The 133,524-nt window shown below is 41.7% G+C and overlaps 3 protein-coding genes across 5 annotated transcripts; 2 read left to right on the plus strand and 1 right to left on the minus strand.

Annotated features, from left to right (window-relative positions):
- Window positions 1-20,674: 20,674 nt before the first annotated feature.
- Window positions 20,675-27,394, minus strand: LOC144494967 (uncharacterized). The gene is made up of 2 exons (XM_078214639.1): window positions 26,741-27,394; window positions 20,675-21,651 (listed from the first exon to the last, which is right to left on the minus strand). The coding sequence occupies exons 1-2, from the start codon at window positions 27,144-27,146 to the stop codon at window positions 20,966-20,968; spliced, it is 1,092 nt and encodes a 363-aa protein (XP_078070765.1). The 5' UTR covers window positions 27,147-27,394; the 3' UTR covers window positions 20,675-20,965.
- A 181-nt stretch (window positions 27,395-27,575) lies between these two features.
- On the plus strand, window positions 27,576-59,237 carry ccdc112 (coiled-coil domain containing 112). 3 transcript variants are annotated; one of them, XM_078214635.1, is made up of 10 exons: window positions 27,576-27,760; window positions 27,847-27,968; window positions 38,579-38,700; window positions 40,137-40,226; window positions 45,737-45,812; window positions 48,792-49,173; window positions 49,675-50,091; window positions 53,707-53,802; window positions 58,890-59,008; window positions 59,120-59,237. In XM_078214635.1, the coding sequence occupies exons 1-10, from the start codon at window positions 27,734-27,736 to the stop codon at window positions 59,148-59,150; spliced, it is 1,482 nt and encodes a 493-aa protein (XP_078070761.1). In that variant the 5' UTR covers window positions 27,576-27,733; the 3' UTR covers window positions 59,151-59,237. The 3 variants fall into 3 exon arrangements, with proteins under 3 accessions (XP_078070761.1, XP_078070762.1, XP_078070764.1); XM_078214636.1 differs by lacking the exon at window positions 59,120-59,237 and adding an exon at window positions 54,678-54,785 and having other exon boundaries at window positions 58,890-58,971; XM_078214638.1 differs by lacking the exon at window positions 53,707-53,802.
- An 8,246-nt stretch (window positions 59,238-67,483) lies between these two features.
- Window positions 67,484-121,492, plus strand: pggt1b (protein geranylgeranyltransferase type I, beta subunit). Its single transcript, XM_078214640.1, has 9 exons — window positions 67,484-67,636; window positions 73,266-73,384; window positions 83,712-83,779; window positions 87,587-87,738; window positions 89,320-89,452; window positions 106,334-106,379; window positions 114,878-115,062; window positions 118,124-118,232; window positions 119,519-121,492. Exons 1-9 carry the CDS (start codon window positions 67,518-67,520, stop codon window positions 119,698-119,700), a joined length of 1,113 nt encoding a protein of 370 aa, XP_078070766.1. The 5' UTR covers window positions 67,484-67,517; the 3' UTR covers window positions 119,701-121,492.
- The last annotated feature ends 12,032 nt before the right edge of the window (window positions 121,493-133,524 follow it).

Here is a 133,524-nt window from a genome sequence, read left to right on the forward strand (position 1 = left end):
CTTTAGCCTACTGTGGCTGCGCCAGCCATCAAGCACCTACCTATTCTAATCTCATTTTCCAGCACTTGGCCCATAGCTTTGTATGCTATGGCGTTCCAGGTGCTCATCTAAGTGCTTCTTAAATGTGGTGAGGGTTCCCATCTCTACCACCCTTTCAGGCAGTGAGTTTCAGATTCCAGAAAGATTTTTCCTCAAATCCCCTCGAAATCTTTTGCCCCTTACCTTAACTCTGCCCCCTGGTTATTGACCCCACTACTAAGAGGAAAAGTTTCTTCCTATCTATGTCCCACGTGATTTTGTACACCTCAATTAGGTCCCCGACAGCCTTCTCTGCTCTAAGAGAACAACCCCAGCCTAACCAACCTCCCTTCATAGCTGAAAAACCCAGCCCAGGCAACATCCTGGTGAATCTCCTCTGTACCCTTTCTAGTGCAATCACATCCTTCCTATAGTGTGGTGACCAAAATTACACTCACTCTGGCTATGGTCTAATGAGTGTTATATACAGCTCCATTATAACCTCCCTGCTCTTATGTTCTATGCCTTGGCTAAAAATGACAAGTATCCTATGTGCACCTTATCTACCTGTCCTGCCGCCTTCAAAGACCTTTGGGCATGCACTACAAGGTCCCTCTGGTCCTGTCTACTTCATTGTGTATTCCTTTGTATTGTTAGTCCTCCCAAAATACATCATCTCACACTTTTCAGTGTTAAATTCCATTTGCCACTGTTCTGCCGATCTGACTAGCCCATCTGTAACCTAAGACTTTCCTCCTTGTCATTTACCACACCACTAATTTTGGTGTTATCAGCAAACCTACAAATCATATTCCCTATGTTCCCATCTAGATCATTAATATACATTTCAAACAGCAATAAACCCAGCACCGATCCCTGCGGTACACCATTGGACACAGGCTTCCAGTCACAAAAGCAACATTCGACCTTCGCTCTTTGTCTCCAGCCACAAAGCCAACTTTGGATCCAATTTGCCGAATTACCCTGGATCCCATGGGCTCTCACCTTTGGACCCTCGCCACGCTGATTCCATGGTGGGTGAGGTGATAGAGTTCCAGCGATGATCCGCCCTTAACAAAGCCATGCTGACTATCCTTGATTAACCCTTGCCCTTCAAATGGAGATTAATTCTGTCCCTCGGAGTTTTTCCCAATAATTTCTTGTTTTTTCCCAATTCCCTTCTTGGATAATTGTAACATGGTAGCTGTCCTCCAGTCCTCTGACATCTGACCTGTGGCCAGAGTGGATTTGAAAATTAACATCAGAGCCCCTACAAGCTCCTTACTTGCCTCACAGAGCAGCCGAGAATACATTTCACCTGGACCTGGGGATTAATCCACTTTTAAACCCACTGAAATCACTAACACTTCCTCCCTCTCAATGCAAATCTGTTCAATTATATCACTGTCTCCCTCCCTGTTTTCTGTACCTACATTATCCTTCTCCATAGTGAACACAAATGCAAAATATTCATTTAATACTTCACCTGTGTCTTTCGGCTTCACACACAGGTTGCCACTTTAGTCCCTAATAGGTCCTACTCTTTCCCTGGTTACCCTCTTACCCTTAATATACTTATAAAACATTTTGGGATTTTCCTTACTTTTGCCCCACCAGTGTTTTTTCATTCCCCCTTTGCTCTCCTAATTTCTTTTTTAAGTACCCCATCCCCCCAATGCTTTCTACACTCCTCTAGGGCTTGCATGGTTTTGAGCCTTCCCTTTTTTTCCTTCTCCAATCCTATATATCCCATGATCTCCAGGGTTCTCTCATTCTTTAATAACACCCTTTACCTTTACAGGAATATGTTGTCTTTATATTCTCTCTATTGCCTTTTTGAATGACTCCAACTGCTCTGATGTAGAATTTCCTACAAGTAGCTGTTCCTGGGCCAATTTGGCCAGATCCTGTCTTATCCTATTAAAATCAGCCTTCCCCCAATTCAGAATCTTTATTTCCAGTCCATCTTTGTCCTTTTCCATAATTATCTTAAATCTTACTAAGTTATAGTCACTATCACCGAACTGCTCCTTCACTGACACCTCTACCACCTGCCCAGCTTCCTTCCCTAAAATTAGGCCCAGTACTGCTTCCTCTCTTTATGTATTGAATCAAAAAGCTTGGGTGCACTTTAAAAATTCCACCCCCTCTAAGCCTATCACACTTTGCCTATCCAAATTAATATTTGGGAAGTTGAAATTGCCTACTATTATTACCGTATTGTTTTTACACTTCTCTGAGATTTGGACCTCTCCAAAGGGTGTAAGAGGCCTGTACAAAATAAATAGAAACAGTCTCAACTGAATTCTAGTGATAGCTCCACAGTCGACACAAGAAATAAGATATGCTTAGTTTATACTTGTAATCTTGTGGTACCTTTTTATTGATGTTGCCGGGGAAGAAGATGTGGAATGCAGAAGAGGAGAAAGGGAGGTTTTGCAATTGCAGAAAGTAGCTATTTTTCTGACAAACATAGAGAAAGGTGCATGGAGAACAAGAAATGCAAAGTATCTAAATGGCCTATCAGACAGATGCTTGCTAGCTCTATAGTGATACCCTCCATCTTCTCTACACAGAGCTCTTTTTTGGGGGGCTCTTATATGGATGCCTTTCTTAAGAATGAGGTTGTAGAAAATAGGTATGTATGGGTGTGAGCCACCTTCTAATATTGTTGCGCTTCCTTAGGCATCTGGGAGTACCTGTCCATTGTCCATTCTCCTCTTTCTCCAAGTAAGGCCTCAATTGTAGAAAGCAGAAAAATATCCCCCCCCTCCCCGCCTAGGGCATTTCCATTGATTATGTTTTTCAGGACAGCATTAAAGTAAAGATTTCCCTTTAACCTTTCTCTGCTTGCAACTTAGCAAACATTAGTTCTCTTCACAAGGGAGGCATTTACTTCCTGGTGCGAACTGATGTAATTAATGGTTAGCACCGCTAAGTGGTTAGCACTGCTGCCTCACAGCATCAGGGACCGGGTTCGATTCCTGGCTTGGGTCACTGTCTGTGTGGAGTTTGCACATTCTCCCCATGTCTCCGTGGGTTTCCTCCGGGTGCTCCAGTTTCCTCCCACAGTCTGAAAGACATGCTGGTTAGGTGCATTGACCCAAACAGGCGCTGGGGTCTGGCGGCTAGGGGAATTTCACAGTAACTTGATTGCAGTGTTGATATAAGCCCTACTTGTGACTAATAAATAAACTTTACTTTAATGCAGGAGATGTTTTTGTGCCATGCTTTTGTTTCAAGTCATTATCATACTTTTAACTGGTCCCAGTAAACTTGGATGCAAAGGTTTTGACCGTACCAGTGACATGCCTCGAATGCTCCATGTCCAGGCACTAATAGAAAGAAAATCAGCACCAAATCCCTACATGCCTTCTTTACCATGTACTATTTCAATCATGAAGTATTATATAACACCAGCTGAGTCAAACCAAGTCGGAAAATGCTTTGGGAATACATTACTTAATTTTACAAATGTAAGCAGCATTTAGTTAAACATTTTGAGGGAGTGAATATTCATGTGCATATTTTCATTTATTAAAAATTTGGTGGCTCGGAGCAAAGCAGTGCACATGTAAGCCTGAGCTCTCCTTAATGTCACGGTCAAATTTACAGTCAGAAAATAAATCAGTTACTGTTGGCAGCTAATTGATGCTGATCTAAGATCAGAAACTCCAGTGTTAGTGAAACCACAGCCGAAAAATACATGCAGGTCACTCCCACCTCAGGATAAGTATGTTATTTAACATTTCTCCAGTAAAATTCTTTTTATCCACAAATACACATATTTTAGGGACTGGCTTGCAATTTACCTCTGTTATTTAAATGATTTAATATTTTTGATGGTGGATTAGTTAATTGTTCTTCATTACATCAAAATGCCACTTCTATGAGACATTGGAGGATTGTTTGTGCAGCAGTTGAATATGAATATAGTTTGAATTTGACAGTATTCAGGGAGCAACGTGAGGAAATTTTCAGATAGGTGCCAGGTTTGCAATTTTTAAAAATGTATTCATGGAATATGGGTGTTGCTGGCTAGGCCAGCATTTACTGCCCATCCCTAATTGCCCTTGAGAAGGTGGTGATGAGTTGCATTGTTGAATCGTTGCAGTGCATGTGGCGTAGGTACACCCACAGTGCTGTTAGGGAGGGAGTTCCAGGGTTTTGAGCAAGCAACAATGAAGGAATGGTGATACATGTGAATAATACAAAACTTGGAAGCATTGTAAACTGTGAGAAGGACAGTGCAGAACTTCAAAAAGACATAGATATGTGCATGGAGTGGGCAGGTAGGTAGCAGATGAAGTTCAGTGCAGAGAAGTGTGAGGTGATTCATTTTGGTAGGAAGAACTTGGAGAGACGACAGTATAAAATAAAGGGTATAATTCTAAACAGTGTGCAGGAGCATTGTGTGTACATAAGTCACTGAACACGGCAGGATAGGTGGAGAGAGCAGTTAATGAAACATGCAGTATCCTAGGCTTTGTTAATAAGGACATAAAGTACAAGAATAAGTAGGTTCTGCTGAAATTGTATAGGACACTAGTTAGACGCCAGCTGGAATATTGTGTGTTCTGGGCACTTTAGGAAGAACTGGGGAGAGTGCAAAAGTGGTTTACAATAATGGTTCCAGGGATGAAGAAGGTTGTAGAAGTTGTAACTGTTCTCTTTGAAATGGAGAAGGCTAAGAGGATAATTGTTAGAGGTGTTCAAAACTTTGAGGGGGCTGGACAGAGTAGATAGCGAGAATCTGTTCTGACTCATAAAAGGATTGAGAATGAGGGGCAGAGATTGAAAGTGATTTGCAAAAAAAGCAAATGCGATGTGACAAAAGTGATTGTGGTGTCTGTCTCTTTAAAACAGCACAGCAGAAGAGGTCATCTCGTTTGAAGGACCAATGGGAATGGAGAGTGAGTGATTACCCTAAAAGATGTAGGGTAATCTCTTGCGCAGAATCATCGAGCAGCAATGTAATAAGCAGATAAGAACTGGGGCTCTGTCCCAAAGCTCTTCTACCCAATTTTTTCTTTATCGGTAAATACTGTTTGTTTCTAACAAAGCCTTAAGTGTCTTGACATCACCTGAGGGGTGCTATGCTATTACAGGCTTTTTCATACAGCAAGTGGTTCGGTCTGGAATGCACTGGCTAGAAGTGTGGTGGAGGCAGGTTCAATAGAAGCATTCCAGAGGACATTAGATGATTACTTGAATAGCAACAATGTACAGGGTTATGGGGAAAAGGGCAGGAGAATGGCACTAAGTCAAAATGTTCATTTGGAGAGTCAGTGAGTACATGATGGGCCAAATCATAGAGTCATAGAGGTTTACAGCATGGAAACAGGTCCTTCGGCCCAACTTGTCCATGCCGCCCCCTTTTTAAAAAAGCCCTAATTGCCCGCATTTGGCCCATATCCCTCTATACCTATCTTACCCATGTAACTGTCTAAGTGCTTTTTAAAAGACAAAATCGTACCCGCCTCCACTACTACTTCTGGCAGCTTGTTCCAGACACTCACCACCCTCTGTGTGAAAAAATTGCCCCTCTGGACCCTTTTGTATCTCTCCCCTCTCACCGTAAACCTACGCCCTCTCGTTTTAGACTCCCCTATCTTTGGGAAAAGCTATTGACTATCAAGCTAATCTATGCCCCTCATTATTTTATAGACCTCTATAAGATCACACCTCAGTCTCCTACGCTCCAGAGAAAAAAGTCCCAGTCTATCCAGCCTCTCCTTGTAACTCAAACCATCAAGTCCCGGTAGCATCCTAGTAAATCTCTTCTGCACTCTTTCTAGTTTAATAATATCCTTTCTATAATAGGGTGACCAGAATTGTACACAATATTCCAAGTGTAGCCTTACCAATGTCTTGTACAACTTCAACAACACTCCCGAACTCCTGTATTCAATGTTCTGATCAATGAAACCAAGCATGCTGAATGCCTTCTTCATCACTCTGTCCACCTGTGACTCCACTTTCAAGGAGTTATGAACCTGTACCCCGAGATCTCTTTGCTCTGTAACTCTCCCCAACACCCTACCATTAACTGAGTAAGTCCTGTCCTGGTTCAATTAGAACAGTACAGCGCAGAACAGGCCCTTCGGCCCACGATGTTAATTACCAAAATGCATCACCTCACATTTATCTAAATTAAACTCCATCTGCCATTCGTCAGCCCACTGGCCCAATTGATCAAGATCCTGTTGCAATCTGAGATAACCTTCTTCACTGTCCACAGTGCCACCAGTCTTGGTGTCATCTGCAAACTTACTAACCAAGCCTCCTATATTCTCATCCAAATCATTCATATAAATGACAAACAACAGTGGACCCAGCACCGATCCCTGAGGCACACCGCTGGTCACAGGTCTCCAGTTTGAAAAACAACCTTCTACAACCACCTTTTGGCTTCTGTCTTCAAGCCAATATTGTATCCATTTAGCTACTTCACCCTGGATCCCGTGAGATTTAACCTTATACAACAACCTACCATGCGGTACCTTGTCAAAGGCCTTGCTAAAGTCCATGTGGACAGCATCAATTACACTGCCCTCATCTACCTTCTTGGTTACCCCTTCAAAAAACTCAATCAAATTTGTGAGACATGATTTTCCACTCACAAAGCCATGCTGACTGTCCCTAATCAGTCCTTGCGTCTCTAAATGCCTGTAGATCCTATCTCTCAAAATACCTTCCAACAACTTACCCACCACAGCTGTGAGGCTCGCTGACTTGTAGTTCCCCGGCTTTTCCCTGCAGCCCTTTTTAAACACAGGCACAACATTTGCCACCCTCCAATCTTCAGGCACCTCACCTGTGACTATCGATGATTCAAATATCTCTGCTAGAGGATCCGCAATTTCCTCCCTAGCCTCCCACAATGTCCTGAGATACACTTCATCAGGTGTATCAAGGTGTACCTTGATGCACTTTAAGACTACCGGCACCTCCTTCACTGTAATATGTACACTCCTCAAGACATCACTATTTATTTCCCCAAGTTCCCTAACATCTATGCTTTTCTCAACAGTAAATATTGATGAGAAATATTCATTTAGGATCTCACCCATCTCTTGTGGATCCGCACATAGATGATCTTGTTGATCCTTAAGAGGCTCTACTCTCTCCCTAGTTAGTCTTTTGGCCTTTATGCATTTGTAGAAGCTCTTTGGATTCTCCTTTGCCTTATCTGCCAAAACAATTTTGTGTCTCCTTTTTGCTCTCCTGATTTCTCTCTTAACTCTACTCCTACACCCCCTATACCCTTCAAGGGATTCACTTGATCCCAGCTGCTTATGCATGTCATGTGCCTCCTTCTTCTTCTTGATCAGGGCCTCAATATCCCGAGTCATCCAGGGTTCCCTACTTCTACCTGCCTTGCCCTTCCCTCAAAGAGGAATGTGCTTACCCTGAACCCTGGTTAACACAATTTTGAAAGCCTCCCACTTACCAGCCGTCCCTTTGCCTTCCCACAGACTCCCCCAGTAAACTTTTGAAAGTTCCTGCCTTGCCCCAATTTAGAATTTTAACTTTTAGGCCAGACTTATCATTCCCCATAGCTATCTTAAAACTAATAGAATTATGGTCACTGGTCCCAAAGTGATCCCTCACTAACACATCTGTCTCTTCCTTATTTCCCAAGAGGAGGTCAAGTTTTTCTCCCTCTCTAGTCGGGCCATCCACATACTGAATGAGAAATTCCTCCTGAATACACTCAACAAATTTCTCTCCATCCAACCCTCTAATACTATGGCTGTCCCAGTTAATGTTGGGAAAGTTAAAATCCCCTACTATTACCACCCTATTTTTCTTGGAGCTATCTGTAATCTCCTTACATATTTGCTCCTCAATTTCCCACTGACTATTTGGGGTTCTATAGTACACCCTATCAAAGTGATTTCCCCCTTCTTATTTCTCAGTTCTACCCATATAGACTCAATAGACTGAACCCTCGGATATATTCCTTTTCAGTACTGCCGTGATGTTTTCCCTAATGAAAAGTGCAACTCCCCCTCCTCTCTTACCTCCTGGTCTATCTTTCCTATAGCATCTGTACTGTGGAACATTGAGCTGCCAGTCCTGTCCCTTCCTTAGCCATGTTTCAGTAATTGCTATAATATCCCAGTCCCACGTACCCATCCATGCCCTGAGTTTATCTGCCTTGCCCGTCAGGCCTCTTGCATTGAAATAAATGCAGTTTAATCTGGACTTCCCTTGCTCTCTGCTCTGCTTTTGCCTGATCTGTCTGGTACTAGGATTACTAGTGGCTTTTGCTACCAAATAAACCTTTTGGACTTTAACCTGGTGTTGTGAGACTTCTTACTAGGATTACTGACACTGTCTTTACTACTTAATGTGCTCTCTTTAACTTCTGTGCTGTCCTCAACCTTCTCTTCCATCTCCCTACGGCTTTGGGTCCCACACCTCTTTCAAAATGGCCTCCTTCTGTACTGTAACAATACATCTTGTTACAAGCATCTTAATACAAGCAGTACATCTTATAGATGGTACAGATTGCTGCCACTATGCTTCAATGGTGGAGGGAGTGAATGTTTGTGACTGGATGCAGGGAGTGAATATTTGTGAATGAGTGCCAATCAAGTGGGCTGTTTGTCCTGCTGGATGGTATCAAGGTTCTTAAGTGTTGTTGGGCTGCATTCATCCACACAAGTGGAGTGTATTCAATGTCACTGCCGACTTGTTCCTTGGGGATGGTGGACAGGCTTCGAGACCATAAGACATAGGAGCAGAATTAGGCCACTCGGCCTATCGCATCTGCTCTGCCATTCAATCATGGCTGATATTTTTCTCATCCCCATTCTCCTGCCTTTTCCCCATAACCTCTGATCCCCTTGTTAATCAAGAACCTATCTATCTTTGTCTTAAAGACACTCAATGACCTGGCCTCCACAGCCTTCTGCAGCAAAGAGTTCCGCAGATTCACCACTCTCTGGCTGAAGAAATTCTTCCTCATCTCTGTTTTAAAGGATCGTCCCTTTAGCCTGAGGTTGTGCCCTCTGGTTCTAGTTTTTCCTACGAGTGGAAACATTCTCTCCACATCCACTGTATCCAGGCCTCACAGTATCCTGTATGTTTCAATAAGATCCCCCCTCATCCTTCTAAACTCCAACGAGTACAGACCCAGAGTCCTCAACCATTCCTCATCCTCCTTTGGATCCTTTCCAAGGCCAGCACATCCTTTCTTAGATATGGGGACTAAAACTGCTCACAATACTCCTGACTTGAGCCTTATACAGCCTCAGAAGTACATCCCTGCTCTTGTATTCTAGCCCTCTCGACATGAATGCTAACATTGCATTTGCCTTCCTAACTGCCAACGGAGCCTGCACATTAACTTTAAGAGAATCTTGAACAAAGACTCCCAAGTCCCTTTGTGCTTCTGATTTCCTAAGCATTTCCGCATTTAGAAAATAGTCTATGCCTCCATTCCTCCTTCCAAACTGCATCACATCACACTTTTCCAGATTATATTCCATCTGCCACTTCTTTGCCCACTCTCCTAACCTGTCCAAGTCCTTCTGCAGCCCCCCTGCTTCCTCAATACTACCTGTCCCTCTACATATCTTTGTATCATCTGCAAACTTAGCAACAGTGTCTTCAGTTCCTTCTTCCAAATCGTTAATGTATATTGTGGAAAGTTGTGGTCCCAGCACTGACCCCTGAGGCACACCACTAGTCACCGGCTGCCATCCTGAAAAAGTCCCCTTTATCCCCACTCTCTGCCTTCTGCCAGTCAGCCAATCCTCTATCCATGCCAGGATCTTACCCTTAACACCATGAACACTTAACTTATTTAACAATCTCCTATGCGGCACCTTGTCAAAGGCCTTCTGGAAATCTAAATAAATCACATCCACTGGTTCTCCTTTAACTAACTTCCTTGTTACCTCCTCAAAGAACTCTAACAGATTTGTCAGACATAACCTCCCGCTGACAAAGCCATGCTGACTCAGTCCTGTTTTACCATGCACTTCCAAGTGCTCTGCGATCTCATCTTTAATAATGGACTCTTAAAATCTTGCCAATGACTGAAGTCAGGCTAACCGGCCTATAATTTCCTGTCTGCTGCCTCTCTCTCTTCTTAAACAGCGGTGTTGCATTCGCTACTTTCCAGTCCTCTGGAACCCTCCCTGCCTCTAGTGATTCCTGAGAGATCCTGAAAGATCTCCACCAATGCCACTACAAGTCATTACACTATCTGTAACTCCATGACTTGCCTGGGCTTGCAAAATCTCACTTACTGTTCTGGCTTGAGACAATTTACACCTCTTTAACCTGTGCTTAACGCTCTCTCCACTAGCATTGTTTGCACCTGTAAAGATCTGATTACCTGTTAAGACTCGCATTCCAACCATTATCTTGTAAATTGAGTCTGTGTCTATATATGCCCTGTTTGTGAACCCAACTCTTCACTCACCTGTTGAAGGAGCAGTGCTCCGAAAGCTCATGCTATCAAATAAGCCTATTTGACTTTAACCTGGTGTTGTGAGACTACTTACTGTCTTCCCTGCTGGGCTGCCTTTCCAATCAACTCTGGCCAGCTCCTCCCTCATATCTTTGTAGTTACCTCTATTTAATTGTAATACCGTTACATCTGACTCCAGCTTCTCCCTCTCAAACTGCAGGGTAAAGTCTATCATATTGTGGTCACTGCTCGCTAAGGGTTCCTTCATCTTAAGTTCCCTAATCAAGTCTGCTGAGGAGTCAAGAGATGAGATACTTGCCACAGGATTCCCAGCCTCTGACCAGCGGTTGCCTAATATTGTATGAGGATCTCCATTTATGTTTTTGATATTATTCTAAGTGTAAATTTTGCACATAAGTAAATTTGTATAAAGTAACACATTTCACTCTGCACCTCGTTTAACTATTATTGTGATAAACCTAGTTAGTGATTAACTGATGCCTACAATGTTATCAAAATTATAGTTTGAATGCTCCATCTAGTGTGCAGTCATATTAATGCAGGAATGATTTGCTCTTTTTATTGAAACTGTACTTTGGAGTTTGTTCGGTTCGCTAGACAGCTGGTTCATGATGCAGAGCGATGCCAGCAGTGCGGTTCCAATTCCTGTACTAGCTGAGGTTATTACTGAAGGCCCCACCTTCTCAACCTTGCCCTTCACCTGAGGTGTGGTGATCCTCAGGTTAAAAATCACCACCATTCAGCTCTCCTTCTCAAATGGGAGAGCAGCCTCTGATCATCTGGGGCTGTGACGACTTTACTTTGTGGTTTCCATACTGACAATTCACCTTCTTTTGGAGTGGTAGGACAGTGGTTACAATACTAACTGCAAGCCTAGAGATCCTGATTTCAAACCCCAGCATGCCAAGTCATTGAATCGAATTTGATAAGTTAAGTAATTTGTGGCTTAATGCAAGAAAACTGACCATGAAATCTGCTGTGTTGTGATATTAAAAACCCATTGATTCCCTAATGTCCTTCAAGGGAGGAAATCTATTAATCCTCATCTTTATTATCTGTGTCTCCAATCCTAAGTGGCCTAGCAAGACACTAAATTTACAAAACAATTGCCACCACAAGAAGGCCTCTCACCTCTTTGAGGCAATTAGGAATAGGCAGTTTTACCTCTATGCTAATCACCTATATAAAAATTATATGTTATTTTAGAAGTTATATAATGTGGAAAAATGAGCACTGACATTAATTTTAATGCTTCATTATGAAATATTCTTTAGTGAAAATTAAAATTTACAGCCTGTAGTTTTTTTTATTTGTATTATTTCTCTTTTACAACATTCACTGCACATGACAAATATGTGTTACTCAGCCCAATGGCCGTATTACTTCCTTCAATCCTCTTCGACTGGGGAGTCCTGTAATGTTGATAAAGAATGGCAAAGCGGAATACTAACCTTACCATTTAGGTAAAACCAATCTGTACACAGCTATTTGAAAGCCCTTCTTCATACTATGGGCACAATATAATTGGTATTTGCTACCAAATAAACCTGTTGGACTTTAACCTGGTGTTGTGAGACTTCTTACTGTGTTCACTCCAGTCCAACGCCGGCATCTCCACATCACAATATAATTACCAGCCCCTATAGGATATTGGTATGTAGATAGGCTGGAAAATTGGGCGGGGATCCTGGATTCAGGATTCAATCCTGGACCGGGGAGCGGCGCAGGCTTGGAGGGCCGAAGGGCCTGTTCCTGTGCTGTATTGTTCTTTGTTTGTTATGCTCCCCAACTGCCCAGCAGGACAGATGGGAGGTGGGTGGGCCATATAATCAGGTGGAAAGGCACAGGGTAGACAGCCCATTGCCTTCCTGATTTCCCCCAGTGATTAAGTCATGGCAGGGAAGGTCAAGGACAGCTTGACTGTCCCGAGGACAATTGTAGCCCTCTGCTGCTATTCTAGCTGAGGAGTGGGAGATGCAGATGCTATATAGGTCGGCTGTCAGGTATACTCTGATGGCATCTCTACGAACTCAGGGTTAGCATGTTCACCTGATTGGGCAAACTATTTTCCATGGAGGGTGATCTGGTGGCAAGGGCCACTCCCTCTCACAAGAACACCTCCCTTATTTTCCATAACAACTACATTCCTCCATCACCGGGACATGCCTCTCTGCCTCCAACAAGACAGCCTCACTCCCCTGTCTTTTGGAGACTTCTCATTGCTTTTCTGGAGCCTCCTGCAGTTTCAGCAGCGGTGACTGCTCCCAGTAGGGTTGCTGGGGCTGAAGAGGGGCTTACTCTCTGATTGGTTGGCAGCACTTGGAGACTGTCTCTTCACCTTTACAGGAACGGGAATTCCAAAGGCAGGTAGTTAACTGCTTAGATTGACTTTTGACCCCAATGAGACTCCCAGAAATAGATAAGGTGGGGTTGCCATTAGCTTTCTGACTGGTGAATGGGGATGTGGTGCCATTAAATTCCAGTCCAGTGGAGGAACAGAGAGATCTTGGCGTTCATATTCACAGATCTCTAAAGGTTGCCACTCAAGTGGATAGAGCTGTGAAGAAGGCCTATAGTGTGTTAGCTTTTATTAACAGGGGGTTGGAGTTTAAGAGCCGTGGGGTTATGCTGCAACTGTACAGGACCTTGGTGAGACCACATTTGGGATATTGTGTGCAGTTCTGGTCACCTCACTATAGGAAGGATGTGGAAGCGCTGGAAAGAGTGCAGAGGAGATTTACCAGGATGCTGCCTGGTTTGGAGGCTAGGTCTTATGAGGAAAGGTTGCGGGAGCTAGGGCTGTTCTCTCTGGAGCGGAGGAGGCTGAGGGGAGACTTAATAGAGGTTTATAAAATGATGAAGGGGATAGATAGAGTGAACGTTCAAAGACTATTTCCTCGGGTGGATGGAGCTATTACAAGGGGGCATAACTATAGGGTTCGTGGTGGGAGATACAGGAAGGATATCAGAGGTAGGTTCTTTACGCAGAGAGTGATTGGGGTGTGGAATGGACTGCCTGCAGTGATAGTGGAGTCAGACACTTTAGGAACATTTAAGCGGTTATTGGAGAGGCACATGGAGCACACCAGGATGATAGGGAGTGGGATAGCTTGATCTTGGTTTCAGATAAAGCTCGGCACAACATCGTGGGCCGAAGGGCCTGTTCTGTGCTGTACTGTTCTATATATTCTATGGTGAGTGATTCACCTCCTGCCTCCTCAAAGCCTCTCCACCACCTACATTGCAAAGTCAGAAGCATGGAAAGATAGTCTTCTATTGTTTAACAGTTGCAAATGACCATTTCTACTTCATCCCCATTTGAACAGTTGCAACAATACTCAAGAAGCTTAAAACAGTTCTTATTCAGTTGTATGATGTGGGTGTTGCTGGCAAAGTAATCATTTATTGCTCATCCCTAATTGCCATTGAAAATTTGATGGTGAGTCACCTTCTTGAACAATTACATTCCATGTAGCGAAGATGCTTCCATTTTGTTGTTGGTTGGGAATTCCAGAATTTTGACCCAAAGAAGCAAAATGTTTCTAAGTCAGTATGGTGTGTGACCTCGAGGGGAGCTTGTCTGTGCCACTTGCTCTTGTTATTCTAGGTGGTAAATGTCAGGGGTTTAGCAAATTAAAAAGGTCTTGACAAATTGCTTTTGACTTTGATTTATTATTGTCACATGTTAAAAGTATTGTTTCTTGCATGCTATACAGATATTGGAAAGTAAAGGAGAGACTGCAGAATGTAGTGTTACAATTATAGCTAAGGTGTAGAGAACTTAATGCGAGGTAGGTCCATTCAAAAGTCGGCTGGCAAGGGGAGACTTAATAGAGGTGTATAAAATTATGAAAGGCATAGATAGGGTGAACGGTGGGAAGCTTTTCCCCGGGTCGGTGGTGACGTTCACGAGGGGTCATAGGTTCAAGGTGAAGGGGGGGAGGTTTAACACAGATATCAGAAGGACATATTTCACACAGAGGGTCGTGGGGGCCTGGAATGTGTTGCCGGGCAAGGTGGTGGAGGCGGACACACTGGGAACGTTTAAGACTTATCTAGACAGCTATATGAACGGAGTGGGAATGGAGGGATACAAAAGAGTGATCTAGTTTGGACCAGGGAGCGGCGCGGGCTAATTGTTCCTGGTTTCTCGTTTCAAGGCTTCATTCTACGATCATCTTGCTGGTGCCAGTACAGAGTGAGACTGCGGATAGTTGGGAACCTGTCTCGGGGGCAGGGGATTCATATGGTGTTCGTGGAAGTGGAAATGACTAGGGTTGGGAAGCATTTTCCGATCGGGGCCATTGTGATCTCCTGGACTCGTTTCGATCGCCTCAGGGGGTCGGAGAGGAATTTCCCAGATTTATTTTCCCCATATTGGCCCTGGGGTTTTTCACTCTGGGTTTTCGCCTCTCCCTGGAGATCACATGGTCTGGAATGGGGGGGTGGGGGTAAGTTAATAGGTTGTAATGAACAAAGCATCGTAGCTGTGAGGGACAGCTCGGTGGATAGGATATTGGTATGTAGATAGGCTGGAAAATTGGGTGGGGATCCTGGATTCAGGATTCAATCCTGGACCGGGGAGCGGCGCGGGCTTGGAGGGCCGAAGGGCCTGTTCCTGTGCTGTATTGTTCTTTGTTCTTTGTTTTGTTTGGCAGCAGGGAAGAAGCTGTTCTTGAGTCGGTTGGTATGTGTCCCCTGACTTTTGTATCTTTTTCCTAAAGGAAGAAGGTGGAAGAAACTTTTTCCGGGGTGCGTGGGGTCCTTAATTATGCTGGCTGCTTTTCCAAGGCAGTGGGAAGTGTAGACAGTGTCAATGGGTGGGAGGCTGGTTTGAGTGATGGACTGGGTTTCATTCACAACCCTTTGTAGTTTCTTATGTTCTGAGACAGAGCAAGAGCAATACCAAGCTGTGATACAACCAGAAAGAATGTTTTCTATGGTGCATCTGTAAATGTTGATGCCAAATTTCTTCGTCTTCTGAGAAAGTAGAGGCGTTGGTGGGCTTTCTTGACTATAGCATCAGCATGGAGGGACCAGGACAGGTTGTTGGTGATCTGGACACCTAAAACTTGAAGCTCTTGACCATTTCTACTTCATCCCCATTTGTAGACAGGGACATGTCTCCACTATACTTCCTGAAGTCAATGACTATCTCTTTCGTTTTGTTGACATTGAGGGAGAGATTATTGTCATCGCACCAGTTCACCAAATTCTCTATCTCTTTCCTATACTCCGTCTTATCATTGTTTGAGATCCAACCTACTATGGTGATGTCATCAGCAAACTAGAAAATTGAATTGGAGTGGAATTTGGCCAAACAGTCATAGGTGTATAAGTATAGTAAGGGGCTGAGGACATAGCCTTGTGGGGCAATGGTGTTGAGGATGATCGTGGAGGAGGTGTTGTTGCCTATCCTTTCTGATTGCGGTTGGTGGATTAGGAAGTTCAGAATCCAGTTGCAGAGGGGAGCCGAGCCCCAAGCCATGGAGTTTGGAGATGAGTTTCATAGGAATAATGGCATTGAAGGCTAAGCTGTAGTTGATAAAAAGGAGTTTGACATAGGTGTCGTTATCTGGGTGTTTCAGGGTTGAGCGCAGAGCTAGGGCGATAGCACCTGCTGTGGACCTGTTGCGGCAGTAGGCGAACTGTAGTGGATCCAGGCAATCTGGGAGTCCAGAATTGATTGGTAAAATGACTAACCTTTCGAAGTACTTCATAATGATGGATGTTAAGAGCCATCGGACAATAGTCATAATACACACAGCTGCCGTGTGCATCAGTGGTGGAGTGAATGTTTAAGGTGGTGGATGAGATGCCAATCAAGCTGGCAGCTTTGGATGGTGTAAACTTCTTGAGATTTGTTGGAGCTATGCTTATGTAGCCAAGTGGATAGCATTTCATCACATTTGTGTGTTGTAGATGGTGGAAGGATTTTGGGGAATCAGGAAGTTAATGATTTGTCACAAAATTCCCAGCCTTTGACCTGCTTTAGTAGCCACAGTATTTATATGACTAATCCATATTCACGCCCTAATCCATATTAGGCTAATCCATATTTTAGGGGGCAGCACGGTGGCGCAGTGGTTGGCACTGCTACCTCCCAGCGCCAGGGACTAAGGTTCAATTCCAGCCTCGGGTCACTGTGTGGAGTTTGCACTTTCTCCATGTTTGCGTGGGTTTCCTCTGGGTGCTCCGGTTTCCTCCCACAGTCCAAAGATGTGCGGGTTGGGTTGATGGGTCAATTTAGCATAGCCATAGTGTCAGCGGGATTAGCAGGGTAAATGAGGTTTACGGGAATAGGGCCTGGGTAGGATTGTGGTCGGTACAGACTCAATGGACCAAATGGCCTCCTTCTGTACTGTAGGGATTCTATGATCCAGTTAAGTTTCTGGTCAATGGTGGCTTCCAGGATGTTGATGGTAATGCTATTGAACATCAATGGGAGATGGTTAGAATGTGTCCTGCTGGAGAAGGTCATTGTCTGACACTGATGTGGCAGAAGTGCTATTGCTATTTATCAGCCTAAGTCTGAATGTGGACATGAACAGCTTCATTATCTGGAGTTATCTGGAACTGATCACAATACAATCATGAGAGAACATCCCTACTTCTGATCTAATGGTGGATGGAAGCAGCTGAAGGTAGTTAAGCCTAGAACACTATCCTGAGGAAAAAAAGGTCGGTTTAGCTCAGTTGGCTGAATGGCTGGTTTGGGATGCAGAGTGCCATCAACAACATGGGTTTGATTCCTGTGCCAGCAGAGGCCTGCCTGTCTTCTCACCCTTTTAAGCAGGATTCTGACTTAAAAGTGTTCAGTCATATATAATCTCACACATCTTCAGCCAAGCACAAACACAAATGTCTGAACCTGCGATTCCTCTCGTACTGAGCAGGATTACTATTGCAACATCACTTTTTATCATCAGTCGGGTAAAACCTGAGGTGTGGTGATCCTCAGGTAAAAATCACCACTAATCAGCTCTCAAAGGGGAGAGCAGTCTATAGTCATCTAGTGACTTTACCTGAGGAATTACTGCAGCAACAAATTGGGGTTGAGATGATTGGCCCTTTCATAAACAAATATTCAGCCAATATTTATCCACTCACAGCACTTCTTGGATTGGAACTTTGCTGTGGCATCAATAAGTAGGCACTATGATCATTCAGAGGTCCTCAAAAATGTTTAATCGTGTCCACATCTCTTTAATAGATAACTTTTCATATGCTAGACAGTGCATTGGCCCAGATACCTCTTGTGCCTTCAGAATGGTATGTAACAATTTCCTCATTTGCATTGCATTACATCACAATACATCCCCTTCATTGCCCCTTCATTGGCTGGAAATTCTGATGTATGGACAAAGGGGACAGGATTTGGGGGCCCATCCATTCTGCATCTTTCCAAGTTGTGGACTTTAAATGTCAGAGAATGCTCATGTATCTAATTCCTGGACCAACATCCAAAGTGTGAGTTCTGATGTGTAAATATGAGGTCATCTAACTCCGTAGTTCATCATAGTAGTTCTGAATTGTTCTGGTTCATCTTGTATCCACATGGGAAAACAGAATGTACCAATAAAAAGAATATTGGCTTAGAAATGCTACATGATGAGTTATGCCAGTTATATAATAGATGGTCCGGGGGGGGTACTTACAAGCAAATTTTGTGGGGCAGCTCAAATGTATATAGGAGTAACGATTGGCCTAAAATCCAAATAAACAGGAATAATCTCCTAACAAACATGAAAATTAGAGCACCTCCCTTAAAAAGGCAGTCTTAGTTGAAGATTGGAGCAACAGGTGAGCAGCAACAGGAAAATAAGACGGAGGGGGCAATTTTTGCCAGATGGGCGGGGCAAGCTGATAAAATCGCACAAGAGCTAAGAAAGGAGCTTCACGCCCGATTTCTCGCCTCTCGTGATCTTACTGGCACTGGATGTCTGGTGCATTCAGCCTCTCGCCCATTTCCGTCGAGAGACTGAATAAATTATATATATTTACTTTAATACTCATTTCCATGTGATTAGTGAGCCTGGAACACAATTGTCTCGGCTCACTTGCCTTTGTGGCCTCGCTGGGAGAGGTTCTCCCCGGCAAGGATCACGTATGGTCCCCACGAATAGGGACTGGTTGTGTTTGTCTCACCGGTGGAACCGAAGGCCATTCAGGTCCCCCCGGGGGTCAAGGGCAATGGGGAGTGCCCCTTGGGTAGTGCCATCCTGGAACCCTGGCATTGCTTAGTGGGTAGTGCCGGGGGCAGGGCCTTCAGGGACAGCCCGATCGGATAGGCTGTGACTCTGCATGTGATTGGTGGGGGGGGGGGGGGGTGGGCAATCGGATGTGGGACCCTGGGATAGCTGGGGGGCGGGGGTTCATTGAGGCTGGTTGCAGCAGCAGAACGCTGAGAGATCTCCCAGACCTGCCAGCTCTCTGCTGGTTGCCATTGCACATGTGCAACCAAAGGTCTGTACATGCACAATGGCGCCCTCCGCTGCTGCAGCAGCCTTTTTGGTGAATTAAGTCCTGCCCACTCCCTCTAGTGGCTAGAAACAGTCTAGTCCATTTTTTCTTTCTTTAAGTGCGTAAGATGTGCAATTTTGTCTCGCCTAACAAATGGATCAGAAATTCTCCTGTTTTCACGCTCGATAGGCACTTAGAATTTGTTCTCATAAACTTGTCCCAGAGTGTTTGGCTCAGTCAGCTTGATAGTATGTGCCATTTTATAAGAATATCTAATACAGGAGAATTATAGAAGGCACAAGCAGAAAAGATGGCACAAGTTTGAAAAAGTAATCAGGAGAGACAAAGTGATGTATTTTGATGTTAGTAAATGGGGTAACAAGGTTACTCATGCCATGAGAAGTGGCACTGGCACAATAAGTTTTTCACACCCCAATCCAATGCTGGAAAATGTTGATGATCTGATCAGAGTAGGTAAGGTAACATAGAGCCACATTCCCTTTTCTTCTTTTGGCAGCAGCACACTGTTCAAACAGTTAGACAACAAACCCTTCAACATATAACCTGGTCAACATGGAACTGACTTGGGATTCCTCAATTTGCCTACCTATTTTACCAAATAGCAATGACTAATACACATCCCCACAACTCCTTTCTCACTTGAACAGGGTAATGCCATCATGACTCACTCAGTGCCAACCGGTCACTTCAGCTCCCAATGCAACTTTCATGGGGTGCAATAAGGCCAGGATTTACTGTCCATCCCTACTTGCCCTTGAACTGGGAGCTCCCTCATCAGGGATACCTGGGAATGGACATAACCATGGAAAACAGGCAAGCAGAGCAACCCACTCAAGAGCCTGCCGCCTACCACCTGTTTCTATCCCATTCTTAGCTAATAACTCCTTTTCTGCAGATTGACCATAGCAATGGGGTGGGCCATGCAGGATGGTAAAGTAGGAAAAAGATGATGAGGAGGAGAAAAGTAAGAACAAGAGCAAAGAGGAACAAAGAGGATGATAACTCAGAGGATGAGGCTGGAGATCAGTTTGGATTAGAATCCACCCATGAGTTCCTGCACAAAACCCCTGCCCACTCTTTTACCGCCCCAGCCGCATCAAGCTTCACCCCTGCATCACTTGCCTCTTCTGCTCAGATTATTTCATCTGGGGAAATTGGATAACGTTGGTGACGAAGTGGCATCGGTTGATTTCACGCAGCATGAGGCTGCTGGAAGAGGGCATTGAATGAAGATGTGCCATCTTCCCAGTGGAGGCTGAGGAGAAGGCTGCCCGTCACTGAGTTCAGAGTTCTGCAACCCAAAAAACATGACTGCAATCTGCAACTTTCACTTTTTTTATTATTCTGTCATGGGGTGTGGGTGTCGCTGCCCAGGCCAGCATTTATTAACCAACCCATTATTGCAGCAATATCAGGGAAGCTCTGTGGGGTTTTTTTTTTTGCAGGAATAGAAGCACAGGTTGCAGCTTTGGTAACAACAGGGCAGAACTAGGCAGCGTCCTGTCTACCCAGCTTCACATGATAAATGTCTATTGCTAATTCTATCATCAAATAATGTAGCATGCGTCACCTAGAGAAGCTGAAGATAGCATAACGGTGGATCAGATTCCAGGCTTTTGTAATTTATGTGCTTGTGAATCACTTTTCCTGTCATGCCATGGACCTGCACATTGCTGCTTTGAACCAGGTTTTTAAAATAAAGTTTGAGCAAAATTAACAAATATGATCTTAAGTTTTTTGCATATATTTTTCTTCTTTGGAAAGTAGAAAATGAAAGTTGAACAAGACATTGGATTCAAAAATATAACAAAATATTTTAAAATATACATTTAAAGAATTAAACATCTTCCATTTGAGATATTGCAGAGCTACAATACACTCAAATTTTAATCAATCACAACTGCTTTGTAGCAGTAAGTTACTTAAAAATGAGCTCTGAAAGTTCAAGCTTCATTGTCATTTAAGATGCAAACAAAGTTTCAATTATATTGCTTCATAAGAGCACCTTAGTTGTCAGACTAATCGTCTTTTCTTTTCTGGGGTTGTAGAGTTCCTTCTTGTCAGTGCTAAACCACGTGTTTCAGGGTGCTGAACCCCGGAAGATCCTGGGCTCTCGGGCGGAGGGAGATGCGCGGGAGAGCAGCCGTGTAAACTTGCTGTGCGGGTGAGTTGTTCAGGCCCAGACCCGGTGGGCTTTAGTGGCTGGAGAGATGCTTGGGAGAAATGCTGCTGCAGGGACAGACGCATCTCTGAGATGTTTTGAGCCATTTCCCGGGTGTGAAGGACTAAGTGCTGGTTCTGCAGCACCAGCTCTCTGGTGTTCTGAGCCACTCCCTTCGTCTGCTGAGCCACCTGGTGGGTGTGCTCCGCAACTAAATGAGTTTCGTGAGCTAATTCCCGGGTGGCTTGTACGAGGTCCCGCATGAGGGGCTGGAATCCTGCCCAAAAATCTTTCAAGAGCGCAGTCTGCTGGCTTTGAGATATGAGCAGCTGCCTGTCAAACTCATTCACTAAACTGGCCTTGGGTGGTGGGCATGGGTCCCCGTGGGAAGGGTAAGCCTCTGGTAATGAGGGTGACACAGGAGGGGAGGATGGGGATTCCGAGGTTGGTGTCCAACTTCTTGATCCATCTTCTTTGTAAGTGGCTTGTCTTGCTGACGAGTTGGCTTCCTCTGCAGAGGATCCTCCTTCCTCCTTTACTGGAAAAAATGCAATCGGATTTTTCGTATTAAATCACCAGAGCTACAATACACTCAAATTTTAATCAATCACAACTGCTTTGTAGCAGTAAGTTACTTAAAAATGAGCTCTGAAAGTTCAAGCTTCATTGTCATTTAAGATGCAAACAAAGTTTCAATTATATTGCTTCATAAGTGAGTCTTTGGCAGGTTCAACACATTGAATAGCGTAACGTAAAACATTTATTGTTATCACTGTCAACCATCAGGGAAACTTTCAGTGTTTATTTTATAGAAACATTTAACCAGCACTTCAATTAAAAATCGATACCCTTTTGGCCTCATGTCACTGGCAGCATGTTGAATCAATGCAATCTCCTCAATTTCTACACACTGCACAGTGTCATGAAAGAACAATATTTCATAACAAAATTGTCCCTTTAAGGGTTAGAAACAAAACCAAGTCAAGTTTTCAAGCATTATCATGTGTTTTTGGCTCCAAGGTTTATTGAGATGTCCACATGAATAGATATCGACCTCTCAGTTTGTAGAACGCTTTCACCTTCCAACAATGAAATCTATAAATATATCTGGTATTATTAGATGTAGCTTCTGACTGTATGTGGACCCACAAATGAAAGGTCTCCAAATAGAGGAACGGGCAAATTAAAAACAGAAATAACTCTCAGGAGGCTTTTTCCAACACTTTGCTTAGGCCATATTCTCTGCAAAGTTTGTCTTAAGTAACCAAATACATTCCAACAGAACAATATATTGTTAATCAAGATAATAGCAATCAATTAAACCTTTTAAAAACAAAAATAAATTCAACAAAAATTATTCCATTGTACTCTGACCTGGCCAACATTCCTCCTCCAAACAACACTCCCAAAAAGAAATTAGTGGGCCATTTTTAATTCACTGTTTGTGGATATTGTTATTTACAAATTGGTTGCAGCATTTCCATGCACAAAGTACCATCTGCACTTCAAATATAATAACTACGTAAATGTTTTGGGGTGACCCAAGGATGATGTAAGGCACTATGGCATGACTTTCCCAAAATAATTCAGAGTGCCCAATAGGTGGGAAAATAGGAGCTTTTCCCACCTGTTTTTTTGATGAGCTAAGTTTCATAAATTTACCACACTCTGTGCAATGCAGAGGCCGTCAGGCGATTCGCTCCAGTAAGGGGGCGGAGCCTAATCCCACTGGAAAGGCCGGCAGCAGAGTGCTTGGGGGCCATTGGGCATGTGCCGATATCCCACTATACTGGGAGATTGTTAGCTGGCATGGTGGCACAGTGGTTAGCATTGCTGCCTCACAGCGCCAGGGACTAGGGTTCGATTCCCGGCTTGGGTCACTTTCTGTGTGGAGTTTGCACGTTCTCTCTGTGTCTGCGTGGGTTTCCTCCAAATGCTCCAGTTTCCTCCCACAGTCCGAAAGACGCGCTGGTTTGGTGCATTGACCCGAACAGGCACCGGAGTGTGGTGACTAGGGGAATTTCACAGTGACTTCATTGCAGTGTTAATGTAAGCCTTACTTGTGATGAATAAACTACTTTAACTTTATTCCTCCCCCCTATCGCCAGCCACGAACCCGGACATCAGCAGGCTCCCGATCGCTAGCCCCGACTCCAATGGCTGGCCTCGATCTCTAGTCCCACCATCAGCTCCCACCCCCGATGAAAAATTCCCCTTCCCTCCCCCACCCGATTTGGCTCTGCACCCTCAGGCCCCATCCCCTTGGCACTACGCTGTGCCAGGCTGGCAATGCCAGTGTGCCAGGCTGGCACTGCCTGAGGGACACAGCCCGGCACTGCCTCCAACCTCCCAAGGGTCTCAATGGTCTCCGGTCCCACCAACGAGGCCATCACGTCAGATCCCCATTGCTGGGGAACATCTGTGATCTCCGCTGGTGTGGACCTCCACCGGCGAGGTCGGAACCTAAGTGAGCCTAGACAATACCGTCCAGGGCTCACTAAACAGATTTAAATGAGCTCATGAATATTAAAATCAGCCTCACGCCATTCCCCGCGCAAAGCTGATTAGATCAATTTAAGTGGCTTGGGAAGATTCCCGTCATTGGCCTCCTACTTATATTTCCCGCCCCGCTACTCGACGCAGTGGGGCAGGAAAATCACGCCTGATATGAACAGAAGATAATCTTCCTTCAGAAAGAACCTGGGGAAGGTACGAACTTCCTATCCACTCATTTTAAATTCATATCATCCCATCTATATAATCCCAGTGCATATTATATTTTAGTGGTGAAATGAAAATAAGTGTTTGAGTAACATGGCACCTCAATTGGGTGAAAATATTTACAATAGGTTAACGACTCTTGCAAGTGCAGTGATCAATGTTATCTTAGTAAATGCAGCAGCTACTCTGAGCCAATGATATCTCAAGAATGAGATGAATTGTGGTAACATTGATTGAATGTTGAATCAAAAATGCATCATAGGATCTTGAACAGTGCCTGAACCACCAGGATTATGGCTTAGCATCTGATCGAAAGGTTAGCACCTCTGAGAATGCAGCAGCGCCTTGGTGATGCACTGGAGTGGTAGCTGAGATGATGTGATCAGGTCCTGATGTGGTGCTTGAATACAGAATCTTTTTACACAGAAGCAAGATGAGACTGAGCTCCATATCTGGTCCTACTGGACCCAAATCTGACTCACTCAATTCACACCATTGTTAGACATTTCATTTAAATGCAGATTCAGTTTTTTCTTAACTAAGCAAAATAATTTGCCAGGTTTTGACACAGGAGCTTATAATGCCCTTGCGTTTCCCAGGCCTATGTTTGAATCCAAACTTGACTGATGTGCTTTAAGTCATTTCATGCTAGTAATTGTAAGGATATGAGAGGGCAGCATGGTGGCACAGCGCCAGGGACCTGGGTTCGATTCTTGGCTTGGGTCGCTGTCTGTGTCTGCATGGGTTTCCTCCGAGAGCTTTGGTTTCCTCCCACAGTCTGAAAGACGTGCTGGTTAGATGCATTGGCCGTGCTAAATTCACCTTCGGTGTATCCAAACAGGCGCCAGAGTGTGGCGACTGTGGAGTTTTCACAGTAACTTCATTACAGTGTTAATGGAAGCCTACTTGGAACTAATAAACAAATTTTAAACTTTACTTTTAAGTTATTTGGGAAGTCTCAATCCAAGGAGGAATTATGCAGTTTAATGATCCTAACACAGTGTTTCACCCATCGGGAGAACATGCCCATGAATTTAGGTGCATGTCCAAATTCATAAAATGCAATGCTGGTGGTGAATGTCATGATCAGCAATTTATAATTATAAATATACCTGTCTTGTTGCTGTGGTCACTGATTCGAGACAAACCAATGACAATTCAACTTTACTTGGTAAATTCGTGCAGGTGCTTCCAGAGTGGTTAAAAATGGGAAGTGGGACCATTCACATCCATTTAGTAAGATGCACTCTTCTCAGAGTGGGATTCAAGCCTGCTGCTTGGGCTGAAGATGATGAGTTTTAACCTGCACCTTATTCGTGCCAAATCTGATCCGGCAGCACCTGGGGAATACAGGGTGCTCAAAATGGGGAATAAAGTGTTCCATTCACTTGCACTGAAAGCTCTGACCTTGATAAGAACACAATTGTTAACAAACTAAAAGGAGAGAAGAAATGGATCCATTTACTGCAGTCTGACTCTACTTTGCCAAGTTGCCTTTAGTTTTTGTGGTTAACAAGAGCTGAGAGAGATGGTTGCTTTCTGTACTTGTGTCTGGGAAGAAGCTGATTTTCATTGTGTGTGTGTGTCTTTTTTAACCTGTCAGTCCAGCTGGGAGTATGGATTCTGAATCCATCTGTTTCCAGGGCAGTTGTGTTGGGAATACTTCTATTTCCGGTGCAAGATGATACATTTTCAAGTTGTGTGTTTGAAATTATTATTTGGATCAGTCAATTCAAATCTGAACCTTGACACATACAAATTCCAACACAGAAAGTGGTCATTTGGCTGAACCAATCCATCAATTTCTACATTGAGGAGCTACTGAAAGAAAAACCTGCATTTGTGTGGCAAGTTTCATGGGCGTGGGAGTCTTCTGGCACAGTGGTATTGCTCTGGGTTGAAGTCCCACTTGTTGACCATGGAAGGGGTGATTCAACGGGCTTCTAATCAGCTTAACAATCCTCCCACCGCTTCCCCACCATTCCCCAAAGGGAATAAAACCCATGCACTAAAATCAAAAACGAGCTCGGAACATCCCAGAGTGCTTCATAGCCAATGAATTAAGTAAGTTAACTTTATTTATTCGTCACAAGTAGGCTTACATTAACAGTTCAATGAAGTTACTGTGAAAATCCCCATGTCACCTGTTTGGGTACACTGAGGGAGAATTTAGCGTGGCCAATGCACCTAACCAGCACATTTTTTGGATTGTGGGAGGAAACCGGAGCACCCGGAGGAAATCCACGCAGACACAAGGAGAATGTGCAGACTCCACACAGTCACCCAAGTCGGGAATCAAATCCGGGTCCCTGGCGCTGTGAGGCAGCAGTGCTAACCACTGTGCCGAATTACTTTTTGAAGTGCCACTGCTGTAATGTAGGAAAAGTGACAGCATAAAACATACACTTATTATAACTATCTCCTGGTGAGTGGGCTCATATTAAACAGTTCAGTTCAAATATGATCACGTGTATTTGCGAAGGCAATGACTAATTTCAGATGATAATTTAATCTTGTCCTAATTTAGTGACCACTAAATTCTAACTTGGGGCAGCACAGTGGTTAGCACTGCTACCTCACAGCGCCAGGGACCCGGGTTCGATTCCCGGCTTGGGTCACTGTGTGTGTGGAGTTTGCACGTTCTCCCCGCATCTGCGTGGGTTTTTGTGGTGCTCCCACAGTCCGGAAGACGTGCTGGTTAGGTGCATTGCCCGTGCTAAATTCTTCCTCAGTGTACCCTAACAGGCACCGGAGTGTGGCGACTAGGGGATTTTCACAGTAACTTCATTGCAGTGTTAATGTAAGCCTACTTGTGACACTAATAAGTAAACTTTAAAAACTTTAACACAATAAAATTAGATTACGTTTAGAAGCTTTACAGAGATTAATTGAAGGGAAACACTTACTTGCCCTCCAATATGGAAAGTCCACGGGATCAAGTCCCCCCATGCAAATTATGGACTGAGGGTGAATGACCTGCTGGACTCTCCATTCCTGTGGGGTTAGGTCTTCGGCTCCACATGCTCCTACTTGAATTTGGTGTGCCTCTCGTGCCAAATTGGCGACCTCTTTTGTACGCCGCATAAGGTCATCCCAACGTGTCTTGATGGCCTTTACGGACCTTTTGACTCGTGAGACCGCATTGACCTTGGCAGTGATGTCTTGCCATATCTTGTCACGATCTCGCTGCGACAACCTGTGGGCACGACTGAAAAGTTGATCCTTATGGGTGGTCACCTCAGCAATCAGTATTTCCAGCTCCTCTGAGCTGAATTTGGGCAGTCTCTGTCTCTTCTGCTGCTGTTCTGCCATTTTGCTGAAATCTGCAAACTCCCTGCACCACGTGGCTGACTAACTCCCAGCAGAATATTCATTTGCATGCTGTCAACATGCCCAAAAGCTTGTTTGGCAGATTCCGCAGTCTGAGCAACTGCACCTCTTTGCCAAGTATGCACATGGGTCGCGAATTATCAGTCGTTCCGCAATTTTTTCCGCAACGTCAAACTGCATTTGCGGAAAACTTGCAGCAAATGGGCCTGTGTTTGTGTGCAGAAAAAGAGGAAGGAGTTTGGCTAGTAGGTGGGGGGGGGGGGGGCAATTGCAATTTACGGCAGGGTTCCTGCTAGCTTGTAACGAGCTGTCTGCAACATTGCTGCTTATTTTTGCTGAGCCGCTGTTTCCTTCGCTGTGTTCCCAGCGCCCTCTAGTGGAGGCCATGGCCGCGAGTGGGAGAGCGGGTCTGCGCCTGCGCGTCCCCGGGTACAGCGAGTCAGTCTGCACCTGCGCAACCCCGGGCCCGGAGCGTCAATCTGCACCTGCGCACCCCCGGGCCCGGAGTGTCAATCTGCACCTGCGCACCCCCGGGCCCGGAGAGTCAATCTGCACCTGCGCTGATAAAGATGGCGGCCTTAGCAACGGTGGTGATGGTAAGGAGCCATTCATCGCGTTGTCGAGGCTCGGTGTGAATTTTTTCTGTTGTAGTCTCTGAATAAATTCTCTTTCTCCCTGACAGGCTGGAGATTGCGGTCGGATTTCGGATTCTGTGTCGGGGCAGCAGCAGGTTCCCGTTCCCGGCCGCATGCAGCTGGGCGGGAAGGCGGCCTTCAGCCGGGAGCTCCGCAAACTCCGTCTCCAGTGAGTGTAAACTCTCCCCAGTCTCAGACACAACACTCCGGTGTCAATGTGCGGCCGCACTGAAGCTCCTCAGACTCCTGCAATTAAAGAGAAGGCTTTGATTAGTTCACTCGACCTGATAATGCCATTCGGCCCATAGCCTCTGTACTAGCTGAGCACAAGATATCCCATTTTTCAATAATATAAATACAGGAAAATACTGCTGATGCCGGAGAACTGAAACAAAGACAGAAAGCACTAGAAAAACTCAGCTGCTATGGCAAGTCTGTTGTCACCACCCAGCTGTGAAGGTGTCCCAACCTGGTGCACTGGTTTGTGGTGGTGTATAGTTTTGTTTACAAGAATGGTGTGAGGAGCCACATGTGAGAACAGTGACCAGCTCAGTTGTAGCACTTAGTAATGACTATTTATTCCAATACAGAAAAATGGTAGCCATGATGTGGAGATGCTGGCATTGGACAGGGATGGGCACAGTAAGACATCTCACAACACCAGGTTAAAGTCCAACAGGTTTATCTAGAATCATGAGCTTTTGGAGTGCTGCACCTTCATCAGGTGGAGCAGTGATTCCAAATAAACCTATTGGACTTTAATGTGGTGTTGTGAGACTTCTTAAATTACAGAAAAAGACACATATACTTGAACATGACTATAATGATCTAAGACAGTTCAATTTAAGGAATTGCTAAATGCACCCACACAGTTTAAGTAGAAATGACTCTTTTTGATTCAAAGTGCACTTGAGTTCTGAACTCTTTCAGGACTCCCCTCTTCTCAAACAACATCCAATTCAGTAGATCTATAAGTAAAGGTCAGCTATAGTTACTGTATACAATTATTCAGGGAAATGTCTCTTGGTTCAGAGAAGATATGGGTTTTAACTGCCTCCACAAAGGTTTCTGCACTCTTGCTTCTGGTCTGCTAGCTATAACCAGCTTACAGGCAGTAGATGGAAAACCTGCCACTCGGGCTGCTTGATGGAATCTGCCACGCTGCTTCCATTAAATGTTAGCCAATTATAAAAAAAACAGAAAATGCAGGAAAATCACAGCAGGTATGATAGCATCTGTGCAAAGAGAATAGAGCCAACAATCCAAGTCTGGATGACCCTTCATCAGCGTTGAAGACAAATAAAATAGGATGGGATTTGTACTGTAAGGAGGGGGGTGGTGGGTGGAGGAGAATTGTGGGGGAGGGGTTATATAACTGACCAAGATGTCATAGACAAAAAGACAAAGGGAATGTAAGGGTGGCACAGTGGTTAGCACTGCTGCTTCACAGTGCCAGGGACCTGGGTTTAATTCCTGCCTCTGGTAACTGTGTGGAGTTTGCACATTCTCGCCATGTCTGCGTGGGTTTCCTCCGTGTGCTCCAGTTTCCTCCCACAGTTGGAAGGTGTGTAGGTTAGGTTGTTTGGTTATGCTAAATTGACCCTTAGTCTCGGGGGACTAGCAGGGTAAATACATGGGGTTATGGGGATACGGCCTGGGTGGGATTGTTATCGGTGCAGACTTGATGGGCCAAATGCTGTCCTTCTGCATTGTAAGGATTCTGTTCTATACTAAATGATGGTGCTAAAGGCTGAGAATGGTTGCTGACTAGAGGAGTGAGGGGAAGATGTGTTTGGTGGTGGTATCATGTTGGAGTTGGCGGAGTTTCTGATTTACCCGGTGCGGGGAGGGTCGGGATGGCGACCTCCTCGTGAACCTGCTCCTGGGCCTGGCGAAACGCGCCATTTACTGGTCCAGGCAGTGGGCGATCGAGGGGGCCGTCCATCCTGACTGTCTTCCCCTCTACCGCAGCTACGTTCGCGGCCGGGTGTCCCTGGAGAGGGAGCATGCAGTGTCCACGGGCGCGTTTGACGCCTTCCGCGCCCGTTGGGCACCACAGGGGTTGGGATGCATTATTGACCCTGACAATCACATTTTAATTTGATGTTTTTAAGTTTCCTTTGTACTTTGATTTCTGTTCGGGCTGTTCCCCTTCCTTTTGGGGAGCTGCCCCTTTTACTTTGTCCCGACTTAATCTGAGTTTGTTTATTTGGTTTGACCTAAAAAGAGGGCACCTGCAATATTTTGCTTTTATCTTGTCAATTATACTATTGTTTTCCTGTGACACCTCTGTGTGTATTTGCTGTCTGTCCCCCTCATCTTCTGTAGCTCTGAAAGAGATTAACATATGTATGCCTTCCCTGGATGGTGCAGTCGCCTACCCAAAGTGTTTCCCATTAGCAGGATGGTGTATTTTTGAGGTCCGTCGACAACAGCTAATTTTGTTATTGGGACTCGCATCCTGTGAAATGCTTTTTGGAATGCTAGTTTAACCTGCTGGCTTCATGGCACTGTGGAGTGAGAAACAGTTAAGGCTTTGAGTCCGTATGACTTCTTCAGAACCATCTTTCAGTCCTTGGTCTGTAACCCTGTATTTTCTGACATTAAGTATTCATCCAAATATTTTTTTAAATGCCATGAGTGTTTTTGCCTCTACTCCTCTCTCAGGCACTCTTCAACATCCACCTAATCCTACCACCTTTAAATCTATGCTCCCTTTTTATTGACATCTGCTAATGAAAATGGGTCTTTCTTCATAGGCAGAACTAAGTTTACAATATCGTGAGTGGCTCAGCTATGCAAGGGGGTTGGAGGAAAGATTGGATAGGCTGGAGTTTTCTTTTTTGGAACAGAGGGATGGAGGAGACATTTGAGATATATAAAATTATGAGGGGCCTTGACCCTGGCACCAGGGATGCAACACCAGCTTGGAATTACATCTTACACCTGCCTGTCTCCCCCAAACTATTGAATTTCTGATCATTATTTTTCTTTCCTTCCTCCAACCCCCTTGCATAGTTGAGCCACCCATGGTATTGTGAACTTAGTTCTGGCTCACCCTCACCAATATTCACAATTGAATACTGTTGGGGAGATTCAACCAGAACCCATGTACTACCACCTGGTCCTACTTGACTGGCTATCTGACTCCCTCTCTGTCTGCACACTCTTAAGATGGAACATGACCACCTCAGAAGGCATCTTTAGAGAAGAAAAAATATCATATTTCACTTGTATTAGGATAATGTCAAATTTGAGCAATACTTTTGTAAATACACTGTTGCTTTTGGAATTTCTCTGACAGAAAACTTTATATCGTATATTTTAAATAGAAAATTCCTCGAGGCACATATGTTCCATAGGAACCGGAGTAAGTTGTTTAACCCTTCAGCCTATTCTGTCATTTAGTTACAGCTTGGCTGATCTATATCATAATTCCATTTATTTACTTTAGTCTGTCACCCTTAATGTCATTGCCTAACAATACTTTATCAATCACATTTTAAAAATTTTCAACTGAACTAGCCTCAGCAATAGTTTAGGAGCGAGAGGTTCAGATTTCCAGTACCCTTTGTGTGAAGAAGTGCTTCCTAACACCATCTCTCATGGTCTATCTCTAATTATAAAGTTTTGGCACAGCCCCCTCCTGCCACTTCCTTCTGTCAACACTCAGTTTAACATTTGTTTTGTTGGTCTGATAAGATTTTCATACTTATTTTTAAAAGATTAAGTTTGTCTGTGTTGACACATCATGATGTGGAGATGCCGGCGTTGGACTGGGGTAAACACAGTAAGAAGTTTAACAACACCAGGTTAAAGTCCAACAGGTTTATTTGGTAGCAAAAGCCACACAAGCTTTCGAGGCTCTGAGCCCCTTCTTCAGGTGAGTGGGAATTCTGTTCACAAACAGAACTTATAAGACACAGACTCAATTTACATGAATAATGGTTGGAATGCGAATACTTACAACTAATCCAGTCTTTAAGAAACAAAACAATGGGAGTGGAGAGAGCATCAAGACAGGCTAAAAAGATGTGTATTGTCTCCAGACAAGACAGCCAGTGAAACTCTGCAGGTCCACGCAACTGTGGGAGTTACAAATAGTGTGACATAAATTCTGATTCTAGGATCGCATGATAAAGACTCAGGAGGAAAAAAGCAGAAATATTTATGTGAAATAGTGTGACATAAACCCAATATCCCGGTTGAGGCCGTCCTTGTGTGTGCGGAACCTGGCTATCAGTTTCTGCTCCGCGACTCTGCGCTGTCGTGTGTCGCGAAGGCCGCCTTGGAGAACGCTTACCCGAATATCAGAGGCCGAATGCCCGTGACCACTATTTCACATAAATATTTCTGCTTTTTTCCTCCTGAGTCTTTATCATGCGATCCTAGAATCAGAATTTATGTCACACTATTTGTAACTCCCACAGTTGCGTGGACCTGCAGAGTTTCACTGGCTGTCTTGTCTGGAGACAATACACATCTTTTTAGCCTGTCTTGATGCTCTCTCCACTCCCATTGTTTTGTTTCTTAAAGACTGGATTAGTTGTAAGTATTCGCATTCCAACCATTATTCATGTAAATTGAGTCTGTGTCTTATAAGTTCTGTTTGTGAACAGAATTCCCACTCACCTGAAGAAGGGGCTCAGAGCCTCGAAAGCTTGTGTGGCTTTTGCTACCAAATAAACCTGTTGGACTTTAACCTGGTGTTGTTAAACTTCTTACTGTGTTGACACATCATGGCATCACAAAATCATGTAAACCCAATTGCCTCTTTGATTAAATAACTTAGAATGACAGTAACCTTTAAGCTATACTTCTAAAATTACAGTTACTTCTTAAGTAGATCTTACATAAACAATTTTCAGATAACTTGTATATGAAAGCAAAATACAGCAGATGCTGGAAATCTGAAATAAATGCTGGGAATACTCAGCGACAGCTGTGGAGAGAAGCAGTTAATGTTTCAGGTCAAGATGCCATTTTATCAGGACTAAAACAACTCCAGGAACATGGCTTGCTCTGCCATTCAATTTGACCATGGCTGAAAATCTACCTCAATGCCACTTTCCTGCACTTCCTCAATATCCCTTGATGTCATTCATTGGTCTCAAAATCAATCAATTTGTTTCTTGAACATGCTTAGTGATTGAGCTTCCGCAGCCCTTTGTGTGAAGAATTCCAAAGATTCACCACTTTGAGTGAAGAAATTCCTCCTTGTCTCAGTCTTATATGACTTGCCCCTTATTTTGAGATTACAGAACCATAGCACTACAGTGCAGGAGGAGTCCATTTGACCCATTGAGTTGCACTGACTCCATCTTACCCAGGCCCCTGTTTTTGGACTCACCAGTAAGAAGTTTAACAACACCAGGTTAAAGTCCAACAGTAAGTCCTGTTGGACTTTAACCTGGTGTTGTTAAACTTCTTACTGTGTTTACCCCAGTCCAACGCCGGCATCTCCACATTTGGACTCACCAGCCAGGGGAAACATCCACCCTGTCTCGCTCTGTAAGGATTTTGTAAGTTTCAATAAAGTCACTCCCCAGACGCAGTCTCTTCATAAGACAATCCCACCATTCCAGGGAGTCATCCGTTATTTGATTTGATTTATTATTGTCACATGTATTAACATACAGTGGAAAGTATTGTTTCTTGTGCGCTATACAGACAAAGCATACCGCTCATAGAGAAGGAAAGGAGAGAGTGCAGATTGTAGTGTTACAGTCATAGCTGGGGTGTAGAGAAAGATCAACTTCATGCAAGGTAGGTCCATTCACAGGTCTGACAGCAGCAGGGAAGAAGCTGTTCTTGAGTCGGTTGGTAGGTGACCTCAGACTTTTGTGTTTTTTTCCTGACACAAGAAGGTGGAAGAGAGAATGTCCGGGGTGCGTGGGGTCCTTAATTATGCTGGCTGCTTTGCCGAGGCAGCGGGAAGTGTAGACAGAGTCAATGAATGGGAGGCTGATTTGCGTGATGGATTGGGCTACATTCATGACCTTTTGTAGTTCCTTGCGGTCTTGGGCAGAGCAGGAGCCATACCAAGCTGTGATACAACCAGAATGAATGCTTTCAATGGTGCATCTGTAAAAATTGGTGAGAGTCGTAGCTGACATGCCAAATTTCCTTAGTCTTCTGAGAAAGTAGAGGCATTGGTGGGCTTTCTTAACTATAGTGTCAGCATGGGGGGACCAAGACAGGTTGTTGGTAAAAACATGAAGCTATCGACCCTTTCTACTTTGTCCCCGTTGATGTAGACAGGGGCATGTTCTCCTTTACGCTTCCTGAAGTCGATGACAATCTCCTTCGTTTTGTTGACATGGAGGGAGAGATTATTGTTGCTGCACCTGTTCACCAGATATTCAATCTCATTCCTGTACTCTGTCTCGTCATTGTTTGTGATCTGACCCACTACGGTGGTGTCGTCAGCAAACTTGAAAATCGAATTGGAGGGGAATTTGGCCACATAGTCATAGGTGTATAAGGAGTATAGTAGGGGGACTGAGAACACAGCCTTGTGGGGCACCAGGTGTCGAGGATGATTGTGGAGGAGGTGTTGTTGCCTATCCTTACTGATTGTGGTCTGTGGGTTAGGAAGTTCAGGGTCCAGTCACAGAGGGAGGTGCCAAGGCCCAGGCCACGGAGTTTGGAGATGGGTTTCGTGGGAATAATGGTGTTATATTTCAATTATATTCCAATGGCAAGTATATCTTCCTTAGCTAAGCAGGTCAAAACTATGCACCATACTCCAGTTGAGGTCTCATCAAGGCCCTTTTTAACTGCTGCAAAATATGTTTACTCCTGTACTCAAATCCCCTCGCAATGAAGGCCAGCATACCATTTGCTTTCCTCATTGCTTGCTGCACCTCCATGCTAGCTTTTAGTGACTCATGAACAAGGACACCCAGGTCTCTTTGGATATCAATACTTCCCAACCTTTCGCATTTAAGAAAATCCCACCTTTCTGTTTTTCTACCAAAGTGAATAACTTCATAGTTATTCACATTATATTCCATCTGCTATGTGCTTGCCCATTCATTTAGACTTTTCAAGTCTTCTTGCCTTGCATCTATTTCACACCTTGTGTTCCCACCCAGTTTGGTGTTATCAGCAAATGTGAAAATATTACAACTGGTCCCCACATCCATATAATCTGTAGAGATTTGGAACAGCTATGACCTAGTACGCATCCTTGTGGTACGCCACCAGTAACAGCCCTTTTTAACAACCACAGAATTGTTGTGGTGCAGAAGGAGACCATTAAGCCCATTGTGTCTGCACTGGCTCTCCAAATGAGCATCACGACTAAGTACGATTTCCTGGCCTTTTCCCTGTACCCCTGCACATGGTTTCTGTTCAAGTAATCATCTTATGACTTCTCGAATGCCTTGATTGAATCTGCCTCCACCACATTTCCAGGCAGTGTATTATTATCGTGAGAATGATGTTTTTATTCCTACTCCCTGCTTTCTGTTTGTTAAACCAGTATGTTATCTCCAATCCAATGTGCTCCCTTATTTACTCGCCTCTCTTGTATTGAACAGTAATTAATAGCCTGGAAATCCAAATACACCACATCCACTGGTTCTTTGTTTGTGCTACAAGTAACATAGAACAGTACAGCACAGAACAGGCCCTTCGGCCCACGATGTTGTGCCGAGCTTTATCTGAAACCAAGATCAAGCTATCCCACTCCCTATCATCCTGGTGTACTCCATGTGCCTATCCAATAACCGCTTAAATGTTCCTAAAGTGTCTGACTCCACTATCACTGCAGGCAGTCCATTCCACACCCCAACCACTCTCTGCGTAAAGAACCTACCTCTGATTATCCTTCCTATATCTCCCACCATGAACCTTATAGTTATGCCCCCTTGTAATAGCTCCATCCACCTGAGGAAATAGTCCTCAAAAAAACTCCCAAGTTTGTTAAACGTGATTTTAATCTATGTTGGCGCTGTCTAATTTTACCATTATTTTCTAAATGTTCAGTTATCACATCCTTACTAATAAATTGTAACATTTTCCCTACTACTGATGTAAACTTAACAGTTAATAGTTCTACATTCTCTCTCTTCCTCCATTCTTATATAGTGGGGTTATATTTACTATTTTCCAGTCTGCAGGAACTTTTCTGGAATCTAAAGAATTTTGAAAAATAACCCCCAATGCATCCACTATCTCTCTGGCTGCCACCTTCAAAACTTTGGGATGAAGCTCATTTTATCCAAGGGATTTAGCAACCTTCAATCCAGTTAACTTTTCAAGTGCTACCTCTTTACTAATACTAATTTCTTTCAGTTCCTTAGTTTCATAAGCCCCTTTGTTATCAAGTACTTCTATGAAATTTTCTGTACCTTCTTCCATTAAGACAGATGTAAAGTAACTTTAGATTCTCCTCTATTTCCCTGTTCTGGATCATAAATTTTCCTGTCCCCATGTGTATTCGGTCCACATTTGTCCAAGGTAATATTTTCTTTTTCATGTATCTAAAGATGCTTTTACAATCTGTCTTTATGTTCTTTGCTTGTTTACAATCCTTTGCTGGATTCTGAATTGCTCCCAGTCCTCAGGCTTATCAATTTTTCTGGCATCCTTCTAAACTATTGCCTTTGATCAAATGCAATTTTTAAATTATTTCATTAACCACAGTTGATTTATCTTTATCCTTTGGGTGTTTGTGCCTTGAAGGAATGTATATCTGTTGTAGACAAAGATTAGCTATTGCCTGTCCATACAAATCCTTTTGTATTTTCCCAATCCATCATAGCCGACTTACCCCTCATACCATCATAATTTCCTCCTTCAGATTTTAGCCCCTAGCTTCAGATTGAACTATATTGCATTCAAACTTAATGTGAAATTCTATTATATGGTCACTATTTCCTGAAGGCTCCTTTACAGCAAAGTTATTAATTAGCCCATTCTCATTGCACAACAATGAATCCAAAATCTTGAGTTGGCTTCTCAACAGGTGCAAAATCGTGGTAAAGTTGGGCGTCGGGCCTAAAACGCGGTCCAGACCCAACCCAAGGCCAATCGTGCCTTTACCAATGGCCGATCCGGCGCGCGCCCGAATCAGCCAGCGGGCCAATTTAAATGCATTTGCATGCATTTAAATTGGCATAATGAAGCCCGCGCCCAACTTACCCGAGGTTTCCCACTTTACGAGGCTCCGATCTGATCGGCGCCCGCGCATTTACCGTGTTGCTGAATTCAAGTCCGATAGGGCTTCAACTCAGCAACTGAACCTCCGAATCGCCCCCGACCACCCTTCGCGGACCGCCCCCGCAAACCACCCTAGCAGCCCCCCCAACGGACCACACTGGGACGCAGGCCCCGCCCTCCCCAGGATCGGACCCCCGACCTACCTTGATCGCTGGTGTCCGTCGAAAGCATCTTGCGATCTTGGATCCTGGCCTTGCTGCTGATGGGTAGGATGACTTCTCTTCACTGGGGGGAGGATGTGACTTCTCTTCCCTGAGGGGGGGGATGTGACATCTCTGCCCCTGGGGGGGGGGGGGGGGGGCGGAGATGTCACATCTCCCCCCCCCCCCTCAGGGAAGAGACGTCAGATCCCCCCCCCTACCCCTCAGGGAAGAGACGTCACATCCTACCCCCCCCCCACACCAGGGGAAAGTCAAAGGCAGCGCAGATAGCAGTGCTGTCAGTGCTGCCTTTGACTTTTGCGCTCGGGCGCGCTGAGTGCTGTCGGCTTCGAACTGCACATGCGCAGTTCGGTGCTCCGACAGATGCAAATGCGCTAGGCCCCGCCCATTGGACCTGCGCCGAAAAAAGGCGTATGGGGGCGCTAGAGCGCGGCTGCCGGGCGCAGGTCTGATTTACAACTGCACCCGGCACTTAGAACCGATTTGGTTAAATCGGCCCCACTGTTTCAGAAACTCATCTCAGACACATTCCAGGAATTCATTTTTTAAAAATCCTTTTTTTATGGAATATGCTGGCTAATCCAGCATTCATTGTCCATCCCCAGTTGCCTTTGTGTAGAGGGAATTTTTAAGAGTCAACCACATTGCTGTGGGTCTGGAGTCACATGTAGGCCAGACCAGGTTTATCGTTCAACAAATGCTGTCTGACTTGTTGACTATTTTCAGTTTTTGTTTCAATTAAAATCTTTTATTTGTTTTAAAACAACCGTAACTTTTGCTGAAACTCATCCTTCTCTAAGATTTCCAGCATTTTGGAATCCCGTCTCAGTGATAACTTTAGACTTTAAAGACATTGATTTCTAAAGTTTTTTGCATTTGCAATTTTGATGAAAAATAAATGTTTGATGGGAACATTTAGAAATACTTCTTGTATGACATTGAGCAATTCTGAATCAGAAAGTCCCAGATTTAAAATGTGCACTCCTGTGGATGTTGGATAAAGAGATGAATAAACTTGGTTGTAATGCCCTCGAATAATCCATTAACCTGCAGGCTGGGATATGAAGAATAATCATGTTCTGAGATATCGAAAGGCTGCCAGTGTGTGCAGAGTTATATTTCAGCTAAAGCCTGTGCCTTCAGGAGAGAATATAAGCACTTGTTATTAATATCTAAAGTTTTTCATGGTATGTGTGGACATTACCAAGCTGATTGTAGCATAACTGCAGAATAAATAAGTTTGAGCATCTGAAATGCAGAATGCTGTCTGTCACCGGTCGTTCAAACATGAAGTGGTGCAAATGAATTTTGGGAATGCACTATTAATCTGAAATCTTCTGCACATAATCTAGAATTCTTAATTTTTAAAACTATTTTTCTCCCAATACAGAATAGCAAATTTAGAAAAGGACAAGAATACCCATCTTTTCAATAAAAGGAATGAATTTAGAGCCGAATACAGCACTCTTGAAGAACTGGAGCTGAAACTGATAAACAACAGGAAAACAGAAAGTAGGAACTGATTAATTATTTGTCAGTATTTTGCTTTTTCTTGAATCAGAGTTTTCTCTTTGCTATCATGGCAACCTGTTCTTCTCCCCCCTCGATGTAATTGAGAATGGAGTGCATCTTGAATATTATTGAAAAGAGAGACTTTTTGCCAAAACTGTTCATCTTGCACTCATCAGATCAAACACCAAGAATAGCATATTTAAAAATCATATCAGTTTGTACCACAGGACAAAATTCTGCTGTTTGATTGGCCAAGGCATTCTGCCACATAGAGAACAAGAGAGAACTATATGCTCCCTAAGCTCCCAGCCTATCTTAGAAAAGGCACAAGGCTTGAACATATTCAGTTTGTTTGCAGAGAATAGATCTCTGCATATGAATGTATGTTGCTTCTAGGAATCATAAATGAGCCATGTTATGAGCTTGACTGATTATCTTCAATTGGTTGTTGGGGTAGCTGTTGTCGCACTCAGGATAGTTCAGCAAGTTCTAACCAATCACCGAATCAAATTTAACAGTACCATAGAGTCATAGAATCCCTATAGTGCTGAAGGAGGCTACTTGGGCCATCTCAATTTCTCTGCCCCCTCCAACCTGCCTCCTTCTGAACTTGCTGCGCTCAGTTCTCTCAAGTCCAACCCTGACTTTGTTATCAAATCTACCGACAAGGGTGGTATTGTTGTAGCCTGGCATACTGACCTCTACCTCGCAGAGTCTGAGCACCAACTCTCAAGGCACTTTGTTATACCTCTCCCTGACCATGACCCCCACCACCGAACATTAGGGCCGTTATTTCCAGGACTGCGACTGACCTCATCTTCTCTGGAGGTCTTCCCTCCACAGCTTCCAACTTCATAGTCCCCGAACTCCCCACAGCCTGCTTCTACCTCCTTAGCAAAATCCACAAAAAAGGACCTGGTAGACCCCTCATATCAACCTGTTCCTGCCCCATTTGACTACTCCACTGTTGCTAAATTATCAAGTTTTTCAAACTTCTAGTACTGAACAAAAATTTGCTTCAATTAAATATTAAAATTATAATCCTTGTTTTCAAATCCCTCCATGCCTTTTCCCTTCCCTATCTCTGAAATCGCACTTGGCTTTAAGAAATATCTGTGTTTGTCTAATTCTGACCCCTTTAGCACTCCTGATTTTAATTGTTCCACCACTGATGGCTGTGTTTTCAGGTGCCAGCATCCTAAAATCTGGAATTCCCTCCCTAAACCGCTCCCGTTCTCTACTTGTTCTCCATTAAAATGCTCTTTAAAACCAACCTCTCTGACCCAGCTTTTGCTCATCTGCCCTTTGTCCCCCTCACCTGACTTGATGTCAAAATTTTGTTTTATAATGCCCCTCTGAACTGCCTTGAGATATTTTATTACCTTCAATGTTTTTTGTAAGTATAACATTTCTTGTTTGAAATTTTCTTACAACAGAGATGAAGGTTCAACAGCAACTTGCCAAAATACATCACAGTGTGAAGAGATTCCAGAGCCAGCTAATGGATGTCAAGCCGACCCCAGAATGTATGTACATTATATCACTGAATTGTTACAGCCCAAAAATGAGGCCATTTGGCTCATCATGCTTGCAACAGCTCTCCAAACGAGCATCATGACTTGGTGCCATTCCTTTAGTTTCTTCCATTGTTGCCCGCATATTGTTTCTATTCAAGTAATCATCTAATGCCCTCTTGAATACTTCAATTGAACCTTCCTCCACCACACTTGCAGGCAGTGCATTTCAGGCATGAGCGACTTGTGTGAAAACGGATTTTCTCACATCACATTTGCTTCTTTTACAAATCACTTTAATTCTATAGCTTTTTATCCTTGATCCTTTTACGAGCAGGCCCCTCATGATTTTGAACATTTCTATCAAATCATCTTAGCTGTCTTTTCCAGTCCAGAACCAGGGGTCACAGTCTAAGGATTCAGGGTAGACCATTTAGGACGGAGGTGAGAAGACATTTCTTCACCCAAAGAGTGGTGAGCCTGTGGAATTCATTACCACAGGAAGTAGTTGATGCCAAAACATTGAATGCATTCAAGAGGCGGCTGGATATAGCACTTGGGGCAAATGGGATCAAAGGTTATGGGGGAAAAAGCAGGATTAGGCTATTGAGTTGGATGATCAGCCATGATCGTAATGAATGGCGGAGCGGGCTCAAAGGGCCAGATGGCCTCCTCCTGCTCCTATCTTCTATGTTTCTGGTTAATAACTCACAGGATGTTCATGGTGGGAGATTCAGCAATGAAGGGGAAATGATTAGAATTTTCTCCTCTTGTGGATGGTCTTGCTACTGATCAGCCTAAGTTTGAATGTTGCCCAGGTCTTGCTGTGTGTGGGCTTCGACTGCTTTATTATCTGAGGAATTACAAATGGTACTGAACAATGTGCAATTGTCAGAGAACATCCCACTTCTCATCCTGATGACCCCACTTTCTGCAGAGAAATGGTAACTGCTAAAACAGCTGAAGATGGTATCATCTCTGACAATAACCTGAGGAATTCCTGCAATGATACGCTGGGGTTGAGATGATTGGCCTTCAACAACCACAGCCTCTGCTGGAAATGACTAGTGGAGAGTTTCCTCCCTGATTCCCATTGACTTCAATTTTGCTAAGGTAATGGGCTGAGATTTAACCAAATATAGTGGGTGATTACATGGCTGACTTCACTTTTTCTGTGATGTGAATTGTCCATGGCAGCTGTTTACAGAGCTAAGCACAGCTTGATAGCTGATCAGACTGTTCTCTTTTGCCAGGAGAATGCAGTTTTTGGTCCCAGTCCAGGGTGTATTACTCACAAGGCAAAGATGGTCATGAAAGTTAGCCATGTTTTCTTTATTGCTGCGAAAGAGATGTGTCGATGCTTTTCGTCTTGCACTCATCAGGACACTTCAAGAATATCAGTAAAGGGGGAAACAATTTATGCTGTGAGAAGAGAATGCTGATAGGTTGGCAATTGGACTTTGATTAGTAGAGTTGTCACCATGGAGAATGCACTAGTTGATAGTGACTTACAGATATCAGCAAATGACTCACTTTTTTGTTTAACTGAACAGGCATGTTGTGAGTACATGTTCTTTGCAGATTCCAGTACACTCATGCGCCACATTGAGAGTCCGACTAACAATCTTAAATTGTCATCAGCATAATTCTTAGTATACAGCAGATTATTTAGCAAATGTTTCATATATAATATACATAATTTTGGATTGGGAAGTGCATCTAGAACCTGGTTGCAAAATCTATATAGCAATCCATCCAATTTTTTGTTACGGGTTTTGCTGTGCACAGATTTGCTGCTGCTTTTTACCACGTGACTGGAGACAATCAGTGCCAGCAACCAGCTTCACATTAAATAAATAAAACAATAAATATGTTTACTTTTATGATTAATTTTTAATATAGAAATAATATTTGTACTTCAGGGAGTCTGGATGTTTTTCCAACAGGAGGGGGACCTTGAACCATCGCTGTGAATTCTAAGAAATGACAGTTTCTTGCTTGTTTAGATATTTTGTTTAATGAATTAATAGATTAAATGGCTTGTAAAATGTCGATCTGTCAAAATAATATTGTATAAAACATGACACCATATTCATTTATCATGTAAGGAGAAGAACAGCTACACACTGCATCTCGTAATTTTTTAACCCTGTTGGCGGATTTTGTGATTTAGTATTGATAGCAAAATGTTTTAAATCCTAAGAAATTATTCTATTTGAAAATTAAAGCTCAAATCTGGTCAGAAATAAATGTGTTGAACTGAAAAAGAACACTGTATACGTGTAAGTAGGATTGCATAGGATATTACAGCACCAAAACAGACCATTTGGCCCGTGCTGTGCTTTTCAGCATTTATCCTTCACTTGAATCTCCTCCTGTCTTCTCTCATTTAAATTTATCAGCATATTTCCTTCCATTCCTTTTTCCTGCGTATACTTGTCTAGCTTCCCCTTAAATGCATCCATATTATTTGCTTCAACTTCTCCCTGTGGTAGCAAGTTCCATATTCTCACCACTGTTTGGGTCAAGGCATTTCTTTTGATTTCCCATTTTCATTTCTTGATGACGATCTTTTATTGAAGGCCTCTAGTTATGCTCTTCCCCAAACGTGGAAACATACCCTCTGAATCTGCAATATCAACTTCCATAACTTTTATTATGAAAAAACTCTTGGGTTAGTCCTCAGCCCTTTTTCAAGAGACAAGAGATCCAGACACTTCATTCTTCCTTGATATGTACATCCTCACATTTTTGGTATTATCCTTGCAAATCCTGTTTAAAACATGTCAAATACATATATAACCTTTTGTTAATATGATGACTGAAACTGCATTCAGTACGCTTAAGTATGGTATAACCAAGGTTTCATTGAATTCCTACATTGTTGAAGGAGGCCATTTGGTCTATCAATTCTGTACCAACTCTCTGACAGAGTATCTTACCCAGGCTCATACTTGCCCTATCCACGGCTAATCCATCTAACCTAAATCGTAGATAGAGGTTAAAGCATAACTTCCCTACTTTTCAATTCTATCCTTCTAGAATTAAATCCTAGTGCTTCATTTTTAATTACTTTTCTAACCTGTGGTGCAAATTTAAATGATTGGTGTTTGTTCATCTACTCCTCCTAGATTTGCATCTTCCAAGTAAGAAGTGACCACCCTGTTCTTCCTCCCAAAATGTGCTACCTCGCATTCATCTGTTCAAGTTAATTTGCAAATTATTTGGCCATTATACAAGTTTATTGATTTGTTCCATTGCTCCTCAGTAATGAATATCTTCCCACCTCTCCAACCAATTGGTTGACATCTGCAAATTTAGAGATTATGTTTTTGATTCCAAAGTCCAAATCATTAACGTAAATTGTAATGAACAATAGTCCTGCTATGAATCGTGTTGAATATCACTTCCCACCTTCTGCCACTTTGAATAATTGCCCTTTATTCTTAGTCTGTTTTCTGTCTTGCTAGCTTGCAAACATCTCCCTTGACTATGTATTCTCTGACTTCATTCATTAGTCTCTCATGGAGCACCTTTTCGAAGGTCTTTGTTTGAAAATCCAAATGAATTACATCTACAGCATTATTATTATTTACTCAGAATTCATTAACAGTCTTTACAATGCAGAAGGAGGACATTTAGCCCATTGAGTCTGGATTGATCAATGTTCATTATTGTATTTCGTTTCTAGATGTTCTTCTAAATTCTCCTTTAGTAGGGATTCCATTTTTGCAATTACTGATGTTAATAATTTCCTCCTATATAATGTAGATGTTTTATCAAATTTTAGCTATTTTAGCTAAAATTAGCTATTTTACCATTGCCTGTTTTACCAGTTTTCTGGCACTACATCTTTTTCTAATGAATTACTAAATATGTATACTTCCTTCTCTTGATAATGTTTGCATAGTCATTGTTTACTCTAATGCTACCTTTAGCTAGTCAACATAGATCGAAGATCTGTCAATCCCTAATTTAGCTTTCTGCTATTTCTTGAAGAAGGTTGCAGCAATCTGGAGAACTGACTAGGAACAACTGACGTTAAGGCTGTTTTAAAATTGTGTAATGAATTGCACTTCCACAGTTGACTACCAAATTACGCTTGAACCAGATTGCGCTGCTTCTGTGCAGTGCTTCATCTCTTGGTGAGAACTGTGAAATTTGGATTCTATTTTGTGAGGTTTGACTTCGAATGCTGTAACATTTCAGGGCTGTTTTGGCCATTTTATTTTACAGAAAGAGCAAATTTAATACTTTTAATTTTTTTTATGAAAACAAAATATATTCTCAAGTTTTTTTTATAGGCATTTAAACAAAGGATGGTTAATGTGGTACAATAAATTGGCTAATTCAGACATCAAATAATAAGTAATATGTTAGCTTGTGTCAGTGTTCAAAGAACACCTGGTGATATTTCACCAAGCTATTTAATATTGGTCGAAGATAAATAGGGTCAGGCTTTCCTTGGAAAATAACAGACTGGTGAGGACAGTTATACTTCGGCAATAAAAAAGTAACAAGATCGAGAGAGTTCAGTTGAGGAAGCAGCAGGAAAATTAGATGCTCTTGAACTGTGGACCAGAATTCAGAAGAGCTACTGTGTTTTAAGTTGAGAGAAATAACTCATTGTCTTGGAGCAACATCGCACAATGTGAAATAAAGCAGCTTAGCAATTAATATAAAGCTTCATCTTGCTAAATGTACATTGTCATCCGAGAACTTAAACAATTACCTTTGTATAATAATTGGTCCAAATCACAGTGGATTATGCTGTAACAGTTCAATATTGAGTCAACCCCATAAAAGCAAGGCCCTCAAACTGCTTCAGTGTGTGGCTGATGCCTTTGACACCAAGGTAGTTCTACAGCAGACTTGAATTTCTAACAAATGCATAACATACTTGACTACCAAAGTTCTATTGGATATAGGATTCTAGTTTATTGTTAAATTGCCCTTAAATCATCCAGCTGTTGTGGTCCACAAATCTGATTTTATAGCTTTTTGGAGGTGAGTGATGGTGGCTTTGATTTGATTTATTATTGTCACAAGTTTTAGTATACAGTGAAAAGTATTGTTTCTTGCACGCTAGAAACAAGGCATACTGTTCATAGAGAAGGAAAGGCGAGAGTGCAGAATGCAGTGTTACAGTCATAATTAGGGTGTAGAGAAAGATCAGCTTAGTGTGAGGTAGGTCCATTCAAAAGTCTGAAGGCAGCAGTGAAGAAGCTGTTCTTGACTCGGTTGGTACGTGTCCTCGGACTTTTGTATCTTTTGAATCATCTTTTGTGATGATTCTTCACTAATTCTTCCCTGGTACAAAAATGCTCAGTTTCATTTTGGTATTTCCAATGTAGCTGGAATTGAATTATTTCACCTAATGCTATGGTCTGTATATTTAAATAATTTCAAATTTATCTATTTTACAAGTATTTGATTCACTGATACAGCTATTACCAATGGTGGTAGTTGTGGCATTTGCTCTTGTGTATTTACTAATGGATTAAGAAGTGTGATGTTCTCAGTTATAGAAAAGTTGAGAGAAATCATGGAAGAAGTTGAAGATGCAATCAATGTCTTTAAAGAAGAGCAACGGCAGATGTAAGTCCTTAAATATCTGAACTTCCAGTACCATTATGACAATTTAGAGCTTCTAGTGACTTGCATTTAGATGTGTTAATGCTTTGGCTGAAGGCAAAATTGAAATTGCAATGAAAGTCAGTTTTCCATGTTCTCCCTGTGTCTGCATGGGTTTCCTCTGGCTGTCCCAGTTTCCTCCCACAGCCCGAAATACATGCTGGTTAGGTGCATTGGCCATGCTAAATTCTCCCTTAGTGTACCTGAACAGATGCCAGAGTGTGGCGACTAGGGGATTTTCACAGTAACTTTATAGCCGTGTTCATGTAAACCTACTTGTGACACTAATAAATTCAACTTAACTTCAACTTAATTGCATCTTTGAAGTCAGTATTTCAACCCTGAAGTCTCTGCACATAGTATTTTTTATAACCTAAAAATGGTCCACACATTTCCAATCTGTGATTTATTTTTCAATATCGGTGTAGAAAAGCTTTACATTTACTAGCATAAAATGAGTTCCATGGTTGCACTGAGTTTTGGAGCCACTTTGTCACGGTTATCAGGATTTTAGAGTTAAGTCCTGGGGGATCTGAAACTTTTGTACTTATCTCTGTTTGAACTGTGGAAAAACAGCCAGATGTACAATTAAAAATGGCAAATGTAGATTGTGTTGTTGATAGAACTGGAATGAAGTTCATGTTGCTCATTGGTGGTGTGGAGCTGGGAGACGTTTGAGGTGATTAAAGGGACCATCTCTTCTGGTTTCTCCCTTTCTTGCCAGTTTTTTTTCCTTTCCTTTTGAGGAAGTTTGAATCCTTCACTTGCCCCAACCCACCATTATTCCTATCCCTTCTTTCTCTGCTGGGGAAGTTTAATGAAATACTGCAGAGGACTTTTTCATCAAAATTCACTAGGTTCCACTGGTTAGGATGTGGAGACTTGTCAACCGTAGCTCCATCAGTTTCCTCAGTACCGCTTCCCCAGAGATTAAAATTTCACCAAATTCCCCCCCCCCCCCCCCCCCCCCCCACAACCTCCTGATTTACAGCTATTACAGGAATGTTTTTGTACCTTTTTTAGTGAAGAGAGAGAAGCAAAATATTTGTTCATTTCATATGCCATTTACTTATTATCTACTATTAGCTCCCCATTGTCACTATTGAGAGGATCAACATTCACTTTACTTCTTTAAATACCTGTAGAAATTCTTGCTCTCCATTTTAACATTTCTACTTCGCTTCCTCTCATACTCTGATTTCTTTCACCTGATTAACCTTTTAGTCACTTGTTGCTGTTCTTTATATTTTGACCAATCTTTTGACCTGACACACATCTTTGCCCAGTTATAAGCTTTCTCCTGAAGTTTGATGCTTTCCTTGATGGTGGATCCTCCCCTTAGAATTTTTCTTTATAGTAGAAATATACTTGTTCTTAATATTCTGAAATATTCCCTTAAATGTCTGCCATTGTTTCTCTTATTGATATATCCCCAGCCTAGTATCCCAGTTTACTTCAGCTAGCTCAGCTTTCATGCCCACATAGTTGTCTTTATTTAGTTTTAAAGTACCAGTCTTAGACCCACGCTTCCCCCTTTCAAACTGGATGTAAAATTTAATCATATTGTGGTCACTGCAGCCTAAGGGTATCTTTACTTGGAGGTGATTAATTAATCCAGTCACATTACATAATATTAAGTCTAATGTAACCTGTTCCAGAACATGCTGCTCTATCAAAAGCATTTCAAGAACTTCTCAATCAGCTGCTACTACCAGTTTGACTTTTCCAGTTTATATCCAGATTGCTAGATGTAAATCCACGTTGTGGTCATTATTTAGGGGTTTGTAGACAACTCTCACTAGTGACTTCTTTCCCTACTATTCCTCATCTCCACCCAAACCAATTATAATTAATGATCTCTTGAACCAAGGTCATCTCTAACTATTGCACCAGTGCCATCTTTGGTTAACAGTGCTATCCCTCCATCTTTCCCTAGCTCCCTATTCTTCTTGAATGCCTTATGCCCCTCAATATTCAAGAGCTAATCCTTGTCATCCTTCAACCATGTCTCTAATGGTTATCAGATCATGTTTATTTACTTCAATGTACATTATCAGTTAATTTACTTTGTTATGAATGCTACATGCATTCAGATTCCGAGCCTTTAGTTTTGTCTTTTTGTTATATTTGTAACATCTAGACTTCACTGTTGATGTATTGCTGTATTCTTAGGTTTCTTTTCTCTCTGTTCCTTCTTGCCTTCAAACCCCCCTCACTCTCCCCTCCCCCCGCCCTTTGATTAGTTTAAAGTCCTCTTTACTTTCCTAGTTATGTAGCTTACTTGATTGAGCTCCAGATGCAGCCTCATCAACACCCTATACAACTGTTACAAAACATCCTTACATTTGTATTATATCCTATGTACTTTCCTAATTATCTGCTGTGCCTGCATATTAATTTTTTGTGATTATGGACCAAGACTGGTACATAGTCTGTAATTCAAGAATTCTGCAGTCTCTTTTCATTAAATAATATTCTGTTTTTCTATTCTTCCTGCTGAAGTGAACAGGTTCACGTTTTCCCACATTACAGTCTCAGCTGCCAGATTTCTGCCCACTCACTTAACCAATTTAAATCTCTTTGCAGACTCTTTATGTCCTCTTCAAAACTTGCCTATCTTTGTATCATCAGCAAATTTAGCAACCATGCATTTGGTCCCCTCATCCAAGTCATTAATATATATTGTAAATAGTTACAGCCCCAGCACCAATCCCTATGGTATTCCACTCGTCACATCTTGCCAACCCAAAAATTATACTACTTTGTGGTTCCTCTTTGTTAACCAATTATCTATATATGTTAATATGTTGCCTCCTACACCATGAGCTCTTATTTTGTTCAGTAATTTTTGATGTGGCACCTTATCAAACGCTTTGGCATATCTACAGATTCCCCTTTATCCACATTGTGTGTTACATGTTTTCTGTTCCATTTTTAATTAAGATACGAAGAACTTCTGAAGGAAGAAAAGACAACTATTCAGGAAATTTCAGCTGTGGAAAAGAAGATGGAAATATGGGCACAGACTTCAGTAACCATGACATCCAAGACTACTGTGGCAAAAGGAACATCAATTAAATCTGGTCCGGACAATGTATTGGTTGAAATTGCAGAATTTGATCAGTTCCTTCAGCAGACTGGACGTCAAGGTGGCTGGGATGATTTTGACCATCAGAACTTTCTTAAAGTCTGGATAAAACACAAAGGAAAAGCATCGTTCATTGAAGACGCTCTGCAGTATTTGGTTGGGAGGACTCGTGAGGATATACTGCAGCATGTGCAATGGTACCAAGAGTTTCTCTTTCTGGAAGAGAGGCAAAAAGAGGTAGGAAGTTGTGGAAATATTTAGTTAGAAAATTTTGAAGTATTGAGTAGAGTTGTAATTTAGGAGCTCAGTTTTCTTTTCCCCTGGCAATCCCCGTTATTCTTTCTGCTAAGATTTACTACACACAAAACTCTTTAGTTCTGTTGTGATGGCTATACTTCCTATTCAGTAGCAAGCGGACATTTTAATTTATCTATTAATTTTGGAACTAAGAAATGCACAGAATAAAATGAAAATCACAATACCTAGTTCAGTAGTGCAGCAAGTAGAGCTTCAATAAATTAGTGGTGAGGTTTAGGTTCACACGTTCAGTTTACCATGAGGAAACTCTGCAGAAAAGGAAACTCAGTACTTTTTGTGCAAAACTTGGCATTCAGAATGAAATTATTTGAGTACAATACAATATGAAGCCCTGAATCTTCATAATTGGAACCAGTAACCCTAAGAAATAGATAATGCCCATCATTATTAACTTGAATCTCTGATGAATTACCTTTTCAGGCTATTCAGAAATGGAAGACAAAGAAACAATATGAAAAAGTGAAACTGCTGAGGATGCAAGCACAGACTGAAGAGGAACTAGATGCAGCACATCTAGCTAAAGAAAAGGCCAAACAGCTCAGGCTTGAGAAAGAGAGAAAAGAAAGGGAAGCTCGGCTGCAATCATGGAAGAAGCAGAAAGAACTGGAACTTTATCGTGAGGAAGAAAAACAAATGAAGGAACAAGAGGAGAAAACAAAAAGGCAAAGGAAGGAAAATCAGAGGCGGCTCAAAATAAAGGGAATGCTCAAAGATTTAGCTGAACAAAAGAAGGAGAAGGAGGAATTTCTGCGACTGGAAACACAAGCGAGAGAGGAAGCTGAAAGAGAAGAAAGACTGTGGCTGGTGGCAAGAGAAATCTCCAGGTTTCAAGACAGGGTGAGTCATTTAGACTTGTTAATAAACTATTTCATTATGTTTAACAATATTGCTAACTGAGATAAAAAGTTCTTTGGTTCACTTTTTAAATAGTCAAATATGAGAACATATCTTTATACTTTTTTCTGTATTTAATAAAAGTCTTAGTAAAATTTTGCATCTTAAGGAAACATTTTGAGGTGTAATCCCAAGTTATGTCACTTCCTTACATTTTACAGAAATTATTTATTTTGAAGTGATTGATTAATTAACATTAGAAATGTCAGTCAGTGGGGTGCAGTGCTATAACGGAGATGTGGGAGGTCCATGACGCTTCCAGCGTTCCGGGTGGCTACATCTGCAGGAAGTGCATCCAATGGCAGTTCCTCACAGACCGCATGGTTCGGTTGGAGCAACAGTTGGATGCACTTGGGAGCGTGCAGGTGGCGGAAAGTGTCATAGACAGGAGTTACAGAGACCTGGTCACACCCAATGTGCAGGCAGAAAGATGGGTGACCACCAGAAAGGGCAGGCAGTCAGTGCAGGAATCCCCCGTGGCTGTCCCCCTCTCTAATAGGTATACCACTTTGGATACTATTGGGGTGGGGTGGCCTATTGGGGGAAACAACAGCAGCGGCCAGTGCAGTGTTACCACGGCTGGCTCTGTTGTTCAGCAGGGAGGGTCAAAGTGCAGAAGAGCTATAGTCATAGGGGACTCCATAGTCGGGCACAGATAGGTGCTTCTGTGGTCATGAAAGAGACTCCAAGATGGTGTGTTGCCTCCCTGGTGCCAGGGTCCAGGCAGTGGCGGATTAACCGTTAGGCTGACAGGCTTAAGCGTAGGGGCCCGGAAGGGTGAGCGTTCATTTTCGGCACTGAAGAGGATCAAAATCTATTTGCGCTCAACAGTGAGCGATGAGAAACTTAGTCATCTGGCACTCATGCACATTGAATCAGACATGCTTCGATCTGTTGATTTACATGCTGTTATCGACACTTTTGTAAACCAAAAAACACAGAAGCTTTTTAAAGTACAAATGTAAAGAAAATGAAAAATAAATGAAAGGGCTGTAATTGATTCATATAACTTTATGATATTATACATGTAGTACATTATACATAGTACAACGATATAAGTTATCTAACGTCACTTTATTCTATTCAAATGAAGGGTGAGGCACGGGGCAAGGTCAGGGGGCCTTACTAAAACTCAGCCTACGTGTCCGGGTGGTAGTTAATCCGCCACTGGGTCTAGGATGTCACTGGCTGCAGGGTATCCTGTAGGGAGAGGACGATAAGGCAGAGGTCATGGTACATGTTGGTACCAATGACATAGGTAGAAAGAAGGATGAGGTCTTGTACCAAGAATTCAGGGAGTTAGGCAGTAGACTAAGGAGCAAGACCTCTCGAGTTGTAATCTCTGGATTACTCCCAGTGCCACGAGCTAGTGAGTACAGAAATAGGAGAATAGCACAGATGAATGCATGGCTTAAGAGTTGGTGCAGGAGGGAGGGTTTTAGATGGGACCGTTTTTGGGGAAGGTTGGACCTGTACAAGCGGGATAGTTTACACCTGAACCAGAGCGGGACTAACATCCTTGCTGGTGGGTTTGCTAGTGCTGTTGGGAAGAGTTTAAACTAGTTGGCAGGGGGAAGGGACCCAAACTGTTAGCAGAATAGGGACACAGTATAACATAGAAAAGCAATTAGGTCAGAAGGTAGTAAGTTTCAAGGGAGTAAGACGAGGCTGGAGGGCCTCTACTTTAATGCCGTGAGTATTAAAGGTAAAACGGATGAGCTAAGGGTGATGATTGACATGTAATTATGATATAATAGCCATCACAGAGATGTGGTTGAGTGAGGGGCAGGATTGGCAGCTCAACGTCTGGGATATAGAATCTTCAGGCGAGACAGAGGAGGGGGTAAAAGAGGAGGAGGCATTGCATTATTAGTTAAGGAGGCAAGTACTGCAGTAAGAAGAAATGATAGATTGGAGGGAGCATCAAATTAAGCTTTGTGGGTAGAGTTTAGGAATAAAAAAGAGACAGCTATGTTGCTAGGTGTTTATGATAAACCCCCAGAGAGTCAGCAGGAAATTGAAGAGCAAATATTTGCGCAATTCGCAGAGGGATTCATAATTGGCTTAGCGGTAGGAGACAGGGTGGTGACAGAGGGCTGTTTTAGTGACCGGAGGCCAGTGACGTACCACAGGGATCCGTGCTGGGCTCCCTATTGTTTGTCATTTATATAGATGACTATATGGGGGGTAGGATCAGTAAGTTTGCCGATGACACAAAGATTGGTCGGGTGGTGAACAGTGAGGTTGATTGTCTTGGGTTACAGGAAGATATAGACGAGATGGTCAAATGGGCGGATAAGTGGCAGATGGAATTTAACCCTGAAAAGTGTGAGGTGATGCACGTTGGAAGGAGTAATTTGATAAGGAAGTATACTATGAAAGGTCTGACACAGGGAAGCTCCGAAGAACGAAGGGACCTTGGCGTGTTTGTCCATAGATCTCTGAAGGCGGAAAGACAGGTTAATGGGGTGGTGAAAAAGGCATATGGCTTGATTGCCTTTATCAATCAGGGTACAGATTACAAAAGCAGAGAGGTCATGATGGAGTTGTATAGAACCTTGGTGAGTATGGAGTATTCAGCTGGAGCACTGTGTGCAGTTCTGGTCACCACATTATAAGAAGGACGTGAACACACAGGAGGGGGTGCAGAGGAGATTCCCCAGGATGTTGCCTGGGATGGAACATTTAAGTTATAAAGAGAGGTTGGATAGGCTTGGGCAGAGAAGAGTTAGGGGCGACTTGATTGAGATATTCAAGGTTATGAGGGACATGGACAGAGTGGATAGGGAGCAGCTATTTTTTAGTTGAAAGGTTAGTTACAAGGGGGCACAAGTTAAAAGTGAGGGGTGGGAGGTTTAGGGGGATTTGAGGAAAAACCTTTTTACTCAGGGTGGTGACGGTCTGGAATGCACTGCCTGGGAGGGTGGGCGGCACGGTAGCACAGTGGTTAGCACTGCTGCTTCACAGCTCCAGGGACCTGGGTTCGATTCCCGGCTTGGGTCATTGTCTGTGTGGAGTTTGCACATTCTCCTCGTGTCTGCGTGGGTTTCCTCCGGGTGCTCCGGTTTCCTCCCACAGTCCAAAGATGTGCAGGTTAGGTTGATTGGCCATGCTAAAAATTGCCCCTTAGTGTCCTGAGATGTGCAGGTTAGAGGGATTAGCGGGTAAATGTGTAGGGATATGGGGGTAGGACCTGGGTGGGATTGTGGTCGGTGCAGACTCGATTGGCCGAATGGCCTGTTTCTGCACTGTAGGGTTTCTATGTTTCTATGGAGGCGGGATGCTTCATATCCTTTAAAAAGTACCTGGATGAGTACTTGGCATGCCGTAACATTCAAGGCTATGGGCGAACAAGAGCTGGCAAGTGGGATTAGGTGGGCAGGTCAGAGCCTTTCATGTGTCAGTGCAGACTCGATGGGCCTAATGACGTCTTCTGCATTGTAGAATTCTGATTCTGTGATTTTCAATTTGGCAGTGCAACGTCTCATGAAAAATAAAAATTGTGGAAATAAAAATAATCACCAAGCAATTATTAAACATCCTTTTTGTACCATACAGGATTTTCAAAAGATGGAGTGCAAATTAGCAGACAAACGATCAAAGCAAGAGAGAGAGGATGAACGAGAGAAGAGATTGGCCAGGCTTAAAGAAAAGGTTAAAAACATACTGAGTTTAATATGAGAAAAAGCAACTGGCTCATTGGGATTCACTAATTAATCCTCATCTGTTAATATGAACTTTCTAAATAGGAACAATGCTCTGGCAGATAACTCCAATTTCTACTCCTTCAAAGGCTGAAAAATAATCTAAAACTGTCTATCCTTCCAGATGTGTTTGTAGCTAATCAGTAAAAATGCAATCTGATGGACATCTGCTACTTTAATTCTCCCAATAAAGAAACTTCTCTCTTGACCCTTCCAAGTCTGACCTCGTTCTGAATGTTCAAATTCAACTCAGCACTTTATTAATTTTGAAGCTATGATCTTTAGGACTGAGAAACGTCATACCAAGCTGATGGAGAATCTCCATTGGGCTGCATTTTGACAGAAGGCAAATTATTCCATCTTGTAAGCTTGTCTGTTTTTGTGGACAATGTTCCAAGTCTAATTAACTTTTTCCTTCATAACATTTTATATCTTTGCAATGCTATTAAAAGCAGCTGGTATTTAAGGTGCATACAGGAAGAAAGGATTAGCAGCTGATTAAAGTGCTTTCAACACTGAGCAGCAGTACTTGGGGTGAATGCTATGATGATAGCAACATCGCATTAGTAACACAATAGTGATTTGGGTGGAAAATCATTGGTCCATCTAATCAACTCTTTCAAATCTCTCCATTAATTTTCATACTCTGATCTAGTGTTGAAAGCTTTGGAGTCTATTAACTGACAAAAATTTGCCTAGCTCTAAATATCCATTTTTAAAACTTGCCATTGATTTCCATTCCAACGACCTGCTGGTGGTTCTAGAACTCTTATGAAAACTCCTTGACTAATTTGTTGATTTTCTTTCGACACCAAAAACTATTAGGTGTGTTCCGAAGTCCTTGAGTCATGTGCCTTACAGAACTTCAGTATCAACAATCTCCATGCTGTATGAAAATGAGAATACAAGAAATAGGAGCAGGATTGGACTATGGTCTGTTGAGCATGTTCCACCATTCAGTACAATCATGGCTAATTCGGGGCCTTTAATTCCATTTACCTGCTTGTTTTCCATAACCCTTCCTCCTTCCTAGGGGATCCTTTACTTTGAGATTGTTTTTTAAACCTGCTTCATTACACATAACAAATCCAAAATAGCGTGAGTCTGCTTGGATCCATAACAAAAAATTGTTCTAGGAAACTTTCTGAATACATTCTATGATTTCTTCCTTATGGCTACCTTTGCTAATTTGATTTTTCCATTCCACATGAAGATTAAAGTCACCCATGATTAATGTAATTACTGTCTTTTTTACATGCCCATATTATTTCTTGAGTTATCCTCTGTTCTAGTAGCTGAACTGGTAGGAAGAATAAAGGAGTTGAATGTTACTTAAATGGAAAGTACTGCAGAAAACTGTAGCACATACTAATTTGGGGGTCCTCGTGCATAAATGTTCAGCCTGCAAGTTCAACAGTTAATATGGAAGGTAAATAGAATGTTGGCCTTTATTTCAGAGGGAATGGAGTATAAAAATAGGAAAGTCTTACTAAAACTATGCAAGGCATTGGTTCGATCACACTTGGAATACTGTGAACATATTTGGTTCCCTCATCTGCAGAAAGATATACTGGCATTGGAGACAGTCCAGAGAAGGTTCACTAGGTTGATCACGGGTATGGAGGAATTTTCTTATGAGGAGAGGTTGAGTAGGTTGGGCATGTACTCATTGAAGTTTAGAAGAATGAGAAGCAACCTTATTGAGACATATAGGATTCTCAGGAGGCTTGATAGGATAGATGTTTGAAAGATTGTTTCCTCCTGGTGTGAGAATCTAGGACCAGAGCGCACAATCTCTAGAGTAAGGGGTAGCCCCTTTAAGAGTTTTAACAACACCAGGTTAAAGTCCAACAGGTTTATTTGGTAGCTTTTGCTACCAAATAAACCTGTTGGACTTTAACCTGGTGTTGTTAAAACTCTTACTGTGTTTACCCCAGTCCAATGCCGGCATCTCCACATCATAGCCCCTTTAAGTCAGAGGAGAGGAATTTCTTCTGAGGGTAGTGGATTTGTGGCACTCTTTACCACAGAGGGCTTTAGAGCCTGGGGGTGTCATTAAGTATATTCAAGGCTGAGATAGACAGATTTTAATTGGTAAGGAAATCAAGGGTTATGGGGATAAGATGGGAAAGCGGAATTGAAAATTATCATATCAGATCAGTCATGATCTCATTGACTGGCAGAGCAGACTCAGTGGGCCCAGTGACCTAATTCTGCTCCTACTTTTTATGGAAATGCTATTTTATTCTGAGGTAACTATGTTGATCTATGTCTTTGGCTGAAAAACCGTCCTTTGCAACTAATTCAGCCAGTCAAGGCTCAATCTTTCATCTCCAAAGTGGATGGTGGGAGCAAAAGTTAAAGTTTATTTAGTAAAGAACAAAGAAAATTACAGCAGAGGAACAGGCCTTTTGGCCCTCCAAGCCTGCACCGACCATGCTGCCCGACTCAACTAAAACCCCCTACCCTTTCAGGGACCATATCCCTCTATTCACATCCTATCCATGTATTTGTCAAGATGCCCCTCATAATCTTGTAGACTTCTATCAGGTCTCCCCTCAATCACTGTCATTCCAGTGAGAACAAACCAAGTTTCTCCAATCTTTCCTCGTAGCTAATGCCCTCCATACCAGGCAACATCCTGGTAAATCTTTTCTGTACCCTCTCCAAAGCCTCCACATCCTTCTGGTAGTGTGGCGACCAGAATTGAACACTATATTCCAAGTGCGGCCTAACTAAGGTTCTATAAAGCTGCAACATGACTTGCCAATTTTTAAACTCAATGCCCTGGCCGATGAAGGCAAGCATGCCGTATACCTTCTTGACTACCTTCTCCACCTGCGTTGTCACTTTCAGCGACCTGTGTCCCTGTACACCCAGATCCCTCTGTCTATCAATACTCTTAAGGGTTCTGGCATTTACTATATATTTCCCATCTAAATTAGACCTCACATTTAATTAAACTGCATCTGCCATCTTCACTCAAATCTCCAACCGATCTATTTCCTGCTGTATCCTTTACCGGTCCTCATCACTATTCGCAATACCACCAACCTTTGTGTCGTCTGCAAACTTACTAATCAAACCAGTTACATTTTCCTCCAAATCATTTATATATTGTGCGTGCGCGCGTGCACGTGTGTACGTGTACAAGCAGCAAAGGTCCCAGCACTGATCCCTGAGGAACATCACTCCTCTCAGCCCCCCATTCAAAAATGCTCCCTTCCACTGCTACCCTCTGTTTTCTATGACCGAGCCAGTTCTGTATCCATCTTGCCAGCTCACCTCTGATCCTAAGTCACAAATAGGCTTACATTAACACTGCAATGAAGTTACTTTGAAAATCCCCTAGTCGCCACACTCCGGCACCTGTTCGAGTACACTGAGCGAGAATTTAGCATAGCCAATGCACCTAACCAGCACGTCTTTTGGACTGTGGGAGGAAACAGGAGCACCCGGAGGAAACCCACACAAACACTGAGAGAACGTTCAGACTCCACACACACTGACCCAAGCAGGGAAATGAACCCGGGTCCCTGGCACTGAGGTAGCAGTGCTAACCACTGTGCCACCATGCTGCCCATAAGAGTTTAAGGAAAATTTCATTGGAATAGATTGTGAAGCAAAAAAGTAAAAATTAATGATTATACAACAGGGAATGGAGGAAAGAAAGACAGTTCACAGGTGAAATGTTAATCAAATTCATCTTGTTATACATTTGTTTTAAGTTAGATGTTACAACCATAAAGGTTATTTTTACTGGGTGTTTGTTTCAAAAGATAGTACATTTATTTACTGGATAAGGAAAGTAGAAATTCTCTTGAATCTGTTGGTGGTCTCAAGGGTTCAGGATCATATAAACAAATCTCAGTGTGCTATGCAATTTATAGCTACTCTCTAGGGAATAGATCAGATACAAAGTATCACCACTTGAATATATTTTTTATTCTATACCATGATTGACACAAAATGCTGTATCGTTCTGTTGATAGTTGGTTCTGTGATTTAGCTTCCTGGTCACAGGTCACATTTATTTCAGATTGACTGACAGAAAAAATGTCTATAAGTTAGGCAAGATTTGATATTGATGATGCTTTGCATTTTTTTTTAATGCAGCCAAATGTCATAGAAGGGGTAACCTGGATTACATTAAGATAATTGGCTTAAAAGTCCAATAGGTGAGCAGTCAATGGTGAATACTTGTATCTATTTTCCCAAATGATTAAAATTGTGAGGATCGAAAATTGCATCCGGAATACCCTCCTAAATAGTAAAACAGGAAACTTTGTTTCATCTCTCACTTGGATGGGAAAATGTTAAAAAGTTGGTAGTGCCCATTCATTATTATTTTGCTAGGTAAAATGCCCATTTAACTAGGTCTTGAATGCAACATTCCTGAAATAAATCATTGAGTCTTTGATGACTCAGTGGCTAACTACTGTGGTATTGACCCAAAAGAGGCCCCAGGTTCAGTTGCTGATGTCTGCTGAGTGAATTGGGGTTCAGGAGAGGTCAAATTAGTACATTTTCATTTTCAGTTACTACTGAAGGATGTGTATTGTCGTGGCATGTGTGAGTAATGGGCTTAGGCTTTGTTTTGCTCTCCACAGATGCAAATACCCAGGTCCGTCCATGAACATAAACAGAAAATTCTAGAAAGACTCAACGGGTCTGGCAGCATTTGTGAAGAGAGAGAAACAGAGTTAACATTTCAAATCCATGTGACTCTTCTTCAGCGCCTGTCTCAAAATGTTAACTCTATTTCTCTGTCCACAGATGCTCCCAGACCTCCTGAGTTTTTCTCAAATTTTCTGTTTTTGTTTTGGGTTTCCAGCATCTAGTTTTTTGCTTTAATTTTGCCATCCATGAACATAGCCATTTAAATCAGTTACTTTAAACTTAAGTGTCTGTATTGATCAATATAAGTCACAATCTTTAGGAGAAGGGAAGAAAAGCTGATTTTTGAACTATGTTTTGTCTTTGCTTTTAGAAAGAGGTTTAACATGTGAAACTTTGTTGTGCTGTAAATTTACCCAGGTTGATGCTCAAATACAACGAGATCCATCTAGATTATTCAAACCTACCAAAGGTTGGGCGGAACACATAAAAGAGACAGGCCAAAATAGTGGTGGGCCTATGATGTTTCTTCCTCATCGGTAAGTAGTTAGCATGAGAAAGATCTCTCAATAAGAAACAGATGACATGAAGTTGAAAATTTGCTTTACTTTCTCCTCATATAAACATTTGTTTCTTGTATTGTTTTTCAGGGCGATTCCATCTTGGAGGCAAGGGATCTAACAGTATTATTTTGTGAATTCTAAAGAACTGAACTGACTAATAGAAGTATTTGTTGTTTGCAGTATGAAATAAATTGTGAGAAAATAAAATAAAGAGTCAATGTGTTGGTGAACGTGGGAAAGGGGCATGAAAATAAATGATGTGGAGATGCCAGCGTTGGACTGGGGCAACACAGTAAGGAGTCTTAACAACACCAGGTTAAAGTCCAACAGGTTTATTTGGTAGCAGACGCCACTAGCGTTCGGAGCGCTGCTCCTTCGTCCGGTGAGTGGGAGTTCAAAACATACAGAACTCCCACTCACCTGACTAAGGAGCAGCGCTCCGAAAGCTAGTGGCGTTTGCTACCAAATAAACCTGTTGGACTTTAACCTGGTGTTGTTAGACTCCTTACCATGAAAATAAAATCAGGGAAGTCGTAACGGTTAATGGTCCAAAAATTGATTGAGTGGGATTATATGAATACACAAAGCAATCAAAGTAGAATTGGAGAGTTGGAAGCATTAATAACTGGAACAGAATGATGTAGTAGCCATAACACACACCAGTTGTGTTTGGATAGCACTGGCTACTGAATATTCCAACTTATAACAATTTTAGAAACAGTACAAAGGGAAACAAGAGGGTGAGGTGCTTGTCTTGAAGGGTGTATTTAGTGCTAACTCTGGTTAGAACTAAAGAAAAATAAAAGATGGTACAAATATGCACATTACAAATCACCAACAGTTGAGATGACTTGAATGTGGAGATTTTTAGGTGCTTGAGCAGCAATGTAAGACAATAAGATAGCAAATATTGCAAATAATCTGCTCACTTATCATCCTTCTCTTGTCAAGCCATGTTAGCTGGTTATCCAATTAAAAATTTTAATTGTGTTTTTGAGTCCTTGCCCAACATTGCGCTTACTACTTCTGCAACTTTCTTCAGTACTATAGCACCCGATTCCTCCAATTGTTGCCTTTTATGTATCTCCCAACTCCTCCTGCCTGAGTGTTAACCTCTTTGGCTTCAGCTGTTAAGCTACATGCATTGAAATGCCCTCCCCATGTCTTTAATTTATGACTCTCCTTCAAACCTACCTCTCTTACAGAACTTTAGCCACATCACCTAATAATTCCTCCTTTGACTTTTTTTCTGATCATATCTCTGTCATGTGATGTCTAAGGGGGGGAACCAGGATATTAAATTCGATGATGAGCTCTGATCAAAGTGAATGGCGGAGCAGGCTCGAAGGGCAAATGGCCTACTTCTGCTTCTAGTTTCTATGTTAAATAAGCACTTTGCATTTGTTGTAGGAAGGAAGAGGGTGTTACCAAAAAGACAGTTGAGATACTAGAGCGGTGCCGGGAGAATGAAAGAATGTGAGGAAGAGTGAGAACGGAGCTGGGAGGATGGCACCAGCGGATAAAAGAGCACAAGGAAGAGTAGCTACGATGCTGGGAGGATTGTGAGAGAGAAGTTGGGAGCACAGCGCGAGTGATAAAGATAAGAATGGAACTGGGAGAATGAGAGTGACGGTGAGAGCAGTGTGGGGAGGGCAGTGAGAGTGACAAACAGCAAGAACGGTGACAAGAGGATAAAGGAGCACAGCCAGGCGGACAGTGCAAGTGGAATCAGGAGGACAAAAGAATGCAAGTAAGGGAGAGCAGAGCCTGCAGGATAAATGAGAGCGAGAAAGAGCGCGAGGCTGTGAGGACTGTGAGATTGGAGCTAGGAAGATTAAAAGAGCTGACAAAGTATGAGAGCAGAGCTGGAGGATAAAAGAGCACATGGGAGAGCGGAGCTGGGAGGTGAATGAGGATAAAGGAGCATGGGAAAGAGGGAGGGTGAGAATGAGATTGCAGTATTGGATAAAAGAGTACGAGAAAGAAGGCGAGCGGTGCCAGGACGATAAAAGAACGCGGGAAAGAGTGAGAGCGGAGCTAGTAGGTTAAAACAGCATGCATGTGAGAGAGAAGGCGGGAGGATAAAAGAGGGAGAAAGAGTGGGGGCAGAGCTAAGAGGATTGTGAGATTGAAGCTAGGAATATGAGGGCGGAGCCAGGAGAATAAAAGAGTGAGAATGGAGCTGGGAGATAATAGAGTGCAAGAGGAAGAGCAGTGCAGTGAGGATGAAAGCGGAGGCAAGAAGAGAAAAGAATGTGGGAAAATGTGCGAGTTGTGCCGGGAAGATGATAAAGCACAAGAAAGAGGGAGAGTGGAACCAGGAGGACGGCAAGAGAGTATATGGAAGGAGAGTGGTGCTGGGAGGCTTAAAGAACTAAAGAAGGGCAGCAGAGCCAGGAGGATAAAGGAGCATGAGAAAAAGGAAACGTGGTGGTGGACGGAGGATGAAAGAGTATAAATGGAGCGAAGAGGACAAAAGAACATGGAAAGTGATAGAGAGCCAGGAGGACAGCAAGAGCTGTGCCAGGAGGATAAAAGAGCGCAAGGAAGATGGTAATGATGCTGGGAAGATGTAACAGTGTGAGAAAGAGTGAGCGCGAGTCTTCTTTCTCGTACTCGCCTTCTTTCTCGTACTCTTTTATCCAATACTGCAATCTCATTCTCACCTCTTCCCCATGCTCCAGAATCCTCATTCGCCTCACAGTGATTGAGTGAGAGCGGTGCCAAGAGGACAAAAGAGCAGAGCCAGGAGGATGAAAGAGCATTAGAAAGAGCAAGAGTGCAGCTGGGAGGATAAGCGAGCACAGTTAAGTGTGCGAGCGGCGCCAAGAGGGCAACAGAGTGCAAGCGGTGCGGGAGGATGGCAGTGCACAGGAGAGAGTGCAGATGATGCGGTTGAAGCCAAGACGATAAAAGAACATGACAAAGTTTGAGAGTAGAGTCGGGAGGCTAAAGGAGCATGAGAGAGGGGGAGTGCAGAGCTGGGAGGAGGGCAAGATCCGCGCTAGGAAGATTAAAAGAGCATGACAGCATGAGCGCAGAGCTGGGAGGATGAAAGAGTGTGAGAAGGAGGGAAAGCAGTGCCGGTAGGATAAAAGTGAGAGCGGAGCCAGGAGGCCGGTGAGCGAGAGTAAGAGCAGACCATTGGACAAAAGAGCGTGAGAAAGAGGGAGAATGCTGCTGGAAGGACATCAAAAGTGAGAGCGGAGTTGGGAGCACAGCGAGAGCGGAGCCATGAAGACAAAGAGGGAAAAAGTGAGAGCGGAGCAATGCTTTGAGTCCGAGAATAAGGGAGAGCAGAGCCAGGAAGATAGCAATAGTGGAGCCAGGAGGATAAATGAATGCGGGAGAAAAGGAGAGTGCGCTGCCAGGAAGACATTGAGAGCGAGAAAGAGTGAGAGCAGAGCCGAGAGGATGGCAAGATCGGAGCTAGGATGATAAGAGCATAACAAAGTGTGAGCGCGGAGCAAGGAGGATAAAGGATTGTGAGAAAGAGGGAGAGCAATGCCGATAGGATTAAAGAGTACGGGAAAGAGTGACAGCAGAGTCGGGAGCACAGCAAGAGCGGAGCCAGGAATACGACAAGAGCAAGAAGCAGTGAGAGCATAGCATTGGATAAAAGAGAGCGACAAAGAGCGAGAGCAGTGTCGGGAGGATAAAAGAAGATGGGTAAGAGTGGAGTTGGGAGGATGGCACAAGCAACGTGAATGCTGATTGCACAGAGTTAGGAAGAAAGCTAAAAAGTAGGATCTCGAGCAGAAATCTCAGGATTCTCCCAGTTTCACCTGCTAGTGATCATAAATTAAAGTTGCCATAGTCCCAGATGACCATAGGCTGTGACTGGTGGTGATTAAACCTGAGGATCACCACACCTCAGGCGAGGTACAAGGTTGAGGAGATGAGGCCTTCATAGTAACTTCAGTTGGTATGGGAATTGAACCTGTGCTGTTGGCATCGTTCTGCATCACCAGCCAGTCATCCAGCAAACTGAGCTGATAGGAGGATTGATCAATTAAATGTGTGACTGGAGAAATGGCATAGGAGGGAGGACATCAGATTTTGAGGTAATAGGACCTGTTCTGGGGCAAATGGGACCTGCAACCCATCCAGCATGTACATCCTAACAGGACTGGCACTATTATACTCTCAGGTAGATTTGTTAGTGCTGTAGCGGTTGGTTTAAACTAACTTGTCAGGGGATGGAAACCTGCGGGGTGGCTCAAATTGGAAGGGAAGTAAAGTTGGTAACACAAGTAATAGTGGGACTGGAAGGCAGGCGAAATAAAGTAAAGCATCTAGAATGCATCAAATACAGAATAATGTCAAAAAGACAAAGTTAAGGGTGCACTCCTGAATAGCGATAAGTGGCTATGATATAATTGCCATTACGAAAATATGGCTACATAGTGATTAAAAATGGGAATTAGTAAGCTGTTCCAATACAGCTACAACACTGGCATCCACTCGCAATGTTGAAAATTGCCCAGATATGTCCTGTACACGAGACAGGACAAATCCAACCCAGCCAATTGCTGTCCCATCAGTCTACTCTCGAGCATCAGTGAAGTGATGGAAGGGATCATCAATAGCGCTGTCAAGTGCCACTTAGCAAAAACCTGTTCGCTGCTCTATTTGTGTTCTGCCACAGTCACTCTGCTCCTGACCTCATTACGGCCTTGGTTCAAACATGGACAGAAGAGCTGAATGCCAGAGGTGAGCTGAGAGTGACTGCCCTTGACATCAAGGCAGTATTTAACTGAATATGGCATCAAGGATTGCTCACAACACAAGAGTTAATGGGAATTAGGGGGAAAACCCTCCACTGGTTGGAGAAATACCTGGAACAAAGGTGGTTGGAGGTCAATCATCTCAGCTCCAGGACGTCACTGCAGGAGTTCCTCAGGGGATGTCCTAGGCCCAACCATCTTTCAGCTGTTTCATCAATGACCTTTCTTCCATCATAAGGTCAGAAGTGAGGATGTTCTATGATGATTGCACAATATTCAGAACCATTCTCAACTCCTCAGATACTGAGGCAGTCCATGTCCAAATGCAGCAAGACAATATCCATATTTGGGGAGACAAATGGCAAGTAACATTCGCAGCACACAAGAGAAAAGGTACTTGGAAGTACAAAATGTAACACCACTACTCAAGAAAGGAGTGTGCCTGAAATCAGGAAACTAGAGGCCAGTCACCTGACACCTTGGGAAAATGTTAGAATCCATTATTAAGGAGGTAGGAACAGGCAATTTAAAAACTCATAATATAATCGGGCAGAGTCAACAGAGTTTAACGAAAGGAAAATCATGTTTGACTAATTTATTAGAGTTCTTTGAGAATGTGACTAGCAGGGTGGATTAAGAGACCCAGAAGATGATGTGTGTTTGAATTTCCAAAAGGCATTCGGGGAGGTGCCACATAAAAGGTTACTGCACAAGATAAGGGCTCATGGTGTTGGAGGATGATATATTAACATGAACAGAGAATGGGCTATTCAATGGAAATCAGGATAAATGGGTCTTTTTTCCAGACTGGCAAACCAACTAGTGCCTTAAGGATTATTGCTGGGCCCTCAACTATCTCCAATCTATATTAAAGATTTGGTGAAGGGACATCATAAGCAAACACAGCTACAATACAAAGAGGTTTGAAAGCAAGCTATGAGGAAGATGCTAAGAGTCTGCAAAAGGATATAGATAAATTGGGTGAGTGGACAAAAAAATGGTTGACTGAGTATAATGTGGAAAATGTGAAGTTATCCATATTGGCAGGAAAAACAGAAAAGCAGAATATTATTTAAATGGAGAAAATACAGAAAGCTGCAGTACAGAAGGGTCAGGTTGTGCTTTTACACAAATTACAAAAGGTTAGCATGCTGGTACAGCAAGTAATTCGGAAGGCAAGTAGAATGTTGGCTTTAATATAAGGGGGATGAGTGTAAAAGTAGGGAAGTCTTTCTACGACTCCACAGGATAATGGCGAGACCACTACATTACTAGGACTAGTACAGCTTTGGTCTTTTAGAAGGAGGGATATACTTGCAATATAAGTTCAGAGATGATTCATGAGACTGATTCCGTCGGTGAAGGGTACGTCCTACGAAGAAATGTTGAGCAGGTTGGGCCTATAATCAATGGCGTTTAGAAGAATAAGAGTTGATCTTATTAAAACATATAAGATTCTGAGAGCATTTGACAATAGGGTTGTTCGCCTGGAATCTACATCTCCCAGTAGCTGTTGAAAACACTCAAATTTTAAAACAATGTTTAGAGCAAATAATACAACACACAATTTCTACAGAAGCTTCATTGAAATATTGATCTAATTGCATACGTGGCAGTGATGTCATAAAACATTTATTTATTAGTGTCACAAGTAGGCTTACATTAATGCTGCAATGAAGTTACTGTGAAAATCCTCTTGTCGCCACACTTTGGTGCCTGGTGGGTACACTAACATAAACTGGTACGGACGTGCATGTGTATTTCTGAGCTACAGCTGGACCAGTCATCAGTGGCAACTACCATGAAGGAAAATAAATTACAACGTCCATCATGCAGCATAAGGGTGGCATTGTGACACACTGGTTAGCACTACTGCCTCACAGCGCTAGGGACCCGGGTTCAATTCTGGCCTCGGGTCACTGTCTGTGTGGAGTTTGCATATTCTCCTCATGTCTGCGTGGATTTCCTCCGGGTTCCTCCCACACTCCAAAGATGTGCAGGTTAGGTTGATTCGCCATGATAAATTGTTCCTTAATGTCAGGGGGACTAGCAGGGTAAATACGTGGGGTTACGGGGACAGAGCCTGGGTGGGATTGTTGTCACTGCAAGCTTGATGGGCCGAATGGCCTCCTTCTGCACTGTAGGGATTCTGATTCTAAGTTCTATGATTGCCACATGGTGGCATCATATCTGGCACAGCACTGCCCAATCAATTCAAACTTGAAACCAGAATAATGCCAGGAGGACCTGGGATATTGGTGGGTTGTAATTAAATTAGTGAGGTTTGAATTTCATTGAGGGATTGGACATTAGTCTGTGTATGATTGGCACAAGCAGGGTTTTGGATCACTTCACTTTATCTTTTCATTAAAACAGAAATAGGAAACAAAATACAATTTATCTGCAGTTTTTAGCAGCTTTTAATATCCCTGTTTGAAGCCATGGCATTGGTTCTTGTATCAAGCCTCTTAAGGGTAAAATCTTTAATAATAAGAGTAATAACTTTAATATTCACCTTCACCCTCAATGCAAATTCTCCAATTTGCCTAATTAAATCATTTTCCCTTCTTGGGCTTTGTTAGAACCTGCTTATGCCACGTGGCTTGCTTTCTGTGACGTCACTTTCACTGACATCTCTTGAGATATGTGCTACCAGAGATGGCTTATCAGGGTATGTGCTGAGATGTTTCCCTTTATGCAACTGTACAAGGCATTGTACACAGTTTGGTCCCCTTACTTGAGGAAGGATGTCGTTGCATTGAAGGCAGTTTAGTTAAGGTTAACTCGATTGATTCCAGAGATGAGGAGTTTGTCTTATGAGAGGTTGAGCAGTTTAGGCCTATACTCTAGAGTTTAGAAGAATGAGGGAAGATCTAATTGAGGCATATAACACAGATTTTCAATTAATAATGGCTTGAAGGGTTATGGAGAATGAGCAGGAAAGTGGAGTTGAGGCTGAGATGTTCATTCGTGATCGTATTGAATGGTGGAGTAGGCTCAAGGGGCTGAATTGTCTACTGTTCCTTGTTCTTATGAGAGAATCTAGAATAAGGTGGCAGAGTTTAAAAATAAGGAGTCTCCCAATTAACATTGAGATGAGGTTTTTCTTTTCTCAGATGGTCATGAGCGTTTAGAATTCTCTTCTACAAAGAGGCTGGGCCATTGAATATATTAAAGGTTAAGTTAAGACAGTTTTGATTGACAAGCGAATCATTGGACCAAGCACAAATTTTCCCATCCCGCCTGCCATGTGAATTGGGGGGGGGGGGGGGGGGGGACCATGCAAAGGTCTGTTGACCTTGGGTGGGATTTTTCAGTTTTGGGGCGAGTGTGGCTGGAAAATCCCATCCATAATGTATTGGGATACAGTGAAAAGTATTGTTTCTTGCGCACTATACAGACCATTCAGAGAGTACATAGGGAAGAAGGAAAGGAAAGGAGGGTGCAGAATATAGTCATAGCTAGGGCGTAGAGAGAGATCATAATGAGATAGGTCCATTCAAAAATCTGATGGCAGCAGGGAAGAATCTGTTCTTGAGTCGGTGAGTATTTCTAGTTACAATTACAGATTTGCTGGATCTAAACTATTATAAGAGGGAATTGCCCCTCTATCAGTTGGACTATTTGGTAAAGTTCACATCAGCAATCTGCTCTTTAACAATCTTCCAAGTGAAGGATTGCTGAGTGGGCGCAGGCGCGGCTCTGCCGCTGATTGGCTGGACCGGCGAGGGGGCGGGGCGTGTCCATGGCGATCCAACATGGCCGAAGAGACGGTGGGTGCTGAGCAGCTGGAGTTCCTGCGGGAGAGGCACATCTGCTTCTTCGAGCGATGCCTCAATATCTTACCCGAGAGATACTGCTCGCTGGAGACCAGCAGGTAAGTCCGGGCGGAGTGAAGCGAGAGGCCGGCGGGCGGCTGGCTGGTCCGGTACAGGGAGCTGCAAGCTGGGCCCCACCCGCCAGAGACAGCCCGGGGAGGGGGGAGACAGGCAGTGGCTGAAGGTGCAGCATCTCTTCCGCCTCGGCATTTCCCGGCTGCAAACCCGGCTCTCTTCAGCTGACAGGTGAGATCCAGCAGGCGGGCAATGGGCTGCAGCTCTCAAGAGGTTAACGGGTTGTCTGGGAGTTTCTTGGTAGGTGGGGCGTTGGGGAAGGTAAGGAAAAACTGCTGAGTGTGTGTGTCAACGCAATCTGGTCCTTCCTGTCACATACATTTCGGAAACACCGGATAGAATTTTACTGCCGAAAACCTTTAACACGACTTTTCAATGGCTTATGTTGAATTTTCTTGGAGGTCTTTCAGCTGTTCATTACTTTTGTAAATTGTAATATTGAGATCTATCCTAATTTTCCATATAAACTGGAGTTGTTGAGCCAGTCCTAAAACTTCCCCAAATCGACACTTTATTTCAAAATCATTTAAACTAATTTAATGGAGGAGCATATGCAAGAAATGGTGTTTGGAATTCCTGTGATTCAATATCTGGGAACTTCATTATCATAGAATAATACAGGATCCCTGCCTCTGGTCCAGAGCTCCAGTTCAAGTCCCCATACAGAACTTCATGGCCAAGGAAGACGCAATATGGCCAACCAGTGGTAAGAACGGGAGAGATTCCTGTCGGCCATTTGTTGGAAATAAATCAAAGTCTCAATCCGTTATTGTGTATGTTGCTGCTGCAGCAACTTGGACTCCTTGGGGTGGGCTGGTTGGCAAAGTTGACTGAACAGCCAGTGTGGATCAGTTTGGTGCCAACAGCATGGGGTTCATCTCCTATTCAGAATGGGGTGGATTTGGATCCTACCTCCTTGTGCTACCCATTGTGGAGATCAGGGCATTGTGGGTTGGACCTGCCTTTGGGCAGAGAATTGGAGAAGAATAATAATACATTAGTAGCCAATAATACATTAGCCAATAATACATTAGGAAGCCATCCTCTCAATTGTCCCTGTGCTGACCATTTCCATGTTCTTTCTGCACAGCCCTGCAAAAGTTTCCCTTCCAAGTATTTTTGAAATTTTCTTAATGTTTTTGTTGAATCTGTTTCAACCACTTTTTCGGACAGTGGATTTCAGCCCACAATGCTGCATAGAGTAGAAAAGCAAGGAAATTATGCTGAATGTTTATGAAACAGCAGCTGGAGTATTGTGTTTGATCCTCAGCATCATATGTTAGGAGAAATATTAAAGGCTTTATAATACAGAAGAGATTTATTGGAATGGTGCAACCAAATAGGAGGAAACTGCTTCTGCCACTCGCGGGCAGTGCATTTCAGATCACAACAACATGCTGTGTTTTAAGCTTCCTTCCGTTTCTGGTTCTCTTGCCAGCTGCCTTAAATCTATCTGCTCTGGTTATCCAACCTTCTCCCACAGGAAACAGTTTTTTTTCGATTTCTGCAACAAAATCAATCAAATTTCCTCTTGAATTTCACTTCTTTGAGAACAATCTTGACTTCTCCAGTGTCTTCACATAGTTGATATCTCTCATCCCTGATGTAATTCTAGTAATTCTATTTTGCATCCCATCTAAGGCCTTGGTATTCTTCCTAAAGTATGATGTTGAAAATCGAATACAATTCTGCAGTTGCTGTTTCATGAACAAAATAATTTTCTTGCTTTTGTACTCTATTCCTCTGCTGATTAAGCCAAGAATTCAGTTTGCTTTTAAACAGCCTTTACAACTTGTCTTTCAACCTTCAAACATTTGCCTGCATATACACCCAAATCTCTCTTCTTGCACCTTTAAAATTGTACCATTTGGTTCATATCATGTCGTCTCATTTTCATTTATCTAGTTAAATTTCATCTGCCGTACGCCTGTTCTTTTTACCAGGCTGGCTGTGCGCTCCAGAAATTGTTTACAATCCTCATTGTTTCCAAGTTCCATATCATCTGTAAACTTTGAAATTATGTCCTGAGTAACCCAAGCCTAGGCCATTTCCAGGAGTGGTAGCAGTGGGCCTCATAGTAACCCCTGGGGAACACCATTGTATGACTCTATCTAGAATGAAAAATAATTATTCAGCTCTGTCTCAGTGTTCATTCTGTCTATTAGTCAATTTCATGTCCAAATTTATCACTTTTTTCCCATGAATTTCAATTTTGCGAACAAATTTATTGATGGTATTTGTCAAACACCTTTTTGAAAGTTTATGAAATATAATTGCATTGCACTCATTAAGGGAAGATGGTGGTCCAGTGTTAATGTCACTTGACAAATAATTCAGAGGCCCAGGCTAATGCTCTGGGACATGGGTTCAAACCCCGCCATGTCTGCTGGTGGATTTTAAATTTCAATGAATAAAATCTGGATTAGAAAACATGTTTTGGTAATGGTGCCCATCATGTCTTTAGGGAAGGAAAGCTGCTACCCTTAACTGGTTTGGCCTACAGGTAATTTCAGATCCACAGCCATTTGGTTGCCTCTTAAATGCCCACATCCCATGTAAGAAAATAAAATAACACTCCATTACTTCATCAAGAATATGTCTTTCATAAATCTGTGTTGATTTTCCTTTATTTGCCCATTTGTTCTGAATATTTCCCTCTAAAGGTTTCCTCTATTAGGCTGACTGGCTTATAGTTGCCAAGTTTAACCCCCTCTCTTTAAATAAGGTTGTAACATTTGGTGCCCTGCACTTGCTTCTCTGGCACCCACCCATACCCATGGAGCATTATGAGATTGTGCCCGGAATTCTCTAATTTCCACACTTCCTTCCCTCCATATTCTAGGATGCATCCCATCTAGACCAGGTGCCTGTTAACACTTTAAATACATTCTCTTTATCTATTTTTATCCTGTTCAATGTCACAATTTCCTCTTCCTTTATTGCTACATTGACACTAGCCTCATCATGAGAAAGACAGCAGCAAAGTGCTCATTTAGTACCTCGGCCATGCCCTCTGTCTCTCCAAGTTGATTTTCTTGGTTCCCAATCAGCCCACCCACCCTTGATTACACTTATCACAATTTCTCTCTGCTCTTGAATAATGAAATTGTTAATATGTTGCAGTTTTGCTACACAGCTGATTTTTTAAATAAATTATCTGGATGTCATCACTGACAAAGGTGGCATTTGTTGCCCGTCTCTAGCTTGCTTGAACAGCTGATGATGGGCTTCCTTTTTTAACCATTGGTAACAGTTTGAAACAGCTGAGTGGCTTCAGAGGGCAGTTTCACACATATAGCTGTACGACTGAAGTCAAGTATAGGCCAGATAAAACAGTCTAATCTTCGCTAATATTTGTGACAATCTTGGCTCAGTGGTAGCACTTTAGCTTCTGAGCCAAAAGATTGTGGTTTCAACTCTATCCCAGTTGGTTCTTCAGTGCAAACCTGAGGTATTACTACACCATCAGAAATGCCATCTTTCAGATGAAATGTTAAACCAATCTCCTGTCTGCTATTTCAGGTAGAGATATAAGAACCCTTAGCACTAGTCATAAAAGGACAGTGTCATTCTCCCAGCACTATAACCAATATTTATTCCTCAACCAGCACCTTTTTGAAAGAAACACCATCTGTCGTTTATTTCGTTGCTGTTTGTGAAACCATACTTTGTGCACCTTCACTGTTGTTTCCTATATTATAGCTTTACTGCTGTAGCATTCATTGGCTGTAAAGCACTTTTTGGAATGTCCTATGATTGTGAAAAGCACTGGTTCATAGAATCCCACAGTGCAGAAGGAGACTATCCGGTCCATCAAGTCTGCACCAACCACAATCCCACCCAAGCCCTATCTCCATAACCCCATACATTTACCCTAGCTAGTACCCCTGACACTAAGGGGCAATTTTCCATGGTCAATTCATCTAATCTGCACATCTTTGCACTGTGGGAGGAAACCCTTGTAGACACGGGGAGAATGTGCAAACTCCAAGCAGACAGTGACCCAAGCTAGGAATCGAACCCAGACCCTTGGCACTGTGAGGCAGCAATGCTAACCACTGTGCCACCCATAAAATAACTTGTCCTTATAAATAAATTCATTCACGTTTGAGCACCTGTTGGAATACCATGCATGCACTTCAGTACTTGTGCATGCTCTGCTAATTCAAGAATTGTGTGGAGTCAGCTTTATAATTAAATGCTGATGACTTACACATTTTAAAGTTGGTACCTGCTATAAAGCATAAAAGGCTTAAGTATTAAGAACTCATTCATTTTTACCCTTTTTGGTTTGTTTACATCTGCCAGTTTGTAATGCTTAAAAAAACACTGCTGCGTATCATTACGTTGAATTCTGAAAGAACATTGGAGTAGAAGTGGGCCATTCGGCTCTTCGAGCCTGTTCTGCCATTTATCTAGATCACGGCGTATCTTCCAGCTCAATTCCATCTTTCCGCGTTATCCCTGTATCCTTTGATATTGATATCTAGAAATCCTTCCATCTTTGCCTCTATACTCTCCAGGTTAGAAAATTCCAAAGATTCACCACAGTCTGTGAAAAGAATTCCTCCTCATCTCGGCCTTAATTGGCCAACCTCTAAGTCTGAGACACTGTCCCCTAGTTTTACACCCCCTCCCCCTCGCCCTCCCCAAACCAAATGATGCATCCACCCTGTCAAGCCCTGTAAGAATTTTGTACACTTCGATGAGATCACCTACTCTTATTCTTCTGAACTGTGAAGAATACAGAGTCATGCTCCTCAATCTTTCCTCATGGGACAATCCTGACATCCCAGGAGTTATTCTGGTCCCAGTCATGGATAAACTAAAGAATAGTATAATCATACATTCAGGAGCTTTGACTCGCTAATCACTACTGAAATCCAGTTATTATCCCAGTACCTCTATTTTATATTGACTTTATATTTTCTGCTTTTTCCACAATTTCGGGCATTGTTATGTCAACACGCACCTGCCAGCTGAGGATAGCTTGGATATGTTCAGGTCAGGGATGTGCCTTCTGGAAAAATATGAGCAAGGCACTATCTCCCTTTACTCAATGGTATAATGAGTTCCAGAGGATGTGCCCAGTATGCTGCTCTTGGTTTCCTTAGACATTTAAAACTAATCTAAGAATATGCATTGAAGAAATCATCAGATAAGAGTGTTTTCATGTGGGGCTGATTGAAGTTGTGAAAGTAATATACTACCTAAATGTAGAATGTGTCTGTTGGAGAAGTCGGCGGAAATCTTTGGACTCATTGTCTGATGGAATAATGTTTTGAATTGGTGATGCATCGTAAGACTTCTTCGTGTAGCATTAAGTGTGAAATTTTGAAACTGAGAACCCTGCGTTCCTTAGACAGAAATTCATCTCTTTGTCTAACCTTCAGTTCATGTAGATCTTTTAACACTTTGTGGATTTCCAGAGTATTGTACATAGCATACTGTAATACTGAATGTGACTCTTGATATGCAAGTTACACTGAGCATTTGCCATGTTCCCAATTAATAATTTACGCTGTGTGTACATCCTATACAATGTGGAATGTGAAGATGTCTAAAAATTCTTAATTTTTCTGTGCTTTTTTTCTTGATTTTTGATATTCGCAGATTGACTATTGCTTTCTTTGCACTGTCTGGCCTGGACATGCTGAGTGCCTTGCATCTAGTGGATAAAGCCAGCATCATTGAATGGATTTATTCGCTTCAGGTTCTTCCCACTGAAGATAGTGAGTGAGTTTTTGTTTTTGATCTTGGAACTAATGCCTTCTTGAAGATACTACCCTAGACCAGATCCCCAAGTCATTGGTATGATCCAGTTAGGGGTCAATAACTTTTCCTTTAAAATGGACAAAGTTTCCAATTCAAGACACTTACTAAGAGAATAAAGTCACAAAATTCCAGTTTTAAACAAGCAAAAATAAACTTGACTATCATCAGAAAGATGTAACAATTGACTATCTATTTTGTATTCTAACATTTAGGGTTAGTATGAGGCATATGTGAATTAACAGGCAAAATGTGGTTGAACACAGCACACTGTGCAATTATAGGCAGATGCAACTAAAACAAGATTCTGGATTTCTCAACCAGCAACCCAGATGCCAGTAACACTTGAGTCTACCAATCTAATTGAAACTCTCCCTCATGGTGGATTCAAGTCTTCATCTTCAAAGCTCTCAACTTGAGTTCTCTCCAAAGGTCATCCAACTTGGATGGCCAGAACAGCAGTCCACCTCACAGTGTTTAAGTCTTCTCTCTGGAGACTCCATTCCCCTGAATTCCTGAGTTTGCATTCCAGCACCAACTCACAAGCACTGCTTCAGTTTTTCAGCTGCGCTGGGCAGAATGCTTCTGCTCCAAAGGGGTACAACAGCCTGCTGACTCCATGCTGGAGTTACCAACTTTCTGCTGCCTCCTTCAACTTCCTGGACTACTTCTGAGCTTTGTATGCCTGGGTTTGCTAGTCGTATTTACTTAAAAAGTGGATTACGTTTATGTGTGAATGTGACTTATTTGGAACTGGGATAGTCATAAGCTAAAAAGCAAAGTTGCGTCTTTTCATTTTTAAATATTGTTCAACTGTTATTGGTAAAGCTGATTCTTTTATTAGAATTCTATTTAAACTGAGTTATTAAATATTGTTTTATCATAAAAGATCCATTGTCAGTGGAATCATTGCTGGAGCGCAGCATCTTATCTTCACACTTATGCCAAAAAGACAAATTGTGAGGGTCTAGTCTGGCTTCCTGTTGTAACTTGGGGCTCTGGTCCCAGGCCCTAACAGTATAATGTAATGTACAATGAGAGGTTATTCACGGAGAAAAACAGAATTTAAAAAAGAGTTTTGGGTGTACTCATACAAGAAACGTAAAGTGATTATACAGGTACAGCAAGCAATTGGGAAGACAAATGGCATGCTGGTCTTTACTGCAATGGGGTTAGAATAATGTCTTGCTACAGTTGTATAGGATTTTAATTGGACCACACTTGGAGTAGGTGCAATTTTAGTCTCCATATTTAAGGAAAGGTATACTTGCATTAGAGGCAGTACAACTAATGTCCCTGGAATATGAGGGATAAAGTTTTAAAGTTTATTTATTAGTCACAAGTAAGACTTACATTGACACTGCGATGAAGTTACTGTGAAATTCCCCTAGTCGCCACACTCCGGTACCCGTTCGGGTCAATGCACCTAACCAGCACGTCTTTCAGACTGTGGGAGGAAACCGGAGCACCTGGAGGAAACCCACGCAGACACTGGAAGAACGTGCAAACTCCACACAGACAGTGACCCAAGCTGGGAATCGAACCCGGGTCCCTGGCACTGTGAGGCATCAGTGCTAATGACTGTGCCGCTCCATGTCCTATGATAAAAGGCTGAGTAACTGGGCCAGTGCTCTCTGGAGTTTAGAAGAATGAGAGGTGATCTCTTTGAAATGTATAAGATTCTGAAGAGACTTGATAGATATTTCAGAGGTTGTTTCCCCTGGCTAGGAAATCTAGAACATGGGTAGGATAAAGAGGTCAATTGTTTATGACTGAGATAAGGCTATATTTCTTCTTTCGGGGTTGTGAATCCTTTGAATGTTTGACTCTGGTGATTGTGAATGTTCTATTGTTGAACATATTCAAGACTGAGACAGATTTTTGATTTTTCAGGAAATTGAGGGCTATGGAGAGCAGGTGGGAAAGTGGAAGTGAAACACGGTTAATAATGACCATATTGAATTGCTAAGGGGGCCATATGGTGGTCTACTGCTGCTATTCCCTCTGTTCTTACATTGTCTGGTGTTTGCCTCATCTAACTGGTATATTTTTTTAAAAGCTAGAATGGCATGCCAAGGCATTAAAAATTCAAACCTTATTATAATCAATGTTGACCCAGATTTTATTTATTTGAAAACTTTCCAGGAAAACTGCACAATGTATTCACAACTCCTTGAAATGTTCACAACCTGAATGTTTTTTTTTGTTAATGCTAATTTGAAGTTATGGACACATAGTGCTATGTTCATGACATTTTATTGCTGTTAACTAAATGCTGTTAACTGAATACTGCTCCTCCTTTGGGTGTTATGGCTAGAACTATGAAACTATAATGACCTATGTACAAGTGTCAGCCATCCTGGCAGTGTGAATCCTTTGAATGATTGTGGTCGTGGAATTCTTTGAATAATTGTAAGCATTATCTGTAACTATCGGTCTAGTCCAAGGAAACCAAAACAAGAATACTGCTTAAATAAGGTACTTGAAATCTTCCTTTCTGATTTTAAAATAGAACACATTAAATTGTCCCATCTGGCAGGTTTCCCTGCTTGAAAGATAATCCATTCTCCCATGTCAGTTACTTCAGTTGTATAGTTTTCAGATTTCACAAAATCTGCCCTTTTCTCCGTAGTTTGTAGATGGAAACGTATTGATTTGCTTTTGGCGTTTAAAAGCTAGTAGACAGCAGGCTTATTGAAATCTGCAGAGATGGAAAATCTTCTTTGTTGGAAGAAGTGGCACCTGCTCCACACACAATCAATATAAGTAATTGAGACGGATTTTAATTCCAGAAAGGGAAACTGGTATGTGTTTAATCATAGGAGTTACAGTGGTAAAGCTGAAAACACTCTGAAGATAGCAATTTTGTGCCCAATTTGTGTTGTTTGTTTTCATTAATAGAGTGTAAGGCAAGCCGTCGATTTGTTGCCATTCTCATTAACTAAAAAAATGGATGAACTTTATTCAGGATTATTCAGAAAGGTTTTCTTAGTTGAATGAATGGTCAATAGAGTGACACTGTCTAAGGTAATTCAATGAATGTCCCTTTCTGGCAGATCAGAGCAGCACATGCTACCGACTAATTTCTCTTGGGTAAATACAGTCCAAAATCTGGAGAAAACTGTTGGAGGGGTGGGGTTGTGGCAGATTTATACGTTCACAAACATAATATACAAACTGTTCCAGCATTCTAGCAATTATATTTAAATATTAAAGTTCCTCTATTTTGCAGTGCACATGAGCAGTACCAATTTTGCTTCCAATTGAATGTTTTCCATTTCAGGCCAAGGTTTTTTTTCGCTTATTATCATCCTTCAATTATTGCATGTCTTGAAAAGCCTGTCCACCATCTGCAAGGCACAATTCAGCAGTTGGGTGGAGTACTCTTCACTTGCCTGGTTGAGTGTAGCTCCAAAAACACTCAAGTCTCAACATCATTCAGCACAAAGCAGCCTACATGATTCCCACCCCATCCACCAGCTTAAGCATTCACTCGTTCTACCACATGTGGCAGCAGTGTGTACCATTTACAAGATGCACTGCAGTAACTCACCAAGGCTCCTTTGACTATCCCTTCCAAACCCAAGGTGTCTGCCACCTAGAAGGGCAAGGGCCACTGATACATGGGACCATAACTGCCTGCAAGTACCCTTCCAAACTACACATTATCTTGACTTAAAACTATACCATCATTCTTTACTGTTTGCTGGGTCAAAATTATGGATCTTCCTTCCTTAACAGCACTGTACATGTACCTACACAGACTGCAGCAGTTTAAAAAGATGGCTCACCAGACTGCAGCAGTTTAAAAAGATGGCTCACCACTTTCTCAAGAGCAATTAGAAAGGGGCAACAAATGCTATCCTAGAGATAGCATCCTAGAGATAGAGATAAATCAAAATCTGGGTCAAAATTTAAATGTTAATATTTAAATATAATTGCTAGAATGCTGGAACAGTTTGTATATTATGTTTGTGAACGTATAAATCTGCCACAACCCCACCCCTCCAACAGTTTTCTCCAGATTTTGGACTGTATTTACCCGAGAGAAATTAGTCGGTAGCATGTGCTGCTCTGATCTGCCAGAAAGGGACATTCATTCATATACAAGAACAATGTTGCCTCTAAACTCTGTTTTCTCTCTCTATTTAGTTTTTGACACTTTTATACCACCTTGGATTTTATTTCATGCATGTATCAAAACCATTTCACCTTGGTTGATCAAATGTGTGGTAACACAGCTTATCATAGCACAATCCAGGGCCTTTGATGGATTCTATCTATGTCTGTGTTGGGGTAATATATTTAGATATTCTGCCTATCATATTCAGGAAGAAATGTGAATGTTATGATCGTCATTTTAATTAGATATTATTGCTGGGACTGAAATTTACTGCTCATAGGTTTTATTGAATTTGCTGAATTTTAAACAAACTAAATTAAAACTACAATAATGTCTGGTTGTGAACCAAAACGGCAAACTCCAGATAACTAGTTGCAAAGATCGGGAAATAATTAGGCAATATAAAGTGCAGCACAGTGGTTATTAGTACTGCTGCCTCACAGCACCAAGTACCCGGATTCAATTCCAGCCTCAGGTGGCTGTCTGTGTGGAGTTTGTGGGTTCTCCCCATGTCTGCGTGGGTTTCCTCCAGGTGCTCCAGTTTCCTCCCACAGTCCAAAGATGTGTAGGTTAGGTGGATTGGCCATGGTAAATTTCCCGTTAGTGTCAGGGAGGTTAGCAGGGTAAATACGTGGGGTTGTCAGATACGGCTTGGGTGGGATTGTTGTTGGTGCAGACCCGATGGGCTGAATGATCTCTTTCTGCACTGTAGGGATTCTGATTCTATGAAATGTGCCACTTCCAAAGTCTTTTCTTACTGTATATTCAAGTTAGAGAACATTAACAAATACGCTTTGTACATGAACACAAATAAAGGAAGGCTGCTCCATTCAAACAACAGCTTTGGCCTTAGCTTGGAGAGTGGTAGCATATCATTGGGTGGGGCTGATGAAATGCCTTCAACCTGAGACGTTAGTCAGAGGTGAAAAATTTCCACCATTTGGTGGAATTATGACTTTGGAATTCTGTCCTTTTTCTCTGAGCTGTATTTGAAATATATCTGTGCAATATATTGAGTCTGTGGCTTTGTTAGATGTGCTGCGGAGGAGGGAGGGCTCGAATGCACCATGTGAATGTCACAAAGCATGAGGACAGTCGGAGGTTGCATGTAGACAGAAGTGCAGGGCACCCAGGCAGGTGGGATATCCCTTGGCATGACTGCAGACTGGGATGAAATCAGGCAGCTGACAGCCGACTTCCAGAGAGTGCAGTTTGCAAGCATGGTGCAAATGGGCAACAGTTCAAGTTTATTTTCCTTTTCTCTTTGCAGACGGCATAATCGGTGCATTGAATATTATATGTTTAACAATAATTCACCATAACATTTTTTAATTATTATATGGGATGTTGGTGTTGCTGGCAAGGCCAGCATTTGTTGCCCATCCCTGATGACCTTGCACTGAGTGTCTTACTAGACCATTTCAGAAGGCAGTTTAGAGCCAGCCATCTTGTAGGCCTGGAATCACGTGTGCCAGACCAGGCAGGATGGCAGGTTTTCCTTCCTAAAGGATATTAGCCAACTAGATGGGTTTTTATGACATTTGATGATAGTTGTTATGGTCACAATTATACGATTATTTTCCAGATTTATTAACTGAATTCAAATTCCACCAACTGCCCTGGTGGAATTTGCAGCCATGTCCCCAGAGCTTTCACCTGGACCTCTGGATTACTAGCTCAGTGACATTACCTTTACACCACTATCTCCCCATAAAATTGTTTTTCTGCTGAGTGTGTTCAATCAAACTTTATTTGGAAGATTCATCCTCTTTAAAAGCATTTCTGTTGGGATTAACAGGTTAATTCAAAAATCTTAAAGCAATGCTCAAACAAAAACCTTAATGGCCCAGCATTATTCTGAGCAAATTATGCAGATCAAAAGATTCCCAGGTCAATTATATGATAACGGGAGATCTGTGTCCCTAAGCTTGAGTGTGCAGAATACTGATCATTATCCACTGTCAGCTTCCAGGTCAGGCGTGTCTTAGCCAAGTGTTTTTCCTTCTGTCTCCAATAACTCAGACTCCCTGCAGGCAATGACTTGCTTTTATTCAAGTTTTGTAGTGTACAGAAGTAGTAACCTTTATTTATAAAGAGGCCAACATTTTTATTGCCAATCCCTCACTGTCTTTGAGAAAGTGGTGCTGAGCTGCCTCCTTGGAACACTGCAGTCCATGTGGTGTAGGTACACCCACAATGGTGAAGGTACACTTGGCGCTGTTAGGGCCAACCTGTCAACTGCATTGACTGAAGACACAACATTCAATTTGTAATTTTATTTTGGCAAACCTTGCAAGATGAGGCCAAAATATGAATCTTAAGTTAGTTTGGAAATTGTGTTTGCAACCATATGTTTGGAAAATCACTTAGTCTTTCAAAACTAAGTTGTATTTATAAAGAGATTTTAATGTACTAAAACATCTCGAGGTACTTCACAGCAGCATGACGCCAAGACACAGAAGGGGATACTCAAACAGATGACCAAAACCTTAATCAAAGAGGTAGGAGGAAAGCAAGGTAGAGAGGCGGAGAGGTTTCGGGAGTGCACTCCAGAGCTTTGGGCTTTAGCAGCAAAAGGAATGGCCACCAGTGGTAGAACGATTTAAAATTAGGGATGCACAAGAGGCTGGAATTTAAGAAGTGCAGAATTCTTTGAGCTCGGGAGGGGTTGAGGCCATGAAGGAATTTGAAACACGCATGAGAATTTTAAAGAAGTGGTGTTGCTTAGGCAGTAGCCAATATAGCTCAGCAGCACAGGGGTGATAGGTGAACATAATTTGGTGTGATTAAGGATATGGGTAGCAGGGTTTTGGATGACCTCCAGTTTGCAGAGAGTAAATATGGGAGACCGGCCAGGATTCTTTTGGAATAATCAAATCTAGAGGTAACAAAGACAGATTAGGGTTTGAGCAGCAGACTGGCTGAGAAAGGTGAAGAGGTAGAAATGGTTGATCTCAGTGGTGATGCAGATACGTGGAAGGAAGCTCATTTTAGAACCAGAGGAGTCTGGTTCAGCCTCAGATGAAACTGGTGACTTGGGAACATAGTTTGGCTTGGAGGTTGAGGCAATGGCTTTAGTCCTCCGAATATTTAATTGGAGGAAATTTCTGCTCGTCTAGTGCTGGATATTGAACAAGTGGTCTGAGTTTCAAGACGAGTTTCCGAGAGAGGTGATGGTGAAGTAGAGTTGGGTGTTGTTAGTGCATATGTGGAAACTGAAATGTTTGCAATGGAATATGTTTATGCCGACACTATAGTTAAGAAAGCCCATCAACGCTTCTACTTTCTCAAAAGACTAAGGAAATTTGGCATGTCCGCTACGACTCCCACCAATTTTTACAGATGCACCATAGAAAGCATTCATTTTGGTTGTATCACAGCTTTGTATGGCTCCTGCTCTGCCCAAGACCGCAAGAAACTACAAAAAGTCATGAATGTAGCCCAATCCATCACGCAAATCAGCCTCCTATCCATTGTCTCTGTCTACACTTCCCACTGCCTCGGCAAAGCAGCCAGCATAATTAAAGATCCCACGCACCCCGGACATTCTCTCTTCCACCACCTTCCGTCGGGAAAAAGATACAAAAGTCTGAGGTCATGTACCAACTGACTCGAACAGCTTCTTCCCTGCTGCCATCAGACTTTTGATAGACCTACTTCGCATTAAGTTGTTCTTTCTCTACACCCTAGCTATGATTGTAACACTACATTCTGCACTCTCTCCTTTGTCTTATCTATGAACGTTATGATTGTCTGTATCGTGCACAAGAAACAGTACTTTTCACTGTAGACTAATACATGTATACATGTCCAAAGATGTGCGGGTTAGGTTGATTGGCCATGCTAAAATTGCCCCTTAGTGTCCTGAGATGCGTAGGTTAGAGGGATTAGTGGGTAAAATATGTAGGGATATGGGGGTAAGGCTTGGGTGGGATTGTGGTTGATGCAGACTCGATGGGCTGAATGGCCTCTTTCTGTACTGTAGGGTTTCTATGATTCTATGTGACAATAAATCAAATCAAACTAAGAGCTAAGCTACAAAGTAGATTCAATTCAGCATGTCACGCATTTTCAGACTTTTTTTGTCTTCAGTCATTAATTTTCAGATCGTTTTTGTCTTCATCCACTCATCCCTGTGTTAACTCTGCTTCTCTCTCCGTGGATGCTGCCAAACTTGCCAAGTATTTCCTGTATTTTCTGGTTTTATTTCAGCTTTCTAGCATCCGCAGTATTTTGTTCTTCCATTAGATGGCGCCATTGAGACAGGCCAGAATAATTCTTAAGCTTGTTGTGAATGTTGATATTTATGAAAATAAATTCATTTATTTTGGGGATCTCACAGGAAATTAATTTTGAGCTAAACTTCAGTAAACTGGAGAGAACATGAGGCGTATTGTGCACTAATAACTCAGAAAATAGATCTGCATTAAAAAAGTACATTCTGTAATCATTTGAAGCTTTCTAGATGTTAACAGCAAGGATGTTGTCATGTCCAGTACCATCATGTCATATTATAAACTTTCAGACGACACTTAAAATTTGGACACAAACCAGTTTTACAAATCGTGTGACGTGGCATTTGGGGTACGGGCAGTAGTAGCAAGTTACAGTTGAATATATAATTAAATATGGGTATTGTCTTGCTGCATTTGGACATTGACTGCTTCTGTATCTGAGGAGTTGTGAATGGTGCTGAACATTGTGCAATCATCAACAAACATTTCCACTTTTTGACCCTATGATGAATGGCAGGTCATTGATGAAGCAACTGAAAATGGTTGGGCCTATGGCACTATCCTGAGGAACTCCTGCAGTGATGCCCTAAGACTGAGATGATGACCTTCAACAACCACAATCATCATCCTTTGTGCTAGGTTCGACTCCAACTAGCAGAGTATTTGCCCTGATTGCCATTGACTCCAGTAAATGCTGCTTTGATATCACAGTCACTCTCATCTCACCTCTGGCATTCAACTCTTTTGTCCGTGTTCAAACCAAGGTTGTAATAAGGTCAGGAGCTGGCAGAACCCAAATTGAGCATTAGTGAGCCGCTTGATAGCACTGTTGATGACATCTTCCATCACTTAACTGATTGAGAATAGACTAATGGAATAGTAATTGACGAGTTGGATTTACCCTGATTTTTGTGTACAAGATAATTTTCCACTTTGCCAGGTAGATGCCAGTGTTGCAGCTGGCTAGGGGCACGGCAAGTTCTCGAGCACGTATCATCAGTACTTTGCCAGAATATTGTCAGGTCCCATTGCATTTGCAGTATCCAGTGCCTTGAACTATTTCTTGATATCATGTGGAGCAATATGAATCAAAATAGACTGAGATAAGCTGAGAAAGTTGGAATTTGCAACAGGGTGATAAATAAATTGAGCTGAAGCAACAATGAATAGAACAGCAGTAGAAGTGCTGCAGAATTCTGGATTAGCTAACTAGCAGTGCATCCTGGAAAGGGAACTTTGGTGAATTTTAGGGAGCACAGAAATCAGCTGAATTGTGATGCACCCATGTTCATAGGGTGCTTGCCTGCCCACACATGAAAATTGGCTTTTTTGTGAAGACATCGATAGGTAATAAGAACCTAGAAACCCTCACCTTGCAATTTTAAGAAAAGAATTAGCCAAACAGCAACTACAAAATTATTCTTCTGTCACACTGGAACAGATAAAGAATCACTTTAAGGAAAACCAATTGCTCCCTGGAGACTATCAGTTACCGACAATTAACAGGCTTTGAATTGGTCTCTGCTACAATTTTCTGTTTTCCTCTATTTGTGTGCCATGTCTCAAAGGTACTGCAGTGCATTAAAGGAAATTGGTATGGCATATTTTTTTTAAAAAGATTGTCTCATATGGCTGGAAGCTACTTTATGGTTTTAAATGTTTAAATGTGTGAAATTTGTATTGCCATGGAATTTTAGTTACACATGAAGCTCACTTGCTGTTTACGATGCCAGAACTGGAAAATGCTGGAAATAATCAACTGGCCTGGCAGCACCTAGCGAGAGAAACCAGGTTATTGTTTCAGGTTGATAGCCTGTTTTTTTTAGCAGTGAGTTCAGAGATGCACTTGTGTTTTAAAATGTTTTAAATAAAACTCGTTATAGTTTATTTCCGTGTAAATTTAACAATGATTTTTCTTTTGTTTTTCAGAATCCAATCTGGACCGTTGTGGTTTCAGGGGTTCATCACATCTAGGAATTCCGTATAGTGAGTCAAAGGTTAGCTGGACTGAGCAAAACATGTGTGTGAATCCAATCCTTTATTCAGAGGCTTGAGGAAAAATTTCTGCTTAAAATTTCCCTAATAGGACCCACAAGTAACTTTGAGTTGATTTCAGTGCAGTTTGGGGCTCCACGGGTCACTTTCTGTGGAACTTTACCGTCTTTGCTTTAATTTCTGTCCATGTGTAGCTTCCTAGAAGTCTGCATTTAGCAACATGTGATCATAAAAAAAAGTTCCTAAATGCAGTTGAGTTTCACTGTTACCTTGAGATATTTTGGCTTGTGTGAACAGCAATCAGCTTGGGTGGCACAGTGGTTAGCACTGCTGCCTCACAGCACCAGGGACCTGGGTTCAATTCCCAGCTTGGGTCAATGCCTGTGTGGAGTTTGCATGTTCTCCCCATGTCTGCGTGAGTTTCCTCTGGGTGTTCTGGTTTCCTCCCACAGTCCGAAAGACGTGCTGGTTAGGTGCATTGGCCATGCTAAATTCTCCCTCGGTGTACCCGAACAAGCGCTGGAGTGTGGCGACTAAGGGATTACAGTTGCCAATGGTAAAGCATTTAGAATTAGGGTTGCTCAACAAGCCACATGTCCCAGTGAGCGCAGAGTTCCTGGAGATTTGCAAGGCTGGAGGAGACTACAGAGATGGGGCCACAAGGGACCTAAAAACAAGGATGAGAATTTTAAAATTGAGGCTAGAAGGTGTTGTAGGTCAATAAGCACAAGGGTAATAGGTGACTGGGACTTGGCCCAGATATCGACTTGGACAGCAGAGTTTTGGACTTCAAGTTTACAGAGGGTAGACTGTAGAAAGTTGGCCAGAAGTGCATTGGATAGTCAAGACCAGAGGTAACAAAAGAATGGATGTGTTTCAACAGCGATAAGCTGAGGCAGAATCTTGTGTTATAGGTGGAAGCAGGCAGTCTTGGTGATTATGTAGCTATCTGGTTGGAAGCTCATCTTGGGTATCAACTATGACACCAGTTTGCAAACAATTTGGTTCAGTTTCAGTTAGTTGTCAGGCAACGGGATTAAGTTGCTAGCGAGAGAATAGTGTTTGTCACCCAAAGACACTGGCTTTGGTCTTCCAAATATTTAATTGGAGAAAATTCCTGCTCATTAAGCACTGGATGTCAAACGAGCAGTCTGATAATTTAGTTACAGTGGATGAGTTGAGAGGTTGAACCAGGTATCGTCAAAATGCATATGAAACTTAACGCTCAGTAATCAACTCCCAATGTTTGTGTCCCCTTCCGTCGCAAATTAATTTACCCTTGCAAATCTGTTTGTATACCCAGTCAAAGTTCACGGTCCAAAACCTTGCTTATCCACAATTAAAAATGGTACACTTCTCAACTAAACACCTGGTCTGCATCCTTGTTGACTTCCAGGCTTCCCAGCAATCAAGCATTGAATTCAAAATCCATGTCCTCATCTACAACTCTCTCCCTGGACTCACTTTACCGTTGCAATTTCATCTAGCCCCGCACACCAACTGATTTTTCAGCTTTGACCTCTGCTACATGTCCCTTCAGTAACGCAGCCTTCTGATGTTTAGGCTCTACAACCTTGAATGTCCTTCATAAATCCTTTTACATGGCTTTCCCTTTCCTCAACTTCATCTCTTTCAACATGGTGTCCAATATCTGCCCCAATTCTATGACAATTGTGATGCTAGTGTACCTTTAAGAAAGGTTTTTTTTAAACTATGATCTCTGTAGCTGTCACAGCTTCAGTGTTTTCTCAGCTTACAACCTTAGCTGATGTCATTGGCACCGAGTTGTCTACGAGGAGTCCTTTTATTGCTTCTTAAGTGGCTTAAACGGGAGCCTCGGGTACTTTCTAGGATTAGTTTTATGACCCTGCATTGTTAGGAAGAAAACTGGTTGACAGGCCAGGTGACAGGAGCCTTTCATTTTCAGTTCTGAGCTGCAGGTTTTCAGAAGGGACAGCAAGCTGAAAAGAAGTGTCTCTCACTCTCTCTCTCCCTGTTTTATTTGGAAATTCTGCTGGTTATCTGAAAACCAAGTCTTGCCTTTCTAAAGGGGAGAATCTGCTGTTGGTGGTTTGCCTAGAGTCTCCCTGGTGTTTTGAGAAGCTGTTCTGACTTCAAACTGTTCTCATTCTATCAAGAGAACTGCAGAATTCGTCCAAAGGACTCAATTCCAATATCATGCGAGCATTAGTCTTTTCTGTGTCGAACTTGTTTAAAGGAGTGTTTATGGAATTTGTTTGATTGGAACATCTTAGATGTATTTGTTGAGGGTTATACATTATTGTGATTTTGTTCTTTGTAATTGATAAAAGTTATTGCTAATTTTCTTTCCATACATGTTAACTATATTCTTAAATAAATTTTGATAAAAGCTCCCTAGTGGATCATTTGAATCATACCCAAAGTGAAACCTATCATGCTTATCCTAGTCAAATTCAAAATGCAGAACTTATGATCCAGGCGGTCTCCATAAAACACTATGGAGTCTCTGACCTGAACCATGATACAATAGAAAAATGGGACTTGGTATAGGATGAGGAGTGGGCAGTAGCTAAAGTTCAAGACCCATGCCTCACATGTAGAGCCCATATCCCTTGGTCATTTGATGACACTGTTGATTGGCCACGGAGCTTGTGATTCTGCTCCTGGTTCCTATAAGACAACCTCAAAGCTATCATGAGCAAATCGAAAAAAGTCCTGTTCTCGTGGTAACTAAGCATGTCAACTAATTCAAACCTTTTCTCTCCTTAGTTCTCCCTCGAGTCTAAGGGAGTTGCTCCTCCCCTTGGCTGTGTGCTTTTGCTTCTTGTCATTGGGACTTTTCTAATTTAGTCCTATTATCAACTGTGTTCATGATTTCACCCTTCAAGATTTCTTGGGAACTGAACCTCTTTGAACGCTGGGTGTTGACTCTGTTTTTTGGATGATATTGTCAATGGCGCTATCTAGATAAAATAGGATGGAACTGAGGATGGATCCTTAGGAGACACTCGAGGTAATGGAGCAGGCAAAGACGTCACTGCAAATGATATACTGGCTACTATTTAATAGGTAAGAATGAAACCAGGCAAGTGCAGTCCGGACTGCAGTGCAGAACAGATCCATGTCAAAGGCTACAGCTAGGTCGAGGACAAGGAAGGATAGTTCACCTTTATCACAGTCATATTGGATAGTCAGTTGTGACTTTCAGAAGAGTTGTTTTGGTACTCTACCAAGGGCCAAAACCTGATTGGAGGGACATTGAAGATTTGCTTAGGGGAGAGTGAGTGGGGTGGTAGTTGGAATTGGATTTGTAAGATGACAATTTTCTGGATTTTGGAGAAGGAAAAGGTGGAGATGTGATGGTAGTTTGCAAGAGAGGCAGGGTCAAGGGTAACAAGTGATTTGTGATAATACAAAGCGTGCTAACTTATTATTGATGTACTGTACATAACTTGGATACAAGAAAGAAGGTATTAAGTATTACAAACTTCTAATTTCTAATCTCAAGGATTTAAGGGAATCGTTCCTCCTCATTCTCTGTCTTCTGACTCCATTATCTCAATGTAATCCTTGAGCAAGACAAGTAAAACGCTCATACAAGAGCAAGATACTATAACTACTGGAAATTTGAAATAAGCACAGAAAATACTGGACTTGCTCAGCAGATCTGGCCACATCTGTCAATATAGAAACACAGTTAATGTTCCTTTGAAGAGTTACTGACCTGAAACATTAACTCTGTTTCTCTTTCCACAAATGATGCCAAACTAGCTGAGTATTTCAACTTGTGCTATTTTGTCTGATGGATGCCTATTGTTTTTTTTTAGGATAATAATGCACATCATTTGTATGATAGTGGTCACATAGCCATGACATACACTGGCCTAGCTAGCCTGGTGATCCTCGGAGATGATCTGAAACGGGTAAATAAAGAAGCATGTCTGGCAGGGCTTGGAGCTCTCCAACTGGAAGATGGCAGGTAAAGTGAAATCTTTTTTGTCTCATTTTGAACAAGTTTCTCCAGTACTTTGAAACCTGTTAAGAATTGACTTAGTGGTGGCACTTAAATGCTGGCATAGTTACGTTCTGTAGATTTAACCGCACTGCATTGGGAGAGTTCATGTTTTGCTCACCTGGACTTTTTGATGCCTGTGAGTAAGATGAGATTGTGTTTCTTATGAAACTGAAATGATTAAACTCATGTATCCATAACATGAATAGTGTTTTAATCCACAATCATGGTTACCTCTGTTTTTGTCCAGTTCCTGTCTTTTTTCTCCTTTTCCTCAAACTTCAACTTATCCTATAGTTCGGTTTCTGTGGCAAATTGCTAAGACTTATATCCAAACAAATCTTTCCTTTCTTGAGCCTGTATGGTTATTGTTATGATCCTTGTCCAAAGCCAGGAATGTGTAGGAGGTCTGGTTAGGGACCAGTAAAGTTTTGTTTAAAGTAGATTCAAGGTACCTACTTTTGGCATAAAGTCACAAGATTCTACGGGATTTGAGCAAACACAACAAAATTTACTATAAAGTTAGATCTACAATTTCTATACATGTGCTTTATACTTCAACATCCAGAATGAAGATGAGGTACATATGAATTAACAGACAAATTGTGATTGAATCACAGTGCACATCAAATGGCAGATGCTTTTAAGACAGATCCCACGAATTTATCAGCAAGCCACCCAGACATCAGGGTCACTGGTTCACCAAATTTCCTTAAAATTCTATCTCTATCATGAATGATTCCAATTCCGCACTTTTGAAGATTTAGCCTCCGAACGCCCTCAGAGCTGCTCTGACTCGAACTGCCTCAACAACTGATCATTTCCTGATAGTTTAATCTCGTTTCCTGAGACTGCATTCCCCAGGATTCCAGAGACTGCTTGTAAGCATTTAACTACTGGCACAATTTTCAGCTTTTTAATCAAGCAGTTAGCTTCACCAAGCTAGCACTACCTCTGAATTTCTCTGAGCTCCGATCTTTCTCAGTTGCCCCAACTAAGTATTGCTTTAAAGCTTGCTTGACCCCACTCTGAGCTACACTGAAGTATCAGCGGCTCCCAGGGTTTCTTTTAGCCCTAACCTTTTCCACAGCATGGAGCCACTAAACAGCTTCTGGGCCTTCTCCTGAGTCCCAACTGCAGATTCAGCTGTGAAACTTTTTAAATCATTGGGTCTGTCTCGAATTGCTCTTTCCTGTCAACTATGACCACTTGCAACTTTGTCTAATCAGCAAGACAGCAACAGGTTGCATTGCTACATCACTAGACAGGCAGCTCTTGCCTCTTGAAGATGTTTGACACCTCCTAATTGAGTGCCAAGCTTGCCTCCTAGCTACTTAAATTATTTGCATTTGAAGATCACATTGTGTGTGACACAGCATTTCATCCAAGAATTCATCCGAGTGTCTTAATTCCTGACACTGCGTTGAAAATGTGACCCCTTATTTTCAACATCTCTAAATTTTCGAGCGAAGAATGAAACAAATGCAAAATCAAGTCCATTAGTTGCACCAGTATTTCATTTTCTTTGTCTTTCTCTTTGTCTTGCAGTTTCTATGCAGTGCCAGAAGGAAGTGAAAATGACATGAGGTTCGTGTACTGTGCCACATGTATCTGCTATATGCTTAACGACTGGTCAGGAATGAACACCAAGAAAGCCATAGAATATATCAGGAGAAGCATGGTAAGTGTGAAAAGAGAAGAAAATGAGACCTGTAATCTGAATAAATTTTTGAGCTGTTGAATTTTAAGACTTGTTCTATTCAACGGTTCGAAAGGTTGTAATTTTCAAAACTTTAGCTCATGAAATTTATCTTCATAGCACGAATATGAACACAAATGGAAAACTACAGTTCTTAATAATGGAGGCAGATGTTTTTATGTCTTTTGTTAGTCATTGATTTGGAGATTACCAAGCAGAAAATGTAATTATAGGCAACAAAATCAAATATAACACAATCTTGCCGGTGACATTTTAATAACTGTTGCAGTTTGTGCTTGGTAAACTTGTTTATGTTGTACCTTAATAAAAAATGTCCATGCTATTCAACTGAAAATTAAATTGCATGTGTACTGGTTGCCTGAGTCAACTTTGTAGTGTTTTAAAAATGACTTAATTGGAATTATTTTGCTCTGTTCCAAAAAGGTTGTTCTAATGCCCTGACTCTTAAGACCAGAATTTTCCAGTCCTACCAGCAGCAGGCATGTTGCAAGCCGCTGTCCAAATTTTCCTGTCCTGCCCACATCAATGCCTACCACTGGTGGGACTGGAAAATCCCACCCTTAGAATTGGAGCAATTTTACCAGTAGCTAAGAATTAGGTGCAAGTAATTAAATATCGGGCACCCATATTTCTTTATTCTTTACTGAAGTAAGGGATTCAACTGGGTTGCTGTTTAAACTCTTCTGTAACCTACTCTTAATCTGTGAAATTTGGGATAATATATTCATATATTGATACCTTGGAACAAATGGAAACTGCGCAAAATGAGTACGCTATGGATTAATTAAACTGCTTGAATATGAATACTGCACGAAGATATTTGAATAAAATTAGTCTAACAGCAATAGATTGTAATTAATAGGAAACACAGTAACGTGGCGAGTATGGATGTTGGATCTCGATACCTGAAGCTGTTTTGACTTTATGCAGTTGTTTTGGAACCTTCATGATGGACACTACTTTGTGTTTTAATACAGTCAATTTTGTAGCCTGAGAGCTGACATTGTTTCAACGGTTTAAAAGATACAGAGCAGCAAGGCAGCAGTCCAAACACGCCAACATACGAATCATACCTATTCTTCCACGCGCCCATACACATTGCGCACTAATAATATGCGACTGGTCTTGCGGATGATGCTGGAGGTTCTATGATGAAGTGACATAGGTGAACATTTTGTTCATTGGGAGTGATAATTCAGGGAAGATGAAGCATTCAGTTCTGACAAAAACCATAGTTCTTTGATTCACTTTGTGATTGTATTTTTGATGGCACTTGGAAGTAACAAGTTTTTTTTTGCTTTATTGAGCTTACTGGCAGGCCATTGAAGAATTGTTTACAGTAGTAAGCATGAAATGATAATTTGTTGATGTTTCCACTATCCTGTAAATACAGGAACCTTTGAGTGTGTGTATGTATCTATTTGTGACCAAGTTACATTTACCACTGAGTTACCACCTGTAGAAAAATGCACAGCAACAGTCAAAATATTCCTTGGATATCATCTTTGTTGTTAAATGTTTTTTGAAAAATTCTGAAACTAATCGCTGCAGGCACTTAATTGATTCCTCAAAGTTTCATGTATTTTTTAATGTGTCCATCAGTTAGGTAACAGTAAAAATTAATGTTGGGGATTAAGCATTGGCACACTGTTGTATATCAATACAAGCTTTGTTACTGCCTATAGATTTGCTTTCCGTTTTTTTTTCCATATCTGTTAAAACATGGGTACCTGGTTGGGTGACTGACATGCTAAATACAGATCAATTCTACCTAACGTGGTAACCCTTCGTCACGATCCGCTCAGGCATAAGAAGCTTTGTGGATGTAACACTGCAATTTTTGGCAACATTTAGATTGTATATTGTGTTTTACTGTGGTTCTAATAACGAGGAATAAAGCATCCCCTTGGAATGCCAGTGAATGCCAAGTTCCTAGTTACCAAACAAGAAAAGGTTATTTCAAGTATCACAGCATCGTTAGTACCCCAAGATCTTTTGGATTGTATTGTCCTTCTGATTTGATCTGTGGCTTTGTGGTGCTTCCACAGCAATAAAGCCTATTGTTATATTTTGGAAACAAATCAAAGTTTAAATTTAAAGTTTTTTTAAAAAAGTTTAAAGTTTATTTATTAGTGTCACAAGAAGGTTTACTTTCACACTGCAATGAAGTTACTGTGAAAATTCCCTAGTTGCCACACTCTGGTGCCTTTTTGGGTACACTGAGGGAGAATTTTAGCATGGTCAATGCACCTATCCAGCACGCCTTTTGGACTATGAGAGGAAACCAGAGCACCCGGAGAAAACCCACGCAGACACAGGGTGAATATGTAGACTCCGCACACACAGTGACCCAAGCCGAGAATCTAACCCAGGTCCCTGGTGCTGTGAGGCAGCAGTACTAGCCATTGTGCCACCATGCCGCCCATAAGTCATACTTATGCTGAGTTCTGCGACCAGAACCGAGTCTCCTCATTTGATGTTGGTGCTGCTTGCATTTGTGGAATTGCTGTAATTTATCGCTGTGTAACTCCATTAAACACAGTAAGAAGTTTAACAACACCAGGTTAAAGTCCAACAGGTTTATTTGGTAGCAAATGCCACTAGCTTTCGGAGCGCTGCCCCTTCTGAGACCCCTTCTGAAGAGGCAGCGCTCTGAAAGCTAGTGGCATTTGCTACCAAATAAACCTGTTGGACTTTAACCTGGTGTTGTTAAACTTCTCACTGTGTTTACCCCAGTCCAACACCGGCATCTCCACATCATAACTCCATTAAACCCAGAGTTGATAAAAAGATATTTCACTTGTTGCATGACTGCCCTTTGGTGTGTTCTTTTTCCCCCTCTGGTATCAGTAATTATGGTTAAAAATCCGAGTTTTGTTTGTCCACCTATTTCACTTCCACAAGCATTGATTTTGAAAGTATTTTTGCCTTTTAGTCTTAAATCAAATCAAGAGAAAAATTCGGAAGGGGAGTGAATAAATGTGACAATGCTGTTCTTTTACATGTTTCTGAATTAGACAAAGGTGAGAGGAGACTAAGTTATTGGCTCAGGCATTGGATCAAAGGCATTGAACTTGTTTTACAGTTCTAAATAGAATCAGAATTTTGGGACATCATGGACTCTTTGCTACGTTAATCTCCATTAGATACTGCCTATCTGATAGAATGTTCCTCTTACATCATGCAGAATTTCCTCAGTTTAATACATTTTTTTCTAAGATGAAAAGTTCAACATTTTTGGCAGCTTGTATGGCATTGTTTTGAGGAAAGGTACAAATATTGTACAAAAGATTTGACTCTCAAGTTAAGGGCCATGTATATAAAATTTTTGGAGAATAAGATTATCATTTTATTTTTCTTACTGTGCTTAAATTATACCCCAACTCTAGTAGCTTTAATGATTTGTTGCCAGTAATCATCATAACACTTCTCAATTACACACAACAGATTAAGACTCGGCTTTCTGTGGTTTCTGTTTTTATAAATAACAGATTGCTTTTATGTTTTTATACATATTTGGGTTACAGTATTTGCACAAAGCTAATGGACAAACTTTAAATTGAAAGTTACTTTTTAGCATAAAGCATTTATCATTTTTGTTTATATAAGAAGTGAGCACTTCACAGGAATAATCCTTTTTGGTCGATACTTCAGCATAGCTGCCAACTAATTTTGTTTCAGGCTAACAGGAGTATAGGAGCAGAGGGACCTCAAGATTCAAGTGCATACTTCTCTGAAGGTGGCCAGGCAATTTGAAATTGTTGTTAAGAAGGCTTGTAGGATCCTCGGGTTTATAAATGGAGGCATAGAGTATAAATATAAGGAAATGATGCGACACCTCTATAAATCATTAGTCAGACCACATTTGCAGTATTGTGTTCAGTTCTAGGCACCCTATTTAAGGAAGCATGTTAAAGTCCTAGAGAGAGTGCAAAGGAAATTTACTAGAATGATACGAGGAATTTTAGATACAAGGGAAGATTAAAGAAATTGGGCTTATTCTTCTTGGAGCAGAAGATTGAGGTAACTTTACGAGGTGTTCAAAAGTGTGAACAGTTTTGACAGGGTAATGAAGGCTATTCTGTTTCCACTAGTTCGTCTGTCAGTGACTAGGGGTCACAATTTCAAGATGGTCAGGAAGAGAGCTAGGAGTGAGATGAGAAGGAACTTGTTTCCTCAGAGTTGTTAGGATTGGGAAAGCACTGCCTGGGAGAATCGTTGAGGTGGATTCCATAGGAACTTTCTAAAGAGAGCTGGATACATATTTGAAAGTGATGAATTTAGAGGACTACGGAGATGGAGCTGGAGAATGGGACTAGCTGGATAGCACTTTTGGGAGCCGTGCAGACACAATGGGCCAAATGGTGACCTCCTGTGCTGTAAAATTCTATGATAAACCCCAATATCACACGATCACTATGGAACATCCAGTGATTTATTTCACTGCTGCTTTGTTTTATTTCTTATTCAATATACGGATTCTCCCTTCATGTACCTTGTTGGCAAAGGCAGATTTCCAATATTTTTCTTTTTAATTTTTCCATTTCAGCTGCCTAACTCCCAAGTTCTGGAAATCCCTTCTTAAACCTTTTTACTTCCCTACCTCATTTAAGATTCTTCTTCAAATCTAGCCCATGGTTATTTGTTTTGATATCTTCATAAGTGGTTCATTATCAAAGTTTGTTAACACACTGTGGAGCGCAGCACATTTTACTATATTAAAATGCGATTTAAATGCAAGTGGTTGAAGAATATATGAACATGAGTAAACTATTCAGCCTTTGAGCATGTCATACCATTCAGTTAGATCATGGTTAATCATTATTCCTAAATAGTGTCTGTGTTTGCTGATACTTGGGTTAGGTAGATTGACCATGCTAAATTGCCCTTTAGTGTCCCAAGATTAGAGGGATTAGCGTGGTAAATACGTGGGGTAAGCCTGGGTAAGAGTCGATGCAAACTCAATGGGCCACATAGCCGCCTCCTGCACTGTAGGGATTTGATGATTTTACCATAGTTGCACAGATGGGCTTTATTATTCATTTATAGGATGTGGGTGTCACAGGCAAGCCCAAAATTCATTACTCCATCCTTAGTTGCCCTTGAGAAGATGGTGGTGATAGACTTCTTGAAATACAGCAATCTTTGTGATGAAGATACTCCCACAGTGCTGATAGAGAGGTGGCTGGTTGCTTCAGGGCAGCATAGATTTAGATTGGATCTGATGCAGATATTAAAAATAGTGAACAGTTGGATTGCATACTCATTGAGAACATTTCAATTTGATGTATTTGGGAGTATGCGAACCACGCATTTAAACTACTCGTAGCAGTAGGCTCGATTTAAGTGCTTCTTTTCCCCAGGCTACTGGAATAAGTTGTTGGCTTGTGTGCTATGTCAACTTGCATACCTTCAAAATAGAGCTGAACTGGGCCTTGCCTGAAGTAGGGATTACATGCTATGAAAGTTAAGAATTAAGCAATTGACAGAAGCTTAATGATGTGGTCTTCAAAATTGATTTTGATTACTTGTTGGGGTCTGAGGAATTCTTCTGATTTTTGTATTTCCTTTTTGGCCCAGGTTTTCCCCCTTTTTTTTTTAGCCTTTCTCAGGAGATTACGTGGCTGTTGGGGCTAGATTGTGCCTGGACTGATGATGCTCCAGACATGAATATGGGGCAGACTTGATTGACCAGCAGACCTTGCTCTACTTGTTCTTCTGTATGTATGTGCTACTGATCTTTAACCAGCTAAAACTGCATGGCACACTAGCACAGACTTCTGGTAGGCTTTCCAATTGCTTGTCCAGTGGGTTTTTTTGGAGTCAAATGTAAGCAAATCCAGTCCCAGTGACGTATCTACTTCACTTTATTCCATTAATGAGTCAATCGTGAACAGTGCTGTCAAGTATTACAAATCCACATGCCTCAAGTTTAAGATTATTGAGTGTGCCTTAGTATCAGCATTTTCTCATTGTCAGGCATGCTACCTTGGAGACAATTCAGCTCCTTTAGCAACTTGCGTTGCATGCAAACTGTGTTGACACCACTGACTCTTGAAGCCTGGGTCCGATGCAGCCAAGAGTTGCCCAAAAATAAATGGCTGGATTTGCTACAACAGATGACATGGTAAATCTAGTGTGTGCCTGAAAAACATGCCCTGACACCCAGTGGATGTTTCATAGAATCTTGACGGAAAAACCTATTTGTTAAAGTGCAGATATTTCACATTTTAAAGAGTCCTTTGAAAATCTGATGTCCTCTCAGCAAATGCTTTTTTTTAAACTGCAATAGGTGCAGGTTACACCTATTCTCTACAAGAGTCAAATAGCAGTCAGGGAAGAGATGATTTAGCTGCAAAACCTGCATAAACTTCTCCATTCTCAGAATGCTACTTACACTGCAGAATAGTCAGTCATGTGAATCTGCAGCAAGTGCGGTAATAAAATCTTGGGATTCAGTGCCAGGCGAAGTTATCAGTCTCTCTAATCATGTTAGTGGCCATGGTGCTAGAGTTATATATTGTCTTCAGAGCTAAAACTGAATTATTTAAGGGAATTCACTTACCTCGCTGAGATTTCTTGAAATATGAGATCTTAAAATTGAGAAAACAGCCGGTTATTGTTGGTGTTTGGCTTTCCAAGATGGTATCTTATGCGATATGAATTCTAAGGCTATTGACAAGAAACAAGTTGCAACTTTGATCTTCCACAGCATCATTGAGAAAACCGATGAGGGTGCACCTCCAAGCAAGCTGAGGTGTTAGGCGATAAATGTTTGATTTTAAAATCTTTACCTATCGAGGGAACAACGCAGTAGCACAGTATTTCTGAGCACCAACCATATGTGCCTCAACAGTGTGACACAATTTGAGCAGAGATTCTCCCAAACCCCAGTTCTATGTTGGTACTTGGTCTCCTGTCCTAAGAAAAAAAAATAATGCTCAAACGACAGCAGAATCAGGATTTGTGCTAATTGAGCTATGTGTACATTCACTACAATCAACACTTTGACACTCTATGATGCTACTCCCATCAATATGTTCATTTCAACTGCTTGACACTCAGCATCTGGACTGACAGAAGTAGGCCAACAACTGTATAATCATATTTAGTAACTAGTGATTTTTAGAAAAAAACAGCAGGGAGCTGGCAGCATTGGCAACTGGGGGAAATATCTGACAGTTGGCTTGCAAAAATGCTGGTATATGCTGGAGTTTGCAAAAGATATAGTCAATCATTCAAAGACCATGGTAATTAGCAATTGTATTACGTGTTTAAAACATGTGATCTGCATCATTTGTTCTTCCTGTGTGTAACATCCATGTTGCAGTGATATACGGCAGGTTTATGCATTAAGCTGTTTCTTGGGTAGAAACTCGTACCACTATATGGACAATGACTGTTACAGATTCTAATTTTTTAAAAACTTTCAGTATTTATATAGAAGTGAAATATTTACAAATTGTGAAATGACATCCCAGGAGATGCTTGGTGTGTGTATTTTCCGCACCCTGTTCCCTACACTACAAAATTGCTACTACTGGCAAGAATGCTATTTAATGCAATGCTCTTACCATCCAAGTCAGCAACTATCTTTCAGATCACACGTTTTAATCGTTTAGCCTCTGAACGAGCTGCCAGTAGTAACATAGGCCATTCAACCCATCAAGATCATGGCTGATCAGATTGTGGCCTTAACACCACTATATTGTCTGCCCCCATAACCCTCGACTCCCTTGTCAGTCAAAAGCCTGTCTAATTCAGACTTAAATAAGTTCAGTGGCCCAGCCTCCACGCTTTCTGGGAAGAGAATTTCACCGCCTAACAGTCCTGAAAGAAGAAATTTCTCTTCCCCATGGTCTTGAATGGGAGACCCCTTATTTTTGAACTGTGCCCCTAGTTCTAGATTCCCTAAGAGAGAAAACACCCTCTTAGCATCCATCCTACATGGGTACAGTGGGTATAGAGGGATATGGGCCAAATGTGGGCAATTGGGATTAGTTTAGGGGTTTTTTTTTTTTAAAAAAGGGCGGCATGGACAAGTTGGGCCAAAGGGCCTGTTTCCATGCTTAAACCTCTATGACTCTATCAAGTCCCCTCAGAATCTTTCATGTTTTCAAAAGATCACCTTTCATTCTTCTAAATGCTAATGAGTATATACCCAACCTGCAAAACTTTTCCATGTAGGCTAATCCCTTCATGCCAAGAAATCAATATAGTGAAGCTCAAATATATAATTCTTTAAGTAAGGAGACCAAAACTCCACACAGTAATCCAAATGTAGTCTCACAGATGTCCTGGCCAAATCTATAAACAATTCATGCAACACGATTGAATGCCACGGATGTGCTGTGCTCCTGGTTATGCACATAAGGCAACTAAGAAGGTCTTTTTGGTAGTGTAACCTTTACAAGTTGAGTTTACTTGTCATCCCTGTGTTCACTGACCTGCAGTGCCCAATCTTTATTCTTTTGATCAGGCATCAGGAACGTCGGAGGTTGAGGGGGCGACCTGATGGAAGCCTACAGGATTATGAGGGGCATGGACAGAGTGGATAGTCAGAAGCTTTTTCTCAGGGTGGAAGAGTCAATTACTAGGGGGCATAGGTTTAAGGCGCAAGGGACAAGGTTTAAAGGAGATGTACGAGGCAAGTTTTATTTTACATAGAGGATGGTGGGTGCCTGGACCTCGCTGCTGGGGGAGGTAGTGGAAGCGGATACGATAGTGATTTTTAAGGGGCACCTTGACAAATACATGAATAGGGTGGGAATAGAGGGATATGGTCCCCGGAAGGGTAGGGGTTTTAGTTCAGTCGGGCAGCATGGTCAGTGCAGTCTTGGAGGGCCGAAGGGCCTGGCCCTGTGCTGTAATTTTCTTTGTTCTTTGTTTTTTGTGTTGAGTTGTTTCCTCCCAATGTTCTGGGATTGTCTCTTTAAACCATAAATAGGCCCAGGAGAAATTGGATAATACATATAACCAACATATGATTGGTTTCTCTGTATGTGCAGTTATCTAATGTGCATGCTGGATTTGTGTAGCAGTGATTTGCATTAATCTAGTTGCTTCTTTTAGCTAATGGTTATTTTGCACAGTTACCACGATTCTTCCACTGTCATAGTACATTTGCCTTTATGAAAAGAGGTTTACATTATTCTGATTTGGGAAAGTCCTCAAAAAATATTTTTTTGTTCTGACAATGTTTTAAAGCCTGAGGGAAAGCTAACGGCTTTCAATTAAGTATCCAAAATGCATGTTTTAAATGTACTTCAATATTAGGTTGAAGGCCGGCTTGAGCTTTTATGCTAGTCCTCTGTGCGGTATAACAAAATAGCTGAGAAAGACATAATGTCCTTTGCAGGGCCAGTGAAAGTAGGAAGAACTGATCCCCTAGAATGCTCGTCGTCATTTGCATCTCCAGTTTAAGATTGAACATTAGGCAGGGATTTGTTTCTCTGCTAAAGTAGAAATTCTTGTCAGTGATAATAGCAAATTATTAATACATTTGTGCAGCATTCCTCTTTTCCACTGTTTTAATGGCAGTACTAACACACTTTATTTTCAAAAAGGTTAATGCCACCTTGAGGGCAGAGGAAGGTGGTAAAAACATTAAGTACTGATTTATTAATATGACTAGCTGCACTTGCTACTGCAATGATTCGCACTAGAATTGTGCATGTGTTCATGAATGAGGCTGTGGTTGGGTCTGGTTGTGACCTGATCAGTTATCCCACTGATCACAATTTATCTGACACGCATATAATTTGTAATCCTTGGGCTAGGTAATAGCAAATTCAAGTTCAGCCTACGATATGAGGTCTTGATTGGTATGCTTTGGTGAACAGTGAGAAATATGAATAATAATGAATGGGCAATATTAATACTAAGGATGAACTTATGCCAACACTTGCTTTCCCGGAAATATGTTATAATGGAGGGAAGATAAAGACCTCAAATGTAAAGAAATAGATTTATAGGAGGGAAAAAATGGAATTGAAATAGAAAGCAAATTGAAAAAAAAACATAAACTGAAATAAAATCTAATTTAGAATATTAAATAATCTGACAAAGGCTGTTTGAGATACCAAAGTAGCACATTACACTTATTTATTTAGAATGGGATAGTTGGTCTTTGTTGCTTGAAGCCTATTACATATCTAATTTTTCCAATTCTGATGAAAAGTCACCTCTGTTTCTCTGTCTACAGATGCTGCCAGACAAGTTGACCTATTTCCAGTATTTTCTATTTTTAATTCCGTTTTCCAGCATCTACTGTATTTTGATTTTTGTAGCCAATGTTTTTTTTTAGACATTCACCAGTGTAGATTTATTTAAAGGAGTATCCTCTTTTCTCTTTAATGGTCCAACAGATCATCTGCACAATACAGTCATGTCAGTATCTGTTGTAACAGGAAAAACACAAGTATTGTGTTGAGATAGAAACTTCCATTTAACAGTCAACCAATGCTGAAGGAGTTCTATTGAAAGCAGGTATTTCTTTTAAGCCAGAACCATAATGACATATCTTTCAAGACTGGCAGTCTGATAAACTGCTCCAATTCTTTTGATACCATTGCTTGAATTAGCCAAGGAGGCAATGTATCTGTAATATCACTGCACTTCGAATAATTTACTGTTTTACATTTTGAAGTCACCTCTATTTCAAGCTTCTATCACAGTATGTTGTCTTTATAGTTTTGAGGGGCATAGTGGTCAGTTACTAATCTCAATCTATGACAACCACAATTCGGAGTATAATTTTTATTCTATTAATTCTGCATTTAGCCCTAATTCATAATTGCCATGTCAAACACTTTTTCAAATTCCTACTAGGGGATTTAATAATGAATTTTAATCTACTCCACTTGAGTTGGTTGCATATTTCTAGTTTGCATGTACCTACTTTTTATAACATTACCAATAAATTATGCCAAGATATTGACATTACCTTTTATTAATAGCTAATTTAATGAAAATCAGAGTTCCACATTTGGGCAATTTTCTGGGTGTTTGGATATCTTGCTGTAACTTGTGCAGTGGAGGACAGTAAATTTAATTTGCTCTAGATGTTACTTGCCATATTCCATTCCCTTTATTTGGAATCTGTCCAACATTTTGCACACCCATCTCTTTCTAGATGGATTAAAGTTCGAGGTGAACATAGGAGTGCTCGGAGTTGCAACATTCTTGGTACGAGATTCAGAAATCTCACCAAGTTGTTGCTGTTATATTTATATAGTACCTTTTAATATAATAAAGCATCTCAAGGTGCTTCATTGTAAAGCAAAATTTGGCAGAGTCACCTAAAGCGATATTAGGGAAAGTGGCTATATGCTTAGTCAAAGAAGTAGAATTTAAGGAGCATCTGAAAGGAGGAGAGACAGGCAAAGGCATATAGGGGAAAAATTCAAGAGCTTTGGGCCTAAGCACTGTTACCAGTGCTGGAGCAATTTAAAAACTTGGGATGCTGAAGATGTCAGAATGGGATGAGTATAGATATCTCATGGGCTGTGGGCAATGTTCCCTCAGGTTGCTAGACACTATATGCCCGTAAGATCTTAAGACTTTTGACATTTCGTCAAGCTGCACTTTTCTATATCACTTGGTACAGTATTGCTAAATATAATGTTTTCTGCTATGATTTATTTCATTTTGTTAGTTAGAATCTGAATGTTTGGATTTGACTGGATTTCCCATACAGATAAGTTTAAAAACCACTTTTCCTCAATCTCTTGCTTTGCAAGTAAATAGCCATTGCAAATCATCCAAGGTGGAAGTAGGCAGGAAATGACAGCTGGGAAAAATACATTATGGAAGGCATGATGAATTGATTTTTTTTTTGTTATGATTCCCTAAAGGCCTCATTTATGTTCATCTTTGGTCTCAAATGTTTTTGAATAATATACATTGCATGTTCTTATTGGAAGATTAGCAGATACACACCTCACCCTGTTCCTTTTTAGTTAACTCAAATTTAAGTGTCAACATGTCTCTGTTTTTAAGTACATTTTTGTTCAGGCAATCTGAGGAATATATCAAGAGCAGCTATATTAATAATGTAAGCATGTAAATGAGCTGTCTTATCAGGAAAGTTCAAGAAATTTAACAGAAATAGCAACTTGCTGTATTTTTTTGATAACGCAACATTGCTGGTTTCAGCGCCATTAAAATTCTTTCAAAACTTGCTATATTGATCTTAAAGGATTCCAGTCGGTTTTGATTTTGAATGTTGAGGGTTCAGTCGTGCTTTTTAGTTGCAAGGAATTGGAGTAAAGCTTCACAACTCACGAGCTATCCCAATTAATTGAATATAAATAACTACTCAAAGAGAGTAAGTGCATGAAAAGCTGAATACACTGATTAACAAATGAGCTTGTTCTCAGACAGCCATAGCAGGCATGATGTAGTGCATCCAAGCATCACCATCCTCTTCTGCTTTAATAATAAAACACATGCAAATATATTATTCATATCCTTTTCACTCTTCAGAAAAATTAATGCTTACCTTATGTAAAGCTCTGCAGCTTTGTTATCCTAATGCAGTGGCATTCTGCATATAGGATTCCAGGCTATGACTAACATTCAACAAGTTGACCATAGAAGGCATCCCACTTGAGCCTAATCATGTTACCATGTGCACATTTTCAAGCAGTGGCCTTTGGGTATTGATGAGTAGTGGGAACACGGATGAATTGTATCTATCCTTGAAACTGGAATAATAAGGCTAATTAAAATGACTAAGCCAATCTAGGGTAGGACTGGCAAAAGCACATCAAATAGTATAGTTCTATACAAAGCTACTGAAAGAGACCAGTGTATATTGACTTTCTTTAAAAAATACATAAAGTAGATAAGCAAACAGATATTTTCATTATTTAGTTGACTTTGATACAATGGCCCAGAGTTTACTAGAGCAAGGATCTCATGGTGTGTTCCTTGTGTTAGATTTTTGCTCAGCAAGTCGTGGGAAGTACATGAGGTCACTGGGACATCTGGGTTCTTGAATGACAGGATCAGCAGTCTATCTCCTTAACCAGTGAAATTTAAAGATAGGGAAAGAAAGGAAATTATGGCGGATGAGGAATTAAGTTTGATGCAGACAGAAATAGAAAGATTGGGCTTAGAAAGAAAGGAGAGACAAAGGAGAAGAAAGGAAAAAGATGTATTTTTTTTAAATCTCAGGGACAAAGCTGCAGGCATGTGATTCTCTTGTTTTGTTTGTTCCTTTCCTGGGCCTTAAAGCGAGTAGCATATCCAGACCATTAATCATCTCAACTGGGGAATAATATCCCTAACCTGCTGCCGTGAGTTTAATTTTTATTTATAGCACAAAAGCAGCAATTGTTTGGCAATCATGGGGAGGTTCACAATAGGCTCCTTTTTTTCTTTCATGAGATGTGGGCATCACTGGCAAGACCAATGTGTATTGCCCATCCCTAATTGCCCTTGAGAAATGGTGATGAACTGCCTTCTTGAACCAATCAAGAAGATTCCATGCAATCCATGTAGTGCAGGTACTTTCAAGGTGCCGGTGGGTGGTTAGTTCCAAGATTTTGATCCAGTGACGATGAAGGAATGGTAATATGTTTCCAAGTCAGGGTGATGTGTGACTTGGAAACATTTTCTGAGACTAACATGGAGTCATGTAAATCATGCAGTAATTTATGATGATTTGCAACTAGTGGCATATCTCTTCATAGTAACTTTCAGGGCGGCATGGTAGCACAGTGGTTAGCACTGCTGCTTCACAGCTCCAGGGGCCTGGGTTCGATTCCCGGCTTGGGTCACTGTCTGTGTGGAGTTTGCACATTCTCCTCGTGTCTGCGTGGGTTTCCTCCGGGTGCTCCGGTTTCCTCCCACAGTCCAAAGATGTGCGGGTTAGGTTGATTGGCCAGGTTAAAAATTGCCCCTTAGAGTCCTGAGATGCGTAGGTTAGAGGGATTAGCGGGTATAATATGTGGGGGTAGGGCCTGGGTGGGATTGTGGTCGGTGCAGACTCGATGGGCCGAATGGCCTCCTTCTGCACTGTAGGGTTTCTGTGATTTCTGTTTCTGTGAGTAAATTTTTAATAGACTAATAGTGGACAGAGTGAATTTTGTTTTATTCCCAGCAAATTCTGGGTCATTATTTTATAGGCACTTTATTGAATTTTGATTATTTATTCAGTAAAGTTATGAGAGGGCTGCTTAGTGTTGTAGATGGCTACTCAATAGGTCATACAATGCACGATCAGACATAGAGTCCCTTGATCAGCTACATATTACCTTTGAGTTCTCTAGGAGGTGACAAGCTGACCACACACTGCGTGGGAACAGGCCTACCTGCAGCTGGGCTCATACTGGTGGCAGTGGATAACTCCCTTGACTGTTATTAATTGTCTCAATTGGTGGCAGGAGGGAGGGGCAACTATGGTCCTTCCCACCCATAACTTAATTCTGGCAGTGGGGTTCATGTACACTACCATCCTGCCTAAATAAATGCCTTTCCTTCCTCCAAACTTGCCGCCAGAGAGCAAAAGATTCTGCCCATAGAATGATTATGGCATAAAAGGAAGCCATTCCGCCGTCCAGGTCCATGCTGATTCCCTGAGCAGCATCTCAGCTAGTCCACCCTTTCCCTCGTAGTCCTGTAGATATTTTCTCTTCGTGCAATTGTCCAACTCCCTTTTGAAAACCATGATTTATTCTGCCTCCACCATACTCAGATGTATTTAATTAGGCAGCCAGTGAGCATTTCCCGAAAAAATACTATACAAGAGTTGTGGATTGTTTCAACACAATAACTTGGAAGACTGAGACACATGCCCATAACCAGGAAACATTGTCCTTGGAGATATAATTTAGTTGAGCACTTAATTACCAGGATATAATCTTCCATGACATTGCACGTGGACAAAAAAATTGTTTCTTGGTGCCTCAAGCTGCATTTCTGCTTGTTTGGTACATCAGTTATTTGTGCATCCTTTCTCCTTTTTTAGCATCAACTTTCTCTGTAAATTCTCATTGTCATTTATGCTAGACTCTTTCAGCCTCTTTTTCTAAGCCCCTCCTCCCCTCTGTTGTGTCACTCATTTCTCTCTCTCTCTGTCTCAACTGCTTACGCTATTTCTATTCTTTAATACCTGGATGTTGCAGCACAGAAATGGACCATTTAACCTGTTTGAGGGTTTATGCATCCACATATAATCATTCTAATCATATTTATCCACCCTGTTCCCCATTACCCTTCAACTGCTTTTTCTCCATCCATGTATCCAATCTAATTTTAAATATTGACATAGTTTCCACGGTTAGTGGTCAAGGAAGAATTGAATTCCGCAGCCTTGGATGTCTTTGTGGCTGTATTTGAATCGTGAGCAGCTCCCAGGCTATTTTGCATTGCTGACCGGTATTTAAATAGATAAAACTACAGAGCAGCTGAGGATATAACCAGCCCTAAAGTGGCAGGCCTTCATTAGGGAAGAATATTTTAAACAGAAACCACTCGCAGCAGATTTGCCTACCCTTTTAAAAGGTTGAGTGCCAGCAATTCTGTTACAAGAACTCTATTTCTACTTTCTCTGTTCACTTTGCCCATTGATCATACCATGGGTAAGCAAAATGGCCCTTGTTCAAACAAAAATGGACAGAATTGTAGAATAGACTTCTCTATACAACAGCAAAATACTATAATCCATACTGGAATTGAACTTGAAGGAATGGATCTAATTTTAAACAAGTGGAATCTCCAGAATTTCAAAAATTCAGGGTGACACTCAGTCAATATAGATTGACTGACCTGAAAACCAGCTGAAGTCGGAATGGGGAGGAAAAAATACCACTTCTAATATCATCACATTGGAGCAGTAGGAGATAGAAATGAATGTACTGGCTGAAGTAAGCAGGAAATGTATTTGTGGATACCTGTAAACATGAAAAGATTTTCAGAGCCTTAACGATTTGCCCTTATCTTATTTGCAAATTTTAGGGGGCTGCTTTATACATTTGGTAAATATAAGACTATATTTAGTGTTACTTAAGTTACTAAATTCACATTGCAATTCATTCCTGAAAGAACAGCCAAAAATGGATCACAGCAAAGGCATGTATAAAATTCAATTTATTTAATTCTCTGCTGTACAAATTGGACCACCACCTCGAGGCATTTCCTCCACTTGTGGGCAATCCACTGTTACAAAACTAATATAAAATTAGCTTATAAGGTACTCCAGACGCACTCCTTCCAAAAATAGTGTGGACAGTTATTTTGTTTCTGAACTGCACTATTGAGCCTGTATTACTTACCTGCTTTTCTGAAGATGAATGTTCATTTAAGTTTTGCAGTAGTGCCTGAATGGGCATTTTTTTAAAATTACCCGTGTGTGCGTGCTTGTGTGTGTCCAGGCATGCACACACTACTTCACTTCTTCAAATGGTTTGGTTTCTGATGGTCAGAAATTTATACATGGTACTTGCGCATATTAATTATCTGTGTGAATAGAATTAGGCAGGTAATGAGTAAGTTGATGGGGGTTGGACGTTAATGTGCAAGGATAGGGAGAGGGTAATTGTATTTTTCTATAAGCTGTCAACTAGAGGTATAGATTACATATTCCTATAAACTACTCCAATCACTAACATAAATATTCCCACTGAGTAAACAATTTTGAAGAAGTTAATACTCAAGCTGATGCCAAAACTTAATTGACATTTTCAATTTTATAGTAACATAAAAAATCTGCTTATCATCTTGATCATCTTTGAAAATATTACTGACTTAAAGTTTTACAATCTTAGAGTTTATTAGATGCATTTTACCGTGTATATCTACTTAGGAAATATATTCTTAACTGTATTTTCTTCTCAGTCATATGACAGTGGACTTGCCCAGGGAGCTGGACTGGAATCACATGGTAAGCATCATTTTATAGTCAAAACATTGTTTGTCGGCATGTTTGTTTACCTGTTTTGTTAAACAGTATCAATCTTATGAAGAAGACAGATTTTATACATATTTTGCCTGTTACTGATGTAATTGAATTGATTTAAAAGCTGTTATTTAAGTCTGCTATATTGGTATACTGATTCCCTGCACAATAGCACAAAATGTCGTTCTCGAGTCCACATGTAACTGTGGTTCAGGCTGTCTCGAAGTATGTATTAAATAAAAGTGCATACAGGAAAGGAAGCAACATATCAGAGGCTAAGTTGACCCCAGTTGCTCCCATTTTCAGGATCGGCATTAATGACACGAAAGATCATGAGCTGAGCTTGTTTAGCATCGAATCTTGGGGATGGTTGAAATTACAAAAAACCTTTCTCTCGACTTGCTTCTAAGTTCTTTTGGGGAACAACATTGATGCTCTTTCAAGGCCTCAACCTCAATTTATAAATCCTATTATTTTAGCTTCATGACGATAAACCAAAAGTTACCCTATTTAGCAATCTATCTGAGAATACCATGTTATGGGCGGCACGGTAGCACAGTGGTTAGCACTGCTGCTTCACAGCTCCAGGGTCCCGGGTTCGATTCCCGGCTCAGGTCACTGTCTGTGTGGAGTTTGCACATTCTCCTCGTGTCTGCGTGGGTTTCCTCCGGGTGCTCCGGTTTCCTCCCACAGTCCAAAGATGTGCGGGTTAGGTTGATTGGCCAGGTTAAAAATTGCCCCTGAGAGTCCTGGGATGTGTAGGTTAGAGGGATTAGCGGGTAAATATGTGGGGGTAGGGCCTGGGTGGGATTGTGGTCGGTGCAGACTCGATGGGCCGAATGGCCTCCTTCTGCACTGTAGGGTTTCTATGATTTCTATGATAACTTGCAATAGTGTTACGAATGCCTGATGTCTAGTTCGTATGTTCCAGAGGCAACATAAACATAACAACATAGGACGTAAGAGCAGGAGTAGACCATTCGCCTCTTCCAGCCTGCCGTATATTTGATAAGATTAGATGAGAGGTCACACGACAGCATGTTATAATCCAACAGGTTTATTTGAAATCAGAAGCTTTCAGAGTGCTGCTCCTTCATCAGGTGAAGTCAGACGTCTGCTGCAAATGGTTTCTGTTTAAAATACTCTTACCCAATAAAGACCTGCCACTTTAGGGCTGGTTATATCCTCAGCTGCTCTGTAGTTTTATCTATTTAAATGCAGCTCAGCACTGCAAAATAGCATGGGAGCTGCTCATGAGTCAAATACAGCCACAAAGACATCCAAGGCTGCAAAATTCAATTCTTCCAGTTTAACACCGGCATCCCCACATCATTTGATAAGAGATAGTGGTCTTAATTCAACTTTCCTGCCTGCCACTCCTAACCCTGAACTCACTTGTCTATCAAAAATCTAATTCAACTTTGAATAAATTCAATGCCCCCAGACTCCACTGTATTCCAGGAAGAAAATTCCACAGATGAATGACCCTCTTGAGAGGAGAAAAAATTATTTTTATATCCATCTTAAAAGGGAGACCCCCTTAATTTTAAACTGTGTTCTGGCAACCTGAAGGTAGTTTGTTAGAGAAGTACATTCTATTATTAATCAGGAAGCAGTCTGTTCTAGACTTGGGCATATGTAATGAAACCATGATTAATCAATAACTTCATAAAATAATCCATAATATGATGGAATTTCACATTCTGTATGAAAGTGAGAAGTGTGGACCTAAGACTAATGTGTCTTAAACATAAATAAATGTAATTATATGGGTATGAAGGCCGAGTTGGCTAAAGTGAACTAGGAATCTAAGTTGAAAGGCAAGACAGTAAATGTGCAGTTTGACTTTTAAGGAGATACTTAATTCTCAGTGCAGATTTATTTCAGTGAGAGAGAGATTAAAAGAAGGATGCATCATCCATGGTGAAAAGAGAACGTTAAGAACAGCATAAAATAGGAAAAAAACTGCAAAGATGCGTGGTAGGTCCAAAAGAAGATAGATTGAGAGAAAGCTAGCTAGAAATATAAAAACAGATGGTAAGAGTTTCTTCAAGTATTTTAAAAAGGAAAAGAGTAATTAAAGCGAGTGTTGGTCCTGTAGAGAGAGAATCTGGGGACTAAATGATGGAAGCTTTTAACAGGTAATTTGTGTTTGTTATCACTGTAAAAAACTTTTTAAAAACTTTCCAAAAATACTTGAAAATCAAGAGGCTAAAGGGAAGCAGGAGCTTAAAACCATCACCAGGGAAATGGTGCTGGGATAAACTATTGGGCTTAAAAGCTGGCAAGTCCAGGACCTGATGGCCTGCATCTTAAGGTCTTTAAGTGTTGCAGAGGTGGATGTTGTAAGGTTTTTAGGTGTCTCTCAGAGGCCTGGAGGCTTGTGTAATTGAACATAAACCATTTATTCTTAACAAACAAGGATGTACATATCCCAAGGTGTAACCCCTTACTAGGTGCTATCTTTATGCTGACTTCTCTCAGACTTTCTCTATCCACAGTCTACCATCATGTGATTCTCTACATCATGTGGCCGGTACCGTTTCCCCACCCCCACATTAATCCTTACTGACCCAAACACCCTTGTACTGCAATAGAGACATATTAAGGTCCCAGAATTCTTTAGATTTTGGAAGGGTCCCAGTAGGTTGAAAAATAGCAAATGTAACATTGTTGCTCAAGAAAGGAGAGAAACTAAAAGAAGAAAAAATAGACCAGTTAGCCTAACATTTGTCAAAGGACAATTGCTGGAATCCAGCATTATGGAAGTTATAGCAAGATATTTATAAAATCATCATTTGATCAGGCAGAGTCAACATTGTTTTGTGAAAGGGGAATCATGTTTAACTAATATATTAACGTTCTTTGGGGAAGTAGCAAGCAAGGTGGATAAAGGACACCTGTAGATGTGGTGCACTTGGATTTTTTAAAGGCTTTTGATAAGGTGCCAAAATAAAAGCACATGGGAGTAATAAAGGACTAGTTATCTAACAGGAAGAAGAGTAGGGATAAACTGGTCTTATTTTTGCATCAGCAAGTGTAATTAGGGGAATGCCACAATAATCAGTGCTGGGGCCTCAGCTATTTGCTACCAATACCAATGATTTGGATGAAGGGATCGATATGTATGGTTGCTAAATTTGCTGATAACGCCAAGATAGGTGGGAAGAAAAGTATGAATGGGCAAAAAATTGGCAGAAAGGGTATAATTTTGGCAGGAAGAATGGAAATGAGTAGTACTGTTTAAATGAAGGGAGATTTCAGAACTCTGGTGGAGAGGAATCTGAGTGTCCTGGTACATTAATTACAAAAGGTTAATATACTACCTGCTGACAAAATTCAATGGAGGACTCTGAGAGCTCCATTTAGCCACAGAACAAGCTATTGCTTGGGTTGGTAATAACTATATGTACTAAAAAAATTATATCTTTTTTAGAAATATGCAAGTGATTAGGAAGGAAAATGGAATGTTGGTGTTCCTTGCAGGGAATGGAATATGTAGGAAAGGTTTTACTGCAGCTGTACATCGGGAGATATAACTTTTTGGTTTTAGAAATTGAATGTTAAATGTAAATTGATTGTGGGGGAAACCCTGGTAAATCTCACAAACTTAGGATAGTTACAATTCAAAGAGTAACTTGTAGTAGCATAAGTATTCATAGGCTGTAGTGTTAAGTTTATAAAGCTTACTTTGTTTAATTCTTTTTGATGATTAAATTTGTTTTGTTTAAATGTATGAAAGTTTGTGGCATAGTTCTTTCGATCATTTGCTGGGTATTCGAGTTTCTTTTTATATATTAACAGTGTCTAATAGGGTAGTAACAATGCCTAGATCATTGAGTCTTTTTTACTTAAGCAGTAAGTTTAATAACCTAATAAATAAGGTCATGGCAGGGAAGCTCGGACCTGTGGAGTGTGCATTTTGTTCCATTTGGGAACTCCATGGCACTTCCTGCACGTGATTATCATGACTTGAGATGTGTCATCAACTGCAGAAGCTTGAGCTCAAGGTTTCGGAGTTTGAACAGCAACTAATGCCATTGCGGTGCAACTGGGAAGTTGAGAGTTTCGTGGAGAGCACCTTTCTCGATATCGTCATCCTGTAGCTTAAGGGTATGCAAGCAGAGAGGGAATGAGTGACTGTCAAGCAGTTGAGAAGGACCAGGAGCCCCCAATTCCATCACACTCCCCAACCAGTAGTGAATTCTGAAAGCTAGTGAAAGTAATATTTCACTTGCCAAGTGCAGCCAGCGCTAAGTCCAAGGCACCATGACTGGCTCAGATATGCACGAGGAAGTTGGGAAACCTATAGTGATGGGGGATTCAATAGGGAACTGACAGGCATTTCTGTAACCAAAGATGTGAATCCAGAATGGTATGTTGCCTCCCTGGTGCCAGAGTCAAGAATGTCATTGAACAGCTGCAGAGAACTCTGTGTGGGGAGAGTGAACAGCCAGTGGTCACAGTCCATATCAATATCATTGACAGAAAGTAAGACATGGGCCTGCAGGCAGGATTGAGAAAAGTAGGAGGAAAGTTTGTAAGCAGGAGCTCAAAGATAATCTTTGGATTGCTCCAAACATTGCGTGCAAATGAGTATAGTTAGGGTAGATTTCTACAGGGGAGAAAGATAGGGCAAACAAATCCTGAATAATAAGGGAAAAAGAGTTAGAAGTAAGACAAAGCAAAAAATGGGTGCATATGCTAGTTGTCAGGTGGATAACACAATTGAGAAACAGGCTGAATATAGAAGGTTCAGAAGGGAAGTAAAAAATAAATGAGAAGAAGATATAGGAAGAGACTGGCAGCTCTGTCAGAACGTGATGTAGGTAGATTCATTTGAGACCTACAAAAGAGAATTAGATAATTATCAGACGGGCTATGGGGAAAAGGCAGGGAGGAATGGTCTAGGTGGGTTGATCGTGCTGAGATCTGGCACAGACACGATGGGCTGAATGGCTGCCAGCTTGGTTGTAACTATTCTGGTTCTATGATCACAATGTTGTAGGAAGCAATATCTGGAGAATGATACTTGGCTACTAAGGAAACCTAGAACAACATTTATTGTAAGTTGCTTTTCTAAGGGAGATGTGGCAAAGTGAGAAATGCCGTTTAAAATTTCATGAGCACCACCCTTTTCGTGCTACTTTCGGTTGTGACTTGCCAAAAGTTCTTTTCCTGTATCAGTGTTGGATACAATTTCACCTGCTGTACAGAACCTCGGGGGAACTTCTGCCAGCTGTGGGACTTTAAGAATCAAAGTACACTGCTCTAGTGAACTAATCAGCTACATCTTCAAAGGAAGGAAGCTGGTTTAATGCCTATGTATCTTTGTATTAGAATCGATTTCTAATAAGACAGATATTTCCTAAAATGCTGCAACTGGAGAAATTTTATTTTGGTTCATTGGATTTCCTAAATCTACAAACAAAATGCATTTAGAACATAGAACATAGAACATAGAACATTACAGCGCAGAACAGGCCCTTCGGCCCACGATGTTGCACCGACCAGTTAAAAAAAAACTGTGACCCTCCAACCTAAACCAATTTCTTTTCATCCATGAACCTATCTACGGATCTCTTAAACGCCCCCAAACTAGGCGCATTTACTACTGATGCTGGCAGGGCATTCCAATCCCTCACCACCCTCTGGGTAAAGAACCTACCCCTGACATCGGTTCTATAACTACCCCCCCTCAATTTAAAGCCATGCCCCCTCGTGCTGGATTTCTCCATCAGAGGAAAAAGGCTATCACTATCCACCCTATCTAAACCTCTAATCATCTTATATGTTTCAATAAGATCCCCTCTTAGCCGCCGCCTTTCCAGCGAAAACAATCCCAAATCCCTCAGCCTCTCCTCATAGGATCTCCCCTCCATACCAGGCAACATCCTGGTAAACCTCCTCTGCACCCTCTCCAAAGCCTCCACATCCTTCCTGTAATGTGGGGACCAGAACTGCACACAGTACTCCAAGTGCGGCCGCACCAGAGTTGTGTACAGTTGCAACATAACGCTACGACTCCTAAATTCAATCCCCCTACCAATAAACGCCAAGACACCATATGCCTTCTTAACAACCTTATCTACTTGATTCCCAACTTTCAGGGATCTATGCACACATACACCTAGATCCCTCTGCTCCTCCACACTATTCAAAGTCCTCCCGTTAGCCCTATACTCAACACATCTGTTATTCCTACCAAAGTGAATTACCTCACACTTCTCCGCATTAAACTCCATCCGCCACCTCTCGGCCCAACTTTGCAACCTGTCTAAGTCTTCCTGCAAACTACGACACCCTTCCTCACTGTCTACCACACCACCGACTTTGGTGTCATCAGCAAATTTGCTAATCCACCCAACTATACCCTCATCCAGATCATTAATAAATATTACAAACAGCAGTGGCCCCAAAACAGATCCCTGAGGTACACCACTTGTAACCGCACTCCATGATGAATATTTACTATCAACCACCACCCTCTGTTTCCTATCCGCTAGCCAATTCCTGATCCAATTTCCTAGATCACCCCCAATCCCATACATCTGCATTTTCTGCAGAAGCCTACCATGGTGAACCTTATCAAACGCCTTACTAAAATCCATATATACCACGTCCACTGCCTTGCCCCCATCCACCTCCTTGGTCACTTTCTCAAAAAACTCAATAAGGTTAGTAAGGCACGACCTACCTGCCACAAAACCATGCTGACTATCACCTATCAATTCATTACTCTCCAAATAACTATAAATCCTATCCCTTATAATTTTTTCCAACATCTTGCCGACAACAGAAGTGAGACTCACCGGTCTATAATTCCCGGGGAAGTCTCTGTTCCCCTTCTTAAACAATGGGACAACATTCGCTAACCTCCAATCTTCTGGTACTATACCAGAGGCCAACGACGACCTGAAGATCAGAGCCAGAGGCTCTGCAATCACTTCTCTTGTTGTTTAAAAAAATAAAGATTGTGTGATCATGTAAAGACTATCTTAATGGCCTCAAAATGCACCATACTTAAAATTAAATTTAATCTTTATTGACTGGTCAAAGAACAAAGAAAATTACAGCACAGGAACAGGCCTTTCAGCCCTCCAAACCTGCACCAACCATGCTGCCCATCTGAACTAAAACCTCTGACCCTTCCGGGGACCATATCCCTCTATTCCCATCCTATTCATATATTTGCCAAGAGGCCCCTTAAAAGTCACTATCGATTCAGCTTCCACTATCTTCTCTGGCAAGTGGTTCCAGGCACCCACCACCCTCTGTGTAAACAACTTGCCTCGTGCATCTCCTTTTAAACTTTGCCCCTCACACCTTAAACCTATGTCCCCTAGTAATTGACTCTTCCACCCTGGGAAAAAGTTCCTGACTATCCACTCTGTCCATGGCTCTCATAATCTTGTAGACTTCTATCAGGTCACCCCTCAACCTCCGTCGTTCCAGTGAGAACAAACCAAGTTTCAGGCAACATCCTGATAAATCTGTTCTGTACCCTCTCCAAAGCCTCCACATCCTTCTCGTAGTGTGGCGACAAGAATTGAACACTATATTCCAAGTGCAACCTAACTAAGGTTCTATAAAGCTGCAACATGACTTGCCAGTTTTTAAACTCAAATGTCCCAGCCAATGAAGGCAAGCATGTCGTATGCCTTCTTGACGACCTTCTCCACCTGTGTTGCCGCTTTCAGTGACCTGTGTACCTGTACAATTAGATCCCTCTGCCTATCAATACTCTTAAGGGTTCTGCCATTTACTGTATATTTCCCTTACACCTGTCTGTATTACACCTTCCAAAATGCATTACCTCACATTTGTCTGGTTTAAACTCCATCTGTCATCTCTCCAACCAATCTATATCCTGATATAAACAGCAAAAGTTCCAGCACTGATCTGAGGAATGTCACTCGTCACAGCCCCTCCATTCAGAAACTCTTCCACTGCTACCCTCTGTCTTCTATCACCGAGCCAGTTCTGTATCCACCTTGCCAGCACACCTCTGATCCCGTGCAACTTCACCTTCTGTACCAGTCTGACATGAGGGACCTTGTCAAAGGCCTTACTGAAGTCAAAGCTTTGCATTGTTTTTGGGCCATATTTGTGACTTACGATTGAAGTAGACATTGGCCCACTAAGCTTATATCAATTTTAAGGTATTTTCCCCCTGGTGATTTCTAAACCAATTTTATTTGAACTAAATGATTTCATTTCAGTTCATACTTAAAGCAAAGTTGAAAATGGTCAAATTGTAACATTATATCCTTAAACTCAAATTAATTTTCTTCCACTGCTGGTCCCGTTTTTCTCCCAGCCCCCTAAAAAATCTGTTGAAACTATGGCTAATTTATAATTAGCTGTGCTTCATAGTGAATTATTTCACAAACATGGTCATTATTGTCTTCTTTAGTTATTCTTGTGCAATCTTTAAGCCAGCAACACCGAGCTATGAAATGTGTCCTTGTGTTGATTATTAGGTGGATCCACATTTTGTGCCATTGCCTCTCTTTGTCTGATGGGAAAACTTAAAGAGGTCTTTTCTGAGAAGGAACTAAATAGAATAAGACGGTGGTGTATAATGAGACAGCAGAATGGTTTCCATGGACGACCCAATAAACCTGTAGATACATGTTACTCGTTTTGGGTTGGCGCAACCCTAAAGGTAATTCAAAACTCTGAATTGTGCTTATGCGGAAATATTTTCTATAAGATCCTCTGGTTTTGTTTGTATTGTATTAGTAGGCTCCTATATTTATGCAAAGCATACTAGCTCAACTATCTAGCCTCTATAAAGGGTAGAGAGTAGACAGGTCAAAAGTCTTTGGCTGAATTGAATTTGAGTTAGAACCTAGTTAGAATCATACAATGTAGAAGAGGCCCTTTGGCCCAGAGACTCTGCATCGACATGTGAGAAACACCTAACCTCCCATCTAATCCCATTTACCAGCACTTGGCCCATAGCCTTGAATGTTATGACGTGCCAAGTGCTCATCCAGGTACTTTTTTAAAGGACGTGAGGCAACTCACCTCTACCACCCTCCCAGACAGAGTATTCCAAACCATCTCTAACCTCTGGGTAAATACGTTTTCCTCCTATCCCCCTAAACTCCCTGCCCCTTACCTTGAATTTGTGTCCCCTTGTAACTGACCCTTCAACTAAAGAGAACAGTTGCTCCCTATCCACCCTGTCCATGCCCCTCATAATCTTGTGCACCTTGATCAGGTCACTCCTCCGTCTTCTCTGGTCCAATTAAAGCGCCCCTTGACTGTCCAACCTCTCTTCATAAATTAAATGTTCCATCCCAGGCAGCATCCTGGTGAATCTCCACTGCACCCCATCCAGTGCAATCATTTCCTTCCTATAATGTGGCGACCAGAACTACACACAATGTTCTAGCTGTGGCCTCACCGAGGTTCTATACAACTCCATCATGATTCCCCTGCTTTTGTAATCTATGCCTCAACTGATAAAGGCAAGTGTTCCAAATGCCACCTTCCTAACCACCCTACTAACATGCCCGTCTGCCTTCAGAGATCCATGGGCAAACATGCCAAGATCCTTTTGTTCGACAAAACTTCCTAGTGTCATGCCAGTCATCGAATACTTCCTTGTCAAATGACGCCTTCCAAAGCGTATCATCTCATACTTTTCAGGGTTAAACTCCCTGTCACTCATCTGTCCATTCGACCATCCCATCTATTTATCTTGCAGCACAAGACACTCGCTGTTAACCACTTGACCAATCTTTGTGCCACCTGCAATTTTACTAATCCTACCCCCCACATAGTCATCTATGTTTATATACATTACGAATAATAGGGGATCCAGCACAGATCCCTGTGGTACGTCAGTGGACATTGGCTTCCAGTCACTAAAGCATCCTTCTGTCATCATTCTCTGTCTCCTACAACTGAGCCAATTTTGAATCCATGTTATCAAATTATCCTGTATTCCATGTGCATTTATCTTCTTTAGAAGTCTGCCATGTGGAACCTTGTCAAAGGCTTTGCTGAAATCCATATAAACTACATCAACTGCATTACCCTCATCTACACAAGTGGTCACCTATATAAAAAAGATCAGATTTGTTAGGCATGATCTCCCTCTGACAAAGCCATTCTGACTATTTCTGATCAAGTCTTGCCCCTCCAAGTGGAGATAGATGCTCTCCTTCAGAATTTTCTCCAATAGTTTCCCTACCACTGACATGAGACTGTGGTCTATAGTTCCCTGGCTTATCTCTACAACCCTTCTTAAATAGCAGAACCACATTAGCGGTTCTCCAATCCTCTGGCACCTCCCCTGGAGCCAGAGAGGAGTTAAAAATTTGGGTTAGAGCCCCCTGTCTCCCACAGCAGCGTGGGACACAATTCATCTGGATCTGGAGATTTGTCCACTTTTAAGCCTGCCAACACCTCCAGTACCTTGTCTTTCCCTATGTCAATTTGTTCAAGAACCTCACAGTCTCTCTCCCTGAATTCCATACCTTCATCCTCATTCTCTTGGGTGAAGGCGAATGTGCAGTATTCATTCAATACTCTACCAATGTCCTCTGGCTCCACACACAGATTGCCCCTTGGTCCCTACTCTTTCCCTGGTTATCTTCTTTCCAACGATGTAGAATATCTTGGGACTTTCCCTACTTTTACCTGCGAGAGCTTTCTCATATACCCTCTTTGCTTTCCTAATTGCTTTCTTATGCGCCACCCTGCACTTTCTGTACTTCACTAATGCCTCCTCCGCTGATTTGTACCTGCTATAATCATTTCTTTTCCTTCTCATCCTATCCTGAATATCTCTGGTCATCCATGGTTCTCTGGGCTTGTCACTCCTCATCCTCACTGTCACCCTGGAGGGAGCATGCTAGGCTTGTATCCTACCCGTTTCCTTTTTGAATTCTGCCCCTCTGCTCTTCTGTAGATTTCCACACTAGTAGCTGTTCCCAATTTACCTTGGCCAGATCCTGACTTATTTTACTAAAGTCTGCTCTCCCCAATCCAAAACTTTTTTTTTGTAAGTTGTCTGTTCTGTGGTAATTCTGCCCTGGTTCGTTCTTGTAGCCTTTTCCAAAGGAACTGGTTTGTTGATACCCTGCCCACCTGTCCTAACTCAAGGGAGAGTGAGGCTGGTGGTGGGCACGTCCAGGTTACTTGCTAGGCTTCCCCAGGAAATTTTGTCTTGGCTGCTCTTGGTAAATTTCACCCAGTTGAAAACTGACCTATAAAAGGGATTTGTCCTGTTAGTATGGTAAGGTGAAATCTAACCAGGATGAGTCAAGCTCTGCTCTAGAACCTCAGCGCGTAATCAATGATGGCATTGAGGAAGTGCTAAACTGTCAAAAGTGCTATCCTTCAACGAAGATATTGAACCATTCAAGCATTATTTGGAAAAGGTTGGGAATTGCCTGAGTATCTTCCCTCAAATATCATTGCAATTAGATAAATATTTCATTGCTGTCTGTGTACAAAACAGTTGGTGTTATTTGCTTATGTAACATTGACTACACTTCAAAATAAGTAATGAAAATGTTTTAAGTCATGAGAAAAGTACTAGATAATTAGTTTTGTTCTTTCAACATTTTTGGAGAGACCCCATAAGTGATACCCAAGGGATGTTTCAATGACCTGCAATATAAAATAGTAGAGCGGGTTTTATTGACCCCTATGCAAAATGTTTGAGAAATTGTAAAAACATCAGTATACATTTTTGGATACTTTTCCAGCTTTTGCAGATATTCCAGTATACTAATTTTGAGAAAAACAGAAATTACATTTTGTCGACCCAGGATCGTATCGTTGGAGGATTTGCAAAGTGGCCAGATAGTCACCCAGGTAAAATGGAAATTCTTTTGAGATTTTAAAAAACTGGTTGTTGATAGATGTTGTAGAAAGCAAAACTTAATTTAAGGTTTCAGTTTGGTTTAAAATATAATTCCTAAATCGGTTACTACCTAATATAAGTACAATTAAGCGAATTCACTTTGACTAATGAAGTTACAGGTTACAATGAATGTGCCTTCATGGCTACAATATTGCACAACTTCTTTCTCTCAGCAACCAACATTTTCTTCTATGTGGCAATTATCGCACAGCTGAGTTGCAGTTGGATCATGAAATTCAGGCAGTCAGGGCATGTCATCCATCATTCACAGAATATTCGTCAGCTCCAGGTGTTACTTCACTTTGACTAAGCAAATAATCAGCCAGAATTAATTTACTACATAGAGATGCTTGATCTCTTCATATACAAGAAATACTCTTTGCAAAGTTTGGCTATAAAATAAAAATGGAAAATGCAAGAAATTAAAGACTGTCACACCTGAAAGAGGATAAAGGATAATGTTTGGTGTGGGATCTTTCATTACAAATCATTTTGTTTTGCAGTGACTGATTTGCTTTTTCAGATTTTTAATGTTTGCACATTTAGTTTTTAATCACCAAGAAAGTGCATAAATTATGTACCTGTTGTATCTGTAATTTCACTGATTTTTTTTTAAAGCCATTTTCTCATAAGGACTTGTCCCATTCATCCCCTTCCTCCTTCCCTCTGTCTTGTATGAAAAAAATTGTTAGGGATGTCTCAGTTCTGTACAGCTTTACTATCAATCAGAAATGACCAAGTGGCAGGGAAGTAGTTAAACTGCACGATGTCAGTGTGGTAAACATTTTTGCAACCCACATCAGTATCCTAGTTTCCTTCTTGATGTTTACACCTTCATCTAAATACCTCCCAAGTTTTAATAAAAGAGATAATGCAGCTTGCTTGATGACTCAGCCACCAAATGCAGTAATAGCTTTAAGATTCCCTGTTCCCTCTTGGATCTATGTTGAGTTAACTCATCTCAACAGAGTTGGCAGTAAATGCATTACGGTTGACTACAGCAATCCTGAAGTCTTCTGTTCAGCTTTTGAAAGACCAATTGAATTCAGTGCTGCTGTATTTTTAGTTGGCACCTTTTGGAAAGAAAGCCATAAAATTCGGGGATCATTATTTTGCCAAGACAAAATGTGATCACTCAATAATTATTAGATTAAAAAAGGTTTCATTAAGTTCTCAACCCTGTTCTGTTTTTTCTTCAAACATGCTTCTAATTCTGACCATTGTCTGTCTATTTCAGATGCTTTGCATGCGTACTTTGGGGTCTGTGGCCTTTCCTTAATTGGAGAATCTGGTGTTTGCAAAGTGCATCCTGCATTGAATATGAGCATAAGGGCTTTTCAACATCTTCAGCACCTGCACCAGACAGTGGAAACTCAGGGGCAGGGCCAGCACTCAGAATCTATGCCTGACTACACATGACAAAAGTGGTAGCAAAAATAAAACTGAAACTAGGTCAAATATTCTAGCCCAAGGAAAAAGCCATGTCATTAGGAAAAGGTCTTGCTTGAATGCTGGGACTCCATATTAAAAAGACGGCCATACAGAATGTTTTAAAATAAAATATCATTGGTCAATTAACAGACCAGTTGCTATTTGCTCTGAATTCTGATAATGCATTGAATGTGTGTTTTGAGTGGATGGAGGTTTGTCTATATTCTGTAGGAAATCATTTATACTAATTTTCTAAACATTTTTGAGCATTTAATAAATAAAATCACATCTGCCTGTTGCCTGATCCTTTGTTTTCTCACAGCATTGTTGATTTTCTGGCCTTTGTTTTAAATCACTGTTGTGAACATTTCAGGTTTTTTAAAAAGTATATTTTTAAAGTTCTGAAGCTGTTTTTACAGAATTAAAATCAATTTAATTGAATTTGTGGTTTCATACTGAAGCGAATCAGTAAATTTGCATCAAGTGCATTGATGGAACACTACAGTGCATCAGTTTGTCATTTTGATTTGAGGCAAGTGAATACAACTTCTAATGCACATGTCGAGTTACAGATGACGCATTAAAATACTTGGGTTTTCCTCAGATCTGTTCTCGTACCTCCAATATAACCAGACCCCCACTTATGTGCAAATGCAATTTCCGCCACATCTTCCAGCAAAGCTATGTTGGCAGAACGGAATCGGCTCGGAGGAAATTTCTAGCTTTTGTTCATTCCTAATGGTTTGTTAAACATACTAGTCCTACATTGGGCACAATGGCTGGTTGAGTAGCCAAAGTGAATACTTTTGGCTGCTTGATGCACAATAAAAGGAATATGTTGTTTTGCTATACAGAGGCTCTGCATCGGATGTTTGTAATTCCAATATTGAAATTTTAATTTGTGTAAGTATGTATTTTGTAGGAGCAATATGTGAACTGGAGACTTTTCCTGTGGGGGTGAAAGAGGACAATGATATCATGCATTTCACATAACTTCCACTTGTGCATCATTTAATCTTGGATAACTCGGGAAATAAACACCTGGCTCCCATCTAGCCCTTTTCTAGAACCATCAAATAGTACAACACAGAAAGAGACTATTGAAGCTAGAGAGTCTGTGTCAGCTCTTTTGAAGAGCACTCCAGTTAGACCCCTTCCTTTCCCATATGCCTGCATTTTTTTCTACTTGAAGTCTTTATCCAATTTCCTTTTGAGGCTCTGCTATTGAATCTATATCCACCACCCATCAGACGATGCTTTCTGAATGCTAACTGTTCATTGCTTTTTTTTTCCTCTTGTTGCCTCAGATTCTTGTACCATCACCTTAAATCTGTACCTTCTGGTTATCAATCCCTCAGCCATAGGAAACCATTTCTTTTCATTTACTCTTTTCATTTACTCTATCTAAATTTCTGATGATTTTAAATGCCTTTGTCGAGTCTCCTCCATAGTCTTTCCTGTCCTAAGAAAACAGCTCTCTTCTCCAGTTTCTCCATGTAATTGTAATCAATCATTCTAATAAATCTCTTCAGCACCCTCACCAAAGTTTGACATCCTTCCTAAACTGTGGTATCCAACATTGGACACAATACTTCATCTTCAACTGAACTAATGTTGTGTAAAGATTTAGTGTTGTGTACTCATGTTTGTTCCTAGTTGGAACAAGGTTCTTTTAAGAGTCTGATCACATGACGTTTTGACGATGTCATCGACTATTTGCGCAGTCTATCCAACAGCCTGTAGAGTTAACACCTTTCCAATAAAGCTGTTGTTTATTTGTAACCTTGTGGTCTAAAAAACTATTCTTGTTAAAAATATCACAAAGGAAAACTGGTAATGAGGAGGTTGGAACCACGCTGGCGGGCTCCCTGGAGAAATAAAATTGAAATCGTTGATCCATCCTGCAGCCATCCAAAAAGGATTAAAAAGATTTTTAAAAATCGCTATCCCAAAACTGGCAATGGAAGGATGCCAAATATCAGTAGCAGCCAATGAAGGAGCTGAAATTTAAACCAAGAGTTTGGAGAAAACAAAATGGAAAAGAAGCTCAGTATGCCCAGTAGAGTGATCACAATGAATAAGAAAAGTACCCTGCAACAGTAATTTAGAGCTGGGGTGTTGCAAAACGTTTTGAAAGAAAAGGAGGGGTAGTGCTGAAAACTTAGTGACACATTGTGCTTACGCAAGACCTTTCCATAGTAAATATGGCTGGAGTTTTTGGCGCTGTGGGACTATATGATGAAAACACTGAGCAGTGGACATTGTGTTCCCAACTTTCCTGGGTATTGTTCATTCAATGTCTTGCAAAGTCTGGTGCACCCAGAAAACTAGGCTCAAAAATCTATGATGCAATTGTGGGGATATTGCGATGCCACTTCTCAATGAAATCTTTGGTCATCGCGGAGACATTCAGGTTCAATAAATGTAAGCATCAAGAAGGTGAATCAAGAATTATAAAAAAGCAAGAACCAAGTGTATCAAATGGAATACGTAATAAAGCGAAAAGGATCCATGGGATTCAAAAAGGGTGTGAAAAAGAAGCAGAGTCACAGATGATGAACTTGTTGAATGTACTGGCCATGGTGGGTGCAACAAACCATTACTGGGTCATTCCTTTACTAGATGGACAACCTGCGAAAATGGAGGTGGACACCAGAGCAGCAGATTTGTTGGTCCCAAGAACTGTTTACCAAGTGGAACTACAATATTTAAAACCCTCAAAAGATAATACTTAAAACCAATACTGGGGAAGTGGTTCAGGTGAGCGGCCGTATGGATGTAAAGGTGCAGCTGAACAGACCAACAGACTTGTCCCTGCACTTCGTTAACGGTAACTATCCAGTCATAATGGGGAGAATCTGGTTGGAGAAAATCAAGCTAAACTGGGTTGAGGTGAATGTTATGTTGGAGTCCAAAGCAGGCCCAACCAAAAGCCTAAAAGGGCAGAAAGTAGCCCTGCTGTAGAAGTTTTAAAAGCAGCTGTGCCTACGGCTCAGGCTAGCAGTGCTGATACCAAAATGACACAGGCTCAGCATACTGTAACAAATGTGGTTCAGGATTGAGAAACAAAGGATGAAGAGTTTATGGCAGAATGATATGAATGCTTCAACAAAAATGAAAGTCAAAAATATACTGAAAAATATGGTGAGGAATGACGAATGCAATTCTGTACTCTTTGTAAATCCCGAACCAGAGACGAACAAGAAATTGAGGCACACCTTGAAATTCCTTACCATAAGGAAACTCTAATTCATTGGAAAGAACATTCAGTTTGGATAAAGAGCTGCTGACCTCCTTCATGCAGCAAAAGTCAACAACAATAAAAAGATTGCTGATGATCGTAAACAGCCACAAAAGGAGCTAGCACAGAAACCCATGAAGGATGTTTGGATGGGAGTTGCTCCAGATGACCCAATAAAAAGAAATTGGAGCTGCTCAGGGTGCAGTTGGCAACACCAATATTCCTTTCCTATTTTACTCTGTACAGAGCAACTGAAGTCCAATGAACATAACAACAGCAAATATATTCCTAACCAACTCCATCTTTCATACTTATCATCATAGATATCATAGAATCCTACAGTGTAGAAGGAGGCCATTTGGCCCATCGAGTCTGCACCAACCACAATCCCACCCAGGCCCTATCCCCGTAACCCCATATATTTACCCTACAAATCCCCTGACATTACGGTCAATTTAGCATAGCCAATCAATCTAACCTGCACATCCTTGTACGTCAGTCCTGCCATCCCAGCAGTCAGTCTGGTAAACCTTCCCTGCACTCTCTCCAGAGCCAGATAAAGCCAGATAAAGAGACCAAAACTGCACACAATATTCCAGGTGTGGCTCACCAATGTAACATATAATTGCCGCAAAGCTTCCCTGCTCCTGTATTTGAATCCTCTATGAAGGCCAAAATACCATTTGCATTTTTTTACTGCCTGCTGCTCCTGTATGCTTACCTTCAGTCACTGGCAAATGAGGACACCCAGGTCTCATTGCACATTCCCCTCTCTCTTGTATAGCCATTTAAATGATCCACCTTCCTGTTTTTTCCTACCAAAATGGATAACCTCGCCTTTATCCACATTATGCTGCATCTGCCATGCTTTTTCCACTCACTCAGCCTCTTCAAATCACACTGAAGTATCTGCATCCTCCTTATAGCTCACCCTCCCACCCAGTTTTCTGTCACCTACAAAATTTCCCTTTCATAAATCCGTGTTAATTCTGTCCAATTCTATCATTGTTTTCCAAGTGCTCTGTTATAAAATCTTTGATAATGGACTCTAGAATTTTCCCTATTACCAACATCAGTCTAACTGATCTATAATTCCCTGCTTTCTCTCTACCTCCTTTTTAAAATAGGTTACATTAGCTACCATCCAATTTTTAGGAACTATTCCAGAATCATTTGAATCTTGGAAGATGACCACCAATGCATCCACTGTTTCTAGGGCACTTCCTGAAGTATTCTGGGATGTAGATTATCAAGCCCTGGGGTTTTATCGGCCTTCAATCCCATCAGTTTCCCCAAGTGTGAGATATTGCACTTTGGAAGGACAAACCAAAGAAGCACGTACAGGGTAAATGGTAGGACTCTGAAGAGTGCAGTTGAACAGAGGGATCTGGGAATACAGGTACAGAATTCCCTAAAAGTGATGTCACAGGTGGATAGGGTTGTAAAGAGTGCCTTTGGTACATTGGCCTTTATAAATCGGAGTATCAAGTATAAAAGTTGGAGTGTTATGGTAAGGTTATATAAGGCATTGGTGAGGCCGAATTTAGAGTATTGTGTACAGTTTTGGTCACCTAGTTACAGGAAGGATGTAAATAAGGTTGAAAGAGTGCAGAGAAGGTTCACAAGGATGTTGCCGGGACTTGAGAAGATGAGTTACAGAGAGAAATTGAATAGGTTGGGACTTTATTCCCTGGAGCATAGAAGAATGAGGGGAGATTTGATAGAGGTGTACAAGATTTTGATGGGTATAGAGTGAATGCAAGTGGGCTTTTTCCACTGAGGCTAGGGGAGAAAAAAACTAGAGGGCATGGGTTAAGGGTGAAAGGAGAAAAGTTTAAAGGGAATATTAGGGGGGGCTTCTTCATGCAGAGAGTGGTGGGAGTGTGGAATGAGCTGCCGAATAAAGTGGTAAATGCATAAGTGGTAAATAACATTTAAGAAAAACTTGGACGGGTTCATGGATGAGAGGGGTGTGGAGGGATATGGTTCAAGTGCAGGTCAGTGGGACTAGGCAAAAAATGGTTCGGCACAGATAAGAAGGGCCAAAAGGCCTGTTTCTGAGCTGTAATGTTCTATGGTTCTAACAACATTTTTCTACTAATACCGATTGCCTTTAATTCATCCCTCTCAATAAACCGTGTGTTCCCTGACATTTCTTTTATGTTGTTTGTGTCCTCTTTTGTGAAGACAGAACCAAAGTATGTATTTAGTTGGCAAGCCATTTCTTTGCTCCCCATTGTAAATTCTTCTATTTCTGACTGTAAGAGGCCAATATTTATCTTCACCAATTTTCTTTCTCTTCACATACCCATAGAAACTTTGCAGTCAGTTTTTATGTTCCCCACAAGCTTTGCTGTATAAAGTCCATTCATCATTTCTCAATGTGACGTGGAGGCTGAGGACCTTTGTTGGAGACTGAGATGGATCTTGTACTTAACATTTCTGACTAAGGATGATTACAGAAGCTTCAGCCAAGTCTTTTGTACTGATGTGCTGGCTTTCCCCTGTTAATGGGGATGCTTCTGGAGCGTCATCCTCCTGTTAGTTGTTTAGGTGCCCGCTACCTGTGTGGAGTTTGCACATTCTCCTCGTGTCTGCGTGGGTTTCTTCCGGGTGCTCCAGTTTCCTCCCACAGTCCAAAGATGTGCGGGTTAGGTTGATTGGCCAGGTTAAAAATTGTCCCTTAGAGTCCTGGGATGCGTAGGTTAGAGGGATTAGCGGGTAAAAATATGTGGGGGTAGGGCCTGGGTGGGATTGTGGTCGGTGCAGACTCGATGGGCCGAATGGCCTCCTTCTGCACTGTAGGGTTTCTATGTTTCTATGTTTCATTCATGAGTGGATGTGGCAGAACTGCAGAGCTTTGATCTGATCTATTGGTTGTGGGATTACTATGTTCTGTCTATAGTAAGTTACTTTCATCATCTAGCATGTATGTAGTCCTATGCTGTAGCTTCAACAGGTTGGCATATTTTCAGGTATGCCTAGTGTTGCTGCTCTCCCGTACACTTCACCGAACCAGTGTTGATCCATGAGATTACAGATTGTGGTTGAATACAATTCTGATGGCGGCGGCGGCACACAGTGCCTTATTGATGCTTAGTTTTGATCTATTCTGAAGCTATCCCATTTAGCATGGTGGTAGAGTCACACAACACGATAGAAGGTGGCTTGAGTGTGAAGATGGGACTTCATCTCCATAAAGAATCCTACCAATACTGTCATGGATGCGTACATCTGCAACAAGTAGATTGGTGGGAACAAGCAAATTAGGTTTTTAACTCTTGTTGGTTCCCTCCATATCTGCCACAAGCCCAATATGGCAGATAATGGCTCAAGACCCAAACAGCGCTGTTAAGTGTGATTATCCCAAACAGATTTGGTAGATATTAAAGTCCCACACCCAAAGTACATTCTGTGATCTTGCTATGCACAGTGCTTCTTCCAAGTGGTATTCAACATGGAAGCGTACTGATTCATCAACTGAAGAAGGGCAGTAGGTGGTAATCTGGGGGTCTCACCCATTTTTGATCTGGTACGATGATATTCCATGGGATCTGCGATAATGCTGAGGACACCCAGGGAAACTTCCTCCCAACCCTACACCAATATGCTGCTTGCTCGGGTGGGTCTGCCCTGCCGGTGGGACAGGACATACCCAGGCACAGTACAAAAGTGGTACATTAGTTGAAAATTATGAATCAGTGGTTATATCAGTTGGATAATAATAATGAGACACTGGAATTACAGATAATGACTCTTTAGTTTTCCCTTCTCTCCCTTAATTCAAAGGCAGTGAGTCCTATTGCAACCCCATTCCTCCAAAAGGTTTTCTCTTGTTCCTTGGTTTATAATCTAAGGCAATTTTTTTTCCCTCAGTGTATAAACAATCAAAATACTGAAAGGATCCTCACTGATGCCAGACAGAGATCACAATAGAATGGGATTGAAATGAAATGACATCCACATCAGCATTCAGCAAGATTTATTTAAATTTATATGTGACGTCTAAAAGAAAACCATTATCACTCTTTCCATTGAATTGGATGACATTAATATGTACTCAGGCCAAGAGATGATCAGTGCCTGTATTCAGAGAAATTTCACAGAAATACAGTGGACAATTATACCAACACTGTAAGTACCCTGTACCGACTGCACAGCCACTACTGTGTTGTGAACTGCACATCTGTCTGTATCTGCAGACGGATGCATCATTGATACTTGTAAAGGATAGTCACTTTGCACAAGCAGTAAAATAAGGTGAAACAGAAAAAGGTTTTCACCTGAAGAAATATGGAACTTGCATTTATGGTGCACTGACGATTAACATACAGGTTCTTTTTAACTGTACTTCGTAGTCCTTTTTTCAACTCAATTTTTTCTCGGCTGAAGACTTTGTCTCCTGCTATGATTTGGTCGCAGAGAACTTTCTCAAGTAACAGTGGTGAGCCTATAATATAAACGCTGTTTGACAGGGAAAAGGGAGGACATTGTGTCCAAATCTGATTCTGTCCTTCCTCAAATCCACATATGTGCATTTATGTCGGTACTGCTGGATAGCAATCAAGTGTGGGAACCTTTTCCATTTTCCTCTCCCTAACTGGGGTGGGCGGGGGGGATCTGTGATCAGCAGTTTGGTAGAAACAAAGAAACTGGGGTCCAAAGTAACCACAGCTGTAACAGTCATGATAATGCCGGCTGTGGAAGCGGTTTGCAGATCTAGTTCCAGGAGACAGTCCCCCTGGAGATGGAAAAAACAACTGACAAATACAAGCAAGCGAAACATTTACAATGATTTAAATGACAGCAGGTGAGTGCCCCTAGAAATACTGATGGCCATTTCCTGCCCTATACCAGTGAAGGAAGCAACGGTGGCAATGCTGATCCATCCAAAAATAGGATCCTGAACATAGAACATAGAACAGTACAGCACAGAACAGGCCCTTCGGCCCATGATGTTGTGCCGAGCTTTATCTGAAACCAAGATCAAGCTATCCCACTCCCTATCATCCTGGTGTGCTCCATGTGCCTATCCAATAACCGCTTAAATGTTCCGAAAGTGTTTGACTCCACTGTCACTGCAGGCAGTCCATTCAACATCCCAACCACTCTCTGCGTAAAAAACCTACCTCTGATATCCTTCCTATATCTCCCACCACGAACCCTATAGTTATGCCCCCTTGTAATAGCTCCATCCACCCGAGGAAATAGTCTTTGAATGTTCACTCTATCTATCCCCTTCATCATTTTATAAACCTCTATTAAGTCTCCCCTCGGCCTCCTCCGCTCCAGAGAGAACAGCCCTAGCTCCCTCAACCTTTCCTCATAAGACCTACCCTCCAAACCAGGCAGCATCCTGGTAAATCTCCTCTGCACTCTTTCCAGTGCTTCCACATCCTTCTTATAGTGAGGTGACCAGAACTGCACACAATATTCCAAATGTGGTCTCATCAAGGTCCTGTACAGTTGCAGCATAACCCCACGACTCTTAAACTCCAACCCCCTGTTAATAAAAGCTAACACACTATAGGCCTTCTTCACAGCTCTATCCACTTGAGTGGCAACCTTTAGAGATTTGTGGATATGGACCCCAAGATCTCTCTGTTCCTCCACAGTCTTCAGAACCCTACCTTTGACCCTGTAATCCACATTTAAAATTAGTCCTACCAAAATGAATCACCTCACATTTATCAGGGTTAAACTCCATTTGCCATTTTTCAGCCCAGCTATGCATCCTATCTATGTCTCTTTGCAGCCTACAACAGCCCTCCACCTCATCCACTACTCCACCAATCTTGGTGTCATCAGCAAATTTACTGATCCACCCTTCAGCCCCCTCCTCTAAGTCATTAATAAAAATCACAAAGAGCAGAGGACCAAGTACTGATCCCTGTGGCACTCCGTTAGCAACCTGCCTCCAGTCCGAAAATTTTCCATCCACCACCACCCTCTGTCTTCGATCAGACAGTCAGTTACCTATCCAATCGGCCAACTTTCCCTCTATCCCACACCTCCTCACCTTCATCATAAGCCGACCATGGGGGACCTTATCAAATGCCTTACTAAAATCCATGTATATGACATCAACTGCCCTACCTTCATCAACACACTTAGTTACCTCCTCAAAAAATTCAATCAAATTTGTGAGGCACGACTTGCCCTTCACGAATCCGTGCTGACTATCCCGGATTAATCCGCATCTTTCTAAATGGTCCTAAATCCCATCCCTAAGGACCTTTTCCATCAATTTACCAATCACCGAAGTAAGACTAACTGGTCTATAATTACCAGGGTCATTTCTATTCCCTTTCTTAAACAGAGGAACAACATTCGCCACTCTCCAGTCCTCTGGCACCATCCCCGTGGACAGTGATGACCCAAAGATCAAAGCCAAAGGCTCTGCAATCTCATCCCTTGCCTCATCCTGATCTTCATCATGCCAAAAGATGCTGAATTAAATATATTTATTAGGATTGTGCCTGTGCTCAGTGGGAGGACTCGCTGCCAATGCCACAACCTGCTCAAAAATCACAGCGGCAAGAAATCCAGCAAATTTTCTCCCCATTACCACCCCCTTCATGTTGAAAAGCGGGTATTGGACAAATGAAAGACAAAATCCTTCACCAAAGAGCAATCTCCAATTCAACTTCCTACTAGGGCTCCAGTCTCACCGAGCTGCAGCTGCTCCTTCACACACACTTCATTAAGCACAGTCGTGTCTCACCATGGAGGGAAATTATATAATCTGGTAGAATCCTACAGCACAGTCTATTGTGCCGAATGGCTCTTTGAAAAGGCTACCCCCCAACTAATCTCACTTCCCTGCTTTGTCAACGTAGCTCAGCAAATATTTCCTTTACCATTATTTATCCAATAACCTTTTGAAAATTACTATTGAATCTGCTTCCATCACCTTCTCAGGCAATATTTTCAGTCCATAACAACTCACTGTTTTTTCTCATCGCCCCTTTGATTCTTGAATCTATGTCCCATGATTACTGACTCCCCTGTCAACGGAAATAGTTTCTTCTTATTTACTCTAACAAAATTCCTCATAATCGTGAACACTTTGATTAAATACCCCCTCGACCGTCTCACCTTTAAGGTGAACAAGCCCAGGTTTTCTAGTCTCTCCACATAGCTAAAGCCTGAATGATTCCTGGCATCATTCAGATAAATCTCCTCTGCATCCTCTCAAAGGCCATGAAAATTGGTCACACTATTCCAGCTATGAACTCATAGGTGATTTAAAAAAAGGTTTATGAAGATCACATCATGCAAAATGGACTGTTAAGAAGCTCAAGTAGTTGGAAAGTGGCTGAAATCAGCTCTCATGAGGAACATGCAGGAGAAGTTGAATGAGAATATGGAACATTGTAAAGCTCACAGGAAAGCCAGTGGGATATTATTTTCTCAAATTGTCTAAGGTTTTGACTTAATGTCTCATGTGGCACTTGTGGAGAAGCTGAAAGCTATCCTAAGCCTGTTTTTAACTGGGATTTGAATAACAGCTCTAAGATTCCTGAAAATATGTAAGGAAGTGAGTGAACTTACCTCTATAGATAGAGCAGTAGGGCATGTTGCAGTGACAACCATCTTCTTTGATGTGTTTATCAATGATGCATTGTAAGGAATACTGCCAGTATAACTGTTTTAGGCTCTGCGACAGAATTGTGTCACATCGTTTGTGCTGATATTATGTTGTTGACTCCTCACTGGGGGTGCACTTTACTCCCCCACCTTGAGTTATGGGATAACCAGTTGAATAGGGTGTTGGGACTTCCCATGTGATATTATTTGAGGTACAATTTCTGTGGAGGTTCCCTGTTCTTCTGCCATAACTCTGGCAGATAATCAGTTGAAACTCCAGAGAAATTAAGTAAATGGCCTTTTTTGTCATTTCTCTGGCATTTTGACAATCTTTTACCAAAGGAGGATTGGGAGAATGTCCACAGAAACAGCACTGTGAGTTTAAACTGCACTACATTGATGGCAGTGTTTTAAGAGGATGCTTACTACCACCTTCTTGAGGGAAATTAGGGATGGGCAATAAATGTTGACCACGCCAGAGATGCCCAAATCCTTCAAATAAATATATAAAAAGGAATGACTTTATCCTTGTAAAGTCATTCATGATATCTGGAACACATTTGCCACTTTGTGGAAGATCTGGGCCATCACGCTCAGATTGTCACTCCAGCTATAATTCTCTGCACCCTACACAACTCTGTCTTTCTGGCTGGGACCTATAGGCTTGGCTACTCCAAAAATGTGGAGAGTACAGTCCATCAGAGAGAGAACTCCATTGCAATGGAGGAGCATCAGAGGGGTGTGTGGGGTGGGTGGGGCAGACCGGACACAGCTCCTTTTTACAACACTAGCTATGGTAAATTTAATTATCCAGTATGTGTTGGTGAGTGGGTATGGCAGTAGGCTGCATAACATAATTGGGTAGGATGGTAGGTGAGTGAGGTGGGTCGATGTGGAGTCGGGTCAGATCAGGAGGAGTAGTCGTGTGGTCAGGAGTTAGCATGGTCAGAAGAGGTAGTCGGATCGGGTCAAGAGGTCAGGGTAGTTGGATAAGGAGAGGTACAGTTGGGTTGGGTATGGGTAGTCAGGGGTCAGGATGGTAGTTGGGGGGTATCAAGGGGCTAGCTGTGAGGTGGGGGGGAGGCAAGGTCGAGGGAGAGTTGGAATTTAAGTGATTAGGTGTCAATCTGTAGTTACCCAGGAGTTAGAGTAGGATTTCTTTGTCTAACATTTCCTCATGTGGAGATGCCGGCGTTGGACTGGGGTGGGCACAATAAGAAGTCTCATAACACCAGGTTAAAGTCCAACAGCTTTATTTGGTATCATAAACTTTCGGAGCACTGCTCTGTCATCAGGTGAGTGGACATTTCCTGGGTAACTATCCAGGTAAGTATGTCAAAACTGTCCAAAGTCTGCGACTCTAGCTCAGAGTCAGTGACTTTTGCGGAGAGTCATAAGCAGCATGAGAGTTGTATGTTGGAAATTCAAACTTCCTGATTAATGCCTTGGAAATTCACCATGTCAGGGCTTCCATGGGATCCTGACGCCCATCTTGGATCATATGTCTAGTCTCCGATGATCCGGAGTCTGGAAGATTTGGGCTTGAAGATTCAGTGGGTCATCCAACTGTACCAATTCCATTAACCCTACTTGGAAGTTGTTACTGAATAAATAGAACTGATGCACGGGAGCTGGTGACCCTACCACCTCTATTAAACACAATATAAAAGGAACTCAACACAGCAATTATTATCTGTTGGTCAGTCCAGTTAGATCGTTGAATTTGAATAGACTATCTGGTAATGAATGCACAGTGAATTACTGACTTAATAGAATAGAGGACTTTGAACTTTTTAAAGTTTGAGACAGTAGATGAAAGCTTTAATCTAATACAACCTCAATATCTGAAAGTAACATCATATCCCGTTGTGACTGCTACAATATCAATTATATATCACCTGATTTTAGATAGATAAAGCTACATAAATGTAAGTCATTTTATCTTGTTAGTAGTATTCATGGAGAGCAGAATTCCAATCTCCTCTGTTTTCTCCCACTGTTCAGTTTGAATGACTTATGCAAATCAAGACAGTTTGAAGAATTCTTTTTAAGGTATATCAGTGCTTTACACATATTCAGGATGTCTGTATTTGTGTATGCAGTAAGCCAGGTGGATAGAGGTGTTCTGGTGACACAGTGATGCTACAAACAGTCCCACTGCTGTTAATTTGTTGTTTGGCATGTTTAAATGTCAAACCGCAAAGGGATCAGATGAAACATCAGACATTTACTTTGACAACTTTACATTTATCTCTGCAAAGCAAATCTGTAACGTTAAAATTTTACATCTGCATGGACTTCTTACCTCAGAATCTTAGCTCCACTTCACCTTTTTGTGATACTTTTACGTCAATTTTTCACATTAGAAATTCCCATGTGTATGTTTAGAATGGAAGCTGTCTGTGCAGTTGTTATACAGTAACTACACCCTCCTACCGGAGGCACGGTAGCACAGTGGTTAGCACTGCTGCTTCACAGCTCCAGGGACCTGGGTTCAATTCCCAGCTTGAGTCACTGTCTGTGTGGAGTTTGCACATTCTCCTCGTGTCTGCGTGGGTTTCCTCCGGGTGCTCCGGTTTCCTCCCACAGTCCAAAGATGTGCGGGTTAGGTTGATTGGCCATGCTAAAAAAAAATTGCCCTTAGTGTCCTGAGATGCGTAGGTTAGAGGGGTTAGTGGGTGGATATGGGGGTAGGGCCTGGGTGGGATTGTGCAGACTTGATGGGCCGAATGGCCTCTTTCTGTACTGTAGGGTTTCTATGATTTCTATGATTTCTACCAGTCATGATGCTGTAGTGTCTCTATTTGTCATTGCCTAATTCCTCAGTCTGAAGCTCCTATGCTCCAGGTAATTCTGGTTCTCTGCTTACTATATTTATGAACAAATGAACTTGGAGCTGGAGTAGGGGACTTGGTCCCTTGCGCCTGCTCCACCATTTAATAGGATTGTGGCTGATTTGATTGTAACCTCAACTCTACATA

The sequence above is a fragment of the Mustelus asterias genome, chromosome 6 (assembly GCF_964213995.1).
Source record: "Mustelus asterias chromosome 6, sMusAst1.hap1.1, whole genome shotgun sequence".
Classification (NCBI taxonomy): Eukaryota; Metazoa; Chordata; class Chondrichthyes; order Carcharhiniformes; family Triakidae; genus Mustelus; species Mustelus asterias.

Bases quoted from the DNA above. Each gene is read 5' to 3' on its own strand.
- LOC144494967 (XM_078214639.1), bottom strand. From the start codon at position 27,146: ATGGCAGAACAGCAGCAGAAGAGACAGAGACTGCCCAAATTCAGCTCA. The intron at 21,652-26,740 runs GTAAGTGTTTCC...CATTTTTTCCAG, and splicing joins CTTTCCATATTGGAGGGCAA to TAAAGGAGGAAGGAGGATCC.
- ccdc112 (XM_078214635.1), top strand. From the start codon at position 27,734: ATGGCGGCCTTAGCAACGGTGGTGATG. The intron at 27,969-38,578 runs GTGAGTGTAAAC...CTCCCAATACAG, and splicing joins CTCCGCAAACTCCGTCTCCA to AATAGCAAATTTAGAAAAGG. The intron at 45,813-48,791 runs GTAAGTCCTTAA...TTTTTAATTAAG, and splicing joins AAAGAAGAGCAACGGCAGAT to ATACGAAGAACTTCTGAAGG.
- pggt1b (XM_078214640.1), top strand. From the start codon at position 67,518: ATGGCCGAAGAGACGGTGGGTGCTGAGCAGCTGGAGTTCCTGCGGGAG. The intron at 106,380-114,877 runs GTAAGCATCATT...GTTGATTATTAG, and splicing joins AGCTGGACTGGAATCACATG to GTGGATCCACATTTTGTGCC. The intron at 115,063-118,123 runs GTAATTCAAAAC...ATACTTTTCCAG, and splicing joins GGGTTGGCGCAACCCTAAAG to CTTTTGCAGATATTCCAGTA.